General features: G+C 38.1%; 2 protein-coding genes across 8 annotated transcripts; both read left to right on the top strand.

The window, feature by feature from the left end:
* The first annotated feature begins 42,455 nt into the window (after positions 1-42,455).
* On the top strand, positions 42,456-123,038 carry LOC127438736 (uncharacterized). Of its 7 annotated transcripts, none has more exons than XR_007896807.1 (7): positions 42,456-42,813; positions 42,939-43,180; positions 92,644-92,843; positions 98,224-98,329; positions 117,545-117,635; positions 118,020-118,057; positions 122,371-123,038. XR_007896807.1 is itself a non-coding variant. In XM_051694558.1 (3 exons), exons 1-3 carry the CDS (start codon positions 42,501-42,503, stop codon positions 49,527-49,529), a joined length of 603 nt encoding a protein of 200 aa, XP_051550518.1. In that variant the 5' UTR covers positions 42,456-42,500; the 3' UTR covers positions 49,530-50,635. The 7 variants fall into 7 exon arrangements, 1 of the variants encoding a protein (XP_051550518.1); XR_007896806.1 differs by lacking the exon at positions 118,020-118,057 and adding an exon at positions 95,625-95,955; XR_007896804.1 differs by lacking the exon at positions 118,020-118,057 and having other exon boundaries at positions 122,371-123,034.
* Positions 95,954-97,812, top strand: sox2 (SRY-box transcription factor 2). The gene has a single exon (XM_051694544.1). It carries the CDS (start codon positions 96,086-96,088, stop codon positions 97,031-97,033), a length of 948 nt encoding a protein of 315 aa, XP_051550504.1. The 5' UTR covers positions 95,954-96,085; the 3' UTR covers positions 97,034-97,812.
* Positions 123,039-144,179: the final 21,141 nt, after the last annotated feature.

Here is a 144,179-nt window from a genome sequence, read left to right as displayed (position 1 = left end):
CTGGCAGACATTGTTTGCTCTGGTTTGGGAAAAGTGTTGTGGCGGTGAACCAACTCCAGCCCGAGTCGTACAGGAGGCAGAATCATTATGACATAATCGCACATTTATCACACCCACTATTAATAAATAGTGACAGTGCTTGTGATTCACTGAATGATTTCCAAAGGTTAAATTGTTTAGAATCACGGGGCAAACTTTTTGTGAGTTGAACACCAGGACCATTCCTGAGAAAATATTTAAACTACTTAAAACCAGCAAAGATAGTTTGCTGGTCTTAGCTGGTTTAAAATGGTCTAACAGGATTCCTAGCCTGGCTAAGTTGCTGTTAAGATGGCTTTGTTGGTCTCCCCGGCCGATCACCTGAAAAGTGGCAAAGACCGTCTAAAACCATCAAATCAGACCAACCTTACCACCTTAGGCTGATTTTAGGTGTCCCAGGGATTTGAAAAATCCTCTATCATGCCAAAAAAACAAAACAAAAAAAAAAAAAAATTCTTACTACACTACCACTCAAAAGTTTTGAAACACTCATTCTTTATTATATATTTTTTTCTTTTTTTCTTTTTTTCACAATTTAGAATAATAGTAATGTCATCAAACTATGGAATAACATATGAATGGAACTATGGGAATTATGTTGTGACTAAACAAAATCCAAAATAAATCAAAACTGTGTGATTTATTTGATAAGCAAAATGACATAAAATCCTTAATCAGACACCAAATCAAATATGCCAACATGTCAACAACAGACCTCATTGGTTCTTGTTAAGGCTGTCAAATTAAAATTCGAAATTTGAATATTCTTCTAATTTAAGATAAACATAACCTTTGAATGCAAAAATTGCATTCGCAATCGACCTGTGCCAAGTTCTGATGATGGCTTGGAGGTCTTTGCCATTGTGTGTTGTTCTCTTATCAGTGTCTCACAGCATAAGCAATACGAATAAAAGGCTGTGTCAGGAAAGGAGTTTAATTTGATGTAATTATTTTGCGCTCTTTCTAGCGTCCTGTTTGAACAGCCCTTATTGCAGCACTGGGCTTAGATGCATGTTTTTACCACGGTCTGGCAGAGTCTGAGCAGCAAATACCATTTTAGCACCAAAAGCAGTAGAATGAATGTTACTAGTTACTAGTTTGAAATGAAATGCATTTTTGTTAACAGCCAGGTATGTTCTTAGCAATAAACAAAATAAGATGGTGCTGTTTGGTTTATATATTTTCATTGTGCCTTCTTGTGGGCCAGTGAGCCCATTTACATGCACACCACTATGCTGATTACTCTTTAAAATCAGCTTATTTTAAAATTCTGGCAAGGCAAGAAATGTGCGTTTACATGACATTTGTAGTAATCCCGCTATTTTCTGCTTTTGACCTTAAACGTGAAGAAGCATGCACTTTACACATGTGCACATTGGATGAGCCAGTAAAAATGCCAGTTAAGGTGTTTACATGCCAGACAAAATCAGCATAATGGGCAAAAATCTACCCATGTTGATCGGTTTATTCTTACAGCATTTATGACCTTACACCGATAAAGGGATGCCATTTATTGCGTTTACATAACCAGACATGTTTTCAACTTATTAAGCTTAATTGGTGTAAGAATGTGCATGTAAACGTGCCCATTGTTTTTAAAAGTCCGGTGATGTGTGAAAGTTTTTTTTCCCCATACTGAAATGTTTATTTGTTCCCTAGCTTGAATATAATTAGAATTTTAGGGAATAATTAGGTGAAAATTTCTAATTTTGTTTCACAGCCCTGTTGAGAGCCCTAATGCTCGTGTCATGGAGTTTGGTCAGGAGACGCACAAGAACCAATGAGATTTGATGTTATGACATGTGGGATCTATATAAATTAGTTGATTTGATTTGAGAGTGAATAACAAGTACAATTTCATCAAAGCTCATCATTAAAGCAGGGTTGTTGGTTTAACACATTAATTTAGTGTGATTAATTATATATATAAGAAATAACACAATTAATTATGCCTCCTGACCCATACGTAAATTCCGTAATAAAAAAATACATAATTTACTACCATCTGAGAAATTCAAGCTTGAAGTACATGTAACTATGTGTTTTACGCAGCCTGTCAGCAGGGGGCAGTCGGCATGCCTCAACAGACCTCACAAGCTGCACAAACACAGATTGCAAGCCACTCACACAGGATGTGTTCTTGACAGCTGGATGAAGCACAACTGAATACAAGGATCTCGAGATGCAATTTTCAAAGTTCAACTACTTTTAACTTCATATAGCATCGTAAAAATGAGGTGTTCATGATGGTAAAAACCAATGAGATGCTCCAAAAGCATCCGTCTGACGCATATGTTCATGTTTATAATTATTCGAGTCATTGCTATTTTAATATTTTTATTTTAATTATGAATATTACTATGAATATTACACCACCTTACAGTGGTAGAGGGGTTTGGGTGCTGTTGTAGAGGGGTTTGGGTCCCAGGAGCTATGTTTTCTGGGGCAATTACCCCTGGTAGTGTCTCCCAAGGCAAATTGGTCCTGGGTGAGAGGACAGACTGAGAGTGATTCAAAGGACCCTATGAGTTTCAACAACAAAGAACCAGAAACCTTCCAAGCCTGGAATAAGGAAACCAGGGCCCTGCCCTGGAGCCAGGCCTGAGGAGGGAGCTCATCAGCGAGCACCTGGTGGTTGGGCCTTCACCCATTGGGCCCGGGTAGGCACAGGGACATGGGACCGCCCAGACGTGGACCCACCACCCGCGGCAGGAGACGTGAGGGTCTGGTGCAGTATGGATCGGGCAACAGTTGATGGCAGGGACCTTGGCGGACCGATCCTAGGTTACCAAAGCTGGCTCTTGGAACATAACCTCACTAGTGGGAAAGGAGCCGAGCTGGTGTGGGAGATAGCAAAGTACCGGCTTGATATAATTGGGCTTACCTGCACACACAGCTTGGGCTCTGGAACCAAACTCCTGGAGAGTGGCTGGACTCTTTCTTACTCTGGAGTTGCCCCAGGGGTGAGGCGTCAGGCAGGTGTGGGCTTTCTTATAGCCCCACAGCTTGGCGCTTCTACGTTGGGGTTCACCCCAAGCGGGTCACCTCCATGAGGCTCTGTATTGGAGGCCGGACTGTGACTGTTGTTTGTGCTTATGCGCCAAACACCAGTTCAGAGTATCTGTCCATCTTGGAGTCCTTGGGTGGGGTGTTGAAAGGCACCCCAGTTGGAGACTATGTTGTTCTTCTGGGGGACATCAACGCCCAAGTGGGCAATGACAGTGAAACCTGGAAGGGCATGATTGGGTGGAATGACCTGTCCGAGGCCTGTGCTAATCACAGTTTGTCCATAACGAACACCATGTTTGAGCATAAGGGTGCCCATGAGCGCACTTGGCACCAGAAACACCCTGGCCACAGGTCGATGATCGATTTGGTAATCGTATCATCGGACCTGCGACCGTATGTCTTGGACACTCGGGTGAAGAGAGGAGCTGAGCGGTCAACTGATCACTATCTGGTTGTGAGTTTGATCAGATGGTGGGGACGATGCTGAGCAGACCTGGGAAGCCCAAATGTATAGTGAGGGTTTGCTGGGAACTTTTGGCAGAAGCGGGCCAAGCAGTACACTGCTTGGGTAGTTGCTGAAGCAAAAACTCAGGCGTGGGAGGAGTTTAGAGAGGCCATGGAAAGAGACTTCCAACTCGAAGAGGTTCTGTAAAACCGTCAGATGACTTCATGCTGCTGAACTCAACTGGGGATATAGTTGGGCAGTGGAAAGAACACTTTGAGGACCTCCTGAACCCCACCGACACGCCTTTTGGGGAGAAAGCATAGTCAGAGGACTCTGAGGAGGACTCACCCATCACGGTTGCTGAGGTCACTGAGGTAGTCAATAAATTCCTCGGTGGCAGGGCTCTGGGAGTGGATGAGATTTGCCCAGAATATCTGAAGGCTCTGGATGTTGTTCGGCTGTCTTGGTTGACACGCCTTTTCAACATTGCGTGGAAGGGGGATACGGTACCCTTGGATTGGCAAACTGAGGTGGTGGTCCCCATTTTTAAGAAAGGGGACAGGAGGATGTGCTCAAATTTAGGGGGATCACACTCCTCAGCCTCCCTGGGAAAGCCTCTGCTCGGGTGCTGGAAAGGAGAGTTCGGCTAGTGGTTGAACCTTGGATTCAGGAGGAACAATGAGGATTCCGTCCTGGGCATGGAACACTGGACCAACTTTTTACCATCTCGAGAATATTGGAGGGATCATGGGAGTTTGCCAAACCAATCTACATGTGATCTGTGGACTTGTAAAAAGGCATACGACCGTGTCCAAAGGGGAATTCTGAGTGGGGTGCTTCAGGAGTATGGGGTATCGGGCTTGCTGCTACGAGCCATACGGTCCCTTTATGACCGGAGCAAGAGTTTGGTTTGCATTGCCGGCAGTAAGTCAAACTTGTTCCCAGTGAATGTTGGACTCTGCCAGTGTTGCCCCTTTTCACCGGTTCTGTTCATTATTTTTATGGAAAGAATTTCTAGGTGCAGCCAAGGGGTGGAGGGGGTTCAATTTGGTGATCTCAGGATTGCATCCTTGCTTTTTGCAGACAATGTGGTCCTGTTGGCTTCATCGGGTAGTGCCCTCCAGTGTTTATTGGGATGGTTTTCAGCTAAGTGTGAAGCAGCAGGAATGAGGATCAGCACCTCCAAGTCCGAGTCCATGGTCCTCTGCCGGAAAAGGGTAGAGTGCCCTCTTAAAGTTGGAGATGAGTGGCTGTCCCATGTGGAGTTTAAGTATCTCTGGGTCTTATTCACGAGTGATGGGAGAATGGAGCGTGAGATCTGCAGACGGATCGGTGCAGCGTAAGCAGTTATGCAGGCATTGTAACGGTCAGTTGTGGTGAAGAGAGAGCTGAACCTGAAGGCAAGGCTATCGATTTACCAGCTGATCTACGTTCCTACCCTCACCTATGGTCACGAGCTTTGGGTAGTGACCGAAAGGATGAGATTGCGGATACAAGCAGCGGAAATTAGTTTTAGAGTCTTAGAGATAGGGTAAGGAGCTCGGACATTCGGGAAGGGCTCAAAGTAGAGCCGCTGCTCCTCCGCATCTAAAGGAGCCAGTTGAGGTGGTTCGGACATCTTTCTAGGATACCCCCCGGATGCCTCCCTGTAGAGGTATTCCGGGCATGTCCATCTGGGAGGAGACAATGGCAGACCCAGGACAAGCTGGCCTGGGAACACCTTTATATATTCCTGGGAGAGCTGGCTGAAGTGGCTGGAGAGAAGGAGGTCTGGGTATCCCTGCTCAGACTGCTGCCCCCACGACCCAGACCCAGATAAGCGGGAGAAAATGGATGGATGGATATTACTATTTTGATTATTATTATTATAATCATATTTTGGGGCTTTTCTAAACAAATATTGTTAAATGTGATTTATTTTGATTTATTCAATTAATTAATCAGCATGTCATGTAATTAATAAAAAATGTTAATCATTGACAGCCCTACATCAAGGACAACTAATATAAAGTGTGTGTTGAATGTTGAAGTTGTTTCATGTTTAAGAGGCTTAGAAAGAACAAGTAAAGGCAGGCGTGAAGTGCTCTGATGTTTGTACAGTTGAAAGGTCATTGAGTTGGCACTTGAGACTGATGCACAAGAGCTCATCCACTGATTCACTGATTCCAGTAAATTCCAATTGTCTCCTTCCCATCAACACATCCAATTCAGTTTAGAGTGAACTCACTGCCATCAATGCCAAGAAAAAATGAAAAACATGTCAGAAGCCTCAAACAGACAAGAGTCGTTAGGGAGCAACTGGCCTAAATGCCCCGTCATCCTTCACATTCCTCATCATACGCTCCATATATCCAGAGCATTCCTGATTGCTGAGGTTTCGAGCGGATCTGCTGGGCATTGGTGAAGCAAGGCTTTTGTTTAGTGCTAGGTGGGTGTTAGTCAGAGGCAGACAGAGGAACCTTTTATGGCATCCCCTCATGATGTCTTCCGCCAAAGAGGTGGAGAGTTACACTGCATTGATCTCACAGCACAAAAGTCTTACTTCATCAGCCGCACACCAGTCAAAGTCTTGAGTTACACTTCACCAGACTGACGTATTAGAATGTGGAATCATTCAAAAAAAACAAAACAGTCATTGGAATTGTATTATTATTATTGACTGCAGTTATTATTGTAAGTACATTTGCAGTCACAAGATTGGACAAAGACTCATTCTTCCTTCTAGAATAATAGTAAAGTCATCAAAGCTATAAAATAATACAAATGAAAGAATAGGAATTATACAGTGACCTAAAAATCCTTCACTATCCACCCCAACTCATCCATATAAAAACAAATATTTGAATAAATTAATTAGTAGGGACAATGTATATTTGTCTACAAAACTAATTTCAATGAGTAACAATTCAAATTTTAGACCAAGTTGAACTGATATTTGATGCAGGGAGCATAAAATCATTATAATATTTTTTTCAAGAATTCCGAAACTCGCCAGATTCCCAGATCATCGGTTGTTGGATATTGTTAAAAGTGAACTGTGTAATTTTAGCACCACAGCAGCACTAAATAGAATTGCAAAAATGTGTGTTTCCTGATCACTTCCCACCCTCTTTCGTTGTTTGGAGAAACAGCCCGCACTTAACTAACGGCATTGGTTGGGCTAACGTTAGTATGTCTGATCTAAATGAATTTAACGAAGTTAACAAAATATTACTTTAACGCCACTATTTTTTTAAACACCGTTAACAAACATCTTATATGGCCCTTTTAATAAACCATGCATTGACCGTCGCAAAAGCAGATGGTGGGAGTCATTATGCTATGACTGTTCATTCACCTCTGCTGGATCTGATGGCGCATTTCAGCGGCTTCTCCCCCTCTGCACTGGTGCACTGCAGAGAATGCCCCTGGGCGTTTCGGCAGAAATAAAAGAGTATATTCTAAAAAAAGAGATCTTTTTAAAGATGCCCTTCCGTTTATGTGTTATTCCTGGTTGTGGTTGTTATCTCTCGCTTTCTGACGGTCACAATCGCTGTCTTTTGCATCTGGGCGCTGCCCACATGGAGACAGCGTTTGTGGATGGGTCATGTACTTATTGCAAGAACATGACCATGGTATCGTTGCGGTCGCGGCTTGCCTTTGTAAGAAAGCAAGCCACCCCAGCGGCTCCCTGCCCGGTCCTTCTACCCACGGGTATGAGGCCAGCGGGGCTAGCACTGGGGGCGATTTGGGGACCCCAATGGGACCACCTCTGCTGGGTATCCCCCCACGGACCTCCCATTCCCCAGCATGCTCGTCTGCCCCAACGGGTTAGAGGGTCTGGGTCTCTCCCCTGAACCTTCACGGCTTGATGATTGGTTCCTGGGCCTGTGGCACTGCTCACAGCCATGCCCTGCCCAAGTTCCTTTCTTCCCGGAAGTGCACAAGGAGCTGACAAGGTCGTGGGAGGCACCTTTTACTGCCCGGTCCCGATCTTTCAGCTCCCCTGCCCTCACTACCCTCGATGGTGGGGCGGTATTCGGCGATCCCACCAGTGGATGAGGCGCTCGCGGTGCACTTATGCCTGCAGAGCGCCACCACCTGGCGTGGGCACCCGAAGCTCCCGTCCAAGGCCTGTAGGTTTACTTCATCCCTGACGGCCAAGGCCTACGGTGCCGCTGGACAAGCCGCCACTGCCCTGCATGCCATGGCTCTCCTGCAAGTCCACCAAGCCAAGGCGCTAAAGGAACTGCACGGGATTGATGCAGGATTTGCACTCAGCGACCGACCTCGCCCTCAGGGTGACGAAGGTCATGGCGCCGTCTCTTGGGCGGGTGATGTCCACCTTGGTGGTCCAGGAGCGCCACCTTTGGCTCAACCTGGTCGAGATGGGAGAGGCCGACAAGGCAAGGTTCCTTGGTGCCCCCATTTCCCAGATTGGCCTGTTCGGCGACACCGTCGAGGACTTTGCCCAGCAGTTCTCGGCGGTGAAGCAGCAGACAGAAGCTATCCAACACATCCTGCTCTGGCGCGGCTCAAGATTCCACACCCCGTCTGCTCGTCGCCAAGGGCATCCTCCTGCGGTGACTGCACCAGTTCCGCCGCAACCCGCCCCCGCGGCCCGGCCCCGGCGTGGATCCCACCGCAGGAAGCAGACGCCACCCGTCTCACGGCCGGCCGCCAAAACCCAAGAAAGGCTTCGCAGCGCCCCTGAGACAGGTGACCCAGGGGCGAGGAAACCCGCTGCTCTGGAGCTTGTAAGCAGACCACTCCTTCCCCCAGTGGAGGGCCGGAAGGAGAATCTTTTGTTACCTTTTCATTTAATTTCGCTGCATGCCCAAGTGGCTGCGGTACCCAAGAGTTCAGCAAAAGAGCAGTTTCCTTGTTCCCTGGGACACATACCCTGTGTGTGCAGCCGTCATCATGACCACCGTCCACCATTCCATTTTGGCAGGTTTGGCGCTCCAGCGGCGGTCTCCCCGCCCCTGCGCGCCTAGCTGTGGCACAAATCTGTCCCCGATGTGACGGTCTCCATGGGTCACGAGGACAGACCTCTTCCTCCCCCGTCCCAGGCTGTTCCGGGGGTGGTCACAAGGAGCCAGGTAAGTGCTTCGATGTCCCTGAACTCAGCACAGCCACGGCATGATGAGGTCCCCCTCGCCCAGAGCATGGACGTGTGGCTTGCGCTTTCCAACCCTTTGCAATGGCTGGTCCGGACCATCTGACTCGGCTACGTGATTCAGTTCGCCAGGCACCCGCCCAGGTTCAGCGCCGTCCATTTCACCTCGGTGAAGGGCGAGAACCCCGCTACCTTGCGCGTGGAAATCGCCACCCTCCTTCAGAAGGGTGCAATAGAGCCTGTCCCTCTGGCCGAGTTGAAGAAGGGGTTTTTCAGCCCCTAATTCGTTGTACCAAAGAAAGGCAGTGGGTTGTGGCCAATCGTGGACCTGCGTGTATTGAACTGGGCTTTACACAGACTCCTGTTCAACATGCTGACGCAAAAACGTATTCTAGAGAGCATCCGGCATCGAGATTGGTTTGCGGCGGTAGACCCGAAGAGGCGTACTTCCACGTCTCGATTCTACCTCGACACAGACCCTTCCTGCGGTTTGCATCCGAGGGTCGGGTGTATCAGTACAAGGTCCTCCCTTTCGGCCTCTCCTTGTCCCCTTGTGTCTTCACGAAGTTCGCAGAGGCAGCCCTTGCCCCGTTAAGGGAAATGGGCATTCGCATCGTCATCTATCTCGATGACTGGTTAATCCTAGCTCATTCTCGGGTTGTGTTGTGTGCGCACAGGGACCTGGTGCTCTCGCACCTCAGCTGATTAGGGCTTCGGGTCAACTGGGAAAAGAGCAAGCTCCTCCTGGTTCAGAGCATCTCTTTTCTCAGCTTGGAGTTGGTCTCAGTCTCGATGACGGCGTGCCTTACGAACGAGTATGCACTGTCGGTTCTGACCTGTTTGAAGGCATTCAGACAGAAGACAGTGGCTCCACTGAAACTGTTTCAGAGGCTCCTGGGGCACATGGCATCCTCAGCAGTGGCCACTCCACTCGGCTTGATGCATATGAGACCGCTTCAGCACTGGCTCCAGACTCGAATCCTGAGATGGGCATGGCACCACCTCTTCAGTCCTTGGACCGACCTCACTTTTCTACAGGCAGGCGTTCCCCTAGAGCAGGTCTCCAGGTGCATCGTGGTTACGACTGACACTTCCAAAATGGGCTGGGGCGCTATATGCAATGGGCATGCAGCCGCTGGCTCCTGGACGGGCCCGCGGCTAAGTTGGCACATCAACTGCCTCGAGTTGTTGGCAATTCTGCTCACCCTGCAGAGGTTTCGGCCATTGGTCCAGGGCAAGCAAGTGTTACTTCGGACAGACAACACGGCAACGGTGGCATACATCAACCGTCAAGGCAGTTTACGCTCCCGTTGTATGTCACAACTCACCCGCCATCTCCTCCTCTGGAGTCAGCAGCACCTCAAGTCACTGCGAGCCACTCACATCCCGGGCGACCTCAACACTGCAGCGGACGTGCTGTCATGACAGGTTACCCTCAGGGGAGAGTGGAGACTCCACCCTCAGGTGGTCCAGCTGTTTTGGAGTCAATTCGGGCAAGCACAGATAGACCTGTTCGCCCCCTGAGAATCCTCCCACTGCCCGCTTTGGTACGCCCTGACCGAGGCACCTCTCGGTATAGACGCGCTGGCACACAGCTGGCCCCCTGGACTACGCAAATATGCATTTCTCCCAGTGAGCCTACTTGCACAGACCCTGTGCAAGGTCAGGGAGGACGAGGAACAAGTCATCCTAGTAGCACCCTACTGGCCCACCCAGACATGGTTCTCGGACCTCACGCTCCTTGCGACAGCCCCCCCCCCCCGGCAAATTCCCCTGAGGAAGGACCTTCTTTCTCAGGGACGGGGCACCATCTGGCACCCATGACCAGACCTCTGGAATCTCCATGTCTGGCCCCTGGACGGGACGCAGAAGACTTAAGTGGCCTACCACCCGCGGTGGTAGACACGATCACTCAGGCAAGGGCCCCCTCTACGAGGCGCCTGTATGCCTTGAAGTGGCGTCTGTTCGCTAAGTGGTGCTCTTCCCGACGCGAAGACCCCCAGAGATGCGCAGTCAGATCGGTGCTTTCCTTCCTGCAGGAGAGGTTGGAGTGGCGGCTGTCCCCCTCCACCTTGAAGGTGTATGTAGCCACTATAGCGGCACACCACGACACAGTGGACGGTTAAGTCCTTAGGGAAGCACGACCTGACCATCAGGTTCCTGAGAGGCGCCAGGAGGTTGAATCCCTCCAGACCGCACCTCATTCCCTCGTGGGACCTCTCTGTAGTTCTTCAGGGTCTACGGGGAGCCCCCTTTGAGCCCCTGCAGTCAGCTGAGCTTAAGGCACTCTCTTTAAAGACTGCCTTCCTGACTGTGCTTACTTCCATCAAGAGGGTTGGAGACCTGCAAGCGTTCTCTGTCAGCGAAACATGCCTGGAGTTTGGTCCGGGCTACTCTCACGTGATCCTGGGACCCCGACCGGGCTATGTGCCCAAGGTTCCCATGACCCCATTTAGGGATCAGGTGGTGAACCTGCAAGCGCTGCCCCAGGAGGAGGCAGACACAGCCCTGACGTTGCTGTGTCCAGTGCGCGCTTTACGCATCTATTTGGATCGCACGCAGAGCTTTAGAGTCTCTGAGCAGCTCTTTGTCTGCTTTGGCGGACAGCGGAAAGGAAGCACTGTCTCCAAGCAGAGGATCGACCACTGGGTCTTTGACACAATAGCAATGGCATAGCACGCTCAGTACATGCCGCCTCCTGCAGGGCTACAAGCCCACTCTACCAGAAGTGTGGCGGCCTCCTGGGCCTTGTCCAGGGGTGCTTCTCTAACAGACATTTGCAGAGCAGCTGGCTGGGCAACACCCAACACCTTTGCGAGGTTTTACATTCTCCGGGTGGAGCCGGTCTCGTCCCGTGTAGTGGCAGGCACAAGCAGGTAAGTCCGGGACAGCTGGCCGGGTGTATCGCTTGCACATAGCGCCTTTCACCTCCCCTGAGCTGAAGACGTGCACTGTTGACTCCCAGTAGTGTTCACAAACTGTGTTCCCTGGATGACTTCCTCCGAGCTCTGCGGCAGACGAGTTTGCGGAGAAACTCGCTGCCGGCTCAGTACATGTGCTAACTAAGCCCTGTACTGGGGTAGGTGTTCCGCTTGTGTTGGTTCCCCATAGGTAACCCCATGCGACATATATCTTCTGCTAATTCGTTTCCCTGTTGGTAAACTGTGTCTTCCTTGAGCAGAGGCCCCTCTGCCCCAGTCACCATGTTTGTAAAAACTCCTCCCCTGTAGGGTAGGACCTACCATGGGACTTCTCCACATGACATACTTCCGACAAGGCTCGGCAAAACCATGTGATGTATTTCCACTCAAAACACCCCCCCCCCCCCGGGCGGGGTGTGGTCTCCACGGTGTCTTCCCCTTGGGAGTGACACCCCCCCGACGTAGACCTGATGGCCCCTGTCGGTTATGGCCTGTCTCTATCTTTTGGGCAGTCGACTTGTTCCCGAAGGGCCGTTCGACACTCATAACAGTGTTGGGGGAGGTTACGTGTCGGCCTGGTGCGCTAGCTACGAGGCAAACAGTGGTCTGCCCGTCACACACCGCTAGTTCACGTTACACAGTTCAGCTAGTTGTGGCGTTTCGTATAGGAAACCCTAGTGTCACTACATCGACACAATGTCGAGTGAGTGACAGATAGGGAACGTCCTGGTTACTTTCGTAACCTCCGTTCCCTGATAGAGGGAACAAGACGTTGTGTCCCTCCTGCCACAATGCTGGACTGTCCGCTGAAATGGCCGGGACCTTGTCTCGGCTCCTCAGCACAAAACCTGAATGAGTGGTTGCATACCAGCTCCTTTTATACCCGTATGTTTGGGGGAGTGGTATGCAAATACCACTCGCCAATTTTCATTGGCCTTTTTTCAAAGACCAGAGGTGTTTCGGGCTCCCAAGAGTGACCCCTAGTGTCACTACATCAACACAACGTCTTGTTCCCTCCATCAGGGAACAGAGGTTACGAAAGTAACCAGGACGTTATAGATAGCGCTTGTAACATGATTGCAGTTGCTATTTGAACACTTGCACTGCGCACCAGAGTTTAAGTGCTGGCCAATGTGTCCAGGAACGATAAAGTTTGCCAGATAAATTGGAAAAAAATCAGCTCATCTCATCTCTAAGCACACACATTTGAAGCTCTGTTAATTCAGGTATTACACTAAATTACTTCAAATTCTGCTCGTAATATCATGTTTGTGCTTAGATTAAATGCAAGAAAAAGAAAGCACAGAAAACGTGTACAGTTTCTCTTAATTATACTTGAATTTAATCTAAGCACAAACATGATATTACGAGCAGTAATTTAGTGTCACACTTCCAGGGATGGCATTTTTGGCCAGTGTCTTTCTGATAGTGGAGTCATGAACAGTGACCTTTATTGAGGCGAGAGAGACCTGCAGTTCCTTGGATGTTGTCCTTGGCTTTTTTGTGACTTCCTGGATGAGTCATCGCTGTGCTCTTGGAGGAATTTTGGAAGGTTGGCCACTTCTGGGAAGGATCACTATTGTGCCAAGTTTTCTCCATATAAAGATAATGGCTCTCACTGTGTTTTTTTGCAGTACCAGAGCCTTTGAAATAGCTTTGTTACCCTTCCCAGACTGATGTATTTCAATCACCGTTTTCCTCATCATTTCTGGAATTTCTTTCAACCTTGGCATAGTGTGCTACTGGGTGAGACCTTTTAGCCAGCTTTGTGCTGCTGAAAAAGTTATATTTAGGTGTTGATTTGATTGAACAGGGCTGGCAGCAATCAGGTCTGGGTGTGTCTAGTCCAGCTGAACCCCATTATGAATGCAGTTTCATAGAATTGGGGATTTAGTAACTAAGGGGGAAAATAATTTTTCACACAGGCCCAGTTGGTATTGGATAACTTTTTTGCTTCAGTAAATAATATTATCATTTAAAAACTGTATTTTGTGTTTACTCAGATTACCTTTGTTTTATGTTTTGTTTGAAATTTTTGAACAATTTAGAATGAGATATACACAAAAACAGAGGAAATCAGCGCTTTGTTGGCTGTGATTTTTTGACTGGTGGATCATTTCTCTTGTGAATCATGTTTAGTGTAGTTCTTCACAATGATTTCCACTATTGAACATGTTTTTAATCTTCATCTTTTAAAAGTAGTTGAAATTACATGGACTGATGTCTTCAGCAGGAGCATTTACCATCGATTATCAATCTCAAATCTCACGGTAGGTCTGTCTTTAAAGATTTTAAAGTTATCATTAAAAATCTATTTTTCGGGGGGCCTGGGTAGCTCAGCAAGTAAAGACGCTGACTACCACACCTGGAGTCACAAGTTCAAATCCAGGGCATGCTGAGTGACTCCAGTCAGGCTTCCTAAGCAACCAATTGGCCCAGTTGCTAATAGGGGTGTAACGGTACATGTATTCATCCCAAACCATCACAGTGGCAATGATGTCACGGTTCGGTGCATGCAGTCAGATGAAGAATACATCTGAGTCAGTCACAGGCGATCCACACTCCAATCCAGAAGGGGGCGTGCACAGTAATGCAACACTGTTTGTGCATTGCTTTTTCCAATGCAATGCAACAGGAAAAAGAGCAGAAGAAGAAGAGACCATCTATGCACCAACCCAAAACAAGAATGGCTTCTCCTAATGCCTAAGTTTTATTTTTCATTATTCTATTTATTTTGTACTTTTATAACACAAGAGGTGCTTTTCAGTTTTGTAGCTGATTGTGACCAAATACCTTTTGTTTTTTTTATCAACCCTACAAAAAAAATATGGCCTATGCAAGAGTGCATTCTGTTTACTGCTTAGTGCTTAATACACTAAAGGAGGCTGTACTGTACCAACTACCTCAGGGGGACTAAATGCCACTAGGTGGAACAAACTGTAATTTGCACTACTGTCCGTTCAAAATAAATGAAAAGAAACCTAGCATTTGGGATTTGTTGCTTTTTCCTGTTGTACCAAACTCATATCGAACCGTGACCCCAAAACCGAGGTATGTACCGAACCATGACTTCTGTGTACGTTACACCCCTAGTTGCTAGGGTGGGTAGAGTCACATTGGGTTAACCTCCTCGTGGTCACTATAATGTGGTTCTCGGTCTCAGTGGGGCACATGGTGAGTTGTGCGTGGATGCTGCAGAGAATAGTGTGAGCCTCCACACACGCTAGGTCTCTGCGGTAATGTGCTCAACAAGCCATGTGATAAGATGCACGGATTTACTGTCTCAGACGCAGAGGCAACTGAGATTCGTCCTCCGCCACCCGGATTGAGGCGAATCACTACACCACCACGAGGACCTAGAGCGCATTGGGAATTGGGCATTCCAAATTGGGCAGAAAAGAGGAGAAAATCCAAAGAAAAAAATCTATTTTTCTACAGAGAAAATTATTTTTACTTACAGAACCCGACCATTATGGAAGTAAATGGGTTGCAAATTTGATGTTTACTTGAATGAATGGTCATGACTCCACTTTGTACAAACAAGGATTGATGGTGGCTGGACTAGTCGACCATTTCTCTTTAACGAAAAGGACAAATTTGAAATTGGCACCACAGTTGCTTAAAACACAGAAGCCTTTATCATTTGAAATCTCCCTTTTGATTTGACAGCCAAGCCCAAATGTTATTGTAACTCAGTCCGGGATGCACTTAAATGCAAGAATTATCTAGGCAAAATGTTGACTGATTATTAGCATGCCGCTAAATCAATGTGTCCTCTACTGTCTGCTTCTATCAGAGCAGCCACACAATGGCTGGAGAGGGGAGCATCTGTCGGTAACGCGGGCCACGCAAGCATAATTTCACCAGTGGGCTGCTTTTGTGTGCACGGATGAAGCCGAAGTAATGGCGTGAGCGAGAGAGAGAGAGAGAGAGGAGAGTGCCGTGTCGGCAGGTGCATGCCACCAAATTACCGCCTGCAATTTGCATTTCCCTTCGCTAAGAAGCATGCCATTATCATATCAAAGGGAACTCACAGCAACGTCTAGTTTGAAGAGATGTGGAACTGCTTCAATTTGAGCAATTAATGCAGGATGAAGACACTTGTCAAGCGGCCCAGAGTCCCGCTGCATCCATCTGCATTGTTCCTGACTGTGGAAGATGACACATTCTCTGAGGATACACACACACGTGCACCTTCATTCACACACTGCACTCTTTTACTCAACCGGCGAACAGAAACAAATGGATTTGCCTGATCTTTAGCCAGACCCCTTTCTCCACTCCAAGGCCTTGATATCCTTATATGTAGCCATCTTCTTTCTCTTTTTACTTGGTGAATAATGATGTCGTCGCAAACTGTGATGAATATTGCGTTAATGGCCTTGCATGCTGTAAAACAGCGCTAAGTGCACTGTATGAGAGCCTGATGAAGATATATGATGACTAGCTCTTCACGTATACACTGGGAATAATGTGCTCGTGTTGTCATCAGCCTATTAGGCTTGTTCGACATCCATCATGTAACATTTTACACCAAACAGCCATTATTGAATTCATTTATTTTGCTGTCAACTCCAACGTAGCACTCCTCCAGCGCAATTTATTTGCCTTTAAATTAATAGTATGCATCAGTCAGGCCTATTATTATACATGTAGACACAGTCTGTCATGTTGCTTTTGAGGAAAATCTCCTCTTTTCCTCGTCGCCCTCTTCCAAGCTCTCGGCAAATTGTTCTGAAGCACTCTGTGTTTTCTTTGGGGCTAGCATTTACAAGATGGTATTAGTCACAGCTGTTCCCTGTGATTTCCATTCCTTCTTGGGCACAGGAGAGCTTGCCAAGTGTCTTTGAGAGCCTCTTCCCATTCATTCGTACCTCCTGTCGGATTGCTGCCTTATTTCTATGACAGTCAGCTGTTCCTAACAGCGCTAAATTGAATTTGATGGAGCAGTTTTTTGGATCCCCCTTCCAAAGCTGCCTGAATGGGATCATAATTCTTGATAATGCATCATACCATGATGTTGCGTATTAAGAATGGGCGTGCTATGGCGATTAAGGGTTACTGAGGAAATCCAATGGGAATTATTCATGCAGTCTAACCAGTGAGTCAGTGTTTGTCTGGTAAGCGTTGGTAGTTGACCCCTGCTGGTAGAAGCTGGAACGACACCATTCTGTGAGCAAAGAGGATCTTTCGCTATAGAGTGCAGCAGTGCCCATCCAGTTTTTCAGCTGTCTTTGTTCCAAAAGTATTTTTTCACATTAATTTTTTTCTATAGGGATTTCATGACATTTTGTTTGTCAGTCAATTCAATTTCTCTTATGCTGTGGTCCAACTTTTGTTTGATGCATTTCACACTATCTGTCTCCATTTAGTGAGTGTACTTGCTAAAAAAATCCTTCAGGTTACATTAAGCTAAGATGGCTGAATTTAAATTGCATGGGTTTCATGCACCAGCCGAGCAATTGCCATTGAGATGAATGGGAATGCTAACGGATGGCTTTCTCCAGGTATTATAGATCTCCTTTAGTTTAACAAACATATTTAGGGCTTTACAATGACACAACAAATAGATCTTGCAGTAATACCAACACAAATGTGCTAATGGACCCGTCTCTGCCTTTCATATAATGGTCGTTTTCTACCATCAAAAGATGTTGGGATGCCTCGTTCCTCTAAACAAGATATAATATGACAGTAAGCTGCTTTCTTGAGGGATAATTTATTTGTAGCTTTGTGGGTCTCCATGATTACTTGTCACAAATGGCATTTTCTGAACTTAACCACATAGGGAGCCCCCCTATGGAACTTTTTCCATATGATTCCCGTCTTCCCCCTGGTCTTATCTTCTGCTCTGATGATATGGCGTTCTCCCGTTCCTTCTTCTCCTGTGGGTTCACTGTGATCCTTGATGTTTGTGACAGGCCACGATAGGTGGAAAGCCTTATCGGCGTGGGGTTCGGAGGCCTAGCTAAATTGAAAATTGCAAATTAAATCCGTGGGGTTTAAATTCATCAGCTGTTATGTCAGATGACCTTTGGCAGCTGCTGATAAAAATGAACGAATGTTAGCTGTGATCCAATTTTCAGTACTATCCAGTCCTTTGACTTCATTCACAGTCAGACAGCCGACTCACTGGAAGTGAAAATGATAGGGTTTCAAGAGCGCACCATTGTGTTGCAGATTAAGATTTTTTCTTCCTATTTGCGGGGGTCGGTCGGGTGCTATGCCTGTCTGGTATTCCACCATTGTCCAATCGGTTTCAATATCTACTCCGGAGGACATGTAAGTCGCCCTTTTCTGATAAACACTTACTGAGGGAAATGTTGGACTTAATAGTTTTGCCTCGGAGGTGATGCTGGTCACTGTTGTGAGATCAACTGGCACATGTTTGTTTAATCTGACAGTTTTACGGCATGTGAAAGTCTCTTCTCCTCTGAATTTGGCACATGCTTTCCACATGTCATCTCTCAGACATTCATTTTGTATGGGTTTGGTGTGTTACTGGGATGTACTACAAATAATTCCCAGATGAAAATGATAGAATTGAGAAAAGAAGAAAAGAATAAAGCACAGTAAAATATAATATAATAGAATGAAGCACATCACAACAGAATAGTTAAGAAGATAATAGAATGAACTAAAGTAGATAATAGAGTAGAATAAAAAGTAGAATAGTGTATTCTATGCACAAGTGAATAGAATAGAATAATTTACTTATAATGATATACTTGAAGTTACTCTCTGTATTCATTTTAATTCTGTAGATTTTTTTTGACAAATTAAAATGGAATAGAGTAGAATAAAATATAACAGAATAAAGCACTGTAGAACATAATACAAAATAATAAACCAAAGTAGAAAATAATAAAGTAGAATGAAAAACAGGACAGCAGAGTAGAATAGAAGAGAATAGAATAGAATAGAGCAGAATGAAACCGAAAGAGCAATTATAAAACAGAGTAGAATAGAGTAGAACTGAAAAAAATAGAATGTACAGAATGAAACACAGCAAAAGAAAAGAAAATTTAGTAGAATTAAATAAAATAAAGTATAGCAAAATACAAAAGTGTGCAACAGAATGTAATATTATAGAATAGAATGAAGCATAGCTGAATAGAATAAAATAGAATAGAGTGATGCCAGTGTTGTAGTACTCGAGTCCAGGACTCGGATTCGAGTCTGACTCGAGTCGCGATATTGATGACTTATGACTCGTCTCGGACTTGAACACTAATGACTCGGACTTGAACTCGAGCATTGGGTGTATTCTGACTTGGAGGAGAGGACTCGTTACAACTGTTAACTTTTGTGTTCTACCCTTTTATAGCATGAGATCAGATGCATGTCATGCCATGTACCGGTTGCGCAAGCACGAATCTCTGCGCTCGCACGCAGATTTCCTTTGCTTTCACTCAAAACTGGACGCGCATTCTCAAATCTCTCTGCTTTCCTTCAGAGAGTGTGTGTGCCACTCAAAACATTGTCATGTATACTCGCAAATCTATTATAACGCAAAATAACTCTGCCTCTGTTTATTCATACAAATATTCTGCCTCTGTAGACGTGGTATAGCGAGGGAGAATACCAGAGTTTGAGGAATCAACTCGCCATTTGGTCGGTGGTGCATAATATATGGTTAAAATCATACTGTAAGATTGATATTCTGATGCTCACTGACAATGTAAGAGACATGAGCAAATCAAATGTTAGAAACCATTAACAAAGAACACGTTGCGACTCAAGTCCTCTCAAAACTTTCACCTCAATAGAAAACGTACCTGCACAAGTTTGTCTAGCAGAATATAATTAAGTACATCAGAATAGAATTGAATAGAATTAGGCATATCAGAGTTGAATCAGTGACATCAGAATATAACTGAATGGAATTAAGCACAGCAGAATAGAATTGAATATAAATAAGCAAAGCAAAGTTGAATCAAGCACATCAGAATAGAATCAAGCACATTAGAGTAGAACTGAATGGAATTAGGCATAGCAGAGTCGAATAAATTACATTAGAATAGAGTTGAATGGAATTAAGTACAGCAGGATATAATTGGTTCTTATGGTTATACACTTGCTTTATTAGTTGTAATTGTTTTTTGAAAAAAAAAAAAGGAAAATTAAATTTGAAAAACAAAAATGGTTATTTGAAAATAGTTTTGTTGGTATTGTGTTGTTGTTTTAGTAAGTATTTTTGAAATTAGAAAAAAAAAATGTGATTAGAATTTCAGCAACGTTCAATGTGTTTTGCTGATCATTTATTGAATTGCAGTCAAAGTTGATCTATGCAGTGAACTTATAGCTTACATATCCATTATTGTTGCCGTGGAGATTTAGTGTATCATATTCAATATTTCCTCATCTAGTTATGTGATACGGGGATGTTAATACATTGTTACCTTCTTTGAAAGCTGTGATAAAAAGCTGCTTGCTTTCAGGACAGATCCAGTAGCTGTCGGCAGGTCGGGTTTGACCTCATGAGTAAATACAGATCCATGAGAGACAGAGTCTCAAGACGACAGTGTGTCATGTGGTTAAATGTGTCATGTGTAATTGTAGCGCGGTGAGAAGCGCTTGTGGGTAAGGTGCAGATAGGATTTGGAAGAAGGACAATAGAGAGCCCGCAGGGGTTTGGCAGTAGATCTTACACACACACACACACACACACACACACACACCCCTCAGTGTCACTCTCAGTCACTAAACCAGAGGAGTATGTGCCACATAAAATATGTTTGGTAACAAGCAAATGGGCTGGAATAGTTTTTGCTTGTCACTGCAATGCAAACTTCAACCTAGTTTTGTCTTGATGTTATGATGCAGTGGTTCTCAACTGGTTTTGATTCAGGACCCAGAGTTTACATTGGACATTAAGTGGCGAACCAGCACAGTACAAAAATTGTCTAATCATATAAAAATAAAAATGAACTTAATTGTGAACATTAAAATGTATTAATATTGGTATAAACTGCATAGGACAATATACAAAATGATTAACATGACATTGGCAGAATAGGAAAACTGACAATTTTGTAAAGGCATAAACAAGAGCAGAAGTGTGATTTACCAACACATGAAAAAAAAAAAAAAAAAAACATGGTCCAAATCTTGTATTAGTATTAACAATATTGCCAAGTGACAGATGTATTTGATAAAAAAAAAAATAAAAAAAATTTGATGTATACAGTCTTTGAGGTCAATGCCTATTTATTTTGCTGTCCTAACTATGCATGATAATATGGTAGTTGCAATTTATTATATTAATTTAGCATTGTTTTTGCGACCCACCAGCTGCGAACGACTGTTATAGGGTAGACTGGATTTTAGTTCTTGCATTTTCAACTTGCATGTTACGGATTTAGTTGTTACACATTTTGGGTACATTTATTTTGGAAAGTTTTGACAGTACACACAATCTTGGCTACAAAAAAGCCACTGAATATTCCCACCATTTTTGCCCAAGTAAACAAGATACAGTTCATTTAACACACATTGACTCCTATAGTAGGGCATCTTATCACACTACATGGGGTAAGTTGTCAGTACGTGAACCCGCTGATTATCAATCAAAAAGTATATACAGTATATATATATATATATATATATATATATATATATATATATATATATATATATATATATATATATATATATATATATATATATATATATATATATATATATATATATATATATTCACACACACACACACACACACACACACACACACACATGTTGGTGCGGTTATCTTTATGAGGACTCTCCATAGACATAATGATTTTTATACTGTACAAACTATAGATTCTATCCCCTAACCCTAACCCTACCCCTAAACCTAACCCTCACAAAAAACTTTCTGCATTTTTACATTTTCAATAAAACATCATTTAGTATGTTTTTTAAGCGATTTGAATTATGGGGACACTAGAAATGTCCTCATAAACCACATTTATAGCATAATACCCTTGTAATTACCAGTTTGTAACCAATAAAAAAAGTCCTCGTAAACTACTTAAACCTGCCCACACTTACACACACACACTCACATACACACATACACAAAGTATATATATTATATATAACTAAATATATAAAATAAAATAAATTATAATAAATTATATTGATTATAATTTATAATATTATAATAATAATAATAAATCATATAAATATTTGTTTAATATTTCACAATATTTAAATAGTACAACACTTAATGAAACATTTCATGAAATTTAAAAATAATAAATATAGGGGTCTGGGTAGCTCAGCAAGTAAAGATGCTGACAACCACACCTGGAGTCGCAAGCTCGAATCCAGGGCGTGCTGAGTGACTCCAGTCAGGCTTCCTAAGCAACTAATTGGCCCGGTGCTTGGGAGGGTAGAGTCACGTTAGGATAACCTCCTCATGGTCGCTATAATATGGTTCGCTCTCGGTGGGGCGTGTGGTGAGTTGTGCGTGGATGCCACGGAGAATAGCATAGGCCTCCACACACACTATGTCTCCGCGGTAATGCGCTCAACAAGCCACGTGATAAGATGCACGGATTGACGGTCTCAGATGCGGAGGCAACTGAGATTCATCCTCCGCCACCCGGATTGAGGCGAGTCACTATGCCACCATGAGGACTTAGAGCGCATTGGGAATTGGGGAGAAAAGGGGAGAAAATCCACACAAAAAAAAAAAAAACAACACAATTTAATATATTATTATTGTTTAAAATTACACCATATGAAACTCATGACAACTTGCACCAGTATGAATGTCACAACTTGATATTTGTAAAAAAAATAAAAAATAAAAAAATACCCTTGTCCTGAGAACACAAATCAAGCTTTTGGTTCAACCTTGAAATTAAACTATATAGTAGACACTTGTTACCCTTGTTGTAGACCCTAATAGTTGACCCTTGCATGAATGGATATCAGTGTGGGTTCAGTGTGTTCACTTGTTAACACAACAGCTATTACACAAATATGATGATATTTGAATTTTAGATTGGGGGACAGAATTCATGAAAATTATCCTAATTTAAGACCATTTTTATTTATGTGTTTGAAACCAACATAGATAAGCACTGCTAGAGAAAACACACATTGGGAAATGGAATTTTGACTCAAAATCTAATAACAGTATTGGATAAAGTACTCCACTTCACTCTACTAATTACTTCCCTGAAATTGTAAGCAGGTTACTTTACTGATTACTTCATCAAAAAAGTAATCACATTAATATGACTTTACTTTTAAATTTCTAAAGCACACACACACACACAAAGAAAAAATGTTTCTCTGCTTAAAGAATAATAATAATAAAAAAAAAGTCTATATTTCCCCCTATATTGTTGCACGCAAGTCCCACACTCATTTCTCTCCTACAAAGACTTGGATGTGCACATGCTTTAGCTGTCATAGAAACGCAAAGAGACACATATATTAACATAAATCATGTATTAATATGTTTTACATTAATATATATATTTATTTAAATATGTGTAACCCAATATATGTCCTTAAAAGTTATTAACTTAATCAAAGTCAGTAACTGTAATCTGATTACAAGAATTTAAAAGATCATGTTTTACACAACATTTGACTAAAAAGTAACTGGATTACTGTAACTAATTACTTTATAATCAGATAGCCTTTGTATAGTTTCCCCTTTTATTGAGAGTCATATGCTTGCTTACCTTTTGTTTAGCATTTAGACTCTTATTTTGGATAATTTAACAAGCATTCGACCCCAACGATCCATACCCGAATGAAGAATATGTAAATAAAAGAACAATCAGCATTGTCCCAGTGTAGACATGGCGTTTGGACTTTTAAAAGACGCTCAATTCAAGTAAGCCTTTTTGGGTATGATTTATTAGTGTTTTCGAGTTGTTTTTGCCAACGCCCGTCTCTCGACACTCACCTGTCACAGGTGCCGATCATTAATGAGTTATTACGCAGGTTATTCTGTGGCTGACAAGTTGCAATTTTCCCCTGATCTTCGGCCATTTGTCAGGTGGGAATTACAGCAAAGCCCATGTGACAAAACGCATCACCTCCCTGCCCCTCTTCCCAATCCCGATCCCCACCCATCCCCCTCGTGTGCCTCTTGGCCTCTCTCTCCCTCTCCAGTTTTTCCAAAAACAATATCTGGGACTAGAAGTAATAAGGAGGAATGTATAATTAATTACCCAGCTTGCTCTAATTAGGGCTGAATAAGTTGTGTCCCTCTCATCATCGCAAATGTGGTGATGGGTAATACCAGTTTATGCTATATTAACTGCAAATATGCAATCCTTCTGAGAGCACTTTCCTTGATGAATTTGATGAATGTGACAATAATTAGCAGAGACAGATGAGAGCTAAATTACTACTGACAATGTAATGCTATCCTGCTCGAGGGCTTGGGAACATGGCACGGACCAGGCCCCATTTCTAATTAATAGTCTTTCTGCCAGCGAGGAAAAAATAAAAAAATAAAGAATGGTAATTGTTTTCGTCAAAGGCTGTAGGGAGCTATCAGGGTAATGAAGTTAATTAGCAGAACAAACAACCTTTTACCGCCTTACCAGAGTGGAAAAAGTGTAATTCAGACTGTGGAAAAGATACGAGATTAGATGATAGCGGTAAGGGAATTTTACGCGGGAGGAAAACAGGGAAAATAAATCAATTATTTGATGCCTTTTCTTTTGCGATTCATTGTCCTTGCTTCCCCAACGTGCTATCTCTTCGCTCATTCGAAAGATTGTTTTGCTGTTTCTCAAAAGCACAGATCTTGCGTGGTTTTGCATGACTGCGTACAGAGTTTCTCTCTGCAATCAACTATGTAATAATTGGAAACCGTTACAAGACCAAAGCTGTTAGAGATTAATTTGAAAACTTGGATGACAATTATTCCAATAGCTGCTGGAATTGAGACAATCTGACATTTCTGCTGAGTTGAGACTATCTCCGGCATCTCGGGTAATGAAACGGTGTACCTCGCCAACCTTTAGTTTATTAAAGTGTCAGAAAAGCAGCGTTCGCTTTGACATAAAAACCTGGTGATGCTCCGAATGACGTAAACTCACCTCAGCGGCGTGGGAATGCTGTTAGGTGTCATGTTTCTATCCTAGATGATCCACACACACACTCTGTAGGGAGATGTTTGTACACAAGGTGGTGGTAGTTACACTTATTTTATGGGATAGGGAGCTGTGAATACAACTAATTAAAATCAAATGGAATGTTTTTTTTTGTTTGTTTTTTTTTTTTCTGGCATCACATGTTAGTGAGTGACAGTCAGTGCTGCCCTTGTGAGATTTTTCATTGGGTGGAAACAGAACAGGGTTAGACATCATTCATTTGGGGTCCAAGTCTAGACTACATTGAAATGTTTTTTTTTGTTTTGTTTTTTTTAATTTTTTATTATTATTTAAACTTCAAATACAATAAAGGATTTTAAAACATTTTAAACAAAGAAAGGTTATTATGTAAAAGAAGAAATATACAAGATTATGCACTATTTCTGGGTCACTAATTAGTAGATTAGTGACGTTGAGCATGTGAACACCTTGTATAAAAGGACAGTTTTCATTTGAAGCACAAAATATTCTCAAAAAATGCTGGATAACTTGGATCATCAGGTTTTATTCATGACATTTCACTCAAATTGTCATACTGATAATAGAATTTGCTAAATAAAACTGCACCTTGTGTATTTAGGCTATATATAGGCCCTACATGGGTAGATAACACAATGACATTTTTTTGCCATTGTGACATGCTATAATCTATGCATAACTATTTTAACCCATTCATGCATACCTTGGGTCTTTAGTGACCCGGGACCACATTTAACCCATGTACTTACCTATTTTTTTGGAGTTATGCCCTCTTTAGTATTCCTCAACCTTTCTCTTCTGAATAGTGTAACAAAAAATAAATAAAAATAAAATAATAATAATACTATATTTGTTTATAACTGCTTGATTACCAAAAGTGTATAGGGCCATTAAAGGCCAGAAATATGTAATAGTGTTTATTATTTTATTATTATTATTATTATTATTATTATTATTATTATTATTATTATATTTGCGCTTCTATAAATCATATTTTTATGATAATTTAATATCTAAATAAGTTCACAGGATATCTATTTCTTTGTTTATTACAAGACAAATGAGTACTATATTCATACAAGCGAATACTATATCACATTGATTTTCTTAGTGACAGATGAATTATGAATATTACATACTAGTGTAGACATACATATTATACAAGCTGTTTGTTAGTCAAGGTGGCACTGTTATTTCAGTTACTGACTTGATTTACATTTGATATTACTGCTTAACGAAGAAGCAACATGAACTAAACTATAGCAAGTTTAACACATGAACAGTATTAGATGACTTTTGTCATTTGGGTGTACTTCTGAAATTCTGTAAGTAGTGCGTTTATTTAGACTCAATTAATGCCTGAGAAAATACATATATGTAGGTCATGTGTAGCTTATGTGTTATGTGTAGCTCAATATGTGTTTGACAGCCAGTTGCATTATTCATTGTGAAATTTCAGTATGGAAGTAATAAATCCTGTTCTATATTTGTTGCATTATCCATTTGGTATATGAAAAATAAAACATCAATTGCCTTGAAAATGATTTGAAAATTTGACACTGACCTGGCATTTTGTTGACACATTTGGATTACATAAACGTGGCAGGTTGCTAAAGACCCGAGGTATGTAATAATGTATGGCGAAACACTCATGCATTTAAGGGTTAAACGACATTTAGCCAATTCTTTTATAATTAGAGTTGGGAACCGAGAACTTATTCTGAACTGTTTTTTAAATACTAGAACTGAATCATTTTCATGATTTTTGATATTGTTAAAGGTTCTTGAATGTGAATTTTTCAGCAGAAACACTGTGCTAAAATACTCTGATAGTGTTTCTTGCACTACCATTCAGCGGCACACCAACACCGCTATAGAATCAACAGCGTGAAACATACATCACAACAAGTGTGATCTGATTCCTGAATAAATTACACTTATGAGTCAGTTCTTTTGAATCTACAGCATGTACCATAAATTGTGATCAGTGTTGTCCGATTCCTGAGCACATAACTCTTATGAGTCAGTTCTTTTGAATCTACCGAGGGCAGTAAATCCAATAATAATTGCATTTCTTATTTCCAAATATTTCTCCCTTAAAAGTACTTAAAGGGTTTATTTATTTATTTATTTTTTGTGATAACTCATAAACTTTTAAAGACAGACCTACCATGATCTCAGAAGTTGTTAATCAATAATATATGCTTCTGCTGATGCCATCCATCAGCATTATTTAATTAAAAAAATAAAAATAAATGTGTTTAATAGCTGAATTTTTGGTGAAAAACTACTCTATCCATGATACCGAAGGGAAACGATCCACCAACCAGAGAATCGCGACCAACAAAGCACGGCAAAAGAGCTCTGCAACGACCGCCCACTCCCATGACCCACTGTGAATGATGCAATCAAATCTGTCTCCCTACACTCTCAAAGTTCTTGTGTATTTGCAAATTGTAAAATATTTTGCAATAAAATCAAACTATATTGTTTGTATAATTATTATCAACAACTTTCAATCAACAGTTTTATATTTCATTTTTAATTTGATTACCTCATTCGCTATGCTTCATGGGATTGTAGTTAATTTCCTCATTAAAGACATGCAGAGTCTTGAACCTTTGTTTTTTTATCCGATTTTCAAATACTTCTCTGCTTCAAATCAAAGTTTGTAATGTTGTGATTCACCTCAGAGCTGGTTGGTTTGGTTCATGGCTTACAACTTTTTTATGAAGGATTTTATGAAATCCCTATATAAATAAATAAATAAATAAATAAACCAATGGGAAAGATACTTCCGGAACCAAGTCAGCTGAAAAAGTGGACAAGCACTGTTGCGCTCTGTAGGCCAGAGTCATAATGCAGTACCAGTTACAGAATCTAAGATATAGACTTTGCCTTACAGTTTCATAGAACTGTAAACCTAATCCTTTGAAGTTGATACAAAAAGTCCATTGACTTTATATGCATCATCTAAAGAGACATATAATGAAAACAAATGTCTTTTTTTTTCTTTTTTTTTTTTTTGCTGTAGAATCTTTAAATTTCACTTAAACATTAGCAGAACATGTGTTTGAATAATCTGATTGAAATAAGATTTAAAAAGTCTCAAAGAGATATTTTAGGGTGAACAATAAACAATCTCTTCAGATTATCCACATAAATAAATTGTGTTAAAAGCACCTGCAGGATGAAGTCAGGAATGACTCCGAGCAGCGTTGGCTGATAAAGACAAGGCTATTTCCCTGCCAGCCGTTGTGTTTGTCCTGACGTGCTGTTAGCCGCCGCTCACCTGGGACTTGTGATAGCTTATCAAAGCCCGAGCAGTTCTTTTCCATCGCTGCCAGATAATAGCGGCTTTCACTGCTGTTGAGTGGCAGTGGGGGAACCATGGGAACCGGCGGTCAGCTGACAGCGAGATGGACAGCTTGACTGCTTTTGCAGCATCATGGGAAATAGCTGTCACCTGGTTGCCATTGCCCACAGAGATAACCTTCATTGTGACAGTGTATACAAAAATTGCATTTGTCTTGTGTTGTGTGGAAGCCCTTGACTGGGGAGCTGATGCAATTGATCTTTCATTAGGCTTCATCAATGCTTTAAATGATTATTGAGTCTTATTTGACATGAGCATCAGCACTGTGGTTGGCATTGTCACGATTGTCAATCATGACCTGTGACTTTTTGGGGAAATCAACCTACAAATGCTTTACTTATAGTTATCTCTATATTTAGTTGGGATAGAAGAAAATGATTTAAACACTGACAAAATGACACCCATCACCTGGGCTGTTGAATTACTGTGTTAATTCATTGTGATTAATTATATAAAACACAACAGCATAAAAATAAATAACTGCAATAAGCCGTAATAAGGAATATTTCTACCATCGGAGCAATTCAAGCTTGAAGTAGCGCCTGTTTTCAGCAGGGGGCAGTAAGTGAAACTCCAGCTGTATTGGCAACACACAACTGGACAAAGAACAAACAGCACTCAGGCTTGTTTGACACTAGAGACAGCACAAGATGAGGACAAGTTCTTGCGTTCAGACACAGCTGGACAGAGTGCAGTTGTGAATGCAGGGATATTTAAGACATTTTTTTTAACTTTATCTTTTAACTTTACCAAAGTTAGACGCATGTGTTCATTTACACCTCCTCAGAAAAGTCCTTATAATAAATATAAATCAGAAAGATTGACGAATTCAGTTGCAAAATGGATTGCTGTGGACTGTAGGCAAATGATTGGCTTATGTTTAATAAAGTAAAAATAAAACAGTATATTGCCTTCTATAGCCACTTATCAATCAAGACGTATCAATGCTTTACTCTTCTGTCACAGTAATGTAATGCATTTTGATTATTTTAATTATATTTAGAATATATATTATATTTATAATTATTGAAATATAATTATTTAATCATTATACATTGTATTAAATTATTGCTATTTGGGGGGCTTTCTCTGCAAATATTTACATATGTGATTAATTCGATTAACCAGCATGTCATGTAATTATTAACATTTTAATTTATTGACAGGCCTAAAATTTATATAAAATAATATATGGAAACAAATAGAAGAGAAAAAAAAATCTGCACACTTTCGTAGCCTGCAGATGGATATATACATGGGTCAATGACGTGACGTTAATAATAATTAATCATTTACTCTTTTTTTTTTTTTTTGTCCGGATCTATTAAGTTATTCAAAAATACATACAAAAATTATATATATGGATGTATGTACAATATGTGTGTGTGCGCGCGCGTGTATGTGTGTGTGTGTGTATGTGTGTGAAGTATTGCCGAACACACCGGATATTGTAAAGATAAAAAATTCTAAAACTTCTATAACTTATAAATTCTATAACTATTGTGTTGCGTGTTTTTTCAGCTTATACATGGATAAGTGTTTTAATATGAAAGTGTTAAAATACCAACAACTTACAGAAGCATTGGAAGTTTGTGGCTATAAGTGTACAGTAGTCATATGGATTTTTGGCAGTCTTGGTCATGTACACAAACTATGCATACGTGGTTTACAAATTGCTGGACTGGGAACAGGAAGAGCTAAACAACTGGCAAAGTATTGCTCTGTGTCACCTGTTATAGGTAGTTTGTCCATATGGAGATGGCACTGTTACCTTTACCCATACTGATTGTGATGGATTATAACTGCCTTTAGTGATTGTTTTCTTGACTGTCATTTTATTAGTAGCATGGTAAAGAGCACAATGTGAGTATTTTCTCTTGTTGTAAATTGTCCCTAAAAAACATTTGGATCCTGTAAAATTTTCTTGATTTTAACTGTGAATCCAAATAAAGCATTTATGTGTGTAAAATAAAAAAATATATATAAAAAAGGTGCAATATATATAATGTATATATAATGTGTACTACATACAGTATATACTATATATATATACACACACAGTACTGTGCAAAAGTCTTAGGCACTTAAGATGTTTCACAAAAGCATTTGTCTTAAGATGGTTATTTATATCTTCAGCTTTAGTGTGTCAGTAGGAAATATAAATGTTAGACTCCCAAACATTCCTTTTGCAAATAGAAAAGATTAGAATAGAAGAACAGGGAGCCCTGCAACAGATGTCATGGCCCCCACAGAGCCCCCACTGAACATTGAGTCAGTCTGAGATTACATAAAGAGACAGAAGCAATTGAGACGGCCGAAATAGATAGAAGAACTGTGGTGAACAACCAAGAATAACTGTGTCCAGGTGTACCTAGGAGAATTGGTGCTGTTTTAAAGGCAAAGGTGGTCACACCGAATATTGATTTAGCTTTTTTATGTTTACTGGACTTTGTATGACATTAAGTGATAATGAAAACTATTTATTTCATTATATTTGAAGACATCCTCACTATGAAACATTTTTCACAAGTGCCTAAAACTTTTGCACAGTACTATATATATATAGAGAGAGAGAGAGAGAGAGAGAGAGAGAGAGAGAGACAGAGAGAGAGAGAGAGAGAGAGAGAGAGAGATTGATATAGAGTATACATATAAATGTTAAACCACTTAAAGTGATTAAATTAAGTTAGTAAGTTACTCCAACATTCAGTATTCAACCAAACCAACATTCTGTTAAAGATCCTGTCATCAATGCTTCAGCCTGGATGTTTGGCAATGGCTTATTCACTCTTTGTGGCAATATTGGGATTGAGGTTTGATTTTGTTACAGCTTGGATGTGTTTGTCATAGTGGCCATGTGGAGAGATTCTTTTGTGCTCAGCTGTGGTTTAGTGCAGATTTCTGGCCTGTTTTCACTCAATTGCGCTATGGCTTTGATCAGATACTGTCAGCTATAATCAGTGGCATTGTACATCCATGACCTGTCACTAGGGGCACCTGAACTCATGGTGTGGAAGTGAGTGTAGTCAGGCTGTAGTCAAAATATCATTCTTTGTTTTATGGCAGGACTCTTTGATTATTCTTTTTTTCATTTTTTTCATAAAATGCCATTTTGCTACATAGATGAAGTATTTCCTACATGGTGATAAGAAAGAGTGCAGGAAGTTTGAAGGTCATCCTTTGAAGTAGTGATGAGCGGTATGATCTTATATTCCAATGTGAGTAATTATATATCACAGTAAAGGTATATTATAAGCAAGAAGCCATGAGAGGTCATGCATTACAGTGGTTTTTAATTGATAATATCATCATAGTGCTGTTGCTGAAATTTTATTAAAGCAATATCCCACTCTATTCTGTGTGTTAGAGTAATTATATCATGGTTAAGGGGGTCTGCTTCACATTAAGCTAAATAACACCCCTTTAAACATTGCAAAATCACTATAAAGCACTGACTAGAGTGGCATACTGCTTTTATAACATTTTGGCAACAGCACTATGATCAAATACACTAATGTTCAATATTCAGGCAAAATGATGATCAAAATTTAAAGGTGTACTCCATAACTTTATATTCGTGTCATCTTGGACTTACAGTGACACCTAGTGGTGTGAATGCAGCATCATTCAAAATCAATAGTTTTCAGTAACAGATTCACAAATCAGCCATGATTAATTTATTTCCAAGAGTGAAAGTCTCCAAGACAGTTACTGAGATTTAGTGAGCAGTATTCAGCTTGTCATGTGATTCTAAAATGGCAGCCCCCATGAGGGCGCCCCTGCTCCATGAAGAATAAGACAGCTTTTATAAGGTTTCTGATATGACTAGAGTCTCCATCTCATGTGAGTGCTCATGATTTTATACATATTTATACATTATGTTTTTCCTGTTCTTCTCACACAATACTATCCCATTTCTCTGGATTATCTTTGAGATGTTTCTACACTTTCATTGGAGTTCACCTATGGCAAATTCAATTGATTGGACATGATTTGGAAAGGCAAACACGTGTCGATATAATGTCTCAGCTGAAAATGCATATCAGAGCAAAAACCAAGCCATGAGGTCAAAGGAACTGCCTGCAGAGCTCAGAGACAGGATTGTGTCGACAGGATTGAGATCTGAAGAAGGCTACAAAAAAATAAAATAAATGTCTGCATTGAAGGTTCCCAAGAGCACAGTGGCCTCCATAATTCTTAAATGGAAGAAGTTTGGAACAACCAGGACTCTTCCTAGAGCTGGCCGCCCGGCCAAACTGAGCAATCAGGGGAGAAGGGCCTTGGTAAGAAAGGTGACCAAGAACCTGATGGTCACTCTGGTTGAGCTCCAGAGATCATGTGTGGAGATGGGAGAAACTTGCAGAAGGACAACCATCACTGCAACTCTCCACCGATCTGGGCTTTATGGGCTATCAGTGCAAGACATATGAAAGCCTGCTTGGAATTTGCAAAAAAGCACCTGAAGGACTCTCAAACTGTGAGAACCAAGATTCTCTGGTCTGATGAAACAAAGATCGAAAGATCCGGGGTTGAGCCTGGCCAGTACCTGGATGGTAGACCTCCTGGGGAAAACTAAGGTTGCTGCTAGAAGAGGTATTAGGGAGGCCAGCAGAGAGTGCTCACCCTGTGGTCTGTGTGGGTCCTAATGCCCCAGTATAGTGATGGAGACACTATACTGTAAAAAGGCACCGTCCTTCGGATAAGACGTTAAACCGAGGTCCTGAATCTCTGTGGTCATTAAAAATCTCAGGGCACTTCTCGTAAAGAGTAGGGGTGTACCCTGGTGTCCTGGCCAAATTCCCCCCATTGGCCCTTATCTATCATGGCCTCCTAATAATCCCCATCCCTGAATTGGCTACATCACTCTACTCTCCGCTCCATCAATAGCTGGTGTGTGGTGAGCATACTGGTGCACTATGACTGCTGTTGCATCATCCAGGTGGATGCTGCACACGGGTGGTTGTTGAGGAGATTCCCCCTATACTATGTAATGTGCTTTGAGTGGCTAGAAAAGCGCTATATAAATGTAAGGAATTATTATTAATTATTATTATTAAGATTGAACTGTTTGGCCTCAATTCCAAGCGTCATGTCTGGAGGAAACCAGGCACCACTCATCACCTGCGCAATACCATCCCAACAGTGAAGCATGGTGATGGTAGCATCATGCTGTGGGAGTGTTATTCAGTGGCAGGGACTGATGGACTGGTCAGGGTTGAAGAAAAGCTGAACACAGCAAAATACAGAGATATCCTTAATGAAAGCCTGGTCCAAAGCACTTAGGACCTCAGACTGGGCCGTTCCAACAGGACAATGACCCTAAGGACACAGCCAAGACAATGCAAGAGTGGTTAGGGACAAATCTGTGAATGTCCCTGAGTGGCCCAGCCAGAGTCCGGACTTGAACAAAATCGAACATCTCTGGAGAGACCTGAAAATGGCTGTCCACCGACGGTCCCCATCCAACTTGACAGAGCTTGAGAGGATTTGCAGAGAAGAATTGCAGAAAATCCCCAAATCCAGGTGTGCAAAGCTTGTCGCATCATACCCAAACAGACTTGAGGCTGTAATGAATTAACTTTTCACACATGAGTTTCTCCTGTACTGACGGATCTCCCAGCGTGGGTTCTTTAATGGCCCTGTAATTAAAATAAATCTTACCTTACACTTCACAGCAGATGCACTGGAGTACAGATTATATCACAGCAGGTGCACTGAAGGTTAGATTATACGTTATCAAACATATAATGTGGTTTTTAGATGTTTATAATGATCGATTATGATAGATAAGATGTGATCGGGAATGCACTTGCCGGCTATGCGTGCCGCCATATTTCGTTGCAATGCAAGATGGGATTCTGAGTTTGTGTCCTCATAGAAGCATACAAAATGAGGAGCATAGAAGGTTCTAAAAACCTAGCTCTTCCACTCTCCCAGCCCCGGAAGTGGTTGTGACAGTTGGAATGGGAGAAGGCTCGAGTGGACTGACTAGTTTGTATATTCTTTGACATCAGAAAGCATGGCCGCAGTGCTGCATCTAAACAGTGCGCTCCGATGGTAACGGCTTTATACTTTTATTTAGTGATTGTTTTAAAGTTTGTAACATATAAAAATAAAGATATTGTGATGTTGAAAAGAATATTTGAGTAGCTGGTTCATTATGACAACCGCTTCAGTCATTATGACAACTGATTTTGCTGGTAAACAGCAGCATGAATGCAGATCACACCGGTTTGGTCATACGCATCAGAGCCCAGCATAATCACTCCGGTTTGATCGTACGTGTGAATGGTTTGAATACTTATGTCAATGTGATATTTTAGTTTTTTTTGAATTTTTTTTTTTTTGTTTTTTTTATAAATTTGCAAAGTTATCAAACATTTGGTTTTTGCTTTATCACTATGAGGTATGGAGTATAGATTGATGTAAAAAAAATAATTTAAAGCATTTTAGCATAACAATATGTGAAAAAATGAATGGGTCTTAATACTTTCTGAACGCACTGTATATGCACACCTGTGATTGTCACATCAGTTGCATTCCATATTAATGTCCAAATTGCAACATTGCTTGTTAACCAGAAATAACCAACGGTCTTTACAGGTCAAATCTAAATCACTCAAATTATAATCATCAAAGCTGTCTACACTGAAATCAGTTTGATGAATCATGTCAAATTATGACACTGTTGCATGATTTCAACTGCATGAAGTTGGAAACAGTCGAAAAGGTCAAGACCTCGCAGGTGGAGCAGGCCAAAATCACCAATGTTAGAGTGGATACAGACATTTTATGTGTTTAAAACTTGCTACTTTTCATGTCAGGTTAATTTTATGTTAGATAAGTTTATCTAAAATATCTGTAACACTTTACAATAATGTTCCTTTTGTTAAGTGTTTATAAAAGGGTTTATTAATAACTAATAAGTAATTTACAAATGCATTATGAATCATTAATAAGTGTTTATAACAACATGCATAAAAAAGGGTGATTTTCATAAATACCTCGTGTTATAAATGCTTAACTCTTATTAAACATTAATAACCTATAGAAATGTGTCAATGTAAAGCGGACACATATGAATAATGTAACAAGAAGTTGCCAACATTAGAAACCTACATTCTATATATAAAGGGTAACACTTTATGTTAACATTCCCTTTGATAAGGTTTATAAAGGGATTTTTTAATGACTAATAATTAATTTACAAATGCATTCTAACTCATTGACATGCATTTATAACAACATGCATAAAAAGGGTGACTTTAATGCATACCTCAGGTTATAAATGCTTAATAACACTTATTCAACATTAATAACAACAAATAATGGGAAATGTGTCTTAATGTAAAGTGGACACATACACCAATCAACCACTACAATAAAACCACCTGCCTAATATTGTGTAGGTCCCCTTCCTGCCACCAAAACAGCACCAACCTGCATCTCAGTATAGCATTCTGAGATGATATTCTTCTCACCACAATTGTACAGAGCGGTTATCTGAGTTACCGTAGACTTTGTCAGTTTGAACCAGTCTGGCCATTCTCTGTTGACCCCTCTCATCAACAAGGCATTTCTGTCCACAAAACTGCCCCTCACTGGATGTTTTTTTGTTTGTTTTTGTCACCATTCAGAGTAAATTCTAGAGACTGTTGTGATTGAAAATCCCAGGAGATCAGCAGTTACAGAAATACTCAAACCAGCCCATCTGGCACCAACAATCATCCATGCGATTACTTAATCAGCCAATCGTGTGGCAGCAGTGCAGTGCAGATGTGGGTCAGGAGCTTCAGTTAATGTTCACATCAACCATCAGAATTGGGAAAAAATGTGATCTCAGTGATTTGGATCGTGGCATGATTGTTGGTGCCAGATGGGCTCAAGATAGTCTCTAGAATTTACTCCGAATGGTGCCAAAAACAAAAAACATCCAGTGAGGGACAGTTCTGCGGATGGAAACGCCTTGTTGATGAGAGAGGTCAACAGAGAATGACCAGACTGGTTTGAACTGACAAAGTCTACGGTAACTCAGATAACCGCTCTGTACAATTGTGTTGAGAAGAATATCATCTCAGAATGCTATTCTGAGATGCGGGTTGGCGCTGTTTTGGTGGCACGAGGGGGACCTACACAATATTAGGCAGGTGCTTTTAATGTTGTGGCTGATCAGTGTACACTCAAAAAAAAGGATTTTTGCAGGTTGTTCACTTTGCCTAATTAAATTGAACTAAAGCAACACAATTCTAGAACATTTTGTCTTAACTTAAATTTATTATGTTAAATTAAATTAAATTTGTAAAAAATTTACGTTTACTTAATCCATTTGAGTAAGGTCTTCATAATTATTTTTTGTAGCATTGATGAAACTGGCCAGGGGATTTCGATTTCCCAGCATGCTTTGCAGGGGACTGGATGGTGTGAAAAAAATGTTGAAACTAAGTGTTATTTTATGCATTTCTGAGCAAGATAAGAACAGGATGAGTTTTGTTCACGTTCACTGTTCTGTTTTATAATTTTTTTTTAAGTAGTGTTTGTTTGGCTGTAGTTTGGGGGGTTTCCATTGTGGTGAAGACTGGTGCTTGTGCTTTGCATGAGGATGGACTTGTACTTTCAATTAATGTTTGATTTGAATGCTGCTTAGCTCTATAAGCCGTTGCCATCAAACTGACAGTGCAACAGTCTCACTGTCCTTACACTTGCTCACCTGGCATATACTAACGATTAAAAAATAAATGAATTTGAACCAACATAACACAATTAATTAAATAAACCTTAGTAAATTAATACAATTACATTAGACCAACATAAAAAATTATGTTTGATTAACCTAATAAAGTTGAGTTAAACCAACTATAGTTAATCGATTTGACATAATCCAACTAAATTATTTTGGTTTAATGAAACTGACTTAATAACTGACAGAGTAACTTAATTAGGGAGCCTGGGTAGCTCAGTGAGTACTGACGCCGACTACCACACCTGGAGTCGCGAGTTCAAATCCAGGGTGTGCTGAGTGACTCCAGCCAGGTCTCCTAAGCAACCAAATTGGCCCGGTTACTAGGGAGTGTAGAGTCACTTGGGGTAACCTCCTCGTGGTTGCGATTAGTGTTTCTTGCTCTCAGTGGGGCACATGGTAAGTTGTGTGTGGATCGTGGAGAGTAGCATGAGTCTCCACATGCTGTAAGTCTCCGCGGTGTCTTGCAAAACAAGCCACGTGATAAGATGCACGGATTGACTGTCTCAGAAGCAGAGGCAACTGAGACTTGTCCTCCGCCACCTGGATTGAGGTGAGTAACCGCATCACCACGAGGACCTAGTAAGTAGTGGGAATTGGGCATTCCAAAACTGGGGAGAAAAGGGGATAAAATTATAAAAAAAAGTAACTTAATTAAATTGTTTGTAAAAACTTTCTTAAATTAAATAAAGGTAATTAATTTGTTTTTTGAGTGTATGAATAATGTAATAAGAAGTTGTAAACATTAGAAACCTACAGTTTATATGTAAAGGGTAACAACTCAAATGGGTCATGAAATGGAAAATCAAATTTCCCTTGATATTTACACATATAAGAGGTTACTGTACAATAAAAACATATTGTAAGTTTCAAAACTCAAAACTAACTCCCCAGTCTAAAATAAGAATTTTTATTTTCCACTCTTCTGAGGTGCCAGGATTTGAAATCACTGTATACATGACATCACGATTCGTTTTTCATTTGCATCTACACGCCCCTTAACATGCACCCCGTCGTTGCATGTGTATCAAGGAGATGTGTTCTGAACAACTTGTGTCTGTCCATCTAACACAAGAGTGACACTGCTGTGAGGTTAAGATGTCGAGTAAGGCCATCAGACGTTGTGTCCCTGGATGTAGACAAACTGCACCTCCACAATCTCTGCATCGACTTCCAAAAGATCAGAGCATTAGAAATAAATGGCTGTTTATTTTTAACGACGTGCCTGATCGATTGAGTGCACAATTATTCGTTTGTTCGTCTCATTTTACAACAGACTTTTTTGTGAATTATTCACAACATGCTGCCGTTTTTTTTAAATTTCTTGTATTGAAAGATACGGCAGTGCCAACTATATTACCCTCTGAAGCAATGCCGGTAAGTACATTTATTTCTAATCTTTCATTTATCAGTGTGCTTGTAATAAATGACAAGCCAGCATTTAACGCTATTAAGACACCAACACCAAGTGTATCATTGTTAGAGTGCTGCTAATCAAATCAGTACATACACGGATTAGAAATATTTGCTTGAGCTGAATATTTTAATTATGTGTGAAGAAAGTGTAGTCAGGTTGAATACATTACAGTGTAGTTTATGTTACATTTGCTATTCTAAACTCTTCACATAATGTGTAGCTAGTGTTAGGTTTTCTTTGGATAGTGTTGGTGTTTTTCCACTGTTGTCATCTTTTAAGACATTTGTTTACATCAATACGTATATAGCCATTTGGTTACATTTTTGATGTTTTTCCAGTTGATTAAACTTAATTGCTTGCATTAATTGTGTACAAAGTGTTTTTAGAGGAATTCTTAATTTGCTTGCATGCTGGATATCCTTTCAGAATACATCACATGCTGATTGGGATTGTAAACACACAGGCATCCAAACAGACCGGCAAAGCCACAAGACCGTGGGCACGCACTTATCCTATGGAACTCTACAAAGTCATTTCAGAAGCAAAGGTTTTATTGTTTATTATTATTATTATTATTATTATTATTATTATTATTATTATTGTGTTTATCTGTAACGAGTGGCTGGCGCTGACAATGATGAAGACGATGATGATGAATTGAAGAACCCAAGTGCAGTTTTATTTACAGTCGTGAAATCCAAAACCCTAACTATAGATTTGAACTAAACAAAACATAAATATGAACAATTAACATGAACATAAACTTGACTTGACTTGGATTTGACTTAAACTTAACTTGACATAGCATGACACGTTACCAAACACAATACCTGACAAGGGACAATGGAAAACATGAGGGCTTAAATACTAGACATGGGAGAACACATGACAAAGATGACCAATGAACAACAGAACTCTAAACAAGATAATCAAACAATGAACCAATGAAAACAAGACATGTGAACATGGAGGGAAAACAGGACATTACATGACTAGGATACACATGACATGAAACAGAAACTAGAATACAAAATAAAAGACATGATATACATGAACACACACATTAAACATAACATATCCCCCCCACTAGTGGCAACAGGCCAAGGCCAAGCTGGAGTCCAGGGCTCAGAGGGTCCAGGCGGAGTCGGAGGGTTGAAAGTTCCCCTTGCCTGCTCAGGAGAACTAAGGGTGGGTAAAAGTGTGGGAACCATCTCCAGGTCCAACTGTTCAGATGTGGCCATGACATGGCATGGAACAGACTCAGGCATGGCTGTGACGTGGCATGGAGCAGGCTCAGGCGTGGCTGTGACGTGGCATGGAGCAGGCTCAGGCATGTCTGTGACGTGGCATGGAGCAGGCTCAGGCATGTCTGTGACGTGGCATGGAGCAGGCTCAGGCGTGTCTGTGACGTGGCATGGAGCAGGCTCAGGCATGGCTGTGACGTGGCATGGAGCAGGCTCAGGCGTGGCTGTGACGTGGCATGGAGCAGGCTCAGGCGTGGCTGTGACGTGGCATGGAGCAGACTCTGGCTCGGCGGCCATGTCGCGGACCTCTGGCTCGGTGGCCATGGCGTGGACCTCTGGCTCGGCGGCCATGGCGTGGGCCTCTGGCTCGGTGGCCATGGCGTGGACCTCTGGCTCGGCGGCCATGTCGTGGACCTCTGGCTCGGCGGCCATGTCGTGGACCTCTGGCTTGGCATCCGCCTCCCTCACAGTGAATGTGGAACCAATAATCTGCAGGTCGAGGTCGATATATTGAGCCAGGTTGTGGGTACTCTGACCGCCTGGCATCAGAGAAGAGATGGGCTCATTCAGTCCAAATCAGAAACAGTCCTTGAGGGCCACCTCATTAAAATACACCTGGCATGCCAGAGTGCAAAAGTCCTCCACGTAATCCTCCAGGGGATGATTCCCCTGACGTAGGCAGAGGAGCTGGATTGCTGGGTTCATTTTGGTCGGTCAGGTATTCTGTAACAAGTGGCTGGCACTGACAAAGATGAAGACGATGACGATGAATTGAAGAACCCAAGTGCAGTTTTATTTACAGTCATGAAATCCAAAACCCTAACTATAGATGTGAACTAAACAAAACATAAAGATGAACAATTAACATGAACATAAACTTGACTTGACGTGATTGGACTTGACTTAAACTTGACTTGACATAGCATGACACGTTACCAAACACAATACCTGACAAGGGACAATGGAAAACATGAGGGCTTAAATACTAGACATGGGAGAACACATGACAAAGATGACCAATGAAAAACAGAACTCTAAACAAGATAATCAAACAATGAACCAATGAAAACAAGACACATGAATATGGAGGGAAAACAGGACATCACATGACTAGGGAACACATGACATGAAACAGGAACTAGAATACAAAATAAAAGACATGATGTACATGAACACACATATTAAACATTACATTATCAGAGTCCTGTAAAAGAAACTTCATATTCATAAATTGTTTTTACCAATTCATTATTAGTTTGTTTTACTAATCTAAGATTTCCTATCCCCCAACTATTTTCAACAGTAACCATTGATATATACCTATTTATTTTATTGAGATATCCGTTAGTCGCACATTCTTGTACATTTGATACGCCATGGGTGTCACCTCTAAATAGATTGGCCTGCATCTAATTTTCATGTCTATGATTTTTGTTTAGTCAATGTGTTATTTAATAGTTTTGTTTACATTGCATCAGATTTTCAATATAATTTTAACATACTACTGTGATCTGTTGTCTCCCTCCTTTTTTTTTCTAGGAACACAGACAGCAGTGCAATGTGAAAGTGTAGGAGTTGGCACCACGGCTCCCTGCAGCACTTTAGAGTCACTGACTTCTACACATTTCAAGGACTCAAGGCCAGCTAAAAGAGCAAGTCCTGAACTTGAGGGGGAGGAAGGTATTTCCTTTGAATTGTGTGATCCTGAAGACACAACATACAATCCTGCTCAGTCTGTCACAATGTGACAGAGTCGTCACAGAGTTCGTAAGTTATGTTCCCCTCTTTTTTTTTTAAATGTCTGAATAACATAAATAAAATAATTTTGTTTAACTACAATTACGCTGTAGTATTGAGTTTACCAGGGGTTTTTTTTCATGATAAAATGCATGCGTCAAGGTCCACCCATGAGGACCACAAGTACATCATGTTTGAAAAATGCCTCCTCTAACTTTTTACAACTTGTTCGCCCACAAGGTAATGGAACATTTATAGCCATAGATCAATTGTGCCCACATTGCCAGCATTTTCGACAATGTAAGAGTCCACCCATTGCTGGGAGTAATCCAGTTGGCAACATACAGCTTTCTGCAGCCATTTATTTCACCGGTGCATCCTTCTTCCAAGTACAGAAGGTATTTGGCTAAAAAGTATTTTGTGTTTATTAACAGAGTTGGAATGTACTTCAAAATACATATATATTTATTTGTGGATTTTAGGTGTTCAAGGCAATGCATATCAAGATGTTTACAAACAGAACATTTAGAGGGCATGCCAGCAGGTACCTGAAGCCAGCTATCATTTACAAATGGAAGAAGGAGCTGAAAGATGTCCTGGAACCCCTAAGCCAAGGGGACAAGGTGATAGTTGGTGGGGATATAAGATCAGACTCACCAGGTAAAAAAAATTAATTGTTAGCTGAATAAAGAAAATGCTGTGCTATTGATCTTGCATTATTTCAATAAATGTTTCTTTTAAACATAATGGGTATTGTGCATTAACATTTTTAGGCCATTCTGCGAAATATGGGAGCTACACCTTGATGCATCTGCTGATGACTGAGAATACATACATTCCATAATGCCATTTTACCAGAACATGCCAATGAAAAAAAGACAATTGGTGAATCTCAATCAGCTCCCAAGTTTAGTAGTTAGGGCACTGATCAGGGACTCAATTGCAAATTGCAATATACTGATTCATAAGCTAGGGAGCTGATTGAGATACAGGGAATGTCTGTCAATGTCCTGATGGTGTTTCATATCTCATTTTTTCAATAGTTAGTTTTGTGGAAACCATATTTATTGTGGAGAGACTTATCCTGATAATAAAACCTCCCTGCACTATTTTCTGCCTTGTTTATTTATTGAGAATATTTTTAACTAGAGCTGTGAGGTTGGTGGCAGCTACCACATGGAAAAGGAGGGGCTAAATAGAAGCCTGGACCTTTTAGAGGCAAATGGTGTAATGCTAGACTGCATCATTACTGACTGACACCCTCAGATTCAGAAATATCTGAAGGAGCGCAAAATCACCCAGTTCTATGATGTCTGGCACCTGGAGGAAAGTAATATATTGGTCATAATCATACCTTGTAAACTTAATGATTACAATTAACATATGACTAGTTTTTTATGTACATCTGCTATTATTTCATTTCTCCATTGCAATTATATGTCCCTAGGTTTGTTCAAGAAGTTGGATAAAATTGCTAGAGACAAGAACTGTCTATTATTCAAAAGGTGGCAGCAGAGCATAAAAAAACAAGTTTACTGGACTGCAGCATCATCGAAATCAGGCGCAGAGAAAGTAGCAAAGTGGAAATCCCTAATCAATCACATTCAGGATATACACGCACATGATGATGCAGCATACCCAAAATGTGATCATCCAATACGTGTGTCTAAAGACTGCAGAAAGTGGTTCCAACCAGGTGAGCACTTTATGTTTTGAACCCGTGATATAAGCAGATAAGTTAGTCAACATTTTCCAGAAACATTACTACTATTCCTTTCAAATTTTCATACATGTAATTAAGAGCATACATTTTTCCTCAAGGATCAAAGGCATTATTCAAAGTTGAGAAGCTCCTCACCAACAAGACGGTCCTGAAAGATGTGGGGAAGGTTAAAGTTGCTATATGTAAGATTGACAACAAGCATTTGAAATGGGTACTGCAGTCCAAATTCAAAATATTGGACAGTTGTCTGACCCGCCCCAGACTCGAAGCTCATGCAGGTTGCCAGAATGAGGACACGCAACAGGATTTCTGGGCTTTAAGCTGTCTCCATCTTCCAAAGGTATCTCCAATAATTATCCTTGTATTACTACACCTCTGGTCATGGTGGTTTTTAGACGGATGGCGAGGCTTTTTAGGTTGGGTGGAATCTGTTATCTCTGATCCAGTTCATTTGCTGGCTTCCATGGCTGCAGCATGCAGTGTTGTTTGCCTGCAAACTTGTTTCAAATCTGCAACCCGGCGGTGTTGAAATACTATTCGTGAGTGTGCAGTGGGCGGGATCACACAGGCCAAAACATAAACAGAAATTCCAGCCCAGAATGGAAACTTCAAAGGAACTGGCTGTAGCATTGTTATCAGAGAAGCCAGTATTTCAACTTAGCATATTTCCTAATTCTCTAATGACATATTATGGTCATTTTATGATTTAGTACAGTAAAAATATTACATATAGCACCTTTAACAGCAATATAAATGTCATAATATGTTTAACTTTTAGTTTAATTTTGCAAATTTAAAATTGCTGTAAGGTTTATCGCTGTCTTTTGATTGTACATTGTTTGAGGGTATGTCAATTGCATATCTTGCACAGTTATATTTGACAACTTTTTTTACCGTCGTTTTCAACGAGAATTCAAACTGCCCACGGGCCACATCATTAAACGGCAAGCTTCTGTACAGGCTTTTGTTCCCTAATGCCAAAAAGGGTGCATACACAACAAAACCATTACAGCCAGAGGTAACATACTGTAAGTTTTAATAAACAAATTAATAAATAAATCCGACATAGTGGCCTGCAGCATCAGGAAACTCCCTCCGTATACGCTGAACAACACATGAACGGATGACCACCCTGACCTTCTTGCCCAGATAGCCCCAGCACCAGCTGACAAAACTCCTGTATGCCAGATATCTGTAACACCTGATTAAAAATATTTTAAATGTCAGTTCTGCAAAGGCTTTGTGATAATGTTGCATTATTCTGTTTATACTTATTTTTCGAAAACAAATATTGTATTTATATTGTTATTTTGTAAAAAAAAAAAAAAAAAGTTCTGTCCAGTTCAATGTAGCCGTCTTTTCTATCTAATATTTAGAAATACCATTTTTTTAAATGAGTCATGTAGCTCCTAAAAGTACATGCACTGTATTTATTTATTTTTTTGCAATTATTGCAACATCAGATGCTACACAGTATGGTCAAGGAATTCTTACCGTTCTATTCCTCTGAGTCTCAAAGGACCATAATCAGCTCTGTAAATGTTGAGTGCATTCTGAAGAGAATACACATTTAAACAAACAGGTTCTAGGCCAGGGTGATGGGTCATACAGTTTGGAGGGACAGGTACCTACTTCATTCTTTTTACAACCTATTTAGAAGGTCAATATGGTGAAAAGGTTTGATTAAAATCTGTGTTTATATATATATAATTACATATTGAGCTCTTTTTAAACCTACCACAAGCCTTTCCAGGCAGCATATGTTTTCTTGTTCAGTGGGCATCATGACACAATTGCCACAGGTGCACCTATCAATTATTTATTGCAGTTCATTTGGATATTGTCAATTTTGAATTTTTCAAAAGATACATTTATTTGGTCGTCGCCATTAATTTACATAAACTATCAGACATAAAACATCCTTTAATTACATTACAATGCTGTCATGTTATCAACTACACTGCACTTCGAATATCTCTGTACATCTTACATCAGACCAGAACATGATAAAGTGTTGCCACTAACCATTGAATTTGCCACAGAAAAAAAAACAAAAAACTTTTAACCATTGGCAAATGAAAAAACAATGTAAGTACATAAACCACAGTGTCTTTGGTAACACAACAACAACAAATAATAATAGTTTTATAACTATATACAAATAATAGATTTAAGCAAGTGCGAACAATTACCACGCTGAAACAGACTGTTGCAATCGTTGTGGTTGTGTTGGTTCATTTTCTTCTGCTTCGTGATCTCGGGCTCAAACATATACGGCTCTGTTACAGCGCTTGCCATCTCAAGCATCAAAAAACACATGACATGTACTGTGATGGTGGGCCTGGATACTATTTTTCTGGTGCAATGAAGTTAGCCAATCACAGCAGTGGGCGTTTACTTCAGTTTTTTTAAAGGGCGCCCTCAAAACAGTGTGTTTTTGACAGAGAGTGAAATTGAGGATGGAAAATGATCATTTTTACAAATATTTGACCTTTTTGGTGCAAAAAACTTTTAAAATCATTATAAGCTAACCTCGAGGAACCACTTTAATATTAATGTTCCCTTTGTTAAGGGTTTAAAAAGGGATTTATTAATGGCTAATAATTCATTTACATATGCATTCTAAATCATTGACGTGTTTATAAGAACATAAAAAGGGTGACTATCATGCATATCTCATGTTATGAAAGCTTAATAACACTTATTCAACATTACTAACCTATATAAATGTACCTTAGTGTAAAGTGGACAATTATGAAGAATGTATTAAGAAGTTGCCAACATTATTAACGTACATGAAAATATGAAGAAATGTATTTATTAACCATTTATAACACGTGAGTTAAATGCTCACTATTTGGCAAGTGTTGCATAAAAGTTGCCCTTTTTTCTTCATGTTGTTTTAACTTATTATGCATTTTTATATGACTTTGTAGTCATTAATGAATCACTTAATTAACCCTTAACAAAGGGAACATTAATGTGCAATCTATTTCTTACAACAAAAACTCTAATGCTTTAAAAAAAAGGAATGGGACACCAAAGTGTAGTATATTCATGGAATATGCCATAAACCATCATACCGCCCAACACTACTTCGAAGTAGGACTGATGAGGCAATGCAAAGAGGTCTTAAAAACTCTTAATTCTTATGTTTGGTGCCTTGAAAGATCAAAATCAAAATCATTCTTAACATCTGTTGTCCAGCTAACAATGATCATGTCTTTAGTTCTTTTTGTTAAAACTTGTTAGTTATTCCTCAGATATTAGGGCTTTTTGTGTCAAAGCATGGTCTGACTTTCAAGGACTCGTGTTCGTGTTGATGTCGCGAGGAGCGCCATTGTTAGGAAACAAGCTCTTTAAATGTGCTAAAATCTTCAGCCCCCAAAGGTAGCACACACACCTCTCTTTGTGATGCAGCAATACTGAGGAATATTGAGCCAAGGTGCCAACCACTTGACAGTGCCTTTCAGATGGCCCTGCACAAAGACTTCTCTCACAGCATGAGCCAACAATGGCTGAGACAGAGTTTTTTGCTGTGCTAATGTGAGCCGAACTGTCATGCAGATCTACGTACAACTGCTACTCTCCACCCCGAAGCAAAACCACTTTTGTTTTAAACGCGTAGCTTTGGGGGTAATTCAGCTAATTGCCTGACAGGTTCTCACTCTAAGGAAGATTAGGAAGTCTTTGCTGGCTTCTGCGGTGACTTAGCGCTGCAACAATTTGTACTAATTAGAATCAGAATCAGAATGAGCTTTAATGCCAAGTGTGCTCATGTACACAAGGAATTTATTTATTTATTTTGGTGATAGGAGAAACAAGCAAGTACAAACAGAACATTACAGTGAAACACAGAATATAAAACAAGGTAAGAGTATAAATAAACATACAAATAATAGGACATATAACAGAATGGCATATGTAAATGTACAAGTGGTAATGTATGTGTAAGGTAGGGGAATGTACAGTTATTGAATGAGTGAATTTACATATATACATAACATATTTCTACATTATTGCACTATGGGGAGTCCTGAAGGCAGTTTAATTGTTCATGTGGTAAATGGCCTGAGGGTAAAAATTGTTCCTGTGCCTGTTGGTTCTGGTGCTGAGTGCTCTGTAGCACTGGCCAGAGGTCAACAGTACAAAGAGTGAGTGGGCAGGGTGTGTGGGGTCCAGAGTGATTCTACCTGCAGGTTTCCTTACTCTGGAGATGTACAGGTCTTGGAGGGTGGGCAGGGGGGTACCAGTAATCCTCTCAGCAGTCCTGATTGTCCGTTCTAGTCTCCTTCTGTCTGATTTGGTGGCTGAACCAAACCAGAGAGTTATAGATGTACACAGGACAGACTCAGTGATGGCTGAGTAGAACTGTATCAGCAGCTCCAGTGGCAGGTTGAACTTCCTCATCTATGAGTCTATGTGGGTGTCCCACTTCAGGTCCTGTGATATGATAGAGCCCAGGAACCTGAATGACTCCACTACTGCCACAGTGATGTTCAGGATGGTGAGGCGGGGAGTGTTGGGGGATTTCTCATGGAGTCCACTATCATCTCCACTGTTTTAAGCGTGTTCAGCTCAAGGTTGTTGTGACCGCACCAGACAGCCAGCTGTTCAACATCCCGTCTGTATGCAGACTCGTCACCATCATGGATAAGGCCAATGACCGTGGTGTCATCTGCGAATTTTAGGAGCTTTGCAGTGCAGTCATTCATGTACAGGAAGAAGAGCAGTGGAGAGAAAACACATCCCTGAGGAGTACCAGTGCTAATAGTGAGGGTCCCGGATGTGACTTTCCCCAGTCTCAATAGCTGCTGCCTGTCTGTAAGAAAGCTATTGATCCACCAACAGATTGTGGTTGGCACGGAGAGCTGGGGATTCATTGAATTAGGATTATTAGCAAAATTAGGATCCATAGAAAAAAAACCCCGTGCTAATAAGGGATTGGCTAAGCATCTTAACTTTATTACTGGTTTGTGGCGTGCTGATAATAACACAACAATGGTAGATGCATAAGAAGGGAGTTGGGGAGAGGAAATGGTGCTTTGTTAATTTTAGAGATTTTCATGGAGATTACCTCAATCCACCTGTAAATTTAATGAAGTAGTTTATGGAAACTCCAAATGTTCCATCCTTTTGTTAGCTTTTTTGAATCAATAAAGCAACAATCGAGGTTTCAGTGAGTCACTTACAATGAAAGTGAATGGGGGCAAATTGTGGAGGATTTAAAGGCAGAAATGTGAAGCTTATAATGTAAAAGCACTTACATTAATTCTTCTGTTAAAGCTGTTTCAATGGCCATTTTTTTATTTTTTATTTTTTATTTTATTTTTTCGGTGGGCTACTAAATTACAGGGTTACGGTGTTATGTTGTCCTGGCAACAAAGATGTAAAATTGGATATTATTTTACACAGATAATGTTAGTAAGTGTTTTTATTACACTAAAATCATGTTAACATACATATTGTGTAAGTCTTGTGGCTATACCTTTGAAAAAGTGAGCACGGATTGGCCCCATTGACTTCCATTGTAAGTGTCTCAATGTAACCAAGATTTTTTCTTTAAATAAAGGAGGAACGAGCCCAAATTAATAATTAATTAATCACCATTATGTCAGAAATGCTGTCGATTGAGCTTAACTTGTATTGAACCCCGAAATATAACAATTAAAACAAGTGACAACTTACCCCACAAAACAATTTGACAACCCTGCCCCACCAGACATTTATGAAAAATACCATTGATTTTTTCATAAATATCCATCAGAGGACTTTGAATGCGTCACCTCGTCACTCGAACTACTTTAGTACTGCTTTTTGCCATTTGATTTTTTTAAATAAATTATTTTGTTTAAAATTATCTGCTTTTTACGTATATTTATTTTGTTAAGAAATGGTTAGGGTTAAGGGTGGAATTAGTGGCTTATAAATATCTACATGTATAATAATATATATTAATACAAATTATAACCACTGCACATACTGTATATACGCCTGTTACGTGTTTATATTGTTTGTATTGTAGTATTTTTACATTTTAAAGCTGTAAATACATTGATGCATTAGATGATTTTAATATGTTAATTTTGAACTTTTCAGTGTCTATCCAAGCGTACAAAAAATTTACACTTAAATGTTACGTGCAAATATCTACAAATAATAATGGGATTAGGCTGGATAAAAAAAATACCAATGTTCAATAACCAGGTAAAATTTGAATCAATGTATAACAATAACAGAATAAAAAAGTTATATCATTTATTGTTCTGTTATCATAACATTATGAAAAACATCCTTTTCCTGAGAATACAGTTCAACCTTTCAATTAAAAAAATAACTTTGTTAAATAGTTTTAGAGAACAGACTTCACAAAAATGAAACAAACATGTGAAACCACTACTAAAGGAAACACACATTTGTGTCATTTGACTTTAGAGTTTTAAAAAAATAATAATAAAAATGTTAGATCTGCACCATCATTTACAACACAACAAGCACAAAGTGTAAAATAGTTTAATTTCAGAAGTAATGGTTTGACCACTGGAAGTACAAGTTTTCAACATTCCTAAAATGTTTCATGACAATCAATCAAGTTTCAAGCTAACGGTTGTGTACTTTGCGTGTCCACTGGTTTCTTCCAGATGCCCCATGTAAATAAAGTCCAGATGCCTCCAGGGCACGAGCATTAGCACCTCATTAAAGTAACACCTTCCTCTAGCTGCAGGGGTGGACACCAGGGAGGACGACCCAAGGTGGAGGACCCCACGGGGCAGATCCTCCCCTGCTGGGGACAGCGAGATATCTCACACCTCCCCAGGGAAGGTTTTATGTTGCTGTTCACTCACCAGGGTGTGAAGAGACACTCGTGGACACAGCTACTGTTTAACAGCAGGAGTCTTTGTTTATTCTTCAGCAGGGGAGAGGACGCACTGCATCCTCTACTACACTTTAAAAAAAAACTGCCAGCTGTGGTTGCCAGAATAATTATGTAAAAATGACAGTACAATGTAAACAATTTTACATAACCTGTACATTTTAATATTTAAAACTTGTTTTTACGGTATATTTTAAGGTGCAGTACCGTCGTTTATATTATTAAATGATAAACTTGATATTAACTTTCTGAAACTGCAAAAATCTGCTTTTCACTTTATAATGTATTTTTAATCACCGTAGTAATTACAGAAGGGCACATGATGATATGAATAACTGTCTGGTTTGGTTCAGCCACCAAATCAGACAGAAGGAGACTACAATGGACAGTCGGGACTGCTGAGAGGATTATTGGTGCCCACCTGCCCACCTGCAAGACCTGTACATCTCCAGAGTGAGGAAACGTGCAAGTAGAATCACTCTGGACCCCACACACCCTGCCCACTCACTTTCTGAATTGTTGACCTCTGGCCAGTGCTACAGAGCACTCAGCACCTGAACCGTCAGGCACAGGAACAGTTTTTACCCTCAGGCCATTTACCGCATGAACAATTAAACTGCTTTCAGGACTCCCATAGTGCAATAATGTATAAATATGTCATGTACATATGTAAATTCACTCATATATAATTCAATAACTGTACATACCCCTACCTTACACATATTACCACTTGCACATGTACATACGCCATTTTTTTTTTTTTTTTTTTTGTATGTCTGTTTATACTCTTACCTTGTTTTATATTCTGTGTCTCACTGTAATGTTCTGTGTGCACTTGCTTGTTTCTCCTACCACCAAAAAAAAAAAAAAAAAATGAATCCTAGTGTACTTGAGCACACTTGGCAATAAAGCTCATTCTGAATCTGATTTTGAATATGGAGTTCATCAATAGAGACCCTTCTAGAGCAATGACCAATAACCATGTACAGACAGTGCTCAGTGTCACTCACACAAACACTAAACACCATCAGGGTAACATTAAATAATGCAGTAAACATTAACTAAAATATATCAAATGTAACTCAGAACACCCCAATGTATGTAACTGATATTAAAAATAAGAAGAAACAGAACTATTCCCATGAAATATAATGAAATGTGATGGGTCACGCAGGGGATTCTGGGAACGCCCGATTACAGTTTTGTTTTGTTTTTTACCATAATTTTAACAATTTACTGTATAAAGTACATGTACTCTCTTGTTAATATAACATAATATACATTTTTACTGTTAATTATATGGTAAAATCATAATTTTTACATCTAAAAAATTTAATTTTTACATCATTGTCATGTATTACATGTATTGTCTTTTTAAATATACAAAAAAAAAAAAATTACGTATATTTTATGGTAACTACACGTTAACCAATGTACGTTTTTTACTGTAGCATTTTTACAGTCTTTTACCATTAAAATTACAGACATTTTTTTTATGTTTCTATCTGCACTCACTCAGAATGACTTTACAGCTTGTGTTAATGCAGATAAACAACATTGTTCTATATTGTATATTGCACGAAATTCTTTACAGTTTTAAAAAGAAGGTTAGAAGAAGTGGTCATGCAGTATTTAAAAAAAAAAAAAAAAAAAAAAAAAATCCAATGCCAGCATCTAGAGGACAGGGTGGGTGATATAATGCAGATGTGTATGTAGAACAGGGCTAGTTGGGACACATTTTACTCCAGTGAACATTTTTCTGGGTATTTATTTATTTATTTATTCTATTTTATTTTTTTGAAAGTAAATTTCCATATAGAAAAACTATGTCCTTATCATTATTTAACCCCAAATCATAACAAAGAAAATATGAATTTATATTTGAATAGAAAATTAAGCTTTTTTTTTTTTTTTTTTTTTTTTTTTTTTTATTTTTTTTTTGCATTTTGACAATATTTTCAGGACACTTAAGCACATTTTACTTCCCAATTTGCATTGCCGTAACACGTCTGTTCATTTTACTTTTACTTATCCCATTGTTTCAGTGATGATTCTCATTACCGCAACACAGTTTTACTGTATTACAAAAATTAATGAACAAATAAATAAACTCAGCAAAAAAGAAATGTGCTCTCACTTTCAGCTGCTTTTATTTTCAGCAAACTTAACATGTGTAAATATTTGTATGAAAATAAAAAGATTCAACAGCTAAGCCATAAACTGAACAAATTCACAGACGTGTGACTAACAGAAATGGAATAATGTGTCCCTGGACAAAGGGGGGGTCAAAATCAAAAGTAACAGTCATTATCTGGTGTGGCCACCAGCTGCATTAAGTACTGCAGTGCATCTCCTCCTCATGGACTGCACCAGATTTGCCAGTTCTTGCTGTGAGATGTTACCCCACTCTTCCACCAAGGCACTTGCAAGTTCCCGGACATTTCTGGGGGGATTGGCCCTAGCCCTCACCCTCCGATCCAACAGGTCCAAGACGTGCTCAATGGGATTGAGATCCGGGCTCTTCGCTGGCCATGGCATAACACTGATATTCCTGTCTTGCAGAAAATCACACACAGAATGAGCAGTATGGCTGGTGGCATTGTCATGCTGGAGGGTCATGTCAGGATGAGCCTGCAGGAAGGGTACCACATGAGGGAGGAGGATGTCTTCCCTGTAATGCACAGCATTGAGATTGCCTGCAATGACAACAAACTCAGTCCGATGATGCTGTGATACACCGGCCCAGACCATGACGGACCCTCCACCTCCAAATCAATCCCACTCCATAATACAGGCCTCGGTGTAACGCTAATTCCTTCGATGATAAACGCAAGTCTGACTATCACCCCTGGTGAGACAAAACCGCGACTCCGAAGAGCACTTTTTGCCAGTCCTGTCTAGTCCAGCGAAGGTGGGTTTGTGCCCATAGGCGACATTGTTGCCGGTGATGTCTGGTAAGAACCTGTCTTACAACAGGTCTACAAGCCCTCAGGGAACGCAGAGCTGAGGCAATGTCGAGGGACCGACAGGCCAAGTTGAAATCCAGGGCTCGGAGGGTCCAGGTGGGGTTGGAGGGCTGAAAGTTCCCCTTGCCTGCTCAGGAGAACTAAGGGTGGGTATAAGGGTGGGAACCATCTCCAGGTCCAACTGCTTAGGCGTTGCTGTGACGTGGCATGGAGCAGGCCGAGGCGTTGCTGTGACGTGGCATGGAGCAGGCCGAGGCGTTGCTGTGACGTGGCATGGAGCAGGCCGAGGCATTGCTGTGACGTGGCATGGAGCAGGCCGAGGCGTTGCTGTGACGTGGCATGGAGCAGGCCGAGGCGTTGCTGTGACGTGGCATGGAGCAGGCCGAGGCGTTGCTGTGACGTGGCATGGAGCAGGCCGAGGCGTTGCTGTGACGTGGCATGGAGCAGGCCGAGGCGTTGCTGTGACGTGGCATGGAGCTGACTCTTGCGTGGCTGTGACATGGCATGGAGCTGACTCTGGCGTGGCTGCTATATGGCATGGAGCAGGCCGAGGCGTTGCTGTGTCGTGGCATGGAGCAGGCCGAGGCGTTGCTGTGACGTGGCATGGAGCAGGCCGAGGCGTTGCTGTGACGTGGCATGGAGCAGGCCGAGGCGTTGCTGTGATGTGGCATGGAGCAGGCCGAGGCATTGCTGTGACGTGGCATGGAGCAGGCCAAGGCGTTGCTGTGACGTGGCATGGAGCAGGCCGAGGCGTTGCTGTGACGTGGCATGGAGCAGGCCGAGGCGTTGCTGTGACGTGGCATGGAGCTGACTCTGGCGTGGCTGTGACATGGCATGGAGCTGACTCTTGCGTGGCTGTGACATGGCATGGAGCTGACTCTGGCGTGGCTGCTATATGGCATGGAGCAGGCCGAGGCGTTGCTGCGACGTGGCATGGAGCAGGCCGAGGCGTTGCTGTGACGTGGCATGGAGCAGGCCGAGGTGTTGCTGTGATGTGGCATGGAGCAGGCCGAGGCGTTGCTGTGACATGGCATGGAGCAGGCAGAGGCGTTGCTGTGACGTGGCATGGAGCAGGCCGAGGCGTTGCTGTGACGTGGTATGGTGCAGACCAAGGCGTTGCTGTGACGTGGCATGGAGCAAAAGATGGTGCTAGATCAGCGACCATGATGAGGAACTCTGGCTCGGCGGCGGCCATGCTGTGGAACTCTGGCTCGGCGGCGGCCATGCCGTGGAACTCTGCCTCGGCGGCGGCCTCCCCCACAATGAACGTGGAACCAATGATCTGTAGGGCAAGGACAATATATTGAGCCAGGCTGAGGGAACTGGGACCACCAGGCATCAAGGAGGAGATCGGCTCACATAATCCCACCCGAAAAATGTCCTTGAGGGCGACCACATTAAAATCCACCTGGCTGGCCAGAGTGCAAAAGTCCTCTACATAATCCTCCAGGGGACGATTCCCCTGACGTAGCCATATGAGCCGAACTGCTGGGTTCATTATTCAGTCAAGTATTCTGTAACGATGCTGGCACTGGCAATGACAAAGACGATGACGTAAAGATGAGAGAGTGCAGTTTATTTACAAGTGAAACCAAAACCCTAACTATAAACGTGAAACATGAACTTGACTTGACATAAACATAGCATGGCATGGCTTGACTTGGCTAGGAGCAAAACACATCCACATACATTCAGTACTTGACAACTAGACAATGCAAGCATGAGGGCTTAAATACAAGACATGGGAGAACATAAACCAATGAACAAACAGAAATCTAACAAGATAATTAAACAATAAACCAATGAAAACATGACACATGAACATGGGGGGAAAACAGGAATCACATGACAAGGGAAACAGGAACTAAACATTTCAAAATAAAAGACATGAGTCAACAAAACACACATGACAAATATAATAATTTCCATATTTTTTCAGAGTTGCAGTAAAAAGAATATTATAGTGACCATCTTCTTTTTTTGCATTGCAGCAATGAGAAAATCGTAACGATCACTTTTTACACATTATGGTAATGAGATGTAGGGGGTAAAATGTGTGTAGCTGTCATGAAAATTATGTCACAATGTAAAAACTCGTAATGGCCCTAAAAACAGGCTTAAATGTTTTTAATGCAAAATATTACTTCTAATTTGTTTCTTTTGATGTTGGAGTAAAAAGGAAAAGGACATTTTCTTTACCGGTTTTGTGAGAATCACCCATGCACATACCTTAAAATGTTGGCTACAAAAAAGTTATTGAACATTTCCACATTAATTGCCCATGAAAAAACATACAGTTCATCAAACACACTTTGACCTTTGTGACAACATGCCCCACAATATGGTGTAAATTGTCACAATGGAACAAACATTGGGGGGCACATGTCCATCCCCACCACGAACACAAAACCAAAATTTACACCTGCATTAAACAGCAGAGTAAAGGCTTTTCAGCTAAATGTAAAAAGTAATACAGTGTATATATATCTATAGCACAAAATGATTTATGAAATGGCAAAAAAAAATTTGTAAGGTTAATGGTCTATCGAGTTTTAAATCAACAAAATCTTCTTCCCTACCCTAAACCTTGAACCTAAACCTAACCGATAATGTCAGAAAAACACAATTTGCTAAAGTATCCATGTAATTTTGTGGTGCTTCTGAATCTTTAGCTCTATCAGTTGAGCTACAGCACATTGGATCACACTCAAAAAACCTTGTAAAAGTAGTTGATTATGTAATACAAATGGTAAAATGTATCACTTTACAAGTCATTTGCTATAGTAAAAGTGTTTTGATTTCATAAGATAGCATTGTGTGAAGAACAGGGCAAAAACTGATAACTTGTCATTTCACTTGTGATTTGTGTGAAGTGAATATAAGTCATTGTTTGTTATAGTGCATCTACTGTTTATTTCACCAGGAAACTGCCACAATATGTACATAAAGCCATGTAAAAATCAGTTTGCAAAAATTTAGATGACTTAATGTATTTTAATTCAACTTTAAGGTGAATTTAATGTATTGTTAAATTCATCACTTGCAATTGGGCACACTTTAGCTAGATTCAATTATAAGCCTGTATGTGATAGGGACCAGGGCAGTCACAAACAGAATCACACCGTAGAGAAGGAATGGCATTCCAAAAAGATGTTTATTTTGTTGGAGGTGCAAAATGTGCAAATAAATAGTGTTTAAATAGTGTATAACAGTCTAAAAACTAGACCCGTTTTTGGTAATAAGAGCAGTGCCTACTCCCCGCCCTAAACAATGGAGGCCAGAGTATATTGAGCCAAAGTCTTTCAAGCAAATGTCGGCCATCTTTGGAACGCTCTCGGGAGGCTATTTCCAGTCATGACAGTGCAGCTCCAGAGCTTCTTGGTTGGGCATTCCAGTTTCTCCCATTCATTTAAATAGAAGTGAACCATCTCTGCTAAATAGTCTGTGATTGCGCTCAAGCAGCATTAGCAACCTTGTCCATGTGCTCAAACACTGGTCATCCATCTTGTCTATCCCCCAAGTGGCGGCTGGCTTAAATAGAAAAATGTCCCGCCTTTTCTAATTGGAACATACCATGAAGTTTATCTTAAAATTAACTCTCACCCCTCCATTCTTAAATACAATATAATTGAATAAATACATAAGAACAAAAGATAAATGAGAGTTAAAAAGAACACCAATAAATAGGATGGATAAAACATTTGCAAAATAAAACCGCAAAAAATATGGCAAAATGGTGAGTAAAACAATAAAGTCCTTTGAACACAATAAAATCCCATGATGGGAGACTGCTCCACAGGCTCACCATCACACTGTATCATAATGACATTGGTAATTATTTCCGTGACAACAAATATTATGATTGTCATCTATTTAAATTCAATTTTAATTAATTGATGAGCCAAAGCCCCTCCTGGCTGCCAGACCACATCAAGTTATCAAAGATAACGATCTCCAAACGCTAATCACACAATGTTTTTGTGCTGAAGTCTTGACGTAAGTGATGAATGATGTGCAGATTCCCACTGAGTGAAACAAAGCCAGGACTCCTGTCTCACCTTGTCATGCAGCATGTTTGGACTAGAGTCTTAAAAGAAGGTGTCAAAGTGTGCCTCTCAGCTGTAAGAAGCTTGGCTCTGGATCAGCAGGACCCTCGATCACACACATATAATCACATTACACTGTAGCAGACCTATGGGGCTCTCAGATACTACCCACTGGGACCTGGGAAATTTCTATATATATATATATATATATATATATATATATATATATATATATATATATATATACACACACACACACACACACAATATACATATATACAGTATACTGTATACTCTGTATACTTATAACTTATAACTAAAATAACAATAATCAATTACAAAACAGAAATTAATTCATATTGATATAGGGAATAGGTTAGTAACATAATTAAAATGTTAGATGTATAGTGTGGCAAGTGCACAAGGGTAATAATGTAGCTTTTGCTGCAGCTGCAACTTTTCTTTATTCAGTAAACCACACCACTCCAAACAACAATTATAGCTACATAGAGTAATATAGAAATACAGTGTTATACAGAAATATAAAGTGCATGACCAAAGTTCAGTCATGCAACTCTATGTAGCACAAGCTGATAGGTTCTTTGAAATTGTTATCTGTTAGCCAAGCGGCTTGCTCACATGTGACATATTAAGCCAATCAGCTCACATGGTGTAAGCTGATTGGTCCTCTGACATGCTACTGGGGACACAACCAGCTTCAGTCTCTTTGTCTAACATTTAAATTGATACATTTTGCAGGTGGGCCAGTTTCACTGCAGCACTGTGAGAGTTTTTCTCTCAAACCCACCTCCACCCCAACTCCACAGGTCTAGATCTGCTACAGTTTTTTGTAATCTGTTTTTGTTTAGCAGCATACCATACATGCTCAATGCAACATTTCTTGCATTTTGTCAAATTGTGCAGCAGCAGCAGCATGTCCACATGCATTTTCAAGCAGTAGCAAGTCTCCATACTTGCTCTGCAGCAGCAGAAGCATAGCAGATCTAGTCCGCCAAGACCAATAGTCTTTCAATATGTTATACCCCCATTAACATGCTAAATCTTTCCGAGAGTCTTCACGACTGAAATCAAGGTTGTCTTTTTTAAATGATATTACTATTTTTTTTAAACTTGTCCATTTTACTTATGTCTGTGTTTGTGTAGATAGAGTTAAGACTTAATAACTGTCATGTTGTGTAACAACCAAGTTAAAGGTATTGAAATATGTTCCTTTGACCTTGAATACATGTGAGTGTACACAACTTAAACGTAAATAATAATAAAACAGTTTTAAAACATATGCTTTCAAGGTAATATACATATATACTCATATATACACACACACACACACACACACACACACACACACACACCGATCAGCCACAACATAAAAAACACCTGCCTAATATCATGTAGGTCCCCCTCATGCCGCCAAAACAGCTCTGACCTGTCGAGGCATGGACTCTACAAGACCTCTGAAGGTGTCCTGTGGTATCTGGCACTAAGACGTTAGCAGCAGATCCTTTAAGTCCTGTAAGTTGCGATGTGGGGCCTCCATGGATCAGACTTGTTGGTCCAGCACATCCCATAGATGCTCAATCAGATTGAGATCTGGGGAATTTGGAGGCCAAGTCAACATCTTGAACTCTTTGTTATGTTCCTTAAACCATTTCTGAACAATTTTTGCAGTGTGGCAGGGCGCATTTCCTGCTGAAATAGGCCACTGCCATCAGGGAATGAAGGGGTGTATGTGGTCTGCAACAATCCTTAAGTAGGTGGAACATGTCAAAGGAACATCCACATGAATGCCAGGACCCAAGGTTTCCCAGTAGAACATTGCCCAGGGCATCACACTGCTTCCTCTGGCCTGCCTTCTTCCCATAGTGCATCCTGCTGCCATCTCTTCCCCAGGTAAACGACACACACGCACCCGGCCGTCCACATGATCTAAAAGAAAATGTGATTCATCAGACCAGGCCATCTTCTTCCATTGCTTCATTGTCCAGTTCTGACGCTCACGTGCCCATTGTTGCCACTTTCGGCGGTGGACAGGGGTCAGCGTGGGCACTTGGACTGGTCTGCGGCTACGCAGCCCCATACGCAACAAGCTGCGATGCACTGTGTGTTCTGACACCTTTCTATCATGGCCAGAATAAAGTTTTTCAGCAATTTGTGCTACAGTAGCTCTTCTGTGGGATCGGACCAGATGGGCTAGCCTTCACTCCCCACATGCATCAATGAGCCTGTCGCCGGTTCACCAGTTCACCGGTTATCCTTCCTTGGACCACTTTTGGTAGGTACTAACCACTGCATTCCGGGAACACCCCACAAGACCTGCCATTTTGGAGATGCTCTGACACAGTCGTCTAGCCATCACAATTTGGCCCTTGTCAAAGTCACTCAGATCCTTACGCTTGCCCATTTTTCCTGCTTCCAACACATGAAATTAAAGAACTGACTGTTCACTTGCTGCCTAATATATCCCACCCCTTGACAGGTGCCACTGTAACGAAATAATCAATGTTATTCACTTCACATGTCAGTGGTTTTAATGTTGTGGCTGATCAGTATATATATATATATATATATATATATATATATATATATATATATATATAACTTTTTTTTTTTTTTTTTTTTTTTTTTTTCAGGGTTACTTCTATTGACCTGGACAAAATGTGCCTTTTCATAAAAATGTCAAAATATCTGATTATTTTTAAAACATCGCATAGTCTGTGAGCAAGCCGAAGGTGACTGTGGCAAGGAACACAAAACTCCATGAGATGTTTGTTAATGGAGAAAAATAACCTTGGGAGAAACCAGGCTCACTATGGGGGCCAGTTCCCCTCTGGCTAAACAACATGAATATAATGCCAATATTAGTTATTTATGTGCACTGCAAGTCAGTTTTTAAAATTAGTAAACTAAGTGTTAAGGGCCAGTGTTTAAACAAAGATTGTGAATGAACTGTAAGATTAATGACTAATGACTTTGAAGTCCAACCTGGATTAACTGCAGAAGTTCACATTGATGCATTGTCCTTTGTTAATTGGCTGATGAAGGCTTTTGTTGGCAAATAATTAAAAGTTTATGTATTCCATTTTAAGAGTGTAGTCCATCATTAGACCAAGGTGATGCAGGCAGAGATCAGTGAGGTGCATCGCAGTTCAACCAGCAGGTCATTTCTGTGAGGTCTATCCTAAATCCAAGGTTCAGGCAGGGTGTGTGTGTGTGTGTGTGAACTGCTTGGGAGAGACTTATTTTTTTCCAACCCCAGACTCTGTGACTTTTGGAGTGTGTATTGATCATACTTTGTTGTTTTTGGATTCAGTGCTGTGTGCCTGACTGAGTAAGATCCTACTAGTTGTAAGCTTGCCTGCATTTTATTCTGCTATTCTTATTTTGTTTTCAAGTGTGGGCAGATTAGTTATGTGGGTGGATTAGTAGGGAGGTGGGTGCCTATTAATTTGGATGTAATTGTTTTCTCCTGTTTAAGGCAGTGAGGGAGTTAGTGTATATTTATTGTAAATGTTTTTTCTTTTTTTTTTCTTTTTCTTTCTTTCTTTTTTTTTTTTTTGGAAAGCACTGGGGCTGGAGATAAAAAAAATAAAATAAAAAAAAATGTCTCTTTCCTGTCTCATACCACACCATTTCTTAATTTTGTTACTCGCCACCCTCAGGCTTTAAACTGAGAGCGTAACAGAAATTTAGAAATGGTGTGGTGTGAGACAGCAAAGAGACATTTTTTTGAGGTTGAAATAGGGAAACAAATCGAATAATATTAGCATTGATGCCATTCAACTTAAAGCATATTTACAGAACATGAGAATTGTTTCTGGTTCCGGCAGACCTAACTAATGCAGCATAACTATGGTATGAGGGATAAATTAGGTGTATGCCTGGCTAAATAGATGAGTCAGTAGTCTAGATTTAAACTGAGTGAGTGTGTCTGTGTCCCAAACAGTGTTAGGAAGACTATTCTATATTTTGGAGCCAAATATGAAAAGGATCTACCTCCTTTTGTGGATTTTGATATTCTAGGTACTATTAACAGGCCAGAATTTTGTGATCGTAATAAATGTGATGGAATATAGCTTAATAGAAGGTCACTTAAAAACTGTGGAGCTAGACCATTCAAAGCTTTGTGAGTAATTAATAGAATTTTAAAATTAATATGAAATTTAACAGGTAGCCAATGTAACGATGATAAAATAGGGCTAATATGAACATGTGTGTCATGTCAAAAAGTCAATGCCTACATTTTCACCTTTTCTGATCATGAAGTAGCTACTAGATAGCCAGCTAGCTATCACCTGGGAGTGCATTTGAAGTGAGAAATTTCAACTCAGTTTTTCCCACCTCCGACTTCATGCTGAACTCCACCTGTGGTTACTCTGCTAGGACACCTGCGTGAACTTGAGTGTAACTGACTTGATATATCCGCTAAAAATCACCTTGACAGCAGTTGTTTAAAGGTGAATGCAAAGTGGCTTATTGAAAATAAGTCTAGCACCATTTGTTAGCAGATTAATTGAGGTGAAATTGTAGCAGTGCACACATTAAGGTTGTTTCAAGGTAAAGTTTAGTAAATTATTACATTTGCAAATACAGCGTGGAAAGATAACAATTTAATGTTGTACCCACTGATGCTTTTACAGTCTAAGATTCTGTGGTTATGGTCATTAAGGTTTTCTTTAGCTGTATTGTGAATGCAGGGCGATGGAAGCAAGTATATATTTTTGTTTGTGGAAGAGCTTATATCTGACCCTGGATCAGGGACTGGTACATACAGTACGTGACCTCCAGTTCATCAGCCTGTTGATGGGCGGCCTTGAATCGAACCATGTGTACAAGATTGCTTTAAAGTCAGTACAGCCTTAACATCAGATTCATGTTTTGGACTTTCACTGAGCAGAATTCTGTGTTCAATCATAATATGATTTCACGCTCATTATAATAATATGGTTTTCATATGAACTACAGCAGTGCTTCTCAACTGGTTATACTTCAGAGAGCAGATTTTACATTGGGCAGCAAGTGGTGAACTAATGCAGTGCCAAAATGATTTAGTGGTCAAAAGCAAACAAACATTTTCTCAAAATCAAACATTTAAATGTATTTATATTACAATGAACTGCAGAGGCCCAACAGTAGTATGCAAAATTAATATCATGGCATAGGTTGATAGGAAACGCTAGGAAAAACTGACAATTTTGTAAATGCATAAACAACAGTAGAAGTGTGATTTATGGATTGCATTGCTTTCTTTTGAAAAATTGAACTGGCTGGTCTTTAATTTCTGAAAGTTTCTTGAATATCAATGGTTTCATGCTCTCAGCAGCTAATAATTCACTGCACAAAACAAACTGCAATACAAACTGTGTTTAGGGAATGCCACACAAACTGTCCATGTTGGCATCTGCCCAATTTCACTTCCAACTACAAAGTAATGGGTGACTTTGCACCAAAATAGAAAAACAGTTTGACGCACATCCTTTGACACCTAGATTAAAAGATGTTGCATGCGTTTTCTCCTCCCTTTTAGCTGATAGACTGATTTCTTTTTGTTTCTTAACTATGTATGATTATATGGTTGTTGCATTATATTTGTTTGGATTTGGCATAGTTTTTGCTATTTGCGACCCTATAAGAACAGACCTGCAATGAATTTTTGGGTCGCAACCCACCAGTTGAGAATCGCTAAGCTAGAGCACATATGCATGAACAGAAATGAAAAAAGGTGGAAAAGTGGTAGAAGATTTCCATGGAAATGTGAAGCACCAATTTGAATCTAAAAATAGCATCATTACCATGACCAGATCCTGAGACCTATTTATGTATTCATTGAGCAAATGAACAATTAAAGAGCACAGATTGGCAGACGAGAGGTGGCAGTCAGCATGGGGTTTGTGTCAACACCGCTGGTGTCTCCTTCACTCTTATCCAGTTGTTGATATCCATTTGAGTGTTCCCCACTGAGATTCATTAATAAAACATGGAAAAAACATATCATCCTTGAGTGCAGAAGATAAAACAAATCAAAGATGTTTCGGTGGAAATGCAGATTACCCCATCTGAATATCATCACGTGTTCCTCGGATGTTCGGTTAGATTTTATTGGCCTTCATTGGGTTTTTTCTTTTGTGGAAGGTGAAGTGTGCAATTTTTGGAAGTTAAAATACTTTCGGCAATCCCAGCTAAATATACAGAGACAACTATAAGTAAGACATTATTAGGCCATTCTTTGTGATGCTATCAAACAATTGATCTGTTTGTTTGAGCATCCCGACAAAGCAACATTGGCTCAAACATTGGTGTGAGTTTGAAATTGGACTACATGTTTTTCTGACCAATGCCAGGTGAGGGAATGTTTAGGAAATCTTTTTTTAAACTTTTTTATTATTATTTTTATTGAATTTTTTTATTGCAATTCCGTTTGGTGGTGCAGAATTTACACACCTTGCCATTAAAGATCAAATCTGAAACCAGAGCAAGTGGTTGGCTGTTGGTGAAACAAAAAACAAAACAAAAAAATTAACGTTCAATTGTGATTTTAATATTCAGAATATTTCTAATTTACAAGCAACTCATTGCATATTGTTAACAGTGACATTTCCAATCTGGCTTTCATTGGGTTTGAAGGGAGGTAGAGGAGATGGGGTAGTTGACCAAGACTTGAGAAAGTATTTTCCTTGAGTTGAAGCTCTGCTCTCCATCAAGACGTGTAGGTCACTTTGAGATGGCATTGAGAGGCTTTAAATATGTTGGCCACATTAGCTCCTGTGTTTCATTAATGCGCTTATATATTGGATGGTGGGCATAGAAGCCCCACTTACACTGCCGTTAGTGAATAGACTACACTTTCCCAAAGTTGATGCCTTCTTGGTTGGGTCCCATCTGCTGCGATTGAAAGGCCTTGAAAAGGGTTTTCTTTTTGTATTGTTCCAATATCCATAGAAGGCACTGGCTCTTGTTGGCAGCTGAGTTCTCTGGGCAGACACACAGGCCCTAGACATCCCCTCCCTTTCTATTCTTGCTTTCTCAGGCCTTTCAGTAAAGCAGGCTTAGGAAAAAGGAGGAATAAAAAAACACTTGCCACATTTGAGGAGGAAGGCCTCAACTGATTTTTTTGTGTGATTGGTTATTTTGTGAGTGTGAAGATTCATACAAATGAATCTTTACATTTGTGTGTGCTTACAGGAACCTCAAGTCCTTGAAGTGGAATATATTCAAAAAGCTGTCATCCAATTAGCATTTTGCATTTAACTTAAAAATTGTTTTTTTTATACCGGTACACCAATGGCCAATACTCCCTCTTGTATTTACACTGATTGTTTATTTGGAATGAATTGCAATCTGTCCAGAAGCTCTGGAACTGGAAGAATCCCCCTTCCATGGTTAGTTGGAGTGTCCCGGCTCATATTCAGATACGACTTATCTGTTCTTCTCAAGCCTTTCTGTTTTCAATGCAAATAATGGTGGCTGTGTTGGAGAATGGCAGTCCTGCCCAGGCACCATCCCTCATTCAAGATCCTTTGTGCTGCACCATTTAAAAAAGCTGTCAAGTTCTTTCTGCTCTTGGCAGGGAAGGCCAAATCTACAGTGCCACAGAAGTGGCAAAAACGAAACTTTTTTTGTTTGCTTGCCATTGTGTAGAGCTGAGTAAAGGGGAATTTTAGCAACAAGTAATTTACTCTTGAGGCTTTTACAGTACGTCGCTTCAGTGATGGTAATTTCCGCCTTTGTAGGTATGAAAGGATAACCATCAATCAGTTGTCAATTGGTCAATTGCCAAAGTGATGAAAAGGAAGGGCTTGAACAATTCCCCCTCTTTGATTACCTAGAGGACTTGGAGTGTGAGGGAAAATGTGGCTGCTGGATAGGTTAAGAGAGCGGATCAGGATTGCAGGTGCAGACTTGGTAAGACTTTAACTCTGTTAGAGTCCCTAATGAAATTGTTAAAACTTACCAACCAAGGGAGTCTTTTTAATCATGTAAGAGGAGAACTGTATTTTTTGTTGACCATCTTTGTGGTTAAATGTCTTGCTACATTATTAGAGCAAATTTTTTTTTTCCTTCTTGAGATGTTATTTGTAAATTCAATTCCAACGAGCCTCCTGTGGTTGTTTTGTTTGTAAGCAACTTTGTAAAGTCTCTTGAAGACATTTAGAAAAATTGTGGATTTTTATGTTCATGCTGAGGTATAGATTATTCAGTTGTGTATTTTACAATTGGATTGTCTAAAGGGATTGCGAGGAAACCTCTGAACTTTCCGACATCTATTCAGGATTCAGTTGTGGAGCTATGGATTTCTGGTGTCTATTTCAGTCCCTCCCTCCAGAGAAGACTGTGTGGAATAAAGAATGTTTATTGTGTAGTCTACGAAGATGTGAAAACATCCTGCCCCCCCATAACCCACCATCCACCCCCTCACAACACACTTCTCATCCACTTCCACCGATATTGATTTTGGTTTACGTCTAGCTTCGTTTGTGGCTGAATGAAAAGGATTACAGGCCACGGAAAAGCACAAGATATTATCAGCTTGTGATCCAGCCCGTGGTTTCCTAGCTACCATATTGTCTATTCTGTTCCGCTATGTGAAAAATGTTGAATATCAACAATGGGTTTCAGTGCTGTATTGTTGAGTTTTGTATGAACTAATCTTGCTTCACTAAAAAAAGACTTACAGCTTGGACAAAAGTCTATAGCCAGTACATTCCTAGATCCCCTTACAAAGAGACAGACACAGTCAGAGAGAAGACACGCTGGGTCTCGACTCGGCTCTGCTTTCGTCCACAAGCAGGTGCCCTGTAGACCCTGCCGAAAGGAAATGCTGGATATCTAAGGGTCTAGGGCCTGCCTGGAAAGGCAGTCAGGCGAAAGCTAAGAGAGAAGGTAAGCTGACTCAGTTGCAATCTCAGAAATTGGTGTCAGTAGTTATTTTTATCTTATGGCATATGTTTGGCCTAGTTAAGAAACTTTGCACTCAGGTGTGTATGCTAGCGTGTATATGTATGTGTGTCAGCCTGTGTATGTGGGATGGCGTGTGAGAAGCTGCCAAAAGGAGCATGCTGGTTGTTTTGATTTGGAGACAGATTGCATATAACTTTGCCATCTGAGATGCAACAAGTCTAGGCAGCATTATGGACATGTGACCCTTGCAAATGGCTCTTATGAGTGTTCTGTCTGTGAATCCACAGCGGTGTGCGAGGTGTGAACACCTGTAAATACACAGATCCATGCTGGTACCTTTATAGCTCCTTGATTTGCAGGTGCCTTGCATGCCCTCTGCCACAGACTAACATTACCTCTCTTGTTGAAAAGATGTGTGTTAATTAAAAGGAATGCTGAGTATATATTTGGATGCTCTTGTGTGGCTTTTGTGTGCTCGTTGGTGTGCCTTAAGGATTAAAGGATGCAACGCAAGAGAGATACATCTTATGGGGGTGGGCAGTGCTGGTTTCAGGGAAGTGTTACCTTGAGTTATGCTACAGATGTTGCAGTTTTTCACATTGACCTCTGTAATATAATTAATTTTGATTTCTATTTATTGCTGGGTTTCCTCGATTAGGTTAAATACATAGTCTTTCTTTGGATGCAGTTTGAGTTGGCCATGGAGTTGAGAAGATCTTGGTGTTTGTTTTTGGAGAATTGCATGTGATGCATGTGTTGATTATTATATTTACATTTATAGGTGTTTTATGCATAGCATGTCTATGAAGTTTTTCAAGGTTTTGAGACTGTTCAACTTTATGCCTTCACTAGTTCATATTAAATGGTCCTCCAGTGTGACATATGTATTCTTAAAATTACAAATATCCCATGCAGTCACATTGAGGTAAAGTTGCATACATAATGAAGAATTAGCAAAATGCAGTTTAACATTATTTTAGATAGAATATAGTATCACATTACAGGACATGCCAACTTCACATAAGTAATTTGTGTCAACTACCCTTTAATCCAAAGTGATTTCAAGGTATAAATTAATTATTGTGCATGGGTTCGCTGTGTATCAAACCCATGACTTTGGTGTTGCTAGCACCATGCTCTACCAGTCAAGGTACAGGAACACTGCTGTAGAAGTGGAGAAGATCTAACGCATTGTACTATTGTTGTACCAATATTTGTTGTTTTTTTAGCCATGCATGAAAGAACTGCATATTTCAAGAATTGCAGGACACTATGGGGTTTGCAGACCACCACCTTACCTACCCCAATACTGCCCCCTCACTCTCTATATGCTACCTGCTCGTCCTTCTAATCTGTGCTTCACCGCCTTGCATCTGAACCCCCCCCCCACCCCCACCCCACCCCATACCCATCATTGTCAGTCAATTATAGGGTTGAACTGAACTAGAAAATCTGGTACAATCTAGCAATTAGTACAAAGGGTTTCCACTGTAGTGTAAAGGCAGGGATGCTGGACCCCCAGCAGCTGTAAAAAATGTCCCTGATTGCCCACAGACACTGGAGTTTAGTGCTGCTTGGGTACACCCTAAAGATGCTGCCTCCTGCCCTTCGGCTCTGAGCGGCAGAGTAGCACATGGCAGGGGTCCTTTTCTGAGATCTCCCTTTGTGCATGTGTGTTTTCACCTCCCCTGCCTCTTCATTATCCATTTCAGCCATTACATGCACTCTAAGTGAGTGAAGGTAACAAAAGAGCAAGTTGTCGGCCGTGCAAGGAAGCAACATCTCTGAAAAGGGAAGAGATGTTAATGTAGTACAGTGATGGTAAGCCTGGCGGACAGTAAATGCACCATCTTTTATGTTTTTGCAAGCGGTGTGGTCCATAAAGCATCACCGTGCTCTGTTTAGATGCCTGGTTTTAAAGGTAGACATTAAATCAGGATAAGAGCACATGTGACTGTTAGATCACAAGTGGAATAAAATACGGCTCCAAGCGGCTGGAGTAGTCCAAAACACACACTAGGTGAAGTTTAATATATGAGTTTGTTTTTTAAGAACATTGTGTTGGTTTATTTATAAATAATGCCTGAAATAATGAATATGTCAAAAACACCGCAATACTAGATTCTTGATAAGCATAAAATATGTTTTAACGTTGTGATTAGAACAGCCAAATGGTTTGCAATTTTGAAGTAAATTGGAAAATATAGGCCAGGTTTTATGTTGCATTTTCTTTCATTTATTTTTGTATGTAATCATAACATGATGAGTGTTCAGTTGGCTTTAATTTAATATTAAGCTCCTTTCTGTTTATATTTGTTTGTTGTTTTATTCTTCTTAATCTCATTGAAGATTCTGATCATCTTAATTGTGTAATTCAGTCACTTTGATCACAGGAATGACGTTTATGTTTTAAGGAAACTTCAGAATGTTTCTTTTGACAACTTCAGAACGAACATAATAATTCTCCTAAAGCTAGTGAAATAAAATACTTTCTTAAATATTATGTTTATTGGTTTTACAAGAGAAAAAAAAAAAAACAGTTTTTCGATTTATGTTTTGCTTTGACTGAAAGGAGGATTATTTTAAATTAAATTTCTCTACATGGAAGATATCCCAATATATATACAGTATATATAAAATTATTTTATATATTATTTTATTATTTTTTCACTGAAATGCCTTGACAGGCCCTGATAAGTGTTCAGCTGATAACTTCAATGTTATAGACACTTTTTTTCATTAACAATGTCTTTTTTGTAATCACAAATCACTTCCTGTTGGCCGTACTGCACGAACAATAGCACTGTGGCCAGGAGTGTTTATTATTGAATGCTCATCTGTGTCTCCCTGCTTCAGTTTTGGCATGGTGCTGTTCTAGACTAAACTTCTTTATTTTCCACCACTTTTGCAATCTTATCATGTCCTTTCTTTCCTTGTTGAACTGAGATTGCTAAATTAGTTGATAGCTGTTAAAGAACTGATCGGTGTGTGTGTGTGTGTGTGTGTGTGTGTGTGTGTGCGCATGTATATATATATATATATATATATATATATATATATATATATATATATATATATATATATATATATATATATATATATATACACCGATCAGCCGCAACATTAAAACCACTTGCCTAATACTGTGTAGGTCCCCCTCCCCCTCGTGCCACCAAAACAGCACCAACCCAATTGTACAGAGCGGTTATCTGAGTTACCGTAGACTTTGTCAGTTCTAACCAGTCTGACCATTCTCTGTTGACCTCTCTCATCAACTACAGAAATACTAAAATACTCAGTTACAGAAATACTCAAACCAGCCTGTCTGGCACCAACAGGGTTGGGAGGGTTACTTTTGAAATGTATTCCACAACAGATTACAGAATACATGCTGTAAAATGTAATTTGTAATGTATTCTGTTAGATTACTCAAGGTCAGTAATGTATTCTAAATACTTTGGATTACTTCTTCAGCACTGGTTGATTTTTTCTGCCAGTACAGTAAGACAAAATACACGTTAAAAATACATTCTCAGAAAAACCTAAATATCTTATTCAGTGTTGTTTCTAAAACAAGATAAATCAAATTTATCTTGTTTTAAGGATTTTTAGATATTTTTACAGGAAAACAATACAAAAATTATTATCGAGTATATGATTTTTGCCCTAATATCAAAGGTCTTACTAGAAAAAAATACATTATGATCCAACATGAATTTTCTTGATAAAAGAATATGATCGTGTCTGGTAACATGTGCATGTTAAATGGCTAGAAATAGCATTTTAGCTTAGCGTAAAGCTGACAATTTACACAAGGTTTATTTCTGTTTCTTCTGCTCCAAACTTACTTCAAACTTACTTCTCTGTCTGCTCGTATGAATGTAACACATCATAAGAAAGTGTTTCACTGCTGTTCAAATGCACTTTGGATCGCATCATTTATAAGTATAAATGTTTTCCATCTGAAAGGACTAAATATTAAATGAAACAAATGACAATAAAATGCAAAGTAATCTCTTCGGTAATCAAAATACTTTTTGAATGTAACTGTATTCTAATTACCAATGATTTAAAATGTAACTGTAGAGGAATACACTTACTTATATTTTGCATTTTAAATAAGTAATCCCGTTACATGTATTCCGTTACTTCCCAACCCTGGGCACCAACAATCATGCCACGGTCCAAATCACTGAGATCACATTTTTTCACCATTGTGATGGTTGATGTGAACATTAACTGAAGCTCCTGACCCACATTTGCATGATTTTATGCACTGCACTGCTGCCACACGATTGGCTGATTAGATAATCGCATAGATGATTGTTGGTGCCAGATGGGCTGGTTTGAGTATTTCTGTAACTGCTGATCTCCTGGGATTTTCAATCACAACAGTCTCTAGAATTTACTCTGAATGGTGACAAAAACCAAAAAAAAAAAAAGAAATGCCTTGTTGATGAGAGAGGTCAACAGAGAATGGCCAGACTGGTTTGAACTGACAAAGTCTACGGTAACTCAGATAACCGCTCTGTTCAATTGTGTTGAGAAGAATATCATCAGGTATCTGAATATCATCATTACAGATGCAGGTTGGCGCTGTTTTGGGGGGACCTCATGCCGGCAGGTTGTTTTAATGTTGTGGCTGATCAGTGTGTGTGTGTGTGTGTGTATATATATATATATATATATATATATATATATATATATATATATATATATATTAATGTTTGAGGATATTGGTTGGCTGATAATCATGTCGGTTGATGGTTCATGGCAGATAGCTGTTAAAGAACAGACTTTAATTCTATTAATGTAATATTACTAAATTAAATGAAACTGTAGTATTGAAAGATAATATATTAGCAAGGTCAATTATTAGATTTTTAAATTTATTTTTGTATGTTTGAGGATATTGGTATTGGCCGATAATCATGTTGGCTTAATGATTTGTGACAGATAGCTGTTAAAACAAGAAATGTATTATAATTAATATTACTGAATTAAATGCAACTTTATATTAGTAATAGACAGTATTTTGGCATGTTCCATTAATATATTTTTAAGTTGTTTTAGGTGATCTGCATCTGAGGATTATTGTGTCTACTTGATGGTTTATGGCAGATAACTGTTAAACCAAGGGCTTTAATACTGAGTGAAATGAAACTCCATAGTAGTTATATACTGGTATAGTATAGGCCCGACCAATTAATAATTCTGCTTTTGACCACTTTGAAATTATTGATCGATATTCATGCCGGCATGGCTGATTAACAAAAGGGGGTTTTGTCCTTTCAAAAATCTACAGGCAAGCTTGTTAATGGATAAGAAACATTTTCTGCTTTTGATCTCTTTAATGAATTTTGAGTAAACAATGTTTAAAATAACTAAGCAATTTTGTGAATCTTAATTGCAATCATTCAATTGTATATACAAACATACAGTATTTATACAGAATGTGTGTGTGTGTGTGTGTGTGTGTGTGTGTGTATACTGTATATACATAAAATATTTTTTTTTGAATACTGTCCAATTTTAAATAAAACAGAAACTTAGATAAATATGAAATTGTGGACTATTACCCTGTCTGGCCTGTGTTCAGTTTCCTGCTGTGAATGCTGGGAAGCCACTGCTGTTGATATAATAGAGCAGATCTGCTTCAACTGAACACAATAAAGTGTTAAGACCTGATCTGAGCTTCAGTGTCACAGCCAAACGCTGCATATCAGAGAGCGCCACAGGAATGCAGCTCGTCCAGCACTGCACACTGTTCCTGATCAACCGAGGATGCAGAGAAATAGGATTATAGAGAAAATCATATAAGCAGTTAATTGAACAACAATACCTTTATTCAAAGAATGTTGGATTGGAATCTGAGATCGCCACACTTCTAAAGTGAAGTGCTGGGATATCTTGTGTTCGTTTTTGTTTTAGTCACACGACAGTTGACAGAGATATTTGATAGAGTTGCTTAGTTTTTGTTAACAATTGTTAGAAATGTTACACTATAATACCCATGTTACATGTTTTATAGTCAATTTATAATAATAATAGTAATAACACTAACAAAATGTATTTACAGTAGAAAGTGCATTTATGTGAAACAACATAATTATTTACATCTTAAAGACATGTTGTTCATTAGTTATTACTCAGTACTTAGATAATTACAATGTAAATACAATTAAAAATAATAATGTAAAGTATGGCTTTTCCTACAAAAACGGGGTTTTAATAACGGGGGCTTAATAACAAAAGGGTTTTTGTCTCTTCTGCAATAGCTTCTATAAGTACTCTGTCAGTGCAATACTGGAGATATTGTTGACTTCTTATGACAAATTGTTTGTTATGGACATAAGTGCTTTTTAAATGAATAAAGTTATATGTAAATATTAATAATTACAATAATAATACTAACAAAGGCTAAATATTACATGGTTAATTATATGTAAAACTACATATAGTTGTTCATAGTAATAACTCAGCACTTTTGTATATAATTACAATGTAATAAACACTAATGTAAAGTAGGGTTTTCTTATAAAAAAGCAAAGGGATTTTATAAGGGGTAAAATCAATATCTGAAGAATTTTACAATATAATGTCCATAATGCACACAAATATATATCGTTACAAAAATAACACTAACAAAAGGTACATTTCTTACATAGTTAATTATATACTGTACATAGTACAACTACATAACATAGTAATTACAGTGTAATACACACTAATGTAAAGGATGGATTTTGTTATAAATAAATTGAAAGGAATTTTAAAAGGTGCATAAAATATGCATAAATTTATATTACAATGTCCAAAATACATATAAATGTAATTAAAATAATGACACCAAACAAGGGTAAACTTTTGACACAGCTGATCCTATATAAAGCACAACTACATATAATGAAGTTGTTTATAGTTTTTACTCAGTAGTTACGTATATATAATTACAATGTAACAAACATTAAAATATAGATTTTCTTATAACTTAAATCAAAGGGATTTAAAAGAGTTAAAAGCAATATCTGCAGATTTTTCAATATCAGCTGTACATGCAAATATAAATAATTACAATTATAAAATTAACAAAGGGTAAACATCTCACATAGTTTATTATATATTGTGTGCAATGACAAATCAAGTACTTAGTACTTATAAATACAGTATATTTATAATGTAACAAACAATTATGTAATCTGTGAATTGTCTATAAAATCAATCCATTGTAACATGTAATGTGTGCACTTTCTTCGTTATACTTGTATAGTCTAAACTGATGAGACTTGGGGTTAAAAAAATTATGCAGAATTTCCCATTTTTGAGACAGAATAATTTTAATTTGGTATGGGAATTGATACACATCTGTTTGCATTCAAAATTTTAGTGATTACGTATGTTGTAGGATTAAAGGGATTCCTCTGTGTTCTCTCTAGGGAGGCTGGTCAGGATGATGTATCCCCAGGGTACAGCCGCAGCACACTAGCTGTATGTTGCCTTATAATGAGGGTCAACAACAGTTGTTTAATTTAGCTGCAACAAAAGGGAATAGAAACCATTGAGCTTTTCAATTCACAAAGGCTGTGACTGTCACCCAAATCAAGATGTATGGATCTGATTCATGTCATGCCAGACTTCTGGGGAATATCCAACAGGTCGAGGTTTTCCCACATTTGAGGAAAGTAAATGGGACCTTTATGAAATGTGTGATGGACAGCATACATTTTTGAGTTATTGGTCAAAGAATAAGATTGAAAGAGTTGAATTTCTCCTAAAAAAAATTGTGATATCGTAGAATCACTATTCAATTATAATCATCCTATTATTTAATATCCAGTTAAGTATGATGAATATGATTATTGGTACATGATATCTGTGCCACAGATTCAGTGCAATTAATTATATAAAAATTAAAGTGTTAGAAAAAATGAACCATAATAAGGAATATTCCTACCATCAGAGCAATTCAAGCTTTAAGAACCACCTTCATATTTTTGTGACTCCCTGTCAGCAGGGGGCAGTAAGCGAAACTTGAGCTGTACAGGCAACAAACCACACTTATCAACAGCAGACAGCACAAGATGAGAACGTGGGCCTTGCATTCAAACAAAGCTGAACAGATCACAATTCAAAATGCCAAAGTCTTGAGTGATGTGTTTTTATTTCAAATTATGTTTAACTTGATATATCATCCTAAACAATATGTTTAGGATATGATGCAACCAAATTGAAATGCTCTAAAAGCTTCCGTCTGTCACGTGTACTTAGACGCGTCCTTACAAAAGCCCTCAGATAAAGTCTACTTTGGACAGATTGATGAACTGAGTTACAAATGGATTGCTGTAACAAGCTTATGTTCAATGACATCTACTCATTGCTTTACTCGTCTGCCACAATAATGCAATACATTTGAATTATCTGAATGATTATATTTATTAGAAATAATTCATATTTAAAATTAATTATTATCTATTGAATTATATTTATTTGAGGGGTCTTTATTTGCAAATTTTGATGTATGTGATTAATTATGATTAATGTCAGTAATTAATCCTATTTTGTTTAATTATTTTATTTAGTTATTTTTTTATCTATTGACAGTCCAAATTATAATTAAATATTTTGGATAATGTGATCATGCTCTTAGGCAGCAATAAGGCTGTAGCACTCTCAGGACCATTTAACATAATATGTTAACAATCCATCAGCAAAAAGGTACAAATCAAATACAAGCACATTATAAATCTAAATTTTTTGTTTGGAATAATTATAAAACACCATTGAAAGACTAAACTAATCAAGACCAAGTGATGAAACTTCAGTCTTTGTCTGTTTCGGTAGTGTTTACTAGTCAAAGATGTCTAAGCGTATGTATGAGTGGTGGTGTTGTCAGTTTAATAGATGATTCTGTGTCAATGCTTGTGTTTGGGTTAGGGGCGAGATGATGTAGATGATGCATTTGTTTGTAGGGGGTGCGAGGGGCTTTTTAGAGCTTGACTGAGAAGAAGATCTGCTGTAGTCATCCAGACTGGTGAAAAGTGAGGCTACCGCTGGGCACTGATAAAATGAGAGCCATTACTGGGCCAAAAACACTGTCATTTGGGTAAAGAATGAGCTGACGAGAGGTGCAGCCAGGCTGGGATACAGAGCTTGATATTACAATAGGGGGGCCAGGGGGAGTCAGCAATTTTACCTGGCAGGGCTTTGAGGTGCTAGTGAACTGCAGAGGAGACTGTAATCAGAAGGCAAAGGCCATCTCGAGCTTTGTGCAGAGGTGGTCAAAACTGTAACAAAAATAAGTCGGCAATGCTAACCCATGTCCAAGGACTCTAGAGTCAATATCAATACAGGACTGAAAAGAGTCTGTTTAGGACCCACTGTGGCTTGGAAACAACAAAAATAAAAGTCAGATTAAACTGGACCTATTTTCAATAGATAATTTTCTGCAATTCGGATTATTCATCATATCCTGCCATAAGCTCTGCCAACCAATTCTTAAAGTTGTGACCTTTTGAAATTTGAAGATTTTATAGTTTTTGCCAACGTAAAACTTGCTGTCACAATGCTAGGATGCTGTGGGTGATTGCCAGGGTTTTGTTAAGATGTTCTGCGGCACCTAAATACTTCTAGTGAAAACAAACAAAGAATGGGTTGCCAAAAATGTGGTGTTTTTGAGTTTGTTGTGGTGGCTCAAAACAGCTTGCCTGTCCAAACTTTTAAGGAAAACTTCACTAAACACCATCTTACTGTCATTGGTCTACCGTACAGTATATCATCTTAAATTTCTCTGAAAACAAGACAAAATATAATATGTAGTTTTGCTTCTCAAGTACATTTATCTTGTGTTAAAGGAATGTTCCGGGTGCAATACAAGTTAAGCTCAATCTACATCATTTGTGGCATACTATTGATTACCACAAATGATAAGTCCTACTCATCCATCCTTTTCTTTAAAAAAAATAAATAGGCAATTACAATGGAAGTCAGTGGGGTCAATCTGTAAACGTTAAAATACTCAATGTTTCAAAAGTATAGCAACAAGACGTAAACAGTATGCATGCTAAAATCACTTACAAACCTTTTTTATGCCAAGTTATATCCAATTTTACAAGATCGTTTCCATGACGACATAACACCGTAAACACTTAAACAACTGTACAATTTACCATTTAAACAACTTTACAGCTTAAATGATAACAAAGTCTTTTAGGCAAGTCAGTTCACTTTGTGGCCATCTTTGGAACACTCCCAGGCAACTATTTTCTATGTAAACAAACAGCATGCAGCTCCTATCTACTTGAATGGGGAAAGACCGAAATCTCCAAAACTGTTTGTCAATATTACAATCAATTAACATATTTCAAATCCTCACTGAAATCTGACAACACTGGCATCATAAATTGTACTTCTTTACCTCAAATTACACAAAAAAACTGCTAATATGTATATATGTATATATGTATAGCTAATGTGTGTTCTCGAGTTGATTGACAGGCGAAAGGAGGAACAAGTCAGAATAAATCTTTTCTGGTAATCAGCATTATGGTACAAATGCTGTCAATTGAGCTTAACAATATTCTAGAATATTAATTTAAGAATGTTTCAATATTTTACTCGTAAACAAGATAAAAATACTTTCTTGTTTGAAGTGAATGTCAATGTATTTCTTTAAAAAGCAAGGACAAAAATCATTTTATGAGATAATGTGGATACTTTTTCACAAATTTCATCATAAAATACAATAACAGAGTATAACCGGTGCATATTAGGACCAAGTATTCCATGTTAGTGTTAGCATTAGCACCATGATTTCTGGTAAACTAGCCACAAATTATGCCACAAATTTGCCACTCGTTATTTTCACATTCAAATGTGCTTGTGATTCACTGCAAATGTTTGCCAGAAGTTTGCAGCTCTGAACCTGCAGCAAACCTTTGGCAACAATGGACAATTTGCTGCAAAGCTCATTTGCATGTGAAAATTATCAGTGGCGAATTTGCGGCAAGTTTGCAGCAAATTTGCCATGAACACTCGATTTTTGTAAGGGCTGTTGACAGGACAGCATGCGTTTCATATTTACATGCTGCTTTAAATACCGGCCCCGGCGGTATGTGCGGTGTCTGAGGGTTCGCACACACCATTTGTCAGCTGTTTTGATCTTCTTTCTAGCTTTAAGCAAAAAACTAAGTAGAACTTTGCTGTGAGTGTTTCGGAGCCTTTACTGACCCTAGTCAAAACAGCTCACTCCCAAGCCTCTGACATTTCGGTCTCTAGATTTGGCTCAGGTCCCTCCTTCAATACATCTATGGGATTTTTATCGTCCACCAGGCGAAAATCACAAGCAAGATCACTTAGAAAAGTAATAACACATATGATTAAAGATTACATTCATATCTGTAGCCCAAATGGTGCGGGGATTATGGACCTTGGTTAGGAGCAGTAGTAGCCTAAGTGATGCTTGCCTTAGCAAACACCACTAATTTAATTTAATATACCAATATCATTTATAATAATTTACATTTTATTAAAATGTGAATACAAATAATACAGTTTAAAATATTTAGACACATTGCAAACAACAAATAAGTGCATCTTACTACAATGTCGTTTCCTGTGATATTTCAATCAAAGGTTGCCTATCATTTGTTACTCTCAAGTTCCAATTCCATCTCAATGTCTTGTGTATTGAAAAGAAAAGGGATTTAATTTGAGCACTTTTCTAATTGATGGAGCTCATTTAGGCGCGTTGTAAATGACAGGAAATGCTTGCGAGTCGCTCCACTTCTTGTTTATGAAGCTGAATTTCAAATCACTCTGCCTCCACATCTGTCATCTTAAGGGTTAAAGGACACAGATGGCACACTCGCTGGCATTCAACCAAAGAGCACTGTGCCAATTGGATGCCAGGCTGTGAAGAGGAAACTTCTCATGTCTCAGGTCTTTGCGACACCAGATGTCCCTCAAACGTTCTTGAGCGACAACTTATGTTGTTGCAATCTTGGTTTTAATCACTCTCATTTATCCAAATGGTCCTCCAATAGCTTTGAATAGAAAATTAGGCATCTCAGCTTCGGCTCGAATCGGGAGGAATCATTTATGGGTTTGACATGGCACGCATAACTTTGGGCGGAAATGGAGCGAGCATTTGATCATCGCTGATATTGAGGCGTTAAATGCTAATCGCATCGCTAATTCCATTTGTTTTGGTGACTGGTCGAGTATTAGCCTCTTCCAGACTTTAGTCAAGTAGACGCATCATAATGATCTTAATATTTAGTCCATTTAAGCGATAATTGAAGTTGAAGAGCGAACGATAAACCGCCTAGACCTCTTTGCCCATCCAACACGCACTGCAGTAAATGATATACCTCATGGTGTAAATTTGCGACTAGTATTGCGCTGAAATTTGAAAGCATATTAGTGTTATCCCTTCCCCTCAGGCAATTGCTCTTTTATGCCGTCAGATTCCCAGCTCTGATAATATTAAGTGGAATTTGCCTCTCATATCTGTGCAAAAATGGCTTTAACCGCTAACACATATGAATATGTTAATATTGCGTGGGGAAATCTGCCATTATAAAGAAAGAATGACTGATCCAGTCCAAAGATCTTTTAAGGTAAAATTAAAGCAGGCCTCATATTTAGTATCTATTTTTCCTTCAGACTGAGAAATTTGAATGCGAGTAAATTACATTTTCTTTAATATCTCTTCTTGAAATTAGACCGTCTGGCTTGCAGTCATATTAGTTTCTCTAATGCATTTGATGGTGTTTTCTATTGCAGTGGTTCCCAACTGGTGTGTTGCGTTCCAAAAATGGGTTGCAGGTCTGTTCTGATAGGGTCATGGATATATAGGAAAAGCAATGCTAAATGCAAATAATACAATTCAACTAACCATGTAATTGTACATAGTATGGAAGTTAATAATTAGGCTAATCAACTGAAAGGGAAGAGAAACTCTTTCCATATCTATTGCTGTTAACATCAAAGACTGTTCATCCAATCAAAATACAGTATTTTGCCGCAAATGCATCTGTCACTTGGAAGAAGCTACATTAAATACACTTGCAAAAACTTGGTTTGTGTCTACCACAATGTGTTTAGTGCAATGACACTGATATTTCAGAGCTATTAAGAAACTATTTTAGTCTTCAGCCTGTCATGTTTATAATTTTGCATTTTGTTGGGCCAATGCCCATTCATTATAATATTAACAACAATATTTGATTTAAAGGCATTTTTGTTGTTTATATTTGTATGATTTTGTCTAAAAAATAAAAAAAAAAACGTATAAGATAAAACCTGGGCCCTGAAGCAAAAGCAGTTGATTCATTTAAAAAAAAAAAAAAATAAATAAAAAAAAACATTTAAAATTTTTTTGCATTAACATATTTGCATTTTTGTATTTTCTGTATGCCCTCTTTCTTGCTGTGATTTTGTTTTGTGGTAAAATGCTGCATTGTTCCATTACTGTACTAAACATTAATCTTATGCTACTGCTTTATTTTAGACACATTTTATCCCCTTGAATACAATTATGTTTTGATCAAAAATTGATTCAAGAAATGAATCAGCTGAACTTTTAGTTTTGCTTCAACCCAAAAATGTATTTGTTTTTTTAATGCAATTAAAGATAGTATGTTACACTCGAATTTTTCAGCTGGTTAATTTTAAGTGTACACTGTATGAATTTATACTGTATATACATTCTCTGCCAATTCCTGAGACAATATATAGTAAACGCTGTCAATGCTCTTTTACAGATAATTCAAAAATGCCTCAGCAAATTATTGAAATATAATTAGCAATATAAATGCCACAAGGAGCACATTATGTGCAATTGTCTTGCTATCTTTCCAGAAATTAGTCTTTTTAAATTTTAAATTTGCTGTATTAATCATCTTCAAAATATTTTTGATCACTGAATTAATAGTTTTCCATCCAGTTTGTAGGTAGTCACTGACATAGGTGATTGCCTCTTAATTACTACAATGGCCTCCTCCTATTCTCTCTTATTAATTCATGTTTCCTGGCACCATTCCAAACGGCAGTCTCGCCCTATATCTTCTAATTACTTCTGTAATTGAATTTGCTCACTGTTTCTCTGCTGTTTTTTTTTTTTTTTTTTTTTTTTTTTTAAGAACTGTTTGTTCGGCGGTTTATTGTGTCTTTGTGCGTCGGTCCTCAGCAGACAGAACATGTAGGGCCTCTTTTCTCTTTTCTCATTAATTTTCCAGAGCTGCCTTCTGTTATTTATTTATTTTTACCTGCCGAGGCAGCCCCTACCGTGTGAGTGCCTGAGTCGAGCTGGAGCAATCAGGGTGGAGAAAATTAATTAATTAGGATTGGTGAAATAATTACCTTGGGCCAACTCTCAGTCAGTCATTTGCTGAAGCCTTCACCAAAGTACTTTGAAGTGCCATTACACATACGGTGTGCGGGGTGCGACAAGGCTGCGCAATATGGTTGCAGTGCGAGATTCAAGAGTGTTTTTCTGTGCATTTCCTTCCCTTAAATGTGTTTCTCCTTTAATTTGAGGCCACTTGTGAAAATGCACTTATTTTGAATTTCTCCAATTTATTACAGTATTCAACTGAAGCAAGGAAATCTGACCTTGTGTTCAAAGCGTGAACATGCTCACTGTCACAAATACACAAATGTACTTATTTGATTAGTGACCTAGGAATAGTGCATAATTAAATATTTCTTAAATATCTTAAATATTTTTTTTTTCTTTTTATGTCATAACATTTCTGTTTTAATTTTTTTTAAGACATTCCAGAATGCCATATTTTGATCCCACTGTAGGTGTGAAAGATTTGAAGTGAGCTGTAAATTACACTGTTAGCATTGAGCATAAAGGGATATAATTTAATCCATATGAAAGGACATATCTCAAAGGCATCCCGAGATGCATCAGAGCCCGAGCATAAAAGTCACTCAAGTTGTCTGTTCCTAATGCACAGATTAATGGCGTAATTGAATGCGTCAAGTTGATGGTACGGATGAGACTAGGGCCTCCGAGGAGACTTTGCACCCGGCCGAGTGGAAGCTCATCTGTGGCCTTATCTGAGCCCATCGCGGCTGCTCGACTGACCGCAGATGGACCCTCAAGGCTCATTGTCCTTGTGTCAGAGGCCATTATCCGGCCGCGTCTCCGGAAAATCTTCCCCCGCTCCGACGGCGTGTGTGTGTCTTTGAAAAAACTTTCCCTCACTCTGCCATTGATTTATTTTTCCTTTTCGCTGCTGCTATCTCCCCTCCTTTTGTTTCCTTATCGTCGCTTCAGGTTATTATGTGCAAAGTATTGACAGCACTAGAAGGCCCATGGTCGATGGCAGGCTAATGCATCCGTAATCCCGCCTTTGTTACGGCAGAATGTTTCACGATGGTCTCTGATGAGGAGAGAGGTGCAAAGCTGTTGATCCAGGTTTTATTTGTCACGAAGACCATCCATCAATCAAACTTGAGACCATCTGACTGGCTGAATGACATGCCGACTGGGCTGAGGAAATTTGATAACGTTGTATTGTCAGCCAGCTTCTCTGACTTTTTTCCTCCTCTCGATAAGAAATACATTTGACTGGAGCAGATAAGCTCACAAGGGGTAAAGCTTTAAAGAGAGAGGGTGACACGTATGCCATAAGAGGGGGGCTTTTCTTCCTTTAAGAGTCCTGGTGTAAATGATAGGTTTGGCAAACAGGACAAACACAGATTCAAAAGCCCACAACATCCAAGAGCAATGGATATACCTAGATTATTTAAAAAGATGCCAGATAGTAACAATTCCCCATCTGTTTGTCATTTTATGGAAACAACATGCTGGATTAAATGTTGTACATGTAGAGGAAAACATAATGCCATATTTCAGAACTGGGTTAGGCCATGTTGCATTGTTGTGCTCTTAAGAGATGCATTTAATGCACTGGTGGTCAATGTTGGAGTAGTATATTTCATAATAAAGCAATAAAAGCCATGAGTGGCCGTACGGTAAAACCCCCTTAACCACGTTACAATCTTTTATAAAGCGGAATCAAAATGATAAAAGTCACTATGTAATAATTAAACAATTTTTCTGCCAAGTAATATTTTTAAGCTGTAAGCTGTTTACAGTTGCCAAGCAATGTGGCAAAGTTAGCATATTAATTAGTGGTCGACCAATATGTTGTTTTCTTTTTTTTTTTTTTAATGGCTGATGCCAATACCTATGTCTAGAGTAGATGGTGGCCAGTATATTGCTGATATAACTGTAGACCTATATAATAAAATGTAATGAAAGCAAATGAGCTGAACACAAAATTGCTGAAAATGAACACAATAATTACTCAAAAATCTCAAAAAAATATTTGAAAATAGCAAACCTGCTGACACTATAAACTAACACTAGGCGGAATGTCAGTGGGGACAGTTATCAGCAAAAAAGAATTGGTTGATAATTGATCGTCAGGGCTGATATATTGGTCTATCACTAGGCTTATATCATTTAATTCAGTGATAGCAAATAAGATGTACAAGAGGCTCTTAAAACATTGCAGCATTGCAACATACATAAATGTAACATTCAATCATTCATTCATTGAACTTAATTTGTGAAACAAAAACAGAATAAATTTCTATGTACATGATTTTTCCATAAATTATCGTATTGAATTGAAATGAGTGTATGCAAATTGATCTGTGTCATCCACAGCATAACTGCACATGTTAGTCTGCATTAGCCATTATTGTTGTTTTGTTTTAATCTATCCTTTTTATTGGTGCATTAAACATATAATTTCAAACCACCTCAAAACACTTTAAAAATAATATTTTAATGTCTTAATATATAATCAAGTAAACTGAAAAAAGCTTGAACTCTTATTCCAAGGAAAAATCCAAAGCAGAGGCCAAAGAAAAAAAAAAAAAACACAACAAAAGGAGAGAGTCATAAATAGTAACTGTGGCGCATATGTTGAAATGCACTCAAGAGTTAGTATTCCAAACTTGGAAGGTTGGTCCATCCTGTCCATTTCACCAACATTAGCAACAGAAGGACGCTGACCCATAAAAAGATTCTTGAGCAAAGGCAAAGAAAGCAATGAAATTACCAGAGGGCAAGAAAATGGACGTTATTGTGACCTGTACATTAGCACACTGTATGATTAAGTAAGTTTTTGTGCTATAATGACCAGAGGCAAAGGAGACCTAAAAGAAAGGGAAAAAAATCAATGCAAGACTGCAGCAGATTAGCTTGACAAATTACATGCGCTCGACTGGCCCATTGTACAGTATGCCTGCTATATTCTTTAAGAAGACATCACAAAATAGAACTGCCAAATGGCGTATGGACTCTCGTGATCATTTTTATTGATTTTGCACAAACATCAATGGGGGATTGGGGTGGTTGTGCACTCGTTGTGTCTTGGATGTGTGTCAGGATGAGATCAAAATGCCGCTGCATCAATACTGGGTCAGACGCAGGCGGCTGTCATTGTTCATGGTGATGGACGCACTCCTAAGATCTCCTCACCTACAGAACAACAACAACACTCCACTGACTGAGTTTTGGGAAATAGTTCTGTGTTGAAGTAGCTTTTTAGACAGACTTGAGAAAATTGTCTTGCTCGCAATAACTCAAAATGGCATTCAAACATTTAAACATTTGTTTATTCAGGGTAATAACACAATGTTTAGAGAATCCTTGTCTTAAAATTTGGTTTGGAATAAATGTTGGCCTATTTGACCAGGGAGTTCCCTTAGGAAAGAAAATGACAATTGCCTGAACCCTAAAGCTATAGTAGCTAATAGCTCAAATGTGATGCCCGTGTTGTATCGCTTTGAAATTCTGTTTGTTGATTGGTTGGTTTAAAAGTCGTACCTTTTTGAGCTAAATCACATGATATATTATGAGTTGTCATGAGACTATGCTGGTCTGTGTTATATATGACAGGAACCACATCATCGAATTACATCAGTAAAAAATATGCTAAAATTGTCATTTGTCGATCAATTCCATAAATTGACTGCCTTTACCTTTAATCTTTAATCTCTCAAACTCTTCGTTTTTACATAAAACAAGTTTTTCTGAGTAAACTTTTCATGTCTAGCACTTCTACCCTCCACTAGAGCCGTACTAATACCATCTGTCAGCGCATGAGCAGAAACACAGGCATGTAAAGTGATAAGAACTGGCAGCATGATTCATTTGATTCTATTAGCATGTATCAGTGTGGCAGAGTTAAATGGCAGCATTAAACGGAGCAGATGTTAACAGTGGGAGGTGAGGGAACAGCTTACACACACACAGACACAGATGCTACAAACTGTTGCGTGCACTTGTCAGCAGCCACTGCATTTGTAAACGTGTGTGTGCTTTATGATGACATTTAAAGAAGAGCGTCTTAACGCAGATTGTTTTCCAAAGCGGCTTCGCGTCTCAGTGCGTGTGAATGGACGTTACTACGTCTCCATAAGTCACGTTTTCTTTGCTTTTCACACACAAGCAAACACTAGTGATTTATCTTTCCCGAGGGCCGGTGGCATTTATGGGCTAGTTGTGAAATTGTACAACTACAGTATAAACAAGGGGGACAGAAAAGCGCAGAATGGAGAAACATGTTTGGTGTCAAGACCGGTACGTTTAAGTGCGAGTCCTCCTTGCAGTTAGCGTCTGTAAATGCGTGAATATAACTGGCGGAGAGCGCTCAAGCCTGACTCAATGGCTGGAGTTAATTGTGTTTTTTTCCTCGTATGAAACTTTTAAAAATCCAGTTAGGAGCTTGGGTTCATTAAGAGAGACTATTTGGAGATTTGGGAGTTATATCTAAAATGTGTCTTAAAACTAGTGAAGATTTTATTAATTTTATGATAATAAATATAGCCTTCATGTGAGGTTAGACTGTCTATCACTAAATAAACACCTCCCCAGACAAACATTTTATTGCTCGGGTGTTGCTGTCTCAGAGCTCAGGAGACTTTAACATTGTCTTAGAGGTATCTTTTAAACTTCCTTATAAAATAAATAAGAATAGAAAAAGTAGACAATTGATGGCAGTAAGAGTATAGAGCTTTACAATTAAACTGCATAGCATAGCTTATTTAGTGAGTGCGGGTGATTTTTGGAGAAATTAGTTCATACTGTGATCTCTGACTTTTGATGGCAGACCAAGGTTGCCAACTTTTCACATGAATACAGGGCAGTAATAATTCTGAGCACTTCAATATGGGACATTTCACCATATGGTGGGGTTGGAACCCCTGAGCGTTTCACCACTCAGGACGTCTTAATTTCGGCCAAAATACGAGACATCTTGGCTAATACGGGACTTTTGACAACCCTATAGCAGACTTATCTTGTCAGGTCGAAGTGTTGAGATCTCTTTTGAAACTCTTCAGAAAATGCATGTGAGATTACTTAGGGTATTTTTGATACTTGGTCTCTATTTGATCTCCATTTTATCTCATTTGCTGACAAGATTTTGAATTTGCTGATTTTTTTTGTCTTCATTTCCATTGTCCATATAATTTTTTTTATTATTATTTTTATATTTGTCATATATAACCAGGGGGTTAAATTGGGCCGGAACGAACTGCGTTCCATCACCTTTGATTCTAAAAAGAAAAAAAGAAAAAAAATTGTCAATCCGTTTCTTGTATTGTGACATCACATGAATTTTGGGTTCCCCCACCTCTGAAATCCCAATTTAACCCCTGTAACATATATATGATTTTAATAATGTATATGCATATGCATACATTAAATTTAGCAACTATAGTTACAGTTGATATCCAGGAACAATCATACCAAACAGAAATATGCTTAAACTGCAATATATTCTATTTTGATAAGTCTGATGAAATTCTGATGAAAAAAAGTTTGAAAATCATTGCAAACAGTGATGATGTTTTCTTACTTAACTAACCACACTGACAGAAATGTGTTTTCAGTGTAATTTAGAACAGCCTAATAGCATTTCCAAAAACCAGCCGTCATGTTTTTTTGTTTGCGATGTGGTGGGAGTGCGGAACCACATTGATCTCTTTCTATTCACAAAGGACTGGTCTTTATGTTTGCTGGATTTCCCTTCGCTCGAGAAAAAGTCCATGAGATAGCTGTATTGATTCAGTGCTCTGGACAGCCATCAAACCGAGTCTCTGCTCATCTCAGATGGTGGTCCAGAGCCAGGGTCCATACACATATCTCCACTCAACCTGCCAGAGCTGGAACAATGTGTGGTTACTCTGCTGGGAACAAGTGGCCAAATCAGACACTGAGACCATCATGCTAGGTCGAAACTCTCCAATTAACAGCGACTGTCTGGGAGGATGTCTGTGAGAGAATACAGTTTTATTCAGATCATGGTTTAGTTTCATTGGAGAGTTAAAAGTGAAGGTTTAAGGGTTTCAAGTGAAACTGGATAAAGATTGAGAGCGATCTGACTTGCACTCAAGGAAAAAAAATTAAAAAATAGAAACTTTAAAAAACACCCACATGTTTTAAACGTGGATTGCATAGCTCAGATAATTTGGTCATAATGGAATTTGTTGAGAGATTAGTGAGTTTATTTTGATATCTCCGAGATTTGATAGCAGACTTTTGAATCTTGGCAAAACTGAGCACAGTTTGAAATGTTGTTGAGATCTCTTTTGAAAGATTCCAGTCAGAACCAAAAAGTTTTTTACACTCTGATGTCATAAGTAAACATTATTAAAGAACCTTTTTCTCTAGTTTAAAAAGAAAGAAAGAAAAAAAAAAAAACATCTGTGGAGCATTAATTAAACCAAAAGGCAATATGCTGATTTAGAACTTTCCAAAAAGCCACAAAGGAGCTCAAGAACCTTATACAGCCAAAACATGGTTCTTGATAAGAATTAGGTTCTTGGTTGAACCTAAAGTGCTGCAAAGAACCATTGAAGAACCTTAATTTTTCTAAGAATGTGGATGGTGGATACATTGTTCGAAAAAGGGGTGCTACTAGGAAGCGATCTTTGTGGAGGCATTTTGAGTTTTACGGTGGGTTACTGGTTTGCCTCTTTGTTTGCAGCATTTGCAGTTTCTGAGAAGGCACCAGGAAGATTTAGGGCCCCTCTTAGACCTAGCCATGTTTCGAAAATCTATGTTATAAACAGATCAGTGGTTTAATAGTAAAGAGTTGCGTCTTGACCTCTTTTCCAGTATCAAATTCTCATTTCACTTTTTGCAAATCCCTTGACATTCCAGAATGAGACCAATAAGATCAAACAGGACAAACAAAAGACATAATCAAGTACAAGCAGAAGCACTTCTCAACTGCTATGATGTTGGCTTCTGTGTTTACGATATGTTCTTTAAGACTGTATCTTAGGATACTCACAACAGTAAATGTTAGTGACACCTCAAAGGTGTCCTAGCTGCAGATGTCACCACAGTCTAAGAGGTATCATCCCACGGTGTGTCCGGTTTCTCATCTGGATTTATAACAACTCTTCACACTTAATTACGGAGGATGAGGGAAATGCCACATTTCTCTTTGTTATAGACTAAGCTTCCAGTAATCCCAAACAAAAGGTCTGGCTCTGGAAGCTGTAGGATTTACTGGTGGGATTATAGTCTCATGGATAATGATGTGCAGTCAGCGAAAGCAAAGCTTTATTTGAATTCAAATTGGCCAGTAAACAAAACCCATTGGTATGTCTGCTGGTTGGAGTATCTGTCTAGTAAGCACTGTCAATGCATCACCAGTTTCGTGCCATTTATCCGGATCTATTATTGCCATTACAGTGAGCAAGTGTTCTGTTCTCTGTCTGTTCATTATGAGGGTTGCCGGAGCTCTGTTTCCATGTGCTGTCTCAAGCTACAGAGCTGTATCCGGATTTTTTGATAGCACCTGTCTCTTGTGTTCATGCCTGTGGAGTTTGATTAACAGACTTGTGGTTGCATAAAGACTGTCTTGGAAGTGTTCACCGATTAGTTTGGGAGTATTGCATGGGCAATTATTTTTTTATTCACTTTATTACTATTGCTACACCAATCATAAAATGTGGTGTTTGCTAAGGCAAGCATCACTATTACTGTTACTCATACTTGATCCCTGACCATAAGGATTTAATTTCAGCATGTAACTTGTCCTGCTCTGCGGTGCATTCCCGAAAGCATTGGAATCCAACTATGGTTGCAAGTTTCATTGTTACCAACATAGGTCAACTGTTTCCCAAAACAGTAGTCCCAACAAACATTCGCGAACAACATTGCAAAGTTGTGTGGTTGGAACTACAGCTTTTCACTTATTGTGAGAAGCATAGTTTCTTGTTAATTTGCAGTGTTGACATCATTTGACTTGCTGAGGTTAATCTGTGTGCATGTGCATATGTGCTCAAGTGCATGAGGTGAATCCCAGAGTATGACGAAAGAGGGAAACCCCACTATTGCAGCACAATGCCGTGGCCACTTACAAAGTGTGTGTAAACACAAAAGCTGCTTTAGTTTCTGAAGCAGCTTCCTTAAATTAATGCTTTCTAGTGTCTAAGCAAATTAGATATTATAACTTGACAACCATTTGATCTCCGCCGAATGTTTTACTCCACCTCCTGCATAGCTTCATTAATGACAGCTTCGTGTGATTAACAATATATGTGCAACATAGTTCAATGGTTTCTGGAAACATACGGTGGTTAAGCATGAGTTGCGTCATTGTATGGTAAACGCACCCTAGTTTGTGCTACCAACAAGAATGATACCTGAAATTGTGTGATATGTTAAGTAATTTAACTTACAATGTTCACCTGGTAGATGATAGACTTCCACTGAAGGAGGGACCTGAGCCATATCTATACTAGTATATGATAGAGACTTTGGGTTTGAACACCCTTGCATGGTGGTTTTAAGAGTCGTATGGGCAAGCACCACTTTTCTTCTTTGTGATAGAAAAAAGACTATGTTTTTCAGTGGTTTGCAATGGGGTCAGTTGAACACCTTAATTTTAGTGTTGTATTTGTCATGATACAATGAACGTTGACACTGGGTTGTTTACTCCACTCAGGGGAGCCTTTCGTTATGTATCAGTGGTCTGATCAATACTGGATTGGATGGTGAATCCAGTGTATTTTAAGGCATCAGAGTGTGTCAGCTTAGTGTCACAGCACTCTATATTTTCAAGTCAGACACCTTTTAATTGAATTCAGCTGGAGCGAGACAAGATGGGAAAATATAAGCCATATGTTCTTTGCACCTTGGTGTTGATTTCTAATAATGTCTTTTGTGTTGCTCTGGAGCTTGTGCAAACCGTTTTCACTCTTTCGATTCGTGTTCCTGATGATAAAGCGAAAGTCATTTAATTAAACATTTCAAAAGCCAGAGGACCTTGAGGTCCTTAGACAACTCAGAATACCTTGAAATTATTATGGGACTCAACCCAGTTATTTTCTTTTCTGGAAATACCATCTTTGCAGCCGTGTCATGCACCTGACCTTTCTTAATAAAAGAGTTAATGTTATAGAGGTCATACAGACAATGTAATTAAATTAAGTATTAATTATAAGAAGCCTTATTTCTGTACTGATAACCTCAACTCAGCAGCCCTGATGGAATCTGTGGATTGTTTTGCATTGTCTGTGCAGATTGTTTTGGGAGAATATATGGAATGGATTTAAACATAGTATATTTTGTTAAACAGAGTTGAGAGCACTACACTCTTAATTATAGCTTAAGGCACATTCAAATTTGCCAATATTTTTTAAAAATAAACAAACACATAAGGGGGCGGAGGATGTTTAGAACTTTGTGATTGATGGCCGTTCCAATTCTGCAGAAATTTACTGTGTTCCCTGGAATTCTGCTCAGTTTTCTTACATTGTCAGTGGTCGCAGTCACTAATGTCACAGGAAATCTGCAACTGTAATTGAAAATGAATGAATCGCTTTGTGCTTTTAGTGGGAACGCCCCTTAATTCTGCAGACAACATACTATGCCTTCATTTCCTTTTGACACTATATGAAACTCAAAGCTTTCATCACGTGGTTTTTGGCTCATTTCTTTAAATAAGTGAAGTGCTAGTAATGGTTTTGATTTTGTGCGCTCCCGCCATTAAACGTAGTGTTTCAGGATGTTGTGTCTACGTAGATCACACACACCAAGATGTGATAATCTCAGTGAATGACATATTTTCTGTCTTATGAATGCAAATTATCCCACACAAATCAATGCATAGGTTAGTGTTGGTGTTGAAGAGTGTAGTCATTATCTCAAGTATATGATGCAGAACTTCAAAACTTAGCACGACTATTTGGACAGGTCATTTTTACATTATTTTAATGACAATTATGCATATTTGAGCATGTATGTACACATTCAGTTCTACTAGTATTTGGGCAAATATATGTTACATACATGAAAATGGCCATTTTTGTAGTGTTGTGAAATATATGCATTATTCACAAGACAATCTATCTATCTCTCTCTCTATCTATCTATCTATCTATCTATCTATCTATCTATCTATCTATCTATCTATATATATATATATATATATATATATATATATATATATATATATATATATATATATATATATATATATATATATATATATATATATATATATATATATATATATATATATATATATATATCAGTGAAATCTATACATGTGTTTTGCATATATTGTCATATATCAGATTTCTGTGTTGGGGAATAAAAAATAATAAAAAAATAAAAAAAATGAAATGAAAAGTAAAATGTTACAATAACGAAACTTTGGGGCAGAAATGTGTGCATACAAATGATGCAAATAACAATAATAAAAAACAATGCAAAGAAAAAAATATCTTAATAGTATAGGCTTTATTATTATTATTATTATTATTGTGATTATTATTTTCAATTTTGGGGTGAAATGTGACCTGGACATGTTATTGTGAAATTCACCCATTAATATCATATGTATTTAATTTATTATTATTATTATTATTATTATTATTATTATTATTATTATTATTGTGGATATATTTGTACATCTAGACCACACAAGACTAATACGATTTAACATCATTCGTTGTATACCTCAATGAATGAAACATAAGTGTATTTCAGTTTGCTTTTCTGATTAAGCAATTTATGTATCATGACCACAATACAGCTCATTTAATAACATTAATGGCATTATAGTATGTTAATAACACATGGAGCGTGTCTGGTCGTCAAGTCTCATTGGATCTCTGTTCATTCAGCCCTGTAAGAAGTTCACACGGAGGTTCACTCGGGCTGTGACTGACAGGTCTTGATCCCTGAAACGCTTCCCCTTGATTACAGATTCAGTGGGACCCAAAAGGAACAGCACTGGGGTCTAAAGTGTCATCCTCCCATTAAGCTCAGCTTGTGTAACCATAATGCGCACAAAATAACTGTGAGAACACACTCATGCATATGGAAATGAACAGCCATTCATTCATATATCAGCAATCCAAACCATCTCCATCAGAAACGCATTAGTATTCTACAAATCACAACGCAAAACTACAGCAGGTACAGCTTTGTAACAAAACTACAGCATTTTCACCGTTTGTTTTGTCACAGTTTAATGGTTTTTTAAGACATCTACTGTCATCATCTGACTGTAAATGCAGCCATGAGATCAGTTTAATGAGGCAATCTGCAGCAAAGCATGATACTAAGAGTAAATCTGTAATCTGTTAATCCTATTAACAATACTTCTCAAAGTCAGGAGACAAGACTCTTTTTCAAATTGGAGAGTGCCTTGAAAGTTATTTTTTATTATTAAAATGTTTCATTATCATGTGGCAGATCAAGAAAAACAAAAGATTATCAATGATATTTATTATTATTATTATTATTATTATTATTACTATTATTAGACTGCCTGCAAGTGATCTGTTATATTTGCCTGCACCTTTGCAAGCTCATTAGTCAGGGTAGTATTTTGATTGAAGTCATTATTGCTTTTCTTTTGTAGCAGCACCGTAGAGATTAACACTGAACCATGTTCTATGTGTAGACAAAGCCTCCACAGTCAGTGCAGTGGATTACTGTCAGTATGGAGGTGTAGGGGGGAAGAGGCAGCCTATAATTCCTAAAGAAAGGTAGACAAACACACAGCCAAAGACAAACAACTTTTCCCACTGAGGCCTTTTTTCTTCTCTCATCTCAATGCCCTGTCAAAACTGATAAGAGCACTGACCCAGCAAAGAGCCAAAGAGAGACAGTGATACCAAGCAAGGCCCAGACTGTTGGTTCAATGCATCTTATTCACCTTAAGTGACCATTGTATCTTAGATATATATATATATATATATATATATATATATATATATATATATATATATATATATATATACCAACAATTGCCACCATAAATAACACGTTTAAGAACACTGTAGTGGAATTTGTCTGGTTTTGAGATTCTAGTTTGACTGACACTAATTATGATTTCACATTTATGTTGTTATGTAATACATATCTCAAATAATTATGAATAGGCCATAATAATAATAATAATAATAATAAAGTATTATTTTCTTATTCATATATATATATGATTTCATATTATTGTTGTTCTTGTTGCTTTTGGAGAATTATGGCAGCACTGAATGTACCCAGGCTATTCATGCCATGGCAGTGTATTTTTTTAAATAAAATCTTTATCAAATAGCCATTCTTTGCCTTTGAAAAAAAAAAAAAAAAAAAAAACAGCACATTACCTCACGACTGCTTTTGTTGGCACTTTACAAGAGCGAACAAAAAGTGTTATTCAGGAGAACGCTTTAGATTTGTATTGTTGGTGGAGCTCGCAGTGTTATTGTATTAAAAAAAAAAAAAAAAAAAAAAAAAAAAAAAGACATCTGTGCCCGAAACAATGGCTTCAAATTATCTCTGAATACCTTGTGCAAAAAATATAAAGCTTTCTCCCTCTCATTATGTTTGGTGTGTGTGTGTGTGTGTGTGAGGGGGGGGGGGTGTTGTAGACTTGCTGTAAGTGACTTCTGTTGTTCTTGATGCATTCTTCTTCTTTTTCAATCGACCCCTTTTCAGATGATGTAGAGCTATAGAGCGGCTGATGCGGGTGAAGGCAGCCGCGCAGCGAGCACACTGAGCGGGCACATGCAGCGAGTAGACGCTGATGAAGAGCGGCCGCTGGAAGAGAGCGTGTCTGGGAAGGGCCGTCTGTGCGCCGGGCGCGCATGTGAGAATCCGCCCTGGAGGAACACGGAACTCTGGATGTGTCAGTCAAAGTGAGTGCAAGTAATGCTGGTGTGATGCTCCACGTCCGTGTGTCTGTCTGCTGAGAACTGCTATTAATTATACATTTAAACTTCTTTAAATAGCATTTGTCATTATTTATCAAATACTGTTGGTCGACTTAATGTGCTTTAAGATGCGTGATTTATTAGGCTATAGGCCTACTTTTGATTTTGACAGTGGTCTACTTGTTGCCAGCTTTTTAATGAAGCAGCTGTATTTTGACAGCTTTGAAAACAAACATTTGTTTTTCCACATTGCTTCATATCGCTTTTAATATATATATATATATATATATATATATATATATATATATATATATATATATATATATATATATATATATATATAAAATAAAAAATAATTGCGTATTATAGGTCTATTTGAGTACAATTTAAATACAAAATGTGTAATGCAAAGTGCTGCCATGGAAATGTAAAAAGAGATTATTATTTGTCATTTTAAACTTTTTAAAACGTTTTTTATGACGCGGTGAATAACAAAGTTTTTTTTTTTTTTTTTATTCGTCGACTTTAGTTACCTAATATTTCTAAAATATTAGGCTATATTATATGTAGCCTGTATACTTTAGATACCGTTATCACATTGATTGAAGTACATAAAGTAGTGTCATTTGTCTTTTTTTTTTTTTTTTTTTTTTTTTGATCTGCAGTCAGCACGGCCCCTAGTGGAGAAAACTCTCTCTCTCTCTCTCTCTCTCTCTCTCTCTCTCTCTCAGTATACTACTTACTAATCCGTAACTCCTAATTTTAGGACTTATTAACTAATTAAATTATGTTTTGCGTAATTATTGTGTCATATGCTTGTTAGTGATGATTTTTTTTTTCTAAGAACGAATTTGTTAACATAAATTTTAACACAAACAAAAATACATTGATGAATGGAACGTTTATTGGTAGTTATTTACTCTGACAGATTTGTTGTAATAGGCCATATATTATTTAAAAAATAAATAAAAGAAAAAAATAATAAAAGAAAAATAAACCCACATCTTGTAGTTTGTTATAATGTATTCTATTAGTTCTTTATTATTATTATTATTATTATTATTATTGTTGTGCCAATTGTATTTTACTTTTATTTTACCGCTTTTATTTAGATTAACTGTCATGCATTTGTCTTCTCTGAAGCAAAATAAATTATATATATATATATATATATATATATATATCAAATGTGTTGTTTTTTTTTTGTTTTTTTTTTTAAGCTGCTAACTATTGTGAAGAACTGTGACAATTAACAATTTAGCCAAAGCAGGAGCCACTCTGGGATGTTAGAGATTCCCCGCTGTTCTACACATTTCCATAAGCAGATTAAGGCACTCAAATGCAGATAGAGAGAGAGCAGTTTAGAGTTGCATTAGAATGGTGCACGCTTGCATTGCCATCGTGTTAAGATTCTCACGTTGAGTCGCTTAATACGTTTACAAATGAAGTGATCGAGACTATTTGTTTATTCATGCATCAAAATATTTGAAATAATTAATAGCTTTGTGTTTCATTTTATACATGTCAGGCCTATAAATAGTATATTTTGTATATGCTATTATAAGGAGCCGTACATTGAGTTTATTTCCTATGCTATTCTCACCACAAGAGGACGCTGTTGAAACACTATAAGATCTACTTTCGTGCATTGTGAAATAAATGTGATCCGACGTTTGTTTGTTTTTTTTTTTTTTTTTTTTTTTTTTTTTTCTGACATTAAGCCTGTTTGTATATTAGTTCCACCTCTTTCGTCTTGTCGTGGATAGTCAACTTCAGTAAAAGCATGGTCAACTTGAAATCATTACTCAGATCTATTTACCAAAATGAGTTCAGCATGCTTTGGCCATTAAGAATAGTTATTTTTAACAGACATTAAAGCATTCAAAACATCATGATTCTGTGAGTATGATTGTGCTGTTGGTATCATGTTCTTTTAGAGGGTCTTCTGTTGTTATTCCCCCCGTTACTCTCCACGGAGTGAATTCTAATAACACAAATCCTTACAGCTCAGACGGTCAGTGTAGTGCGCTTTTGTTCAGTGTGATGTAATGACAACAGCCGAAACAAAACTACCTATTTGTGATGACTGACGGGTCTCCATTTTTCTAATTCACATTCAACTTGAGCCAGTTGAAGTCTATTCAGCTTCATAAATAAATATAGGAATCCCACAATTTATTTTCGGCTGCAAAAAAATAAATAAATAAAAATAAAAAGATAGGACATATTTTAAAAACAAGTAACCTGCAGGCCTGCAGGGAATTGTTTCTTTCAATCTCAGCATAATTAGCATATGTTAATAATACAAATGACATCAACAGCGAGCAATACTGCTAGTAGTAGGCTAGTCTACTACTACCAACAACAACAACAATCATAATAATATGAAGAAATGTAATCAACATTGTTATAATTCACCAGGGGTGTTATTATTTTACCAGCAGGCTGTTTCAAACAATGTTCAAGCAAAATGTTCTTATCCGACAAAACCCACTGACTTCACGTGCCATTTGAACTTTCACTGATAGGCTACAAATATATTTGATTTATATTTAACATTTCAGTTAAAATGATTAAATTAACCATGAGCCTATATAAACAAAACAAAGAGACAATGAGAAAAACTATTTGTTCACAGAAAAAAAAAAAAAAAAATCTGAATGACTCCTTTAGTTTTAGGATCTTAATATCATATGTCCTTGTAATGTAATTTGATTAGAAAGCCATTTGTGTGAAATGTTCTCACTTTAGTTCCTGCTCTGACAGTGTTTATTGGTGCTGCCTGAGGCTCAGCGCTGTACTGCTGTAAGTCCGTAACCCCGCCCCTTTATGCAAATCCAAGAGACACACAGTCTTGGCTGAGGGAGCAGACGCGCTCTGATTGGTCAGCGACGAACCCATTTATATTCGCTGACTGTCGCTCTATGAATGGTTGTCTATTAACTTGTTCAAAAAGTATCAGGAGTTGACAAGGGCTCTGGCGAGGAGGGAAACCGAGTTCGTGTTGATTCTTCAAGACTAAGAAAAGAAGTTTGTGGGCACAACAGGACCTAAGAGCGCTCACTTCCTCAGCAGCAAAGTTACCAGAAGTAGTAAGGTAACTTCAGCAACCTCCAGTTTGGACTTGTTTTTTGTTTTTGTTTTTTTGTTTTATTTTTTTTTTGTTTTTTGTTTGTTTGTTTTGTTTTTTGCCACTGGCGAGGGAGACTTGTAGAAAATCGTTTTAAATGTACAACATGATGGAAACCGAGCTGAAGCCCCCGGCCCCTCAGCCCAACACGGGGGGTACGGGGAACACCAACTCTTCGGGAAACAACCAGAAAAACAGCCCGGACCGGGTCAAGAGACCCATGAACGCCTTCATGGTGTGGTCGAGGGGCCAGCGGAGGAAAATGGCGCAGGAGAACCCCAAAATGCACAATTCGGAAATAAGCAAGCGACTGGGGGCCGAGTGGAAACTTCTGTCCGAGAGCGAGAAGCGGCCGTTCATCGATGAAGCCAAGCGCCTTCGGGCTCTGCACATGAAGGAACACCCGGATTACAAATACAGACCCCGGAGGAAAACCAAGACCCTCATGAAGAAGGACAAATACACCCTGCCAGGTGGGCTCCTGGCGCCAGGTGGGAATGCCATGGGCGCAGGTGTCGGTGTAGGTGCCGGTTTGGGCGCCGGGGTCAACCAGAGGATGGACAGTTATGCCCACATGAACGGCTGGACCAACGGAGGCTACGGCATGATGCAGGAGCAGCTGGGCTACCCGCAGCACCCGGGGCTGAATGCGCACAACACGGCGCAGATGCAGCCCATGCACCGCTACGACATGAGCGCGCTCCAGTACAACTCCATGACCAACTCGCAGACGTACATGAACGGATCGCCCACCTACAGCATGTCCTACTCGCAGCAGGGCACACCCGGAATGCCGCTGGGCTCCATGGGCTCGGTAGTGAAGTCCGAGTCCAGTTCGAGTCCTCCGGTGGTCACGTCGTCCTCTCACTCCCGGGCCGGACAGTGTCAAACGGGTGACCTGCGGGACATGATCAGTATGTACCTGCCCGGGGCGGAGGTCCAGGAACAGAGCGCCCAGAGCAGACTGCACATGTCCCAACATTACCAGAGCGCACCTGTGCCCGGTACGACGATTAACGGCACGATTCCATTATCGCATATGTAAATGAACGTTTCTACGCAGCTGAACTCCTTATCGGACTATTTTTGTACAGAACACTTTGGGGAAGAAAAAGTTGTATAGAAATCAAGGAAAGAACACAAAACTTTGCTTTCTATTTAAAGAGGAACGGTAGGAACAGATGTTCGTTCTGCTTTGTTTTTGTTTGTTTTTTCTTCTTCTCATTTTTATTACAGAAGGTGTAAGAGATTTGGAAAGTAGACATGGGGGAGAGTGAATCAAATGTTTTATTATTGCAATCGACTTTTTGTACAGTATTTATCAAAGAAACATAATAACTACCAGATGTAATGTTTGTAAACAGCAGGACGTTGCATTTTTATAAGAGCTAAAAGATGGCAGAACTGATGTTTAGTTCTGTATATTCCAAAATTTTGCAAAATGAATGGACTGAAAAAAAAAGTTTCTCTTTGAAGGTACATAGTAACATAATCATTATTATTGTTTGTATTATTATGTTCTAAATGAGAGAACAAACAGAGGCACTCTCACAGGTTAGCAGCTTTTATTTTATTTTATTTTATTTTATTTTCGGTCTCCCACTCTTCATCTGTTAGGTATATGAAGTTTGTGTGTTTTATTTTTTCACGGTTTGTAAATTTTCTGTATATTTACTGTGATATTTTAAGTTTTTAATTTCGAAACTTTCATTTTTAGTAGTTGTATTATAAAATGTGGCCTGTTCGCAGCTGCCAAAGCTCCATGTATATATTTTAACTAATAACATCATTATTACAGTTACAGTCTGAGTTTTTTTTTTCCAATATGCAGTTTGAAATGAATAAATTTTTGAAATTTGGATATTTGAAATTGTTTCTGGTTTTGATTTTATATCTCGTTTTAGTTGCTACTAATTTGATACGTTCTAGCTAACTGTCACTTATCCACTTTTATATGCATGTCTAGTCTCTAACACACATACGGAATTTTAAAGCACAGACTTGACATAAGCTATGCATTATTTGCGTGAAACGACATGCATTTGTCTCAATAAGATGACAGACACATGGTGCAGCTCTTAAAAAGTAAGTACACTGGAATATTTTAAGTGCATGTGAAGAATCCAAGAACCAAAACAGTGTTTGTTGGTATTTTATTCAAACAAATGAAATGTTAGATGTTATTTAAGTGTAGAGTGAGTATTAAGTTAAGTTAACACCGTTTCTATGTTTTAGTGGAAACGAAGACTGAGAGACACCAGCGTTAAAGTTTCTTGCCTGTAAATCTCTGCTCTGCTGGGGGAGATAAAATGGCCCAAATGAAACGAAGACGCACGTCAAGGTAGTCATTTACTTTAACTTTATTTCTCATTAGCTATTTCTAAAGACTGCTGAGATTATTTAAATCATTTTATTTTATTTTTATTTGTGTGGTCGCAAAATAACAAAAGTGACGTTGAAATTTCATTAAAAATAAAATAGTTTTTTTTAGGATTGAAATTTAGTAGCAATTAGTATTGTTTATTATAAATGAATAAAAACAAATAAACAACAGGCAGGTCGTTATGATACATTATATAAAGTATCATTTTTGTGACTTATAATGTTACAAATATATTTTAGAAGGTTAACATATATGTTGATGTTAAAAAATAATAATAATAATAATACAAATTTAAAAAAAAGGAGTAAACACTGCCATGCGGTGAAAATGAGATTTTCGGGATTGCAAAATGTATTAAAAAATAAAAAATAAAATAATAATAATAATTTAAATAAAAGAAAAAAACGGGACAATATTAGTTGTGCGAATAAATTAGCATTTTCGATTCAGTTGTGTCCTTTACAGACCCGCAGCTCAGAAAAATGTTTTCATATTAATGTCAATGTATTAAAATAGTAGCAGGGCACAGAGAACATGCTACTGATGTTTTTTGTTTGCTTGTTTGTTTGTTTGTTTGTTTTTTCAGATTGTGTTGCTTGAAATTAATCAAAGATAAGATTCTGGAGGTGAAGTGTGTGATTGTAAGGAGTGTAAAATCTGCAGGGTGTTAGAATATTTTGCTGCTCTGTGTTGGTAGATTAGTGCTGTTTCTTGCCAAGGCACCGAGGCATCCATTACAGCGGGTCTCGGGGGAGAAGGGCTCACATTAAGCGCTAAATGAATATTTGACGAGGGCTCATTCCGACAAACGTGTCTCTGCCGGACTCTCAAAGGGTCATGGAGCACTGCTTAAATCCATTATTTATACAAGCACATGCATTGGTTGTAAAGGCTGAATCTGTTTGATAAACTGGGAGTTTAAGTCTGGAAGGGAGTGCATCACGCGTTTAGCATCTAGAAAAGGAGAGTTCCGTATTTACTTGTTCGGCGTAGATCTACCTATAGAACTCAGTTTTTGGTGAAATGTCTCTTTGTGTTGGGGTTCAAGAATCTTAGAACACTTTCAAAACAAGGTTCTTAAAACGCTATTTAGAATCAAAAGGGATTCTGCAATTAGAATCCAAATTTAGAACCATTTTCGGTTGAAGGACAATTGAAAATTTCGAATTTACTTTTCTAATTCGATCATGATGTTTATATAGGCTAAACTCATTTGCTGACGTATAGTTTTTTTGAGCCTACTGAAAAAATTAAATACAATAAAAATGACCAGATTTAACCGATTCCACTGGACTCGAAGCATTTTGTAGACTTTATCCATGGGGGTTTTGAGAATTCGAGGTGTAAATCCAAGGACGAGTCCCTGTTTGACAGAATACTAATATGAAAATAAATGCTTTTGCTGTCATGTAACATTTTCACATGTGATTTTATTGCTTATATGAATTATTAAGCAGCATACAAGCCAATGAGGTGTTTGTTGAAAATGCATGTTTATCGTGAGGGAATATTTGAGGGACATGGCCCGGGGAAACTGATGTTGTGGAGCAGCAGATATCTATAGAGCAACAGGTGGTAAGCGCTGGAGTCTGCTTTATCCTCAAAACTCAGAGGAATTGAATATAATAAGAGCTTGAGTTTTTACTGATTGGTTGTTGAAATTTCAATTGACAGCACTAGTATTTTTAGTGTCGGATTATTTTTTAAATACGTAGTTTACGCATTTCCCCCCCTTTCATTCAGTTAGGCCTAAAAGAACTAACTCATAATTTAAAATGTAGCTATTTCTTTTGCCATTGCTTAGACAAAGACATTTCATGTCTTGACAAAGCACACTTCATTATCATATGGTCAAATATTAGTTGAATAGGGGATTACATTTACGTGGCAAGAGACCAATGAGAATAGCCATTAAAAAAAATATTATATACAATTATTATTATTATTATTATTACTATTATTATTATTGCCTGTATTATTAATAATAATAATTATTATTATTGCCTGTATTATTATTATTATTATTAATAATAATAATAATAATAATAATAATACATTTTCTTACAACATTAATATTATATAATTATCATTAATAATTAGTCTATTATACAGATCATCAGGCAATTTTATCAATCATTTATTGATTTTATTATCACCTAATCCTCATTAAACTTAATTGTTAACCTATTATTATTATTAGACCTATTAGTATTGTTATTATGTTATCAGTAGCAAATAGTTGAGTTTTTAGGTTTTCCTAATTTATTTGTAATTATTTAAATATCTCACATTAAAAACAGAAAATGAAAATATGTATGCGTAGCGTATTGTGTTGTGTTTCTAATTCGATTCGGGTTGGCGCTGATTGGAAATGTGTGGAGAAAGGCGAAAACTATTTGGAGAAAGTAGGAAATTGTTTCTTGTGGCCGTTTTTTTTTTTTTTTTTTTTTTTTTTTTTTTTTAGGGGGGGGGGGGGGGGGGGCAGTGATGGTGGGGGATTCAGCATTGTGAGACTGGCTGAATTGAGAACTGTCAGAGATGTCTCTCAATGGGTGAATGATCCAGTGCAGGTGCAGGGAAACAGGGGGATGGGGGTCTCAATAAGACCACACACTGTCAGCCAGCACCACATCAGTCCCGCTGCTCGGGCCGAACCGAGCCTGAGCATACACAACAGCACAACTGCCTACTGAGACTTCTGATGCATTTCTTTTATTTTCTGTAATCCGACAAGTGCGTTTATATAACCAGAGTAAAAGCAGATCTTTAAAGTATATTTCATTTAATCAAAGCATTTTGACAATGTTAGATGCTGCCTAAGAAATAACCAATGTAGTTATATATATATATATATATATATATATATTGTGCGTGTGTGTGTGTGCGTGTGTGTGAAAAATCTGTTTTGGACAGTTTGAAACGGAAGGGATGAAAGCATAACCCTTGTTTAATATCAAAGTACAGTTAGAATTCTACTCAAGATCCTCTTAGACACTGTGGCACGACAAGAGCTTGTCATCATATTCACGCATGCCAGTCCTTTTTCTCAGCTGTCAGAGTCTTTGTTGTGCAACGTTACTTTTTTAGTTTAATTCTTCTCAACAATATGCATGAAAGAAACGTCTTTATCCCATAACACGTGCTGTTCACTGATACTCGTAAAGAACACACACTTTGGAATGTTTGTGAGCATATAGCCTACTACATGCTTAATTTGTTTGTGTTGTCCAGTACTGATTTACGCCACTTTTACACTTTTGTCAAACGCGAACAATTATTTTGATATGTCTTAAATATAAACAATTTGTTTTCTTACACATTTGAGTTAACACGTCATTAATGGCAGCATTTCCGTGGATAATTGGTCCTTTGTCTCGACAACAATGTAAATCACCATCTTTTTATGATTTAATAACGCTGGATTGCTTCCGACTTTGGACATCTTTCAGTGCAGAATAATGTAAGACTCATTGTGGAGATTTCATTATCTTATGTTTAGAGTTTTATTCCACTTTCCCCGTCGGTATATATCAATGCAACATCTTTAAAAAATTGAAAGATTTGTCATTTTGTGAGACATCTTCATTATAATGGGCATCATTCCGTGCAGCATTTCACTTTCAAATATTTCACATTTCAAAACGTTTCTGTACTTTGCTGTGCTTTAGTGCAATAAGAGCACTGCTTTTACAATTACATATTTTTACACCTTCAGTGAACATGTTTTGCATTTCCAACAGCATATAACGAATCAAACAGTTTATTTGTATCTTTTCTTATTCTGATCACATCAGTCCGTCCCTAAAACAAGTAACATGAGCACTTGCATCTATTCTGTATCGTTATGCGGAGCAACAAGTTTGGCCATATGCAAAGCTGAGGTGCAAGTATTTCACCCCACGTGTGGAACAATCTCTGCTTTTATACAGCAGATCAGTCACAGAGATGCGGATCAAGCATGCTTTTAATGCACCACTGAGTCTCATAGAGATAGACGATATTGAGGGATTACTATACACTACTCTAATGTTATGTGTGCAAGAAAGGGACATTCATTTAACCATCTGACTAATTTATCCGTCCCTTATCAAAACATCATTGGCTGTATAACCTAAAGAGCGTTTTGTTGTTGCATTTATAAACCTTTCGAAGGTTTAATTGCGTCGTTTTTGGTTCGTAAAAATTAGTATACATTAATATGCAACATATGTTTAATTTTCATAGTCAAATGACTTTTGTTTCAGAAGTTTTGAAACCATTTCAAAGCTCAGAAATCAGCGAAATCAGCGAAAATGAAGCTTTACTTTAGCGAAAATGTAGCGAAATACCGTGAACGTGAAATACTTTCGTATTGTTTTTAATGTTAAAGATGTGTAAACTGAGTTGCGACGTAAAGGGAAGTTTAAGTTTTTTTTTTTTTTTTTTTAAATTTCAGATTGGCTATCAGTGCTCCAGAAACGTAATCTATTAATAATCTAATCCTTATTATTCCCATTTCCGAAAGTCATCTGGTGAATATGTACAGCTATGACGCACTTGTTGCATGGATGATCTTCAGCATATGAAATCAGTTTTTGTTAGTTTCCCAGCATTAGGTTGGGGGGCTGTTAGGAGGTTGTCATTAGCTGACCCTCACAAACAGCAGAGCATTGTTCTCCTCATTCCACCCAATTTCAAGCTTCACTTGTACATAGCCTATATGTTGATAAATGGCACTAAAAGCAAATGGGTCATCCTACTTTAAAAAGATCATATTCTTCGTCAACTCCATCATTTAACCCTGTTATTTGTTAATAAGTGTTTGACTTTTTTTTTTTTTTTTTTTTTTTTTTTTAAACAGTAGGCAATCTAAGAAGCTAATCTGAAATTCTCACAAATCAGAAGATCTTGAAGATCCAAAGTGGATTGGTGAAATCGGTGGTATACGTTTGTATAACGAAATATTATATTATTTGGAAGTATTCCCAGGACACATTTCTCTAAATTTTGGACCAACCAGACATATGTGTTCTTTCAGAAGAAAGGGTTTACAAAAGTTTGTCTGGACGTTGAATGGGCCCCTTAACCGGCCCATTATGTTTCTCTGGTCACCCCCGTGTCATCTGAATGGAACGCGTGGGCTTGTTGACAACTAATTTTCTCAAAATGTTCACATCACTTTAGCTCTTTCTGCCCATGCCATGGTGATTTTCCCCAAGCGACTTTCACTTAAGGATTATTTTGAGCCACTAATTCGAACGGATTAAATCGAATGGATCGGCTAGATATTCGATTCGAAGAATTTTAATCAAGCCTGTACGAACAAAACATTAAATATTTACAGTAGATTTAACGTATTTAAAGGCCTCATTGTTTGAGTTCTAATCCCACAAGGCCAGTTTCAACGGAGCAGGCAAAGCAAAGGTATTTAAACGCGTTATTTTAAATCCGATCAAATATTTGATGTCGATTGACATTTATTATTCCAAGTCGAATTTAAGGAGGAATAAGGAGAAATGGCAGTTTTCCATTTACATATATGCTAAATAATATATATATATATATACACACACACACACAAACACTCACACACACACTTGACAGAAAATAAAACTCATCGAAATCTTTCTTATATAATGTATAAATAGACACTTTGCATTTTAGGTCACTTTTAATTAATACTCAAGCGTGGTTAGTGGGTCTTAAAACTGTAAATGTGCTCTCCTCAGAGACCCTTCTGGAATGTAAAGTTTTATTATTGTTATTATTATTATTATTATTATTATTATTATTATTCAGACTTAGAGAGCTACTCGATCGTTCACGCTTTAAATATGACACACATTTGGAGCAAACAAAAGCATGTAACTAAATGACAGTTTGAAATTATGGACATTTATATTATTTTGTGCGCCAGATTTCGTTAATCTCAAATGCTTCCAAACGAATGCATGAAGAAAAAAACATGCCACCAACACATTTTGCCTGTTTTAAACGCAAAAAGGTCTTGAGCACTAGCATTTCAAAATTTGCCGAAATTAAAAAAAAAAAAAAAGAAAAAAGAAAAGAAAAGTGGTTTGATCAAGCTCGTTGGGAGAGTTTAAAGCGGGTGTTGTTGGTCCTGTGGGGTGATAGGAGATAGTGAAGTGTGTGCTGCCCGGTCAGGGCATTTGATTGTAAATAAGAGAGTTCACACGCCGATCGAGTGACTAGAGGGAACAGGCGAACCATTTGAATCAGGTGCCTATCTCCCTATCGAGGCGATCAGAGCTCAGCCAAATGACATCTCCCTCTGAAAAGCCAATCTAGTCGCAGGATGAGATTTCACTGTCTTTGCGCTCAACCTGCCCAATTAACATAAGAAACACAGTGAGTCCCATTAAAACATGCAACAGTTGGTGGGCAGTTATGGCATTATCTGCCAACAACCCAAGTGCTGGTTTCCCTCCGGCCGACTCTATCCAAAACAAAGCCTGCATTATCATTTTATTTTGTATCGGGTTATTGGTAGCACTTTGCAATATGTAATAACAAGGTGTTCCAGAAATAATCAGGGTACTACAATGAGGCTATAAAGTACCCCCTTAAGGAAAATTTGCTTTCTCTCTCTCTCTCTCTCTCTCTCTCTCTCTCTCTCTCTCTCTCTCTCTCTCTGGTCGCAAAGTGTATCAAGATTGAAAACATATATTTTTTATGTAATATTGATGGAGCAACATAATTTGTGTGGAAATAAATAATACAGGCAGGTTTTTATTATTCAAATACATTAACAAAAGTGGGCGAGGAGGGTTATAGTGATATAGTGTTGATATAGGGGCAATAGTTATAGGGCAAAGGTTGTCAACTTATGCACTTTGTTTTTTTTTTTTCAGACAGCAAGATGCTTTTTGAGTAACAAATTAAGATAATGCTTAATCAAAATAACCACTTCAGAAAAGGGTGCACAATTTCTTGTTCATTTCAATCACAGTTGACATTTCATAACATCTCAAGTATTTGATAAACAAATGAATCTCCACTGTGATTGGATCAGTCAATGTGAGCACACTTTGAACATTCTTCATAACAAATCTATTCGCCCCATTTAAGAAAAACAATGTGTTATGGGCTTTGCCCCTGCCACAGGGGTGCTTTTTACTCCAAACACTATCCTTTTACCTTTTGGTCAGGATTCTCATTAGCTACATACATTTGCAACATTTAAAAAGTTATTAAATGTCACATCAACCTTTAGGCAATGCGTGCAATGATATCTTGGATTTGTTGTTATTTATTGTTTTGGGAGATTATAAAATCAGAAGTGCCTTCCACCCTGGGAGGCTTTTAGCCCTGCTATACCCAGCATATTAAGAACATGTTATTCATTTGTATAACTGTAAAACTCTGTACTTACATATGCAATTGCACAGCAGTGTTTGTATTTATTTATTACAATAAACTCATGATGTTTTTCTGCTTAAAAGCACTGCAACAAAACTTGTGAATTGATGTATTTATGTGTTTATTGTTTGCTTGGAGGATTACATTTGTGAGCATTCCTTTACGTTTGATCATTTATGCTTCTGATCTAAATAGAAGCCACAGAACTGGTCTCATGCCATCTCATGAACAGCAGTAGAGCTCTTTGTATTGATTATGTGTCAGAGTCATTTACTGTGTGTTGTATTGCTATCTGTAGAACATGACATGACACAGATTAGCAGTTTTTGGAATTGCTCCTGCCACATAATATGAAGTTCATAACTCAAAAGATAAGATTTAGACACAGCTTATATTGTGTCAACCATTTGATCAATAATTGTGTATTTTGTTGAGCTTCTCCTCAACATGGAATCATTGCAACTGTGGATTAAATTAATTCATGGTCTGTGTCATGAGACCAACATGCAGTTTAAGAGTCTAGACATTAATTAATGTTTTGTCGCAGGGTTAATGAATGCCTGTGCACTGGTTAAGCAGCACCAGCTTTCACTTTCATGCAACAGGAAATGTACAAACGCTTTTCTTAACCTCATGCAATTTTTTAATAATTCCTGATAACCTCTCAGCATGTTCAGAGGAATAAAAATTCTTACTAAATTATGTCAGCTGCGGTTTGAAAGGGAAAGAAATCAGTGTTGAAATACAGTTCATTGTGACAGCTGAAATATGATCTGAATGACCCAATTTTAAGGAATATTTCACTGACACACTATCCAATCTGCATGACCCAAATTGGTGAGATTTGAAGAACCTGATTTGTGTTATATTTCATAAAACATGAAAAATGTATTCTATTCTATTCTTTTCTTTCCCCCAGTTGTTGTAAATTATTTTTGATGTTTTTTTTTTTTTTTACTTTTGTATCATTGCTCAGGAGATTATAGTAAAGTTTGTGCCCCTTTTCAGCCTAAGCAGGATAAGCTTGGAGTGGGCTGTCACCGTGGAAACTGCCAGAACAATTCAGTTGAAGTTTGAAGAGGTCAGCTTGCAGGGTCAACAACCCCAGCCTCTGCCTGTGCCAACTTCTGTTGAGCCTGGGATGTTTTGGGGGAGCGCTAGCTCAACCTAACTCTGGGTGGTAGGCAATTCTAAGACTGATATACATTTTTTGAGTCAGTTTGCAGCCTACGCTCACCAGGAGGCCTGTGAAATCGATTTTAACCCTGTGACCCTGTCCTGGAGAAGCACGGTTGACAACCTGGGTGAGAATTTAGCTGGGTCTGACAGATTTGCAGCTCTTAGAGCAAAGAGAGAGACTGAGAAGGGGTCGGAGGGTGGGCACAGAAAGACCCCAAGCATCTTCAGCTCTGGGGTGTGTTTTAGAAGTGGTCATTAAAACCTTATTAAAAGTCAGAATGGTTTGAGGAGTAGAGCTGGTGAATATCAGTACAGCCTTGATCTGTGGCCCTCACAAAATACACAGCTTAGGAATAATGTCCATAAACTTCACCACAATTTTGAGCATAAGCTACTCAAATACAAAAGATCTGAAGTGTTACACCATGGTTGATGATCGGATTTGCAACCACTTTAACTGGTTTTATAAAAGGGGCAGGGATTGCCCAATTAAATAAACACCGCTTAGTTTGAAACTGCAGTGTTTAAGTATGTAGAAGAACAGATAATGTAACATAGTGTTGTGCAATGCAGTGTAAACTACTTTTGTTTTCCAATGCTCATAAAATCAGAACATAACACAATGTATCTGTTATATTATACGTGATGTTCGGTAACGTTACTTTGCATTATCTGTCATTATTCAAATGTATATTATAGTGTTAAGTTTTAAGCTTATTGGGATTCATTACAGTGAAAAAAAACATACTTCTTTCAATTAACCAAGTAACATGGTTAACAGTACATTGCATTACACACTTAATACTGTAGTTTAAATTTGAATAATGACAGATAATGCAATGTAACGTAACAGAACATGGTGTAACGTAACATAAAATGCCAGATCTCAGTTGGCAGCCACCTTAGTTGGTAAGAAATTATGTTTTATGAAAGAAACCTCAGTAAGTTTGAAACTGCATGTTCAAATTTGTATAATAGTAGATAACACAATGCAAAGTAATGCAACCCTAATGCAATGTAATGTAACATACAATAGGGTAGTCCAGGTCTCATCCCCCTAAGATCTCCAGAGCTGATGTTACATTTTTCCAGCTTTTTCCAGTGAACCTCAGTAATTTGAATCATGAAAGCATAATGGAACATAACATATGTGGTAGTAGATGATATCAGTTGGTTTTATTGAGAAAAAAAAAAAAAAACACTAAGTTTGATCAATACATAGTAATGTAACGTAACACACAAATAATGTAACACAAAGTAACACAATTTAGCATAGTGAACCCTAATGCAGTGTAACATACCGTGACGTAATGTAATTAAACATAACATAACATAATGTCACATAACATAACATTACATAACGTAACATAATGTAACGTAACGTTACGTAACGTAACATAACATAACATAACATAACAACAACATAACATAACATAACATAACATAACATAACAACAACATATAACATAACGTTACATAACATAATGTTACATAACGTAACATAACGTAATGTAACATAACAACGTTACATAACATAACGTAACATAACGTAACGTAACATATGATAGTCCAGATCTCATAGCCTCGTGATCTCAAGAGTTGATGTTTGATATTTTTCCAGATGTTTTCCAATTAATTTTGGTAAATTTGAAACTGGCATAAATTTGAATAATGACAGCACAGCATAATGCAACGCAATACAATGTAACATAACAAATCATACAGGATAGACCAGATCTCAGCCCCTCCTCATATCTGGATGAAGGACTCTACTCACTTTCAGGAAGGCCAAACTACACACGGCCCTGAAAATCTGAGTCAACCTGCTCGGTGATTTGAACTGATTTCGGACGGTCACAGGGGATATGGCGCTATCAAAGGACTGACTCACAATGTGGATCAGAGCTCGGGCTCTACTCTCGGCGGCCGATTCCATCTGTCACGTTTAACAGACTGAGGCTGTCTGCTGGGCACTCAGCAAGCAAGTAGTGTGGCAAGTGCGTGCCAGATTGTTGCTGATTGTATTTGATTGCATTTGAGTGCAGCTTTGACGATGGGTCTAAGAGCTGGTATCATCCCACTCTTGTCACATCACAGCAGAAAAAAATGGGAAACACTGCTCAGAAATGTTGGACCCCTGGGAAACTCTTAGAAAAAAAACATTCTGCTATTTGGAGGAGATAATACTTGGAGAAAGCCCAGAGTGTGTGATTGTTGGTGTGGTTATGACAGAAGTGAACTGCGATATACTCATAGCTAGGGTGCAGAACATCTCAAGCGCTCTCTTTACTTCTGTTAGGAGTTCAATCTGTTATTACAGCGTCATGCGATTCATTTGTGGCTCAAATGAGTGATAGAAAATTTGCTGGGTGTGTGAGTATGTAGGTTTGTTTACCTCAGCATAATGTCACCTTTGCCACCATTTTTAGGTTTTTTCACCCTGTCTATAGAATGAAACCTACGTTTCACTACATAGCCATCATTGATACCTTTCCTTTTCTTTGTAAACATTTCTCCAAGATTGCGAGTAAATACAAGTGTTGCCTTCATTTGCCTTAATAAATCTTGTTTGAACAATGCTTATTGATGTTACAAACATCCTTACGTTCATAATTTCAAGCTCTGATGAACAGGGAAGGAGGAACTGTCCAAAACACATACTGTATGTATCTACAGTATCAAGTCAACATAAATTGGAATTCACAACTCATTTTATTTCAATTATGTATGTATATTTGAATTAAACAGGAGAGAAAAATATATAAATATGAGGTATATTCATCAATGAAACAGGAGAGAAAAATATAAATATGAGATATATTCATAACATATGAGACAAATTGTATGACCGCACTTGATTTTATTGATCAGAAATTTATTGGATGCTGAAAAGTGGTTAGAGGGAGAAACTGAAGCATAAGGGGGCTTGGTGATGTCAGGGAAAAAGAAAAGTTGTTTCGGAGGTGAAGCAAGTTTTGATTAAAACTTATGTAGACAAAAAAAATAAAAACAAATAATAATAATCCTTTGGAATAATGTACACTAATGAATTTTGTACATAAAGACCAGGAACATGATAGTAACGTATTGCAATATAATAAAACTAGTGTAGTGTACCCTAATGCAATGTAACATATTGTCACATAGTGTAACATAACAAAACAAAACATAACATAGCGTAACATAACATAACATAATGTAACATAACAACGTAACGTAATGTCACAGCGTAACACAACACAAGGGAACATAACATAGCATTACATAACACAACAGAACGTAACATAACACAACACAACAGGAAATGATGTAACAATAAAATGGGACATAACGGAACATAATACAGAACATAACATAGCGCAACATATCACAACGGAACATAACGTAACGTAACACAACGGGACATAATGTAACATAATACGGAACATAACATAGTGAAACATATCACAATGAAACATAATGTAACGGAATAAAAAGAAACAGAACGTGACATAACGTAACAATGTAACATAACGTAACATAACACATCAGAACATAAGATACTGGAACAACACAACGTACCATACTTTAATATAACGTAATGTAACATAACACAAGGGAACATGACGCAACATAAAACAACGTAACATAACATAACATAATGTTAAATAACACAATGGAACATACCATAATGTAACACAACAGGACATAACATAAATGTAACATAACATAATGTAACAACGTAACATAACACAACAGAACATAACATAATGTACCATAATATAATATGACGTAACATAACATAACATAACATAACATAATTTAATGTAATCATAACATAAAATAATGTAACATACTATTATGTAACATAACGTAACCTAACAGAACATAACAGAACAGAACCTAAAGTAATGTATAATAGTCCAGATCTCATCCCCTTATGATCTAAAGAGTTGATGTTCAATTTGTCCAGCTTTTTTCAATGAATCTCAGTACCTTGCACAAATGTGCACAAGTGAATCATACACAATGAGGAACGTGAATTATTTGACTATAAAGCTAACATGTCTTCTGCTGCGGCTACTACATAATAAAAGTTTTAGCACAAAATTGTTCATTAAATTGTTATTTCTCTAAACATATTCACAAAGTGTCATCGTTCCACTAGAAGATATTGTCCCTGACATGTTAATTAAGGATAATAGTTGGCCTCTATGGGTGCTATGCAGTGGCATATACTGTAGCTGGTGAACAGGTGTTTCATGTCATAGCTGTTATTATGTTTTTGTGTATTTTATTATGATTAGAATTTTGATTGACCAATCAGCATTCAGGACCACAACTAAACATTTTATTATATTAAATGCAGCACGATGTCATCACAGACTGTGAAACAGAGTATGATTGCCATTAGGATTTCTGGGGGCCGCTCTGTGTTGTTAGGGGGGTCTGTTGTGTGTGCTTGTGTGATGATTAATGAGGTATTTTTGGCAAGTTGGCATTACTCATCAGTGGCATGGCAGTTTTGTTTAAAAAATGCTGGTGCTAGAGAACGAGGGATTTTAGCCCATCAGCAGTGTGTGATGTCAGCACACAGGACAACAAAAGAAGGCCAAATCCGTGGTGTTTGCAGCATTACAGGGGCCCAGGCTGGGCTGAACACAGGCCCTCTTTTCACTGGGACAAACATACCAGAGAGCGCGCACACACACACACACACACACACATACACACACACACACACACACAAACACACACACAAACACACACGTTGGTGCAGCTATCATTATGAGGACTCTCCATAGACATAATGATTTTTATACTGTACGAACTATAGATTCTATCCCCTAACCCTACCCCTAAACCTAACCCTCACAAAAAACTTTCTGCATTTTTACATTTTCAATAAAACATCATTTAGTATGTTTTTTAAGCGATTTGAATTATGGGGACACTAGAAATGTCCTCATAAACCACATTTATAGCATAATACCCTTGTAATTACCAGTTTGTAACCTAAAAAAAAGTCCTCGTAAACCACTTAAACCTGCCCACACACACACACACACACACACACACACACACTCACACTCACACTCACACTCACACACACACACACACACACACACACATATTATATTATATTATATTATATTATATTATATTATATTATATTATACATGTGTGTATTCCAAGTCTTCTGAAGGCATTCACTTTGCTGTAGCTTAAAAAAATGTATTTTTGTTTTTGTGATGTTAAGTAGCAAAACATTCAAAAACTCAAGCTTTTAGCATCATTGGTGTAAGCATGTCATTTCAGAACTGCAGCAGAAAGGAAGAAAATGATTTTCTTGGTGTAATCAAATGTAGTCAGGTTGACTGTCATATTACATCATATATTTTATTTTTATAAAACCAGTTAATTTAGATGCTACCAAATTATTTATTTATTTTAAGAATATCTGACACAACATGTTTTACTTAAGGAAAAGTAGCTTTTTTTGTCTAGCTGCAAAGTGTATGAAGATTGAAAACATATTTTAATATAATATTGATGGAGCAACATAATTTGTGTGAAAATAATTAATAATGGAAGTTTTTTTATTACATTATTTAAAAAAAATAAAGGTGCTGAGGGGTCTATATATATATATATATATATATATATATATATATATATATATATATATCCCTGCAGATGTGTATGCGTGCCACTCATTAATTTCTCATGCACAGGTTGAAATGTTAACAGAACTAGCTAATTCAAACGAGACACACACCTTTGTTTGTTTAATACTGCGACTGTGACACACCAAACCCTCTCATGTTTTTACTTGCAAATCAGGATTACACACTGAATGAAATATTTCTAATGGAGCAAAGGCAAAATTACAGTTAATATGCAGCCAGACTAGAGGCAGTATTAGGAAAGTTTTTTTCAAATCTGTCTGCTTTCTCGAAAAAGAAGCAGCACGTGATCAGGGCAAAACCAGTTCACGTTTGAACGCACCATGACATTGTTTTTCTTTTGTGTTTTGCTTTCTAACAGATGTAGCTTCAAAACACAAACGTGGAACAGATAAGACGTCATCTTTGCAATATAGCAAAGCATTTTAATGAGAGAAAATTATATTTGTGCTGCAAAACATTGATTTTGTCTTAATTACCAGTAAAATACTAAATAAAATAAAAATTATATATATATATATATATATATATATATATATATATATATATATATATATATATATATATATATCCTTCAAAAAAGATACACTGACTTAAGAAGCAAAATTGCAAAATATATTAATTTGTTTTAAGAGAATATATCTTGAAGTTTTATCATATTTGCAAATAATGTATTTCTTGTTACTGTGAGTGTAAATAGTTTGAACTTAAAAAACATTGTCTGAAAACAAGTCACCCAATTTTGTTATATAATAAGTAAATGTATCTTGTTTTAAGGATTTTAAGATAGTTTTAATGAAAAAAGAAACAAAAAGAATTTGAATTATTATTTTTATTATTTTTTGGCATCACAGTTCACGTCAAAGCAGCAACCTTTGAAAACCCTGTAGAGCGAGAAACCTACCCAGACCTGATTGACTCATACCATCACAATGTTTACCGGTTACATTTCATTCCTTTTATTTTCTTTTAAGCAATTAGAAACAAGAGATGTCCACTGTAGGAGTGTCAGGGCTGTGCTGTTTTCTCTCGTGTCGTTTGTTAAGCGCTTAACCCTACATGGACCTGTTTGTTTCGCAGTGTTCAAAACGAAGCCTCATGCTACTGTACCCCAATAAAGCCAGAAAACACAGTTAGGGATGGCATGAACTGACTCTGAAGGCAGTATTGTGGATGCTGCCAGTGCCCAACAAGCCCTCTTTATGATGGGAGGAATTATGAGCAGTGGATATGTGAGATCGCTAGTGGCAAGCAAGATAAGTCGAGTATTTGTCACTTACTGTAACAGCAGCTCCCATTCATTAAGGGCCGTGTCTAATAAACTACTGGAGGAAAGAGGGCCAGCTGTACTGTGAAGTCTCACACAAGGCGGCTCTTTCTCCGCGGCCCCAAACTTTGTCAAAAGGCAAAACTGTCTTATGAGGAGCTCTGTGATTCATCAAGTCTGAACAAAAATTCCAATAGAGGTTTGTCTTTGGGGAGCAAACAAGGCTTTCTTTTGACTACATAATGAAAAATAGGGTGTTCAAGGGGGACAGCAAAAATTGATATAGCTTCATTTAGACTAGTTCCAGTTAAGTAAACTGGGAAACAAACAATGCAAGGGTTGACATAATGCTTTACTGGATGTGTATTATAAAACATATAGGGTGAACAACATGTCATGAACATAGTTCACCCCAATGTCAAAGTAAATCAATAAATAATTACACGTTCCTCAAAGAAAATTTTTAGGTTTATAGTAACATTATTTCCATGACAATTAGTTCAAAACAAATCTCATTCTCACTACTGAAATGCAAAAAAAGGAACATGTTCATTGTAAAGTATTTACCATGTATTATTTGTTGTACTTTCTTCAATGTCTTGATTTAACTAAAAGAATCATTGTAATCCAGTACAACACTGTATTACAATAATAATCTAATGACAAGAACCATTGAGAATAATGCAAACAAAATGTCAACGTACAAAATTGACAACTACTGCATTATTGTAATGAAAATTTGAACATGCTTAATTAACTTTGAAATAATGTTAACATACAAACTTGAGAATCACTGCATTATGATAATGAAATGTTGTTGGAACAAGCTTTATTAACTATGAAATAATGGCAATAATAAAAACACAAAATTATCATACAAATGATTTGAATTTGACCAGGTCTGGACATGGCAAGGGTAACTCTATATCCAAACCTTATGGTCATCAGGGCTGGTTAGTTTACACTTAACCTATTCTATATAAAAATGCTTTGGATGAAAGAGTCCTGTCCACGTATCCAACCCACATCTTCCATTTCAATGGCCTCCTCACCAAATTCCCACATTCTAAAGATACACAAACAAGATGCATGGTTGAATCCATGAATGGAAGCTCTCTAATTCCATCCTTTCTTCTATATAGTTGACTTAATTCCAAGGATGGTTCAGGATGTGTTTCTTAAAATATTCAGATACATGAATGCATTTCTTGGGTGATGGCAGAGGGTTCCTCTCAGTTTGGGGTATCTTTTTCTGGATCATGGTGGGCCATTGTGACCCCTGCTCAACTTCCTGTCAGTTACCAACTGATGGAGGGGTGGAAGGGCAGCACTAACTTCTTGGAATGTAGCAAGTCCATGTGAACTATTTCCTTTCTTTCCTAACTACTTGTTGCTTTATAAAGTTCTTTTTTCTCACCCTTCAATCTGGTGGAGTATTGACCCTGTGCAATGATAAATACTGCCCAGGAACAATAGCCGCTTTTCAAGCAGCAGGTTCTAAGTAACGCTTCCAGTAGCATTTCTACTTGAACACGTTTCGGTATTGTATGATTACAAACAGTTCCCTGTTCAGATTTCTTGGCAAGGTTAGCTTACCGTACTGTAGTGACTTGGTGACTCACAATTGGTTACTTGACCATTCAGTCCATTCTATAGGCCTGGGTTTACTTCATTTTTGTGGATTCTGGATCGAATCACGCAAGGCTGAACACATTCATGCCTGAATGCAAACGAATACGAACGTTTTTGATGCATGCTTAATACAGCTGCATTTCAATACACTTTTAGTACAGTCAATGGCAGGTGCATTTGCAGACGATGCGCACAGACAAGGACTGTCAGCATGTCGAGAAAATCTGGGCCACGTGCTGACTGCGCTGATGACGAAATTTGGTCTCAGTGGAAAACAATTGAGACATGAAAATATATATTTTTAACACCATTAAAAAACTATTGGGTCAAAGTCCAACTGTCAACATTCCTTTTTGGTCGTCTGTGGCTGAGCATCTAACCCTCAAACTCATCTGTAGAGACGTGGGTTTATATTTGCAGAGCTACACCGTTTTTGTTGGTGCTCAAATGGAACTCCCATAAGGATATTTGCTGTCATTAAATGAGCTCATGATGGTTTAGCACAGACCAATTAAGACTCATGGTTTGCTTATCAACTTGTTATGTCTCTCCAAGGACTTTTGTGACTGTGGCCATACATCCCATTGTTTTCCAATAATTAATGACACTTTGGTTTACTTTGGACTATACTGGGATATGAGTATAAGACAGCTATAAGAATGGGAGAGATATATCGGAAACCACAATTCAAACACACAAGGCTCTAATGACAAATGACTAACTTCAGAAGGTCAGAATTAAAGTCAACAAGAGCGCTGTTTCGCTTCCAGCTACAGTCGAACACTTGAATCAAACCATTAAGACATTGAGGAACGCAAGAAAGAGCATAGGGGGTGTTTTCAGACAGTGGTTCTGAACCAAGGTGGTCACAAGGACAAAATGGGTTGCATGTCTACTGAGTTGCGGGCAGCAGGTTAAAACAATGCTGAATGAAAATAATACAAATCAACTAACTATAAAATTGTCCATAGTAGGAATAGCCAAATAAATAGGCTTATTAGCTTTTAAAAGGTTGGGGAACACACTTTCTATAACTTGTTGTAGACTTTATAGGTTGTCTGTCCAATCAAATGCTACAGCATTTTGGTGCAAATCTTTCATTTAGGAAAAGCTAGCCAAATTTGACAGATGCCGACATGAACAGGTTCGTGACATGCCATCATGTTCAATATAAAATCTGGGTTCTGATGCAAAACCAGATGGAAATCGCTGCTCTAATTGAAAGATGGATTTTAGAATCCATTGTGGAAGTGGGATTGGCTCCATGTGTCAAGAGGGTCTTACCATCGTGAAACCAACTGCATGGACAGGACTTTAGCCCAACATGTTTGTGAGGTAGTCAATGGGTGTTGGGTCAGGAAACTCTCTCAGACTTCTTCCCGCAGTCCTTAACATGCCCCTTGAAGGGGGAGTGTACCAGGAGGTGTATCCTCTATCTAAGGTCTTTGTCCCAATAGGGGGGCAAACAGTGGGATCCTACACGGAAGGAAACTCACGCCCCCACCTTCAACAACAGCAGGAGGAGAAAGAAAGCACATTACATGCTTGAAAATCAGCCCACTGCTGTTAGTTTAGTGACCAGACCAGTGGGGGGACACTCTCGCTTTCTCAGCTCCACAACTTGTGAGTTGCAAGATGGTTGGATGAGATTTTCCTTGGCTCACATCACGGATTTCATGAATGCACCTGCGATTGTGGTTCCCAGCATTGTTTTGGTGTTTTGTTGAGTGTATCACATATCAATAATGGAAATGAAGCAATAAAACGAAAGGGAAGTTAATATCAATTTCACCTGCCTACAAAAGTGTGTTCCACAAGCATGGTATTCAAAGTGAAGTTGGTTTACTCAAAAAGGACAATGTAGAACAACTCGCTAGCTACTCCATTACCAGAGGATCCATTCATACATTTCAGCAAACATGTAAATATGCAATAACAGATTCCACACCACAGTAGACATGCCTTAAAATCTGGAATGAACAATTACAGGAATACTGACTGTACATGAATACTCAGAAAACTTGACATTAGATGTTTGACTTGATTTTTTTCTCTCTCTCTTTTTTCTAGTATTTTTTCTACTCAAGCATGGCAGTGATAATTGGATTGTGTGGACACCTGTATGAGTGCAGTATATCCAGGGGATTAGGGGAATGGATGGGTGAGTCAACTCAAATTATTGTCACGTTAACCCGTACAACTGGCAGCCGAAACCCCCTACTACTTACTAAATCTCCAAAATGTGCATAAAAAAACTTAAATGCATGTTTGTGCTAGATATTTATTTATTTTATGCGATAAGAAGACATGTATAAACTACGATCGAAACGTATTTAAATATAATTTATAAAGGAATGTTGATGAGCATTAAAAAGTCAAGTGACTTTGCCTTAACAAACCATGTGAATACAATAATAGCTCAGAGAATATTGTTAATATCATTGCATAACACCTCAATGGTTCTCTGGTTATTCTTCCAAAGGCTGTCATCAAATCATTGGCTAAAATTATCTCCCAGAAATGTCTGAAAATCTTTTGTTCCTAGATACAAGGCATCTGCTGCCGATTGCAAGCATATATGAGGTTCGTAAGAGCATTTTGTCTGCATGCTTTAAACTAGAAGTAATTTATTGTATTAAACAAAAGAGCCACAGTGGCTACATTTTACATTTTGTGCCAATTGTCCTGAAAATGACGATTTTGCTCTCTTGAACACATGGGATGGAAACGCTACTTTATTTGCATAAGTTCATAACTTGGATTGCAACATGACTATTGTTTGCTGTCCACGACCCTATCAGATCAGACCTGCGACTCATTTTTTTGGGTCACAACCAACCAAGTTTAGAAACGCTGCTTTAGATAAACCACTTTTGAGCTTTTACTCAAGATTGCCTTTTATCTTTTGAGAAAGTCAAAGGAATATTGTATCCTTTAGACTTGATATCACATTCTACCTTGGAACACGAAGCACAAATGTAGGACACTACTGCCAACAGCTCTTGTATAAGCTCGTCAGGGCAGGCGTAGTTAGCAAGAGTTTGTAAACAAAGTGTAGAGGGTGTGGAGGGGGGGCAGAGGTGCTGAAAGATGACACGGCAATGGTGAAACTCAAGCCGGTCGTTGGGCGTAGGGGAAGGAGGGGGTTGTTTGACCACCGGGATGAACGATGACACGACAGTCCTATCAGAAAGCACTGCCACGGCAACCGAAGGGATTTGCTAGGTGTCGTCTAGGCAGGTAATTCATCAGCCCACGCTGGGGCAGGGACTCCGAAAAACATCCCATGGTCACTTCTGAGTGTGAATACATAATGAGCTGGAGGGCTCCACATTTGCCACGGCTGATTAGCTGAGAACAATGAGCCCAAACAGAACTGGCAGCCCTCACAATGGGAACTGGAAAGCCTTAAGGCATTGCCTCTATATTTCTAGAGGAGGAAGAGAGAAAAAGAGAGAGAAAAGTGAACAACACTGTAGTATATAACTCTCTGCTCTCTTTTAAAAGGGCTGTTGAAAGTTTACGAGACTTTGTCACTAGACTTCTAAGAGCATGTATGCATGTTAAGGTGTTTTCACTCAAACACCAAGAAAAAGTTTTGTAAAATATTTCAATAGACAGAAAAAATATTGTGTATATAACCTTGCTGAGAAAAGAAGAGAGACTAAAATCGAGAAAGTTAATCTTGGATTCATAAAATGCATATTTCTGTATTATGTTTTATATATAATTTTATCATTATACAGTTATCTAGATTTTTTTGAGAAAATGTAAGTGGTGTTTGCCTGTGGAAAACTTTCCACCATGATGTCAGGGTTTTCTAGGTTGTTGCTAGGGGCTTGCTAGGTGATTAGATGTTCTGGCAGGTTGCTCACTGGCCCAAGTCAAAAGAGCCCCTTTAGGTCTCTAAGATATTTTGCTAAATGGTTGCTAAGGTGTTCTGGGTGGTTGCTAGGGTGTTGTTAAGTGGTTGCTATGTTGTTGCTAGGTGGCTGTTAGGGTGTTAAGGGTTTTTGCTACATGGTTGCTTACTGGCCCAAGTCCAAAAAAACAAAACAAAAAAAGACTCACCCTCAGTCTCTATGATATTTTGACCTAGTCAAATGGTTTCTTCAGTGTTCTAGGAGGTGATTGTTATGGTGTTGTTTGGTGGTTGCTAGAGTGTTTTGGCTGGTTAACGCTGTGACACTGTTGAACAAATGAGCAGTCAAAGCTGAGCGCATGTAGCGTGGGTATGAGGAGAGAGCGAGTGAGATCTTGCACATGCAAAACACAATGGAGTTACATTAATTTCAGAATCCTGTGCAAATTCCCATTAAAAAAAAAAAAAAAAAAAAAAAAAAAAACTTTATTCGAGTACAAATTCATTTTTGCAAGAAGATACATTACCACGCAAAACTAGTTAATGCGTGTGCAAAACACCTTTTAGTACTCTCAAAATCTCATCTTGTGTGCTTTAAATATCATTTTGTCCACACAGAACATTTCTGTGCTGTTAAATTATCATCTTGCACATGCAGAATTGTGGCACAAATAGAACTCCATACAAAATATATTTTAGACTTGCTAAATGGTTGCTAAGGTATTCTGGGTGGTTGCTAGTGGTGTTTTAAGGTGGTTGCTAGATTGTTTTGGGTGGATGTTAGGTTGTTGCTATGCAATTGCTAAGGTTTTTTGACTGTTTTTATAGTGCGTTGCTATGCAGTTATGGTTGCAAAGGTTGCTAGGGTGTTGTTAGGTGGTTGCTTAGGTGTTCTTTGTGGTTGCAAGGGTGTTTTGACTGGTTGCTACAGTATATTGTTGCTTACTGACCCCAAGTCAAAAAAGCTCACCTGCAAATCTCTTTGATATTTTAGCCTTGCTAAATTAAATAGTTACTATGATGTTTTAGGCGCTTGCTAGGGTGATGTTAGATGATTGCTAGAGTGTTTTGGGTGGTTACTAGGTGGTTGCTAGGTTGTCCTGCCCAACCCCCAAGTCAATTATGATATTCTGGTTTGTAGATATGGTTCAGGTCCCTCCTAAAGTCTAATGGAGTTTTCCCACTTTTTCACCTGTTTGATCATTAAAGGAATAGTTCACCCAAAAATGAAAATTCTTTCATCATTTACTCACCCTCATGCTATGCCAGATGTGTGACTTTCTTTCTTCTGCAGAATATTTCAGCTCTGTAGGTCCATACAATGCACGTGAATGGTGATCAGACCTTTGTAGCTTCAAAAATCACATAAAGGAAACATAAAAGTAATCCATATGACTCCAGTTGTTAAATTCATATCTTCAGAAGTGATACGATAGGTGTTGGTAGAAACAGATCAATATTTAAGTCCTTTTTTACTCTAAATCTCCACTTCAACTTTCACTTTCAGATGTGAAAGTGAAACTAAACAGGCACCACATGTGACTTTCATATGTACAGTAAAAGTGAAAGTGAAAGTTGATATTTAGAGCAAAAACATTACTAAAATTGATCTATTTCTCACCCACACCTATCATAACACTTCTGAAGATATGGATTTTACCACTTATGGATTACTTTTATGTTTCCTTTATGTGATTTTTGAAGCTACAAAGGTCTGATCACCATTCACGTGCATTGTATGGACCTACAGGGCTGAAATATTCATCTAAAAATCTTTGTTTGTGTTCTGCAGAAGAAAGAAATTCTGTACATCTGGGATGGCATGAGATTGAGTAAATGATGAGTACATTTTCATTTTTGGGTCAACTACCCTTTAACAAGGCAAAAATCTGATCACTTTGAAACAGACCTTTCACCATCACACCACATGATTCACTATCATTCATGTCTGCAGCACAATCGGTGCAGGAGGAGTTGTGCACCAAAGTTTTATATTTAGGGTAAAATCTCTTACCCCAGTGATGCTTGCCTTTGCAAAAATGACTTATCAAAGATTAAAAAGAACTTGAAAATATCATTACTTGGAATTATTACATTCTGTTCTCACTGATTATTCATGTGTAATATTAGCATTACTGTTTATATCTACATTTAAATTAACAGTCCTTTTCTGACCAACCAAATATGTGGTAATCTTAACTAAGCAATTAGTTGGCCTGGAAAAGAGATCAACTTCATCAGTGTCTTTTGTTTGACAAAGAGGATACTGGCTAAAAATAGAGCGGATGGAAGGGAAGCCCCTGGAATATTTATTGGTGGTGGGGGAGATAAAGCCACAATCCACTGACAATTTTCCCTTTTTTGGTGACATGCTCTTCACTGTTTTTCCAATTACCTAACGGTATTTACATATAATTTCAATGTAGTGCAGCAGATATGCACAGCCCAGTGAAATAATTCACGCTAATTGTATTTCATAAATCATATTGGGAAGCCCTTCAGAATAAGCTCCCTGTAACAAAATGATAAAATGGCCAATTATGAGAAAATTCCAGGGTCTTTAATTTACTCAACATACTCCAGAGAGTATGTGTTTTAGCTGGAAACATTGGACTCTGTGTTGAATAGAGTTCCTTTTGTAAATGCAGTTGCATTACATTACAAAACATACATAACTCAAGAATGCATTACATTTCTATTCTTTACTATCCTAAAAAAGGTCTATAGTGAATTCTGTAACTGTTTTGTTCTTCACAGGAATGCACTTTGGGAGCATTTTCTTGCCCTCTTATTTAAAAAAAAAACTTTAGGTGACATTTTTGTGTCAACCCCTTGTTGATTTCTGATCCTGGAGTGTATATGACTTTATAATAGTTTGTGCTTGTTTTTGATAGTTCTGTCTGCATCTCACTATGATCAAACAACTAACCCCCCTCCCTCAGGTAGTGTTTGCAGTCTAAACTATAGCCCTGAGTGATAGTGAGAGATAGCAGCTCCATCACTCTCAAATTCCTAATGAAAGTGTTTGTTTTAGGTCTTATAGGTTCAGTCCAAACCTGTGGGTCCAGTTGTAGCCAGGATGTGACCCTCGAATGCTTCAGCTGAATTCTCCTGCTTTCGTCATCAACTGGAGGGCCAGAGCTGCACACCGGTGACCGCAGTGTCAGCAAACGTGCTGCATCAACTTTGACCTCCCAGTGAACACAAGAGTTGGATCTGTGCTGAAATGATTGTGTATATGGAATATGCTTTTGTCATTCTGCCATACGTGGCTAGTTACTTTAAAAGGAATTCAAATCCATGTTGTTTAATATAAGATATTACAATGCAAGATAACTGTCTTCAAAAAATAATCTTTACTAATCTCTCTCTTTGATAGCAGAAACTCTTGTTCTTTGTTTGATACATCGAAAAATAGAATATTCTAAAATGGTTGTAGATTGCTGGTTTGTAATTTTGTTTTCAGAGATTCAATGCACTTAATACATTTTCTAAAATAAAAAGACAAATCTTACAAAAAAAGTAATTCTTATAGCTTTATATCTGATTGTCCTCTGAAATCGTAGAAACAATAATAGCTAAAAGCAGACCTAATCATTAGACTTATTAGTATCATGAGATTTCAAACACCATATTTCAGACTGTTTACCCAGGGAACTATTTGCACATAAAGGATTGTCTTACATATATATATATATATAAAAAAATGTCCCCCTTATTTTGTTTTCTTATTTCTTTATTTATTTTCCTGTGTTTGATAAGGTGCTTTTAAACTGTGGTTTCATAAGCTGCAAGGGCCAAATGAATCAAAATGAAATCATTATTTAAATATTTTAATACATATTTAAATACACACTTAAAATGTTAAAAACTACAAAAACATTAAATTAATAATTAAATCACTAAAGAAATCAATAAATGTCCAATTTATTTATTTTTTTCATTTTAGCACTAGTTTGCATCCATTTTCAAAAAATGCAAAGGATGTATTAATTTCTTTTGCGATTTAATGATACATTTAATGATTATATATATATATATATATATATATATATATATATATATATATATATATATATATATATATATATATAAGTTTTTTAACTACTTAATTATGTATTTAATGATTCATTTTATTATTTATTTAATGATTAATTTTTTGGGGGGAATTTGGCCCTCCATGCACTACAAGCTACTAACAAAAACTGGGTAATGACAATGAAGCCATTTAGGCTGTTGAGCATATCATAATGTATAAATCAGATTATATGATTATGTTTTTCAATTAGAGCACAGTTTACCTAGAATAAAACAAATGAGAATCTCTAACCTGAATGCATACATTTACACTGATATAAATACAAATAGTTTAATAAATCATTTAATGCATGATGAAATCGTTAAAAAACAAAAACCAAAAAAAAAAAAAAAAAAAAAAAAAAACCTTTAATCATTAAATCACTAACTAAATCATTAAATGTCCTTTGTATTTTATTTTGGCACTAGTTTGTGTCCATTGTCATTTTAGTGTTATCTTTAGGTTGATTTTTCTTTTAAGCATATGTGTTTTGTCTTTTCTTTTTCAGAGTAATGGTTATTGGCACATCACTTAACGACAGTGACACCCTTCAGAATCAAATTCTTTGCACTTTCTGGTTAGTGAGATTTAGCATTTTTTTATTATTTTATTTTTTTTGACAGTGACTTAATTTGAACCCATACAGAAAATGTTTGCTGAAATAAATTCTGTAAAATGACAGTAACATTGGCTTGGGGATGTGGACTATTCATATCAGTATTGAGCTGCACTTGATGTTCGACTGGAAAATGTACAACATGATGTTGATTCTGTGAGAGAAGGTCATAATGGAAGAGGACGTCCTACTTTGAAAAGTAACACCAACTGTCCTGCCAATAACAGTAACCCTGAAAATTCAAAGACACAAAGCACACACTCAAATAAATAAAATAATAATAATAATAATAATAATAATAATAAACTAAAGATAATGTTAAAATGTATAATGGATGTAAACTGATGCTTAAACCAAAGATCCATTTATTGATGAATTTAGTGTATTGATGTATTTAGATGTACTTGGTGATTTAATGATTAATTTAATTATTCTATAGTTTGTCTTTAACAATTACAGTACACTATGTATTGATACATTTAAACATTTACTTGTTTGCACTCTAATCTCTGTCTTGGCTCGTACTTTTCTTATAGATTTGAAACTTTGTACTGCAGCACTTTTCGTGTCACTGTCTCCTGAAGATGAAACACTTCTGTTGTATCCTTCCTCATTTTGCAATTTACTTTGGATAAACGTGTCTGCCAAGTAAATATATTTAAATGAATTTAATTATTTCATTTGGAGTAATTTGGCCCATAGATTATTGCCAGGGTTTGCTCAGTTTTAAAGCTTTGTGTACAAAACAATGTAACAAAAAACAATGAAATAGCGTTTTTTTTTTTTTTTTTTTTTAACAGTCACCATACACCATAATCAGTAACCTTGTTTCTCCAAAGCTACGCTGTTTTAAACATGATCACACAGGATGTCAGCATGTTGTTTCCGATTGAGGTGGAGAGTAACGAATTACGACTACTCTTGTTACAGTACTTCAGTACATTTTTAAAATTGTTCTACTTTTTTAAGAATAAATATATAATAGTACTTTTATTTTTACTTGAGTTGATTAAAATTGAAGTATTCAACTTCGCTACAGTTATTTTTTAACAACAATTACAAAGTACAAAAAAATACATAATATTTCTGATTTTTGGGAAGTTTTTTTGGGAAGAAGAAATCAGCAAGTTATAAGTGCTAAATCTGTTTATAAACTAAAACGTACTGTGTGAGGCACGACGGAAGCCCGCAGGGCACAGCATCATGAGCACAGCAGCTTGCATAAACTGCCGCCGGTGTCCTCTCTTCTCTCGCTTCTCAAGACTTTCTGCCCTGTCACTATACAAGAACTGTAATACTGGGATTTTCTGCATATTTAATTTTATTCTGGAAAGGAGCCGTTCATTCAGGTACGAGGGAACCGTCTGAACACGTTTAACCACTGATCAAACTTCACTTGTTTTTAAGGTAGGCAATGTTTTAACTGTGTCAAAAATTAACACAATGTAATTTGAAATATATGTGGGGATATCTTGTTTACTTGCTACTATATGTCTAAAAAAAAACTATTAAATACCTTAGAAAGATACACTGTCAATAGTGTTGGAAATTAACAGGGACTCTGGGCAAAAATGCCACAGAAATTGACAAAAATATCCCCAAAATTCAAAATATGGCCACTTCTATCAATCCGCATCAGTTCGGTATTGTACTCCCGCGTCAAATTCTGTAACCATTCGCCCCTCTTGTTCAAAATAAACTGTCCTAGCGGGTAACATTCTCGCTCACTGTGCTGTACTGTACTTTCCTGCCCTGTGCTGCTGTTTATCTGATAAGCCTCACCCGCTAGAGGCCAAAAGTGCACAAGGGATGGATGTTATATAAAGAATGTATGAGAAATCACAAAACATAATGTAACCAAATGCTACAATTTACTTAATAATAATATCTCAATATTGTAAATAACCATAATGTTAAATAAGACTTTATTATTACAACTGTAATACAATAATATATATACAGAACAACCACTTTTAGTGTTTAAATCAACAATATCTCTCAATAAACACTGCGTGAAATGTTTAGTTTTGCCTTATTTTTGTAGGAGTTGATAACAGTTTGCTTAATAATCTCATTCCATATCTGGATAATTGCTGCAATGTCATAGATGATACATTTCCTCTATGATATTGCATTATATTAGTTTTGTACAGTATGTTAACTTAATAGCCAAAATACTTGGACATACATGAATGAGAATAAACCTGAAATAGGAATGTGTTTTAGTCACAATGCACATTATGTAGTTTAGAGACGATTTAGAGACATTTAGAATGTTAAAAATGGCTATTTCTATTTCAATAAATGTTGTGTTCTTAAAATTTTCTTGCAGCAATGCAGGTCTTTGGCTTTTAGAAGCTGCTAGTTTAGGATCTGTGAGGAGTCTGTTTCTCAAACTAGAGACTGTGATTTACTTGTCTTTTTGTTGTGCATCTGGCTGTCCACTTCCCTCTCTATCCTGATTAGAGATTCTTTTTTCAAAACCAAATGCATGGAATAGCCTTCATCTCTCTAAAACAATAGACTTTAGAAGAAAATAGAATTTCAGGAGAAATGTGTTTCTTTTTGCTTATTTTTAAAACCAAAATTTGACCTGCAAGTGTAAAGCAACTTGTAAGAACTCAATACCTCTTGTGATTTCTGCATGGTAGTGCAACCATTTTCAATTGTTCTAATAATAAGAAAACTTTCTTAAGTACCAAAGTAGCACTTTTGAATACTTTTGTAAGGAATAGGTGACACAATATATGTTTGCTATCTTAGGTAAAGAAAAAATTGAATAAATACCACTTAAAACAATTATTTCAAACTGTAATAATAATTTGCAATTAATGATTTTGATGGTATTTTTGATCAATTTAATGCATCCTTAGTGAAAGGAAGCATCAATTTCTTTCAAGATCAAAAATGTCTTCGTGTTCTAAAAATGGAAGTGTATATACTATATATAATATAATTTTCATAAAGTAACTTGTAACATAATTACTTGAGTAGTTTTTCAGCAAACTACATATTTACTCTTACTTGAGTCATAATATTTCTCAGTATTTCTACTTGTACTCAAGTGAATTATTTCTTCAGTAGCAGTACTTTTTCTACCAATGCCGACAAGCGCCATCTCCTATCAGACATGTTTGCATCAGCTCAAACGTGTTTACCTTCCACTGTGCCACAACCAAAATCATGTTGCATCAATACCGTGAGAGACCAGGGTTTGGATACAGCGCTGAGACCAGGAAGTATTTGTGATTGCATAAATCACTGACAAGTGCGATTCGGAGGTTGAATTTTTCCCTCTAACAATACATTTTTTAGGTTTGGGGTTGGGTTTTGGGTTGGGGGTACAGTTTATAAAATATGCATTCCTCTTCACTGTATTACATCATGTACAGCTGAAAACAACACCCTTCACAACTTGATGTGAACCCTTCATGGACATCACACCCAGAAAATGGAGCTCACGCCTGCCCTACTTTTCCGATTTCACTTTGAGATCAGTCTGTTTTCAAAATATCTGAGCGATTGTCACACTCATGATAAATCTACGTAGTGAAATGAATAGTGTCCCTTGTTGTAATACTCCCCAATACTGTACAAATGCAATGTTATTATATAATGTAACCATAGCCCAGCTGTTACTTTTATTGCCTTTTATTTGATTCTCAAATATCTAAATTTGCTGTCGGATTATGGCCTAACAACTCCTTGGAAGCGTAAGTCAAAAGTTTGGTGTTGACCAGTCAAAAAACAGAGATGAATCAGATCCAACCAATCAGATGCAGTTGATGACCTGGACGGGAGACAACAACTCACCCCCTACTACTTTGTATATAAATGTAGACAGTGTGAGTCATAATTAATCTTATTGAAGGGTTGTACCATTGGAATACAATACAGTAAGGGAAGGTGTAACTGTAGAACTGTTATGCAGTATCAGTGTGATAGCCCTGCGGTGCTGAAACTCAGTCGTATTACTCTCTATCTCTCTCTCGAAGCTCCCAGGTCACCACTGCACTCTCTGCAGTCATCGTTCTCTTTACTTAAACACAAAGTGCTGTGCCACACTGGTCTCCAATGGCTTCCACTGCTTCCTAGCTTCCCTTTACTTCCAACTACAGTCATAGTTGGGCACAATCTGGCATTTGCAATCACATCTCAAGTACTATTTGTAAAAAAGGATATTACCTTAAATAACTGACTGCTTTTTGACTAAACAAACACTGAAAGTGCATTTGTGACAAAATGGAGAAGAACATCAAGGCCCTGACAAACCAACAAAGTAGGTTTAGGAGTGGATTGCATCCTACGTTTTCCCAGGTTAACACCAAATGTTATTAAAGCAAGTTGACTGTGAGGTCATCCTGAGAGCGACCCATGAAAACAAACAATTAATTTGGCATGGAGGTGGAATGGGATGATCTCACAGCCAGGCTGGATCTATTGTTCGGCTGGAATTAACCGTGGCAGGTCATGTGTCACTGGCCGATGACCTCGGCCCTTTCACTAGCCCACACTTGCATTAGCCATGGCCCGGCAAGGGGTCAGACACAGTTACAAGCCAGCCAAACACACACAATAACACACTGCCCACTTCTGACTAGTGCACTCCTGGCCAAACAAAGGCACGGCATTACCATGGAGTTCTGGGATTTGTGGTGGCCTCCAACGAGATAGACATGCCTGTTGTCCAAATGCTTTTCTCCTCTTGTGTAATGGAAGATAGCAATACATCGGTGACATTGTTGAGTGGATCACCTTTTCTAAAGGTGAATTAACTGAAGTCGAAGCAAAAACATTATAAGGGGATGAGATGGGTCACTTGTATATACATTAATGGGAGAAATTGCAACATTAAATATGAGAGTATTCTACAAAGCAAAAACGCAGTAACTACACCAACACTGAAGCTGAGAAAATTGGTGAATCTGAGCATAGTTAAGCCAAACCCATTTGTTACAGGACAGATCATAGTCTTAGAAACCCACAGTGTGAAATCTGACAAAATGTGTAGTTACCAGCCTGATCAAATGAAAATTAAGTGACTGTGGTGACGTTTTTGCAAAATAATGTTACATGGTTCCTTGTATCACGGCAGTTCTGAGGTGAAATGTCCACTGTGTGGCGCTAAATGTGAGTTACATTTTCTACCAAACAGTTTAGGTTTTTAAGGTTGATGCTTTATCGAGTTTTAAATCAACAAAACCGACCTCCCTACCCTAAACCTTAAACCTAAACCTAACCGATAGTGTCATTGAAGCAAATGTGAGATGAAAAACGCAATTGCTGAAGCAACCATGTTATTTTTGTGGTGCTTCTGTGACACTTTTGGCTCACACGTCAACTTGCGTGTGTGACGAGGAGGAGGGCAGCCTAATCAGCCGAGGAGAGGGATAAGTGCAGGGGGATGTGGCAGTTCGAGAGAGAGAGAGAGCAACATGCAGCTACCGTGTGTGCTTTTGTTTAAGTTTAAATAAAAACATTACTTTGACTGTTCAGCTGGATCCCACCTCCTCCTTTCCCATTTTAATCTTATTACAGTGTGCTTTTCAGAACTCGTACCCCGGTCCTTTGCATTGCAAGCGCAACACTCTATCAGTTGAGCTATTGTGCAATTTGATCATGGCTTTTAAATGTAGTTGGTTATGAAATGCAAACTTTAAAATGTATCATCTCACAAGTCATGCACTATAGTAAAAGTGTTTATATGTCATAAGATAGCATTGTTTGAAACACAACAAAAAGTACGTGTTCTTTCCTGATTGGTGTAAAAGTTAATAAAAGTCATTGTTGTTTTTGTACCTCTCTGATTGGTGAATGGTTTTCCTTCAGGATAATGGTTAGTGTAGTTTTTCATCAAGAATGAAACACCACTTTTAAACACAATAAAAAAAAGAAAAAAAAAAGAAAAGTTGAGAACATGTATTGATGGCTTCAACAGAGGCATATACCATCAATTAGCAATTTCAAACTCATGGTACATCTGTCTTTAAAGATTTATAAGTTATTGTTAATAATCAATTCTCCTATGGAGAAAATTCTTGCCTGGAGGTGTTATGAATATGGCTGCCAAGAGCATTTTAGCATGTTTGCTCTGATATGTCTGCCACGAGACAAACATCAGGATTGTTTTATGTTTTCCGTATGTTGCTGTTATTATCCGTGGCCCTGCAGCAAAGCTCAAAGTTGCTGACTTCATTTAATGTCAGTCACCCGAGGCGTGAGTTGCTCCGGCGCATGTGAGGGAGAGTCAGAAGCAGTTAGCGTGCTACTAGGTCTGACAGATGCGCAGTGGATCTGTGGCATGTTGAAAAACATCTGATCCTGTAGCCTTGAGTCACAGATACCACAGAAACATGTTGCACTGATGACAGACAGTTATGCAAAACTGATATTCTAGTTATAATCCTATTTAGCATACAACTGTGACGTGAGTGCTAGTATTTGTGTTCTGGAGAGTTTCACAGGTAAATCATCCATATTTAAACACAAGAAAACAACAGCTATATGTTGTTGTTCCTTGCTGCATGTTCCCTATTGCAGTGTTGGGGAGTAGCTAACAACAAGTAGCGATGCTAATAACTTAAGTAGCATGGAAGTAGCTCAGCTCTATTAAAAAAGAGTTGCTATACAGTAACAAGCTACTTTTTTCAACAAGTAGCATTAGCGTGACTGACCGCCACATCACTTTTTCATATACATTTGTCCACTCAGTTTTACAGCCAAGTTGGAAAGATTCCAGCTTGATTTCTGAATGCCTAAAGTATACAAACAGTGTTGATTCATTACACTTTTGCTTACCCAGCCACAATGTTGCCACACTGAATGCGTGCAATCATCATTTGAAGTCGATTTAAACATAATGATGTAATTTAAGGACTGAATCCAGCAGAAACTTTTAAAGCATTTATTATAGACGTCACTGCTTTCAGCTCAAAGTGATTGGCTGCAGCCTGGCATTTTCTGATTCTCATTTGCATAATCTTGAGCATTTCTCAAGTTTTTGAAGCTCTCGACCTCTATCAACACTTTTTCCACACCGCTGTTGACCCAACAATCACCCTCACGAGTGTGGCGCTCCACTGTCATATGAATTAATTGAAAATGCCGCTTAGCTCTGCAGAAAATGGCCCAGTGGACACGTACGGAAAAGGAAAATATTAAGTTTTATTAAATATTAAGAATGTTAAGGGAATATTAAATGCTGCTCTTTGTTACGGTTTTAACTCAGTTATTTTTTTTTATTATTAATTAATTTATTTTTTGACTGTATGTAATATAAATATAGCCCATATTTTTGTTTATAGCCTATAAACGTATATAGTTATTCGTTATGATGCTGTAATCCTGAGATCTTTGTTTTTGCGGCAGATAAAATATGCTTGTAAAACTGTGTATATACATATATATATATAAATAATTGTATACGGTATATATTGTATAAATAAATATGTAATAAATAGCTTCAATATAGTTAGCAGGGGCGCAGCTACCCATTTACCCATTAGTGTATGCAATATTAACACTGGCACCTTCTTGAATGTTTTATCCATTCGTCCGAGCACCCCCCCCCCAGTTGAGTTTGATGCATAGCCCGTTTTTATCTTATTGGTATTAGTAGCTCGTACTGTAGCATACTATACTTCGTTGTAAAAGGGTAACATGACTGCACTTTAATTACTTTATATTTTGAGTAACATGTAGTTTGGAAAACTACAGTAGCTTCCTCAACACTGCTCTGTTATGATGGGAAAACTGCAGGATACAGGAAGTGACTGCAGTTGCACGAATCTACTTCTCCCTTAATTGATTGGGTGTTGAGTGGGTTTAAAAGGCCATGCTGAAGCCCCAGAACACAGCACCTGAATTAAAATGAAATCCCCCATGTAAGACTCAATTTCATCCGTGACCCCACATTATACAAATGAGAAGGGAACAGACTGGTACCTCTTCTTTAGATGGAGCCCCTGAGCCTTTGACCTGTAATGCGGAAAGGGGACTGACCCTGATGTTCATCTCATCTCAACAGCACAGAGAGTCTTGACTCCCTTGAAACACTTTCATTTTATAAAAAGTCAACAAGAAGTTAAATTATCTCTGCCACATAAGGTTTGGTTGACAGTCTTTGGTCTAATAAATTATGCAGACTGGACTGGGTGAATACAGCCTTACAGATTTAGGGACAGATGCACCTCTGAGCAGTTTTATACCTCAGGCACTTGGTTTGATTACGTGGACCAAACCCAAGTTTGAGTCAATGTGAGTACCATTGTGAGTACTAGCGACAGCTGTTTATCACTGTAGCTGGGTAATGACTTCACTGTTTTACTTGTCCCTTTGGTTTTACTACAAAAAATGAACAAACACCAAACTGAACTTACATCTGTTGACCGAATAATGTGAGCTGCTTACCGAAAGTAATATCTAAAGAGACAAGCACTAATTAGCAATACTTTTACACAATAATAGACAAATTATAAGCCATTAGTAGTGGTTCACTTCCACAAATTAGTCCGAAAGAAATTAGACCGACCAAAGAAAAAAGCTTTCAAGCCAAAAGTAGGTGCTTTTAACATAAGGTGCTTTCCCACTGTTGGAGGTTTTGGCGTATTCCCGAGTCCATTTGATATCAGAGTTTGGTTCATTTGGTGGATATGAAATTTCAAGCCAAATTTACACCATTGACTCCGACACACTGGTTGTGTTACGGTGGAAACCAGGAAGTAATCATGTTCACATGAAAAAATGGTGAGCATGATTTAGAGGTTGTATTTTTGCTCTACTATTACATTTTCACTTCACTGACAGTTAGGTTTAGGGTTTGGGTTAGGGAGTAGAGGTTTTAAAATATGCATTCCTATTGACTGTTTTACATAATTTACAACTAAAAATACCACTCACATTTGGCACCACACTGTGGACATTTCAGCCATAAACTGAAGCTCACATGTGTCCATATATTAAATAACATTTACAGCTTCGACCACTGGGGGCAGTGGTTCAAATTTCGATAAACTCAGACTGGTTTCAGGAGCAAAACATTAGGCCTACTGTTGCCTAATTCACAATGTTATCAGTCTGAATGTAGCACAGTTTTGGAGCCAAATACAGTGTAAAAACAAATCTTGTTGTTACAGCTTAAAAAATGAAGTGTTTGTGCTGCCTTAAAATTGTAAATTTTAAGTTTTTAAGTTAAGTTGTGTTTAAGTTGACTTAAATCAATATAAATTGTTAAATGAGCTTAACTTTTTAAGCAAACTTGGCTTTCTTAATTCTATTAAATTCTAATGCAATTCAAACCACAAATAGCAGTTCTAGTACTTATATTATTTATAAGTAATTAGGGTCACCCCCCTTGTCAGAAATAAAATAAACTGTCAGTTGATTGTAAATGGCCAGTTGATGATCATAAACCAACATCTGATCCCTCTATCATTTTCAGACTTAAGCTTGTCAAGGAGACACGCATGGGCCTCAACACTTTACGAGCACGATGATGGTGAAATCATCAAACACATCAAGTACAATTATTTAAATTATTTCTACATGACAAATAACTGAAATGACAACAAGCTCCACAACCAACAGCATGAATAAATGCAGCAAACAGTTCTAAAAAAAATAAATAAAAGACAGTAACTTTGCAATTTACATGATTTATTCATGCTGCAATGCATGCTGGGAATTTCAATATGTGAGCATGATGTGCATAGTTCTCTTGATATGCAGTATATATACACTATATTGCCAAAAGTATTCGCTCATCTGCCTTTAGACGCATATGAACTTAAGTGACATCCCATTCTTAATCCATAAGGTTTAATATGACGTCGGCCCACCCTTTGCAGCTATAACAGCTTCAACTCTTCTGGGAAGGGTTTCCACAAGGTTTAGGAGTGTGTTTATGGGAATTTTTGACCATTCTTCCAGAAGCGCATTTGTGAGGTCAGACACTGATGTTGGACGAGAAGGCCTGGCTTGCAGTCTTCGCTCTAATTTATCCCAAAGGTGCTCTATCGGGTTGAGGTCAGGACTCTGTGCAGGCCAGTCAAGTTCTTCCACACCAAACTCGCTCATCCATGTCTTTATGGACCTTGCTTTGTGCACTGGTGCGCAGTCATGTTGGAACAGGAAGGGGCCATCCCCAAACTGTTCCCACAAAGTTGGGAGCATGGAATTGTCCAAAATCTCTTGGTATGCTGAAGCATTCAGAGTTCCTTTCACTGGAACTAAGGGGCCAAGGCCAGCTCCTGAAAAACAACCCCACACCATAATCCCCCCTCCACCAAAATTCACAGTTGGCACAATGCAGTCAGACAAGTACCGTTCTCCTGGCAACCGCCAAACCCAGACTCATCCATCAGATTGCCAGATGGAGAAGCGTGATTCGTCACTCCAGAGAACGCGTCTCCACTGCTCTAGAGTCCAGTGGCGGCGTGCTTTACACCACTGCATCCGATGCTTTGCATTGCACTTGGTGATGTATGGCTTGGATGCAGCTGCTCGGCCATGGAAACCCATTCCATGAAGCTCTCTACGCACTGTTCTTGAGCTAATCTGAAGGCCACATGAACTTTGGAGGTCTGTAGCGATTGACTGCAGAAAGTTGGCGACCTCTGCGCACTATGCGCCTCAGCATCCGCTGACCCTGCTCTGTCATTTTACGTGGCCTACCACTTCGTGGCTGAGTTGCTATCATTCCCAATCGCTTCCACTTTGTTATAATACCACTGACAGTTGACTGTGGAATATTTAGTAGTGAGGAAATTTCACGACTGGACTTGTTGCACAGGTGGCATCCTATCACAGTACCATGCTGGAATTCACTGAGCTCCTGAGAGCGGCCCATTCTTTCACAAATGTTTGTAGAAGCAGTCTGCATGCCTAGGTGCTTCATTTTATACACCTGTGGCCATGGAAGTGATTGGAACACCTGAATTCAATTATTTGGATGGGTGAGCGAATACTTTTGGCAATATAGTGTATATATATATATATATATATATATATATATATATATATATATATATATATATATATATATATATATATACACAGTATATACAGTTGGGCTCAAATGTTTGCATACCCTTGGAGAATTACATAATATATGATACATAATATATGTATCATTTTTAAAGAAATCATGAGTGAGTAGGAAAAACACATTTCTTTTATTTCTTATGGGATTCATATTCAACTGTAGGTTATAACAGAATGGCACAATCATAAAACAAAACATGGCAACAAAGAAAAAAAATGAAATGACCCCTGTTCAGAAGTCTGCATACCCTTAGTTCTTAATACTGTGTATTGCCCCCTTTAGCATCAATGACAGCGTGCAGTCTTTTGTAATAGTTGTCTGTGAGGCCCCAAATTCTTGCAGGTGGTATAGCTGCCCATTCATCTTTGCAAAATGCCTCCAGGTCATGCAAAGTCTTTGGTCGTCTTGCATGAACCACATGTTTGAGATCTCCCCAGAGTGGCTCGATGATATTAAGGTCAGGAGACTGTGATGGCCACTCCAGAACCTTCATCTTTTTCTGCTGTAACCACTGGAGGGTCAACTTGGCCTTGTGCTTAGGGTCATTGTCATGCTGGAAAGTCCAAGAGCGTCCCATGCACAGCTTTCATGCAGAAGAATGCAAATTGTCTGCCAGTATTTTCTGATAACATGCTGCATTCATCTTGCCATCAATTTTCACAAGATTCCCCGTGCCTTTAGAGCTCACACACCCCCAAAACATCAGTGAGCCACCACCATGCTTCACAGTGGGGATGGTATTCTTTTCACTATAGGCCTTGTTGACCCCTCTCCAAACATAGCGCTTATGGTTGTGACCATAAAGGTATATTTTGGTCATGTCAATCCAAATTACAGTGTGCCAGAAGCTGTAAGGCATGTCAAGGTGTTGTCAGGCATATTGTAACCTGGCTTTTTTGTGGCATTGTCGCAGTAAAGGCTTCTTTCTGGCAACTCGACCATGCAGCTCATTTTTGTTCAAGTATCGTCGTATTGTGCTCCTTGAAACAACCACACTGTCTTTTTCCAGAGCAGCCTGTATTTCTCCTGAGGTTACCTGTGGGTTTTTCCTTTGTAGCCTGAACAATTCTTCTGGCAGTTGTGGCTGAAATCTTTCTTGGTCTGCCTGATCTTGGCTTGGTATCAAGAGATCCCCGAATTTTCCACTTCTTAATAAGTGATTGAACAGTACTGACTGGCATGTTCAAGGCTTTGGATATCTTTTTATATCCTTTTCCATCTTTATAAAGTTCCATTACCTCGTTACGCAGGTCTAATGACATTTTTTTTCTGCTCCCCATGGCTCAGTATCTAGCCTGCTCAGTGCATCCATGTGAGAGCTAACAAACTCATCGACTGTTTATATACAGACACTAATTGAAATTTAAAAAGCCACAGGTGTGGGAAATTAAGCTTTAATTGCCATTTAAACTTGTGTGTGTCACCTTGTGTGTCTGTAACAAGGCCAAACATTTAAGGGTATGTAAACCTTTGATCAGGGCCATTTGGGTGATTTCTGTTATCATTATGATTTAAAAAGAAGCCAAACAACTATGTGTTAATAAATGGCTTCATATGATCACTATCCTTAAATAAAAGACAGTTTTTTTGCATGATCAGTCAGATTTTCAAAATCAATGCCAAAATTTCACAATTTCTGCCAGGGTATGCAAACTTTTGAGCACAACTGTATATATATATATATATATATATATATATATATATATATATATATATATATATATATATATATACGAAATAATATAACACTGACCTGGTAGATCCATATAAACACCATGGAGCTAAAGCCACAAGTCTGATAATGTTCTATTTCAAATGTGAGGATGATGACTTTAAAACTCTTGAGTTTTATGAAACATTCATCGAAATTAACATTAACTAAGATTAACAAATGCTGTAAAAGTATTGCTCATGGAATTGTATGGTAATAACATGCAGTTAATGAATTGCATGATCAGTCATATTTTCAAAATCAATGACAAAATTTCACAATTTTTGCCAGGGTATGCAAACTTTTGAGCACAACTGTATATACACACATAAGAATATATATATTCAGCTGAATAGTTTTTCCAAGTTCAATAACTTATCACTAGTTCAGCCAATAACAACTTGGAAATTTGAGTGTGGCAGCAGGGGCTTGGTCGAGCATCCGTCCGGAGAGAGGGAAAGCGGTAAGTGTGCTTAAACCTGAGCTAGATTATGTCTAACACCTGTCTCTAATTCTAGTGAGTATGGGGAGAGCGGCATATAAATGGCCACACCACCAGCAGAGAGGCAGAGAGGCAGAGAAAGTCTAGCACAAGGGAGCCGACGGTGCTCGTGGAAGCTGATGTGTTTATGTTCGTGAAGCTAATGTGTTTATATTTGTGAAGCTAATGAGTTTGAGTGCCTACATGTCTCTGAAACTGTTGAGTTTGTGAAATTGTAAGGCATTAAAGTGGCCGATTAAAAGCCTTACCTGAGTCTGGAAAAACCCACTTCCCTGTGTCCTCCCCTCTCTCCGGACGGACGCTCGACCACGCCCCCGCTGTCACATTGAGTTATCCCAACAAGATAAATCCAGGGCAGTTATTCTAACTCTACATTTTATGTTATGATAACAAAAAGGCAAAATCATTTTTGACAGTGTAATACGGTAGACAAATTGACAAAAGTATTGTGAGAATAATGTTGTTTCCATTAATGACTAGCACCTACTCACAATGACACACAGAAGTGGCTCCTTAAAATAGATGACAGTGCTAGTTTTGTTAAAAAGTACCATTTCATATAAGGGGATGGAGGGGCCACTATAAACTGATTCATGGGTCCTTTCATAGGCGCAATGACTGGGCATATTCTTATGGCCGACATGGGGTAGGACGATATGAACAGTACAGACTTCATAAGAGCCCACACAGGAAGACTGTCTGCTAATGACTGAGGAATTGTTCAAGGCTATAAAAACCAAACCATTTTTCCACACAGCAGCAAACTGCAAATAAAGAGGCATATCACTACCAGCTGAGATTTAATTTGTTTTGTTTGTTGGCGGAACAGTAATGCTTTTGCTATTGACAGTAATGAATGTTCCTTTTAGGTTTTGGTGCTGGTCACAGACCTGAAAAAAAAAAAAAAAAAAAAAGTTTAGGTTGGTTTGCATTGGGGGGATTTATGGCTCTTTTCAGTTTTTTTTTTTTTTTCAGCAGGAAAAGTTTTGTTTGTTATGTCATTCTAAATATAATCATACAATAATATTAATAATAAAATGCTGTCACAATGATGTAGGTGAAACCTGTTTTGGTAGGTCGAGGTATCATTCTCTCAATATTTGCATTGTGTCCTCCCTGGAGACGGTTAAATCGGTCGCTAAGAGAGTAGCATATCACAGGATTCTTTGTAGTCTAGATGATATCTGGGGTGCAGAGAACTACTTGCCTTCTGGTGTGGCCATACAAACTGTTTGAATGGAGGACGTCTGGACTCTGATCCAGTAATTTGAACTCATAATAGACAACAGCGACAAGCCATCCAGAAACTCTGTGCCCACAAACACAGTGTTGGGGAATAACTAACTACAAGTTGCAACACTTATAATATTTCGGTAGCACTTTATTTTACAGTACTGTTCTACATTTACATACCATATAGTTACAACAACTACAGTAATTACTAGGTACTAACCCTAAACCTAACCCCAACCCTAACCTTAACCCATATTAAGTACATGTAGTTACCTGATATTACTCAGTACTTTCTTGGGTAAATACACTGTAAGTATACAGAAAGTACACATACTGTAAAATAAAGTGCAACCAATATTTCTAATTTCAAACTACTTATAATGCCTATTTACAAGAGTTACAGTAGCTCAGTTGTTTTTACAAAAGCTTTTCTGTTAACAAGCCATTTGTTCCAACAAACATTGACATTGCTGTTTTTATCTACGTTGTTTTGGCATGAGCGTGCTGAGGCAACACTAAAAAAAGTATTTGGTTGAATTTGATTAAATCCTGGATAGTGATTCCACATGTTTGCAATGAGTTTTCTTACAACTTAAATACTTATATATTACTTAAATATAGTAGAGGGAATCTAACTGAATCAAGTAAACCCAACAAAATTTTACATGCCAAAATAATTCAAATGGATACATTTTAGTGATATGTTAGCTAGTGATAAGAAATGTTAGCATGCTAAACACATGCTGGTGGGAAACACTACTGAGTGCAACTTGCACAGAGACACATAAAATAACACTTAATTATAACATACAGTATACTCTCCCTGTAAAGTCTCATGCTAAGCAGTTTCAGTTAATTAACAAAAAATATTAATGTTGTCTCAATGCATATTGATTAAGTTAAGCTGACAAGATGCTTAATTTAGTTTAATCAACTCAGTTAATTAAGTTTCATTTGTTACATTGATTTGACTAATATGAACATGGGAGGATTGAGTATTACTGACAATAGTGAAAGTTAGTTTTTTGAGGAAATAATCAAACACACAGAAAATATCCTCTCTCTTTAATGTAACATTGGGAAGTCTGTTTTATTTTGCCTTTATACATTTGCATCTGTGCATTTGTCAGTCTTTTATCTTTTGTAGTGAAATGAATATGTTTTGCCCAATTAATACTGCTCATATTTTTTTTTAAATGAAATGATTTCAAAAGGACAGCTTCACTGTAGTTAAACTACTTTTTATGAGGAGCAAGTTAAATTATGACCTTGTGGCCTTGCAAGCTGCAGTCACTTAAAACAATAATAGCAAAATAATTCTTAAAACCTTAATGTGTTATTGTTAATTTTTATTTTGGATGTTGTAGATTCATTTAAATGTAAATGTATTTGTTTATTTAGCAATGTTTTACTGCTGACTTTTTATTTGCTGATGATGATTAAATTCCACCATACAAGAAATGCAAAAGTGCTTTACTTGAGTTGTACATCCCAATAGTGTTTCATTCATAAATGAATTATCCATTAATCGATGCACTGAAAAAACAAAGCATTGACTGTTGAGTGTTTCTTGAACAGACACTGGTGTTTTGTTCTTACTGGTTTCTTTACAGTTATTGCTGTGACTTTGCTATTCATAAGTCTCAGAACAGGCGGTTATTTTTAATTCTGAAACAGGTGAAACAGGTCAGCAGACTTTTGCATTGCGCCACCTATTGTACTGGTGAATATTTGCTCACGACAAATATTTGCATCACTTTTAGTGTAAAAAGGTGTGGAAGGGTTAACAAAAGACAGACACAGTGGGTGTGGTGTCAGGCCTCAGAGAGGCATTTATTTTAAATAATAAATAGCATAAAAAGTCCAGTGGGGTTAGTGTCCAAAACAAAGGGGTACTCTGGTGCCCCTGCAGTACAATAAGGCTCTGTGTAGGTCGGGTAGTGCCTAGAGAATAGTCCAGGACATAGGCAGGGTCTGGCGGCTGCACGGGGTCCCCTCTTGGTCTGGGTGCGTGGGGCGGTGGCTTGACCAGTGGTTCGTGCTTCTCCGGGCCACGGCTTCAAGGGGAATGGCGGCCCGGCATCCTTGCCCTATCAGCCGCAATGCGTGCTTTATTCCCTGGCGGCTTATCTAACCCGTGCTGGGGGTTCTGGGGAATCTACTGATGGACATCTACTGTGGCTGGCACCCTCCCCGCTGTGCTCCTGGACCTGCAAGGATGCCAGCATGCATGCTCAAAGAGATAGAGGCCAACCTCCTCAGTGGTGAGGCTCAGGTGCGCCTCATCATCCGCTGCCAAAGGAGGCTTATTAAATTGCACCTTTCAACTGTTTTGTCCACTCCTGTTCTGAGCCTGGCTGAAGGACAGCATTTAGAAGAGGCGGGGCGATGAGATGGGGTAGGGTAGGGTCGTTCCACCACAAGGGTCATTTGTCTGCAATTCTTCTCTGTTTTTTGTGCCACACTTTGTGTGAAAGGGCCTTATTCTGGTCATAACTCTTTTTTTTCCTCTACATGAAATGGTCAGGACTGGGATTTCTCCATGTATTTCCAGTTGATTTACCAATTGGAGTCAAAGCACTATTTCTAAATGCAGAGATGAAGCCCAGAGCCAAGTTCACACATTTTGGAAACATAAGGATTGACGTCAGCAAGACTGAGTCATGGGAGCAATTCAACAAACATATGGCAACACAACCACATCAGACTTCTTCAATTCTCATCCCATCCAATCAGAAACTCTCTCATGGGATAATATTCGAAGAATAACAATAAATATAGTGGATTTTGTTTCTTCTGGGTTCTAAACCACTAAACCTTATTTTTTTGGAAGCTGCAATGGGCTTCTCCTTTAATTTGAACACTGACTTGGTGCCAAGATCACCAACAGGTATAAAATTATGATAAATTATAAAATGTGTCATATAATACTGGCCTCTAGAATAATTATGAAATACTGAGTTTGAAAGTATATACAGTAAAGGAATATTTCAGGGTTCAATACAAAATAAACTCAATCGACAGCATTTGTGGTAAACTATTGATTACCACAAAAAATTTATTTAAACTCGTCCCTCCTTTTCTTTAACAAAACAGCAAATATCAAAGATGTACAGCAAGGCACTTACAACGGAAGTGAATGGGGGTCAATTCATAAATGTTAAATTATTGTTTCAAAAGTATAGCCACAAGACATGAACAATATGCATGTTAACATGATTCTAGTGTGATAAAATTAATTACTAACCTTTTCTGTGTTAAGTTGCATGCAGTTTTACAACTTTGTTGCCATGATGACATTATGCTGTAAACCCTATAATCCTGGTAATTTAGTAGTCCACTGCAGAAACGACAACTAAAAACAATATACATTTCAATAAAAGAATTAATGTACATGTTTTAAAAAAATTACAAGCTTATCATTTCTGCATTTAAAATCTTCAAAAATTGGCCTCACTTATTTCCAGTTTAAGTGCCTCAATATAACATTGATTTCTGCTTTTTCTTTAGAGAAAAGGATAGACAAGTTTTTTTGTGTGTGTTTGTGGTAATCAACATTATGCCACAGATAAATCTTAATTTGTATTGAAGGAGTATTCCTTTAAGAAGACAGGAAATATCTTTAAAGTAATGAAGCTGTAAATAAACAAAATGCACTTTTTCTAGAAATGACTACCTAAAGGTGCATTCACACTGGTGATTCAATTGCTTAAATTGCTTCAATCCTTGTATCCAAGTAGGTCTATATATTTCCAGGAATTATAGACCATAGGCGTAACTAGACCCTATTTAGGGGGTTCCAGCACCCCCAAAATTTATCTCAACCCCCCTAAAATTCTGTGACTTTGCAATCACCACATAATAGTTTTAAACAGCTGCAGATTCAACGCTGCACTAGTTTGAATTGTGAGGCGCTTTGGTGGCTTTTCTTGCCTGTAAAGACTGATTGTAGCGTGAGTCAATAGCACTGGAGTGTGGGCTGTGAAGGAGCATATCATTGGTTTGACCCACTGAACGAACACACCCCATTCCCCCATTTGCTTCTTGAATGAGCGAGGATCAGCATCTTATTATGACCAATTGAAAGAGAGGAGGCATGTCGCTCATTTAGTTCGTAATCTTGTTTAACAAGGAGAGAAAGATGCTGAATTAATTAAGATTAAAAGTGACTAATGATATTACAATGACATCAGGATGTAATTAAAACCTGTAATTACTTGCAGGCAATGTTGTCCTTTTTGTATAGCCTACCTTGATGGTCATGTACAGCGGTTCACAAAATTAGATGCTTTGTTGTCATTTGCGGGGAAAACGCTTATGATATTTAAACACTGCTAAAATCTCTTAGCAGACAAGCTAATTTTTTTAATAAGTATAATAAGACTTCTTTCCATGGTGAACATTGTTGTGCTTTATCAATGGTTTAAAGACCAAAAAACACATAAAATACATTTATTTGTTGCCACCTACTGGTGTAAAAGTGTGATTTTACAAAAATGTGTTGTGTGTGTGTGTGTGTGTGTGTATATATATATATATATATATATATATATATATATATATATATATATTCTATTGAAATTAAAATCTCTTTTTGGAGTGAACGAATTCAAAAGACTCGAGTCACGAATGACATACAGAGAAACATCATCTGGAGTTAATTCACTCTACTAAAAAAAAAAAAACAGAGAGTGGAAAAAACTAAAGATTCCAAAGAGTGGAATACATTAAATTTGCACATCTAATAGTGTCATTGGGGGTTTAGCCCCCCTAAGATCAAAACCCAAGAATCGCCCCTGTTATAGACCTTAATGGCAGTTGCTTGGTTGGATCTAGTTGTTGCATTGTACACATTGTCAAATGACTGACGTTGCTCATATCCCCAAAAAAACTCCAACTCCAAATGAATGACTTCTTGTCATTTATTTGCTGTTCTAGCCTTGCATGAGCATGCCAACTAGCCTTAAACCAGCTAGTTTAAGCTGTTTTCTTCAGCAGGGATAGTCAAACTGGTCTCAGCTTGACCCAACACAGAACTTTTAGGTCCATTAGAGAATAATGTGTCTCCGAGCTCTTATGAGATAAACCATGAAGGGGAAAAGCACACACCAGCCTTCCCTGTCATTCACCCCGAGCTTTATTCATGGAATCCCTCTAATGAGAGTGGAAATGTCAGCTATGATACACTCGCAGAGCAGAAGGGAAACAGGGCATCGCACAAAGGGCTTTTATACAGCCTGCCTTGTAGCTCTTCCACACATGTATTCCAGACGCTTTGTTGCTTGATTAGTGGATACTCTCACACATTCTCATATGTGAAAAAGGGCACAATTTGCTTGAGGATTATTTTTAGTAAAGCACAATCAGCCTGCATTGTTTGTTGTGTGGTTGAGCTGTGTGTTACCCTGAAATGGGAGGGCAGGTTTTTGGAATACTGTCAAACTATTTAGGATAACAGGCACACATGTGCAAAAACTTGTTGTAGACGCATACGAAAAAGTACTGTGGTGGAACCATGGTGCAGTAATGGTTTAATATGGTAATACTGTGGTATTTTGATATGTACTGTAACATGGTAACACTTTACATTAATGTCCCCATTTTTAAGAGTTTATAAAGGGGTTCATTAATAACTAATAAGTCATTTACAAATGCATTATAA

Source organism: Myxocyprinus asiaticus, chromosome 50, assembly GCF_019703515.2.
Source record: "Myxocyprinus asiaticus isolate MX2 ecotype Aquarium Trade chromosome 50, UBuf_Myxa_2, whole genome shotgun sequence".
Classification (NCBI taxonomy): Eukaryota; Metazoa; Chordata; class Actinopteri; order Cypriniformes; family Catostomidae; genus Myxocyprinus; species Myxocyprinus asiaticus.
The sequence above is the reverse complement of the archived record's forward strand: the minus strand, read 5'-3'. Positions and strand labels throughout refer to the sequence as shown.

Bases quoted from the DNA above. Each gene is read 5' to 3' on its own strand.
- LOC127438736 (XM_051694558.1), top strand. From the start codon at position 42,501: ATGACTAGTTTTTTATGTACATCTGCTATTATTTCATTTCTCCATTGC. The intron at 42,814-42,938 runs GTGAGCACTTTA...TTTTTCCTCAAG, and splicing joins CAGAAAGTGGTTCCAACCAG to GATCAAAGGCATTATTCAAA. The intron at 43,181-49,481 runs GTATCTCCAATA...GGTTTCTTCCAG, and splicing joins GCTGTCTCCATCTTCCAAAG to ATGCCCCATGTAAATAAAGT.
- sox2 (XM_051694544.1), top strand. From the start codon at position 96,086: ATGTACAACATGATGGAAACCGAGCTGAAGCCCCCGGCCCCTCAGCCC.